The sequence below is a fragment of the Bos indicus genome, chromosome 12, assembly GCF_029378745.1.
Source record: "Bos indicus isolate NIAB-ARS_2022 breed Sahiwal x Tharparkar chromosome 12, NIAB-ARS_B.indTharparkar_mat_pri_1.0, whole genome shotgun sequence".
Taxonomy (NCBI): Eukaryota; Metazoa; Chordata; class Mammalia; order Artiodactyla; family Bovidae; genus Bos; species Bos indicus.
Genome location: NC_091771.1, coordinates 89,399,881 through 89,512,166, shown reverse-complemented (window position 1 = coordinate 89,512,166; position 112,286 = coordinate 89,399,881). Strand labels below are relative to the sequence as shown.

The 112,286-nt window shown below is 54.9% G+C and overlaps 5 protein-coding genes and 2 long non-coding RNA genes across 15 annotated transcripts; 4 read left to right on the top strand and 3 right to left on the bottom strand.

The window, feature by feature from the left end:
• Window positions 1-3,800: 3,800 nt before the first annotated feature.
• On the top strand, window positions 3,801-21,455 carry GRTP1 (growth hormone regulated TBC protein 1). Of its 2 annotated transcripts, none has more exons than XM_070800531.1 (8): window positions 3,801-3,961; window positions 4,207-4,358; window positions 9,344-9,502; window positions 12,023-12,147; window positions 13,091-13,187; window positions 17,943-18,118; window positions 18,187-18,372; window positions 19,265-19,577. In XM_070800531.1, exons 1-8 carry the CDS (start codon window positions 3,915-3,917, stop codon window positions 19,286-19,288), a joined length of 966 nt encoding a protein of 321 aa, XP_070656632.1. In that variant the 5' UTR covers window positions 3,801-3,914; the 3' UTR covers window positions 19,289-19,577. The 2 variants fall into 2 exon arrangements, with proteins under 2 accessions (XP_070656632.1, XP_070656631.1); XM_070800530.1 differs by lacking the exon at window positions 19,265-19,577 and adding an exon at window positions 21,234-21,455 and having other exon boundaries at window positions 3,802-3,961.
• LOC139186267 (uncharacterized) lies at window positions 4,365-6,712 on the top strand. Its single transcript, XR_011569838.1, has 2 exons — window positions 4,365-4,501; window positions 5,792-6,712. It is a non-coding gene; the product is annotated as an uncharacterized lncRNA (long non-coding RNA).
• An 847-nt stretch (window positions 21,456-22,302) lies between the features above and the next one.
• LAMP1 (lysosomal associated membrane protein 1) lies at window positions 22,303-34,306 on the bottom strand. Its single transcript, XM_070800529.1, has 9 exons — window positions 34,108-34,306; window positions 29,237-29,358; window positions 27,435-27,651; window positions 27,163-27,321; window positions 24,793-24,968; window positions 24,187-24,312; window positions 23,580-23,646; window positions 23,327-23,497; window positions 22,303-23,151 (listed from the first exon to the last, which is right to left on the bottom strand). Exons 1-9 carry the CDS (start codon window positions 34,157-34,159, stop codon window positions 23,012-23,014), a joined length of 1,230 nt encoding a protein of 409 aa, XP_070656630.1. The 5' UTR covers window positions 34,160-34,306; the 3' UTR covers window positions 22,303-23,011.
• A 13,470-nt stretch (window positions 34,307-47,776) lies between these two features.
• Window positions 47,777-54,272, top strand: LOC139186265 (uncharacterized). The gene is made up of 2 exons (XR_011569836.1): window positions 47,777-49,179; window positions 50,032-54,272. It is a non-coding gene; the product is annotated as an uncharacterized lncRNA (long non-coding RNA).
• CUL4A (cullin 4A) lies at window positions 54,100-82,081 on the bottom strand. The gene is made up of 19 exons (XM_070800521.1): window positions 81,848-82,081; window positions 81,148-81,263; window positions 71,828-71,931; window positions 71,008-71,077; window positions 70,061-70,134; window positions 69,027-69,189; window positions 68,706-68,795; window positions 67,627-67,709; window positions 65,955-66,022; window positions 65,386-65,504; window positions 63,729-63,921; window positions 62,464-62,568; window positions 62,117-62,227; window positions 61,956-62,041; window positions 61,295-61,402; window positions 59,984-60,097; window positions 58,330-58,608; window positions 56,069-56,221; window positions 54,100-55,293 (listed from the first exon to the last, which is right to left on the bottom strand). Exons 1-19 carry the CDS (start codon window positions 81,999-82,001, stop codon window positions 55,198-55,200), a joined length of 2,286 nt encoding a protein of 761 aa, XP_070656622.1. The 5' UTR covers window positions 82,002-82,081; the 3' UTR covers window positions 54,100-55,197.
• Window positions 82,082-82,115: 34 nt separating this feature from the next.
• PCID2 (PCI domain containing 2) lies at window positions 82,116-97,488 on the top strand. 5 transcript variants are annotated; one of them, XM_070800526.1, is made up of 15 exons: window positions 82,116-82,527; window positions 84,830-84,919; window positions 86,311-86,384; window positions 87,383-87,448; window positions 88,549-88,590; window positions 89,686-89,740; window positions 91,793-91,896; window positions 92,428-92,503; window positions 92,973-93,114; window positions 94,438-94,538; window positions 95,502-95,575; window positions 95,715-95,840; window positions 96,366-96,453; window positions 96,740-96,863; window positions 97,101-97,488. In XM_070800526.1, exons 1-14 carry the CDS (start codon window positions 82,492-82,494, stop codon window positions 96,827-96,829), a joined length of 1,164 nt encoding a protein of 387 aa, XP_070656627.1. In that variant the 5' UTR covers window positions 82,116-82,491; the 3' UTR covers window positions 96,830-96,863; window positions 97,101-97,488. The 5 variants fall into 5 exon arrangements, with proteins under 5 accessions (XP_070656627.1, XP_019827341.1, XP_070656629.1 ...); XM_019971782.2 differs by lacking the exon at window positions 96,366-96,453; XM_070800528.1 differs by lacking the exon at window positions 96,366-96,453 and having other exon boundaries at window positions 96,740-96,867.
• A 4,615-nt stretch (window positions 97,489-102,103) lies between these two features.
• On the bottom strand, window positions 102,104-111,963 carry PROZ (protein Z, vitamin K dependent plasma glycoprotein). Of its 4 annotated transcripts, none has more exons than XM_019971781.2 (9): window positions 111,280-111,963; window positions 108,946-109,109; window positions 106,668-106,692; window positions 106,164-106,277; window positions 105,049-105,180; window positions 104,682-104,767; window positions 103,786-103,929; window positions 103,406-103,523; window positions 102,104-102,759 (listed from the first exon to the last, which is right to left on the bottom strand). In XM_019971781.2, the coding sequence occupies exons 1-9, from the start codon at window positions 111,365-111,367 to the stop codon at window positions 102,158-102,160; spliced, it is 1,473 nt and encodes a 490-aa protein (XP_019827340.2). In that variant the 5' UTR covers window positions 111,368-111,963; the 3' UTR covers window positions 102,104-102,157. The 4 variants fall into 4 exon arrangements, with proteins under 4 accessions (XP_019827340.2, XP_070656624.1, XP_070656623.1 ...); XM_070800523.1 differs by lacking the exon at window positions 111,280-111,963 and adding an exon at window positions 110,263-110,412; XM_070800522.1 differs by lacking the exon at window positions 111,280-111,963 and adding an exon at window positions 110,060-110,196.
• Between the last annotated feature and the right edge of the window lie 323 nt (window positions 111,964-112,286).

The window sequence follows — 112,286 nt, the reverse complement described above, 5'->3', positions numbered from 1 at the left end:
GTCATGTCAAGGGGTGTTCTACCCAGACGCCTCTGCGGTAAAACCACCTTGTCTAAGAGATGTGGGCACACATGGGAGGATCCTGAGACAGACCAAGTGTGGACTGTGAACCAGGCAAATCAAAATGACTGGCCACAGGAAACCCAGAAGAAAGGTCCCGTGACAGTAATTCAGATCACGACAAGGGCCCACTCAGTGCCTCTGAGTGCCTCCCTGAGTCCCCCACGTGTCTCTCCACGCGTACTGGACTCTTTTTCCTCTTAACAAACATTTTACTTACTTAACTGCTTTCCGTCTTTGTGGGAATTGTTTTTGCAAAGCCGAAGGGCCAGGGCCTTGTCACTGACCCCGGGGCTAGTGGTTAGGATCTGGTGCTCACTGCTGGGACCCAGCCTCAGTCTCTGGCTGGAAACTCAAGGCTTGCTCCAAGCTGCCGCAGGCTGAGGCCCCCGAGATCAGTCACCCCAGACCTCACGCGCAGGGATGAGGAAAGGGTGGAGGGGACGTGGAGATGACACGCCCTGAAGTCCAGGCTCCCAGGCTGGTGCTACGTGGAGACGGGGTGTCTGGCGGGGTCACTGTAAGCCTTGAGGCTGCCTCACATGGGTCTTTTCTACGCCCACCACCCAGTCCCTAATCGTGTATCTGTGACCCTGCCGGGGACCCACATAAGCACCTCTGAGGACCCTCTGAGCACATCTGTCCCACTGTCCCCACAGGCCTGGCCCCGGAACAATCCTCTGCTGCCCCAGCGGCTGGGACACGAAGTCTCTTCTTTACTTTTCCAAGCCAATATGGAAATATTCAAACCGACATGAAAAGACCCCTTTTCAGTGATTCTGCCTGTGATCCCAGCCACGGTTTCCTTTTCTCTCTTGCTGGAGTCTATTTAAAGCCAACTCCAAATATCATATCATTTCACCCAGAACTATTCTTCAGCCAAAAATAAAGAAAACTTCGTACTTTGTCGGAAAGGGTGTGAGCAGCGTGCTGTGACGCTTCCCGTGGGCGGTCAAGGCGCCGGCGGCTGGCCCACCCCGACCTGTGGGGACCCTCCACCATCCCCGGGGCTTCACAGTGATCAGTGGTGCTGCCTGAACACCCCATCAGTCCTGGGGGTACAGGCACCCCTGGAACTAAAGTGCTCAGACAGCACATCTTATCCAAACGGCAGCAGCTCCTGCAATCAGACAAGAACTGGGAGTCCCGCAGGAAGACGGGGGCCTGGGGTGGTGTGTGCACACCCGGGTGGGGGCCCTCGGGCCTCTTGCTGAGCCTCTGCCGAGGAGCTGGGGCTCGGGCCAGTGGTTCTCACGTGGGGCCTGCAACCTCAGAGCTGCAAAGCTGGCTCCTCACACAGCCTGGCCGTGGGACACCGGGGGCCCTGTGGGCATGCGTCGGCTTGGGGGGCCGTGCGGGCACACCCCTGCCCTGGTCGCAGCCACCTCCCTGGCTGCAGACGTGACCTGCCCTTGCGGACAATCATCGGCTTTGAAGGAAGGGCGTCTGGCCAGCGAGGGTACCCAGGACACTCAGGGCAGCGGGCATTTGGAGTTTGGTGGAGGGGCACCAAGGACATGGGTCTGGCTGCCTCTTGCTCCTAAGGAGGGGGCTCGGGCAGGTGCTGGCGGCGGGGCTGGCAGTCCTCAAAGGGCCCTCTGGCCGTGACCACTGGCTGCCTGCGGAAGGGTCCTTCCTCGCCGTATCTCTCCCGCCACGCTTCCTGGACGGGCCTCCTCTTGTCTAACGCTCACCCACATCTCATCTGGCCCCAGCTGCCCCCGGTCGGGGTACTATCACATTCAAGTCCAAGAGCATGTGTCCGTGGTCTGCGTTTCCTGTGGGGCTGGGATCAGGCCGGCGCGAGGATGTGGCGGGACACAGCGGCTGGAACCCACCAGAGATGGCAGGCGTCAGGAGGAGAGGCTGCAGGAGCCTGCACCACCAAGGCTGCGGGGGCGCCTGGGTCCGGGGCAGGGGGCACGTGCCAGACATGCTCTTGGAGACGGGGAGGAGGAACATGTGGGCCCCACAGAAAGGATGGGAGAGGGTGCAGGGAGCCACCTACCCCGGCCGGAAGCTGCCCCGTCCAGGGGCACAGGGGCTGCGATGGGCGGAAAGAGGAGCTTGGGGGCACCGGTGGGGGGTGGGCTGCATGCCCGATGATTTCTAAGACCAGGACGGGTCGATGCCAGGCCCCGTGCTGGGGGAAGGGCAGTCACCATGCCTGTGGACCGGAGTCTGCAGGAGGCACCTGGGGCGAAGGCCGAGGAGGGGTCTTGAAAGGGTTCTTTCAAAAGCAAGGCCAACTAGGCTGAGGGCCTGGAGAACTTCCTCAGAAGCAGCGAATGGGGGGCCTCTGTGGGCATGTTTCCCAAATTACTTTCCAGGCTCCTTGCTCAGCCCTCTGACGGGATGCTCCGGAAAAACCAATGCTAAGGGCCGGGCAAGTTCACAACAGCCCAGCAGGCACTCGCCACCGGAAACGACATCAGAGTCCCAGGGAGACACTGTTCCCAAGGGGCCGGGCCTGGTGGAGTGGGTCGTGCAGCCTGTGGGTCCACAGTGTCAGTAGGGTGGTGCCTTTCCAACGCGCCTGACTTCTGCTGTTCTGAGCCCAGTTCTTAAAAAGAACTCTTGGGATGCCGGGGAGACTACAAAAGTCCCTTAAATCTTAAAGGACCTTAAAACCCTCTTATCTCACCACGTTTCCAAAGTAAAACTCAGAATGCAGTTTGTGCACATTCTCGTGGCCTCCCAATACGATAAGCGGTTTTCAGGCCATCCAAAGAAACACCAGGACGCCGCGGGGCCTGGGCCAGGGCTGCCCTGCGGGCACAGTGGGCACACGGCGTGGTGACCACCGTGTTGGTGTCTGCAGGCCGGTCCCTCGGAGTAAAAGGTGCGCAGGCCAGGCGGCAAGTCTGTTCCCTCCAGCCATGACTCACGCTCCCCAGATCCTGCGCATCTGTGGGGAGAAGCCTGGGGGGCGCCTCTGCCTCCTCTGGGACCGGAGGGGACGCGGGCACTGTCAGCCCTGGTCGCCCCAGACGGCCACCGGGCAGGGCATGCCCACCCTCCCGTGTACCCAGCCGCCGGCTCAGGGCGGGGGTGGGGGGCCGGCTAGGGCAGCGCCTGCACCCCTCCTTCCGAGCCTGGTTTGGGGCGGTGGGAGGCAGGGACAGGCTGATTCCGCCGGGGTGGGGGAGGGGACAGTGGCGCTCATTAAGATCTACTTATTTGCGTGTTATTTTCAGAAGGAAAGTGTAGGCTGAAAGAGAGCAAATTAAAAATAAGACAATCGTTTTCTGTAAAAAGAACATTAGACCAGCGGTCACAGGTCAGGACGCCGGCCTTTGGACCCGCGGGGCACGGAGGCCTGTCAGAAGAATCTAAGCTGGACTCACCTCCTCCCACCTTGGCTGCGGCAGAGAGGCCCCGGGGTGCGGGGTGCGGGGCGGCGGGACCCGACGCGCCGGCCGGGCCGTCAGCCTCGCCGGGCCCAGGTCCCTCTCCCCGCCGGGGACCATCCCCGCGCCCCTCCCCCTCCCTCCCCGCCGGGGGCCCATCCCTCCTCCCGCGCCCCCTCCCCCCGCCCGGGGCCCCCATCCCCCTCCCTCCCCGCCCCGGGGGCCGGGGCCCGGCTCGGCCGCGCCCCTCCCAGGCTCCGGGCTCCGGGCTCCGCGCGCAGGAGCAGGTGCAGCCCCTCCCGCCCCCTCCCTCCGGGCCGCGCCCCGCCCTCCGGGGCCCCAGACGTTCCCACCCCTCCCCTCCCCCGCCCTCCTTCCCCGCCCCCAGCCCCGCCTCCCGGCGCCCGCGGCCCGGCGGAAGGACGCGAGGCGCCCCGAGTCCTGGGAGGTGAACTTGGCACCCCGAGCCCCGCGGCCCGGGCGCCGCCTCCCGCCCGTCTCGGCATGGAGGCCGCGGGGCGCGCGCAGGCGGCGCGGGACCGTGTCCCCAGGTAGGCGCGCGGGGTCCGTGCGCCCCTGGCTCGGGCGCGGGCGCGGGCGGCGGTGCGGGCGCCTGCGCGCCCCTGGGCGGCCCCTGCGCTGCGTGCGCGCCCGCGCTCGGCCCGCCGCCTCTGCTGCGGGGCCGCGTGGGGGGCAGGGAGCCCGCGCGCCCCGCGCAGGGATCGGGCGGCTGGGTGCCGAGGGTCCCACGTCCACGTGCGCGCAGAACTTTACTCTGGGCCTTTTTGTGCGGTAGGATCGATCCGTATGGGTTTGAAAGGCCTGAGGACTTTGATTATGCAGCTTACGAAGAATTTTTGTCCACCTACCTGGTGATCCTCACCAGGAGAGCCATCAAATGGTCCAAACTTCTAAAGGGCGGCGGTGGTGTCCAGAGGAGCATGACCGGTGAGTTCGGCGCCTGACCCAGCGGGCACGCAACAAGTCATCCGGTCCTCGGTGCCATGCGCTCGGGGGAGCTCAGGACTTGGGGTTCCTTCGAGGCCAGGGGCGCTGCCCCCATCCCAGCCGTGCCCCGCGCTGACGCACAGGTGAGGGCGCTGCGCGGTCCAGGTGCGAGGCCCCCTTTGCTCGCCTGGATGTGGGGCCTGCTCGCCCTTTGAGACACTTGGCGCCCGTGGCCCTCTTTCCAGAAGAAGCCGGGTTTCCTGCTCCTCAGAGCGAGCGGCCAAGGTAGTGCTCCCGCCGGCTTCTGTGCGGAGCGCTCCCTGCCCCCTTCAGAGAGAAAGCGGGGTGAGGGGGGGTGCTTCGTGGAACCCTCGGCTCCTCCCCTGCTTCTTCCCCGCCCCAGGCTGTGCCCAGGGGCCTCCTTCAGGTCTGGATTGGAGCGCCTCCTCCGGGAAGCCTTCCAGTCTCACCCCGCCGCTCCACACTTCCTGCCCTCTCCTTGCCTCTCTCTGGTCCTCCACACGTGGGTCTTACTTATTTTATCCTTAGTTTTCCGCCCTGGGGTCAAAGATCCCTCTGTGCCGTCTGGGTTGGCTGGATGGTCCCTTAGCTGTTCGTTGAATGAATGAATGAAATATTTGCCTGCCTGTTCCCTAGCTGAGGATACAGAGGCCAGACCTGGCCGCAGGAGGTGAGGAGTGGGCAGGAGTGTGCCTCCGGGGGCCTCCTGACACAGGGCGTTAATGACAATGAAGGGGTGAGGATAGGGGTCCCAGCCGCAGGGGGCTGAGCTGTGTGACCAGAGCACTGGGGTGAGGAGAGGAGGGCCAGAGGTGGAGCAGGGCCCGCGCCAGCTCACAGTGGGCACACGGGGCATGGCCAGGGGAAAGAAGTCGGTTTTTAAGCAAGCGTGGGGGGGAGGGGGTCAGATCAAGCTTTATCTGTAAAGAGCCATCCGTCGTTGAAAGGCAGGTGTCATTAGTTGGTATCGAGAGCCAAGCCCCCCTTGCTGCTGGGCGTTAACGTGCTTCCAGCCGACTTTGGCTTCGTTTTTTGTTTTGATTTGTGTACAACTACGTAAAAATACAAAGACAGACCACTTTTGCATGTGGGAGAACATCTTGGTCACACCCGAAGGTGTGAAGTGCCCTGAGTTTCTCAGCTGCCCAGGCCCCGGGGGTGACTGGTGACTGTCCCCCGTCCCCCCAGGAACAGGGTGCACCATTTGCTTTCATGCAGGAGGAGGCCTCCTGTCCAACAGGGACCCAGAGGCCGGTTAACGCCACAGAAAGTAACTGCAAGACGTGCAGGCGCTCGCGGCCCTTTGCGTGTGACACACGCGTGGACGTGCTCTCCACTTCGATTCTGTCACTCGTGTCTTGCCGTCTTTTCTTTGTACAGTGACGGCACTCTAGTTCTGTGTCTTTCTGCAGAAACCGTTGCTGCTCAGTCGCCAAGTCGCATCCGACTCTTTGCAACCCCATGGACTGCAGCACGCCAGGCTTCCCTGTGCATCACCAACTCCCGGAGTTTACTCAAACTCACGTCCCTTGAGTCGGTGATGCCATCCAACCATCTCGTCCCCTTCTCCCGCCTTCAATCTTTCCGAGCATCAGGGTCTTTTCCAGTGAGTCAGCGCTTCGCATCAGGTGGCCAAAGTATTGGAGCTTCAGCATCAGTCCTTCCAATGAATATTCAGGACTAATATTTCCTTTAGGATGGACTGGTTGGATCTCCTTGCAGTCCAGGGGACTCTCAAGAGTCTTCTCCAACACCACAGTTCAAAAGCATCAGTTTTGGCGTCCAGCCTTCCTTACTGGCCCAGCTCTCACGTCCATGCCTGACCTCTGTGGAGACTGCTGAACGCTGCATCTGTTTTCCAGTGTTGCTCTCCCGGTGGGCTGGGAGTGGAAGCCGTCTCAGGGCAGAGCCTCCCGGACCTCAGCTCTCTCCCTGGACGTCTGTGGTCGCCTAACATGACGGCTCTGTTTTCTTTCTGCTTTTGCCCAGAGCACCTCTGTGGCTCAGCTGGTGAAGAATCCGCCTGCAATGCTGGGGACCTGGGTTTGATCCCTGGGTTGGAAAGGTCCTCTGGAGAAGGGAAGGGCTACCCACTCCAGTGTTCTGGCCTGGAGAATTCCATAGACTGTATAGGTCATGGGGTCGCAAAGAGTTGGACGGGACTGAGTGACTTTCACTTCACTTGCCTTTTTGGAGCACATATCGACTCTTTCTGAAAATTTAATTTGGTTTTACTGAAACTGCCATTGTTTCTTTCTTTGTTTTACGTTTTTAAATTTATGTAATGTTTGTTAAACTTTGTCCTTATGGTGTAACAGGTTTAGGAGCAAATATGCTTGATTCCTGGTGGGCCTTGGCCTGGGGGTGGGGTTCGCCGCCAGGTGAGCTGGAGGGCGTAGTGGGCTGGTGTTCTTTCGGGAAGTCTGGCGAGGCACCTGTGGGCTCACCCAGTCCTGCGGTCCGGAGTGTTGCCGCTGAGCTGGTGCGGCTTCCGGGCGTGGCGGCCCGGGCTCCACGGCACCCGTGACACGCCAGGGGAGTGGTCAGGCGTAGCCAGGAGTGGATTTGTTAGTCAGGAAGCGGGAATACAGTTTCTTCCTGCCAGATGCTCTGAGCTGGCCGGAGCGTCCACGGCTGTGTGACGTCCCGTGGGAGGGAGGCCGTGAGGGCCGTGGGCCCCGGGCGGGCAGTGGGAGCTCCGTCTGGGGCCCCGACCGTGACCCCGGCGATGCACCTGGAGGGCCGACTTCGCCCCGGCTCCTCAGCCGTGTCGGGCCTTCGGGCTCTGCTGGGCGTGTGCTCTTCTGAGAGGACTTGTGTCCACGTCTGCAGACGAGTGTTGAAGCTCAGCCTGCTTGAGGGTGCTAGCTGTGGGTCCGTGTTTTCTTTTTGTCAGTGAGCAGGTCCACCAGGAGCTGCGCTCGCTCGCTCACTCTCGGCACTCGACCTGGCTGGCCGCGCCCGGGGGCTGCCCTGGGCCCCTGTCCATCCTGCCTGGAGGGACGTGACAGGAGGAGCTCTTCCAGTTTGCTTGTCTCCTGCCCCGTGGGCGAGGGGGTTAGCACCATCTGAATAAGAATGAAATTGCAAGACATGTTTAAAGACAAATATAAAAAAGCCCTGAGAACCTGCTTAAATCCTGGGGCAGACTGCTGGGAGTTAATTCTTTGGGGTCGAGCTCCTCTTTAAAAAAATTTCCCACCTGTTTCTGCGGCATAGTTTACACTCCTCCAAATGTCGGAATGAGGAGTGCATCAGTCCTGCCCTTGCTCTGAGGGTGGGAGGACCATTTTCTTTCTCTTCCAGAGAAACTGAGTGAAGTCAGATAACAGGCAGTGAAAGTAGCAGAAGCCCTGATCCTCTGAAACTTCTGGACGTGGTTGCTGTTCTTACAACCTCCCGGGAGTCTGGAGCCCTGACTGTATTCCAGGCCCTGGGCTTTGTTTCCATTTTGCAGGAAATTTTCCATTTTCCTTCCATTTTGGAAGGAAACCGAGGCATGATCGAGGTGTGGTCTGCCTAGCCACGTCCGACGCCAGAGTGGGGGGTTTAACCAGCTCGCACTTCTTTTTCTAGACTCTTCGCAGCCCCATGGACTGCAGCCCACTAGGCTCCCCCGTCCTGGGGTTCTCCAGGCAAGAACACTGGAGTGGGGTGCCATTTCCTTCTCCACACTTTTTATACTTTATATTAATTTTTTAAAACTTTGCAAATGAAGTTCACTCTACCTGGCGTGCAGCCCTGTGAGTGTGGACAGACGCACAGTCAGGTAATCCCCACCATGTGCAAGGTTTAGAACAGCCGGTCGCCTTCAGCGTCCCCTCCTGTGTGGTCCTGGGCGCTGACCTGCAGGCCTGGACGTGGGTGAAGGCCTCGGCTGGGGGAGCAGGGACTGGGAGAGGCCGCAGGGCTGCAGAGGGGTCCTGAAGGTGCGCTGGCCTCGCTCTCCCTTCTGGTTCTTTGGCTTCTCGCAGGTGTTCTCTCAGAGCGACGCCTGGTGGCTCTGCTGCTGGCAGGGTTTGTGGTGCTGTCATAAGCGATACCATCTCATTGTTTTTGTTTCCACTCTTTGCCGTCTGTCCGTGGAGTTACCATGAATGTCTGTACATCTTTTCCTTCTCCATCTCAGTGGGAGCGGTCCCTGCCCAAAGCTAGGACTGACCCTCCCCTTGCGGTTGAGAGAGGATTAATTCAGGGCACCCCTGGGTATGCCGAGCCCTGAGATGGTGTGTGAATGGTAGGAGGTTGGAGGGACGGTCCAGCTGAATGATTGCTGTGTTTGATAGACTAAAATATCACGTCCAGTAGCGGGGTGACCACGTCACGCTGGCCGAGACATTCTGGCCACGCGCGATCCTCCTGCTGCACGGGTGCCTCCGAGTTGCAGAGGGTTCTTGGCTTTCTCTGCCTCTGGCGGGTGGTGTTCACGTCTGTCCTTCCCTTCCTCTGGCCTTCCTCGTCATCCCCCAGCCTCTGCAAACGCCCATCCCGCGCGCCCTCCCTAGAGCGGCGGGTGCACGTGACCTGGCCTCCGGGAGGCGCTCTCGGGAGCTCGTGGACTGGTGGCTGTCAGCTTAAGTTATAAGATTCCAGCAGCAGCGCCTTTTTCGCTTGTAACCTAGGACATCGTCCTGTAATTTTTTTCTGTTCGGTACAGCTGGTGCCTGAGCCAGTGCCGACCTGCGTTCAGCGCCGTGGCGTCCTCCCAGGCTGCGCGGCGGGCCGGGTGGGGGGACGGGAGGTGGCCTGCGTCCCCGCACTGCTGCTGAGGTGGAGGTTGGGCTGCTGCGGCCCCCCCGACCGCTCAGCAGGAGGGGAGAGCGGACTTCTGTAGGGAGGGCCTGTACCTGTTGTTGGAACATGCCTGTATTGCCTCTTCCGTGTCTGACTTACTGATTTGTGGGAGCTGTCCATGGAGACTCTTGGAGGGGGGCCCGTCTGAAACTGCCCTTTCCCTATCTCAGTGAAGCGCTACATCCGCAAGGGCGTCCCGCTGGAGCACCGGGCCCGTGTCTGGATGGGGGTGAGCGGAGCCCAGGCCCGGATGGACCGGAACCCTGGCTACTACCAGCGCCTCCTGCAGGGGGAGCGGAGCGCCAGCCTGGAGGAGGCCATCCGGACAGGTGACATGGCCCCCGGGTGGGGGAGGCCCCCGGGGTGGGGCGGCCCTGGGGTGGGGGCGCCTCCCCCAGGGGACGTGTGTCTGCACCCCAACTCCCGGTCATGATGGGGATGAGACCTGCACTGTCAAAGGCGCACCCCTGATTCCCATTTTCTCAAAGGACAAGCAAAACGGGGACTTATTTGACGGGAGGACAGTGGTCAGAATTGGTTCAGAAAATCCTTGGGTGGGCAGCTAGGTGGTAAGGAAAGTGGTAGAAAGGGTGGGTTTCTTCTGCAAAGATGCTCCAGGGGTGTGAGGAGGCCGATGCAGAGCCAGCCGTCAGAACAGATGCGGGCTGGGCGGCCCTGAGGACTCGAGACGCGGCTGCAGGAAGCTGCGCGCTGCGTCCGCTCTTTGTGCCGATGCCGAGTGTCCAGAGGCGCTCACGCCCTGGCCGCCGTCTCGTGACCCCAGCTTCCTTGCTGGCCACAGGCTCTCACAAGTGCAGAGTCCTCAGAAAAACAGTTAACCTAAGTTGAACAACTAGATCTTTAGGAGAGACACCTGCTTGTCCGATTTTGCCGGCTTCTGAGAACGACAGAACTAAACACAAAGGACTTCATTGAACAGTTGGTCACTGTACACGTCTGGGAGGTTGGATTGACTGGGGACAGCAAGGAAGCGGCGTGTCCCCAGCGTAAGGAGCGGGGCTCTCGGATCCCAGCACCGCCGCTGAGCCTGCCGGCCGCACCCTGACCCCCCAGAAAACCCTGGCCGGAGGGCTTGGGACAGACGCTGTCGTGACCTGCAGGGAACGTGGGTTCCCTCCGCAGGCCCAGCAGTGCTCACGTGGGCAGGGAGAGACCACAAGTGATGGGTGGGTGTTTGTCTGGAAAATGAATTTTAAAGGCTCTACTTGGTGCAGAGTTTTTGGATACTTTTATTTTTAATTACGGTGAAACATACACAACGTGCAGTTCACCATTTTATTTTTCCAAGGGGAGCCTCTGTTCCTGTTACACACTAAGCCCCCAGCCCTGGCTCCACCATCTGCTCCCTGTCTCTGACTCTCGTGGACTTCACGTGGGTGGAATCAGGCTGTGTCTGTCCTTCTGTGTCTGGTTGATTTCACGGAGCACAGTGTCCGAGAGGCCCAGCCGGGTTGTGTGTGCGTCAGAGCTTCCGCCCTTCCTGAGGCTGAACCAGATCCTGGGCGTGTCCGTCTTCTGTCCATGGACACCCGGGCTGTTTCCACCCCCTGGCTACAGTGAATTCTGCCTGAACAGGGTGTCAAGTAATTCTCCGAGACCCGAGTTCAGTGCTTTGGGGACAGACCCCGAGGTGGAGTCGCTGGGTCATGCGGCCGCTCTGGTCTGCGGTCAGGGAGCCTGCCTCAGCCATGGTGCAGGGCCAGTAGAGCAGGCGCATCGCGCACCTGAGCCCAGACGGGACGTCCATCACATCTGCCTCCCGTGCAGGGGGCGGGGAGAAAGATTTCAACATCTGCTAAAGCGTCTCATCATAAAGATCGTTACACAGACGTGAGCACAGTTGGTCAGTCTACTCTGAATGAGTGAAAAACTCATTTCCCCCTGATAGGTGCCAGTTTGGGGAATGTTCAGATTTCCAGGGAAAAGAAATCTTTTTTTAAAAAACATATGATTGGAAATTCCAAGCTTGGAGGCACCCAGTTTGCTGCTTGGCTCAGATCTGGTCTTTGTGGGCAGGTGCAGGGCTGGGGGCCCGAGCTTGGGGGCAGAATCCCCGCGGCCGCCGAGAGGCCTTGCGTTTTAAACGGTGTCCACGAGTGTCCCTTCGCCGACACCGCCGCTCTGCCCCAGGCGGGGTCAGAGGGTGTCCATCAGCCACCCCACTCTGCCCTGGACGCGGGCTCACAGGAATGTACTGGGGGCAGGGAGGGGGTGGCGGAGGTGGGAGAGGCCGCCAGGCACCCTCCTGCAGACAGAAGTTGGTGGTGATGGGTTTATCTGTGGTGTGCCAAGTCACTTCAGTCGTGTCCGACTCTTTGCGACCCCATGGACTGTAGCCCACCAGGCCCCTCTGTCCATGGGATTCTCCAGGCAAGAGCCCTCCCCCAGGGGACCTTCCGGACCCAGGATCGCCCCGCGTCTCTCAGGTGTCCTGCGCTGCAGCTGGTTCTTTAGCGCTAGAGTCTTCGGGTAGTTTTCCGTTTTGTCTCTTTGTCTCTAAACGGGGCTCTCAGGTGTCCTGCCTGCTTCTGTTTTCAGTCATAAGAATTGGGGGGAATTTCCAAAGCTTTACGTAAAGTGCTCACGCTTCACCCACACTTCAGGGCGTGGGGACCAGAGGAGACGCTGGGGACCCAGCAGCCTGGCCTCGTCAGAGGAGCTGATGTTGATGCTGATTGGAGAGTAAGGGCTGCAGGGCAACGGGGGCCCTGGCCGGGCTGCTTGGGGCCCGGAGCCGCCTCTGCTCCTGAGTCCAGTCGACGGTGGAGGCTGCTGGGGGCCCAGGGCGGCCTCTGCTTGCGCCCTGAGTGCTCTGTGGGTCCCCGCAGACATGAACAGGACCTTCCCCGACAACGTGCGGTTCCGGAAGGACGCGGAGCCCTGCCTGCAGGGGCCCCTGTACAACGTGCTGCTGGCCTATGGGCACCACAACCACGGCGTGGGCTACTGCCAGGTAAGCCCCGGGCCCCCACAGACCCCGGGCCTCGCCCAGCCGGGGCCCACGTCCCCCACGGACCCCGGGGCCTCGCCCAGCCGGGGCCCACATCCCCCACAACCCGGGCTGGGCCTCTCGGTGGGGGCGGGAGGGAGCAGCTGTGGACATGTACACAGGCTGTGTTTACAGGACGCGGGTGACCAGCACCCTGTCGCCTCGGAGCTGATGGTGTGCGCGTGTCCATGTGTGTACGTGTGTGTGTGTGTATGCACGTGTGTGTGTGTGTGTGTATGCACATGTGGATGAGTGCGTGCGGTGGGCCGGGCCGGAATGCAGGGCCTCCTCCGGAAGCTGGGCCTCTGGGCAGCGGGGCGGCGCGTCAGGTGGCGGGGATCGCCTCTCGTGCCCCCGGAAGTGCTCTTTCTGCAGCATCGCAGGGACACGTGTCCACAGCCCAGACCGTGAGCAGAGCTGGGTTGGGAGCCGATCCTCAGGCTGCCGTGCGCTCTGGGGGCTGTGGTGTCTGGGGGTGTGTGGGCAGGAGGGCAGGGCTTGGGATGGGGTCCCCACACTCCAGGCCCCCGAGCCAGAGGCCAGGCCTCCTGAGAGGACAGCTGGGTATTCAGAGCCGTGGGAGGCGGTGCCCGAGCAGCCCGTGTGGTTTCTCCTGGTGAGAGTTTCACGAGGACGTGCCCTGCCCGGTTCTACGGCAGAATCTAAGAGTCAAGCCTGACTGCACGTGTCTGTCAATGGCAGAGCCGGCGAGGCCGACGCTGCCCTGGACAGTCATTCCAGAATCACGCGCGTTCTAGGAAGGACAAGGAAGACGGGGAGTTAGCGGGCGGCAGCTGCACGCTACAGGGTCTGGGGGTGGAGCCGGTGTCAGCACGGGCCTCCTCTGATTTCAGGGATGAGCGTCGTCGCGCGGTGTCTCATCCTGGTGACATTTGTCTGATTCCAGGGGATGAACTTCATCGCGGGGTATCTGATCCTGGTGACTAAGAGTGAAGAAGAAGCCTTCTGGCTGTTGGACGCCCTGGTGGGCAGAATACTCCCAGGTGCGTGGAGTCCTGCGGTAAGAATGACTTGCTTTCTGGTGTTGCCGTAACGATCCTGCTGACAAGTCGGGGCGTGACGAAACATAAGGCGTCGTTTGAGAGCTGAGGTTGACAGTCTTCCTGCAGTTGAGTTGAGGTGAGACACTCACAGGACGTGGGGGCCCAGCAGAGCAGCGACCTCTCCCCCCACCACCGCCCCCCAGGGGCAGCGCTGTCTCAGCCTGGACGCCGCTGAGCCGTTTGCTCAGTTATGTCAGAGACCGAATGACGATGGGGGTTCCCACCGCGACCACTTCCAGGCGTCGTCTGGGGATTTGGGGAACTTCAGGGAATGAAGCCTAAAAGCCTGGCAGCGATAGCAACCGAGAGAAGCAGGTTGGGGCTGGGAAGGGCTGACCTCAAGAAACAGAAGCAAGGCTCCAGGTGCCCCCACCTAGTTCATCACAGACTTAAAGTCAGAACGAGTCGTTTCCAGTAGTCATTAGATTCAGTCCATACAGCAAAATGGGTCTTGCTTCAAAAACAAGGAAACCTCCAGATGAGCGGGCAGGACTGGGGGGGGTCACCGTCTCACTGGGCTGGGGGTGGGCAGGGCTGTGTGAGTCCCCGGGCCTCTGGGTGCACGAGCTAGGTCATTTCGGCACGTGCTCATCCTGCACTTAGCTGCTTCTGTCTTCATTACACCAAAGCTGCACAGATACATCCTCGTCTCAGAAGTTCTGACTGCAGCGTTGACGGAGGGTGAGCCATGGCCGCTCTTCTCAAGGGTCCCCGTCCCTCGCGTGCTCGCTGCCCGTGCTCAGCAGCGTGGTGTGTGGGTGTCCAGCTTCTTGCTCTGCTTTTGCGGGCATACAGGTGTGCCAGCACACACACGGAAGAGTGGAAGTTAGTGACGGAGAATGACAGAAAGACGAGCTGAGACGGAAGCTGGTTCTTTGGGAAAACTGTTGAAATGCACAGACGTCTGACAAGACTGATAAAGGAAGAAGGGGTGAGGAATCCAGAAGTGGAAAGGGCGCCGGGACTGGAACCTGCAGGGACTCCCAGGAACCACAAGAGAGCCTGAGCACAGTGACGAGACAAATGGATGGTTTGAGAATACAGGCCAGCAGAGCTGGAAAGAGGACATCTGAAAGGCCAAATGCAAAGAAAAATATCTCAGTAAAACTCGAACAGATAATTCCCGATTTTTAAAAAGTAAATCTTGCTGAAAACAGAAACAGATGAACTCGTCAACTCGTGTTGTGAGGCTGGTGTAGCCTTCCTGTCGTACAGACGGATCTCAGGAAGAACACGAACACAGATCGCGTTGAAATAATACTGCTGTTAGCCTCTGGCGTCGAGCGATGGTTATAGAGTAGTATTTTTTTAAATATATGACCCCACATGTGGATGGATTAATTCCTACATTAAGGATGGATAGTGGCCTAATCACGTGGAAGGGTCACTGGCAGGGCCAAGCCAGGAAGGCTGGAGAGAAGTGGTGTTTAGCCCCTCAGTCCCGTCTGACTGCGACCCCATGGACTGTAGCCCACCAGGCTCCTCTGTACTCCAGGCCAGAGTCCTGGCGTGGGTGGCCATGCCCCTCTCCAGAGGATCTTCCCGACCCAGGGATCAAACCAGGGTCTCCTGCACTGCAGGCGGATTCTTTGCCACGAGCCCCCGGGGAAGTCTGGAGGGGAGGGTGCTCGAGTTGCAGTAGGTACTGTGACGGTCGTTAGGTTATCGAGGGATAATCAGGTCTGTCCATCTGTTGTACTCGGTACGTGAGTTATATTGAGGAAAAGACTGTTAAAACATCGTTCCATGACAGTTGACTGCCTATAGAGAAGAAAACAAAACTAGACCCTTATTTCAATTCCAGGTAGATTCTAGACGTGTGAAAAAGCAAAACTTTGAAACTCAAAACGAGTCAGAGAACAGTATGATTCCAGAGTAGGAAACAAGTCCTTGAACAAAATTCAGAATCATTTTAATTACATTAAAATTGAAAACTGATTTTGACACAAGACCCAGTCTGCAGAGTAAAAAGGGATCCATAGAATTAACGTGTGAAGAATTCCCAAAAGTCTAGGTGGATACAGGTCGACAGAAAAGAAGATGAAGAGTAGGCCTGACAGGCAGTTCACAAAATAGAGACCTGCATGGTCCCTGAGTCGGGGCGAGGCCACCGTGGTCTCCCAGGAGCGGGGAGGCCAGGTCTCAGCGCCGAACGAAGCTGGACGTCTGCAGCGTGGGCACGGCCACCGGAGGCCGCCCCCCAGTGCCCACGACACTGCAGTTCAGAGCAGTTGAGCTGAAGCAGAGGCAGGGAGAGCGCGGCTCTAATGAGGTGGGGACTGCGGGGTCCCGGGCCACCTTGCTGGGCCCCCGGGCTCTGCCACCCCCGGAGCAGCATCGGTGTCCGTGTTTGATCTGTCACTTGTCAGTCCCCACGGGCCTTCACGTTTCCCCTCTCGTCCTGAGTCGGCAGAAGCCTAGCTGCCCGCCCACAGACACGCTGTTTCCCCGCAACTGGGCTCGCCTGGCAGTGGGTGAGGAGCCCAGAGACAGGCCAGGCTGGGGGCGGGAGGAGAGGTCCTCACGGGAGTTGGGGGGCCTCTCCCAGACCTGTGACTCCCCAGCAGCGAATAGTCGTGTTAACCTAAGCGTCCGAGCGTCCTGCTGGGGCTGGAGGCAGGAGGAGGGGTCCTCACGGGAGTGCGGGGCCCTCTCCCAGATCTGTGACTCCCCGGCAGCAAACAGTCGTGTTAACGTAAGCGTGTTAACGTTAAGCATCGTCCTGCTGGGGCTGCAGGCGGGAGGATCGGCAGGGACCTGGGTCCAGACCCACAGCCCGTGGGCAGCAGGGGTCAGCACCGCCGGCCCTTGGCTTCCCTGCGACCTGCTGGTCGAGCGCTCCAGGGGGTCGGAGTTCGGGACCAGCTCAAGACGGTGCTTCAGGCTCGTCTTTACCTTGGAAACAGAGGTGGCAGTCTGCACTGACTGGTCGTCTCTGCTGTGGGGCGGTTGTCACCCAGCCTGGTTGTCGCTGTGTCTGCACTGACTGGTCGTCTCTGCTGTGGGGCAGTTGTCACCCAGCCTGGTTGTCGCTGTGTGTGTTGACCTTTTGTTCCCTGAAAATCTACACCTGGGCTTCCTGGGTGCCTCAGTGGCAAAGAATCCGCTTGCCAGTGCAGGAGACCCAGGAGACACAGGTTCGATCCCTGAATCAGGAAGATCCCCTGGAGAAGGAAATGGCAGCTCACTCCAGTGTTCTTGCCTGGAGAATCCCATGGACAGAGGAGCCTTGTGGGCTGCAGTCCACGGGGTCACACAGTCGGACAGGACTGTGCGACTGAACCACCACAAAATCTTATCGACTGAGACCTTTTTTCTGCAAAGGCCTAGATCACAGGATGACCTAGACCTCAAACGGCTTGTCTTACATCAAAAAAGTTATGCCCGAGTCTCTTCCTCCAGGGACGCCTGTCTGTCCTCTGACTCCTGAGCCTGCAGAAAAGCCCCGCTGCACCCACCCCCAACGTCAGGGACGGTGGGGGCGTCTGGGATGTCACGCCGGGGAGGAGTCCGTCCCTTAATGGACAAATGCATCCGCGTCCTGAAGAGCTGGTCGCGCCTGTTTGCCTGTGACACGGGAAGCGGGTGGCTCCACCGCCGCAGCTGGACAGCGAGGCCCAGGGCGGGCGGCGGGGCTCATCCTGGGGCAGTGACTCTTGGGGCACCCCCCCAAGTCCTGCAGCCGCGCTCATCCCCCCGACCCCGGGCTGACACCTCCAGGCTGTGTGCAAAGGGGGCCCCTGGGAGAGGCCTGACTCGGGCCCTGGAGGGGAGGCTGGACTAGGGGCCCCTGAGAAGTTTCTCAGTCTCTGTGCACAGACGGGAACCCGCAGATGGGGCTGGCCGTCAGGGTTTGCGTTCTTGGCCGACTGCCAGGAGGGTTAAGTGACCCTCCAGTGACCGGCTCAGGCCCGTGGCAGCTTTGGGGGGTGACCTTGCTTCTTCTGGGAGCTGCCATAAGCCTCTGTAGCAAAAGTGAGAATGTGCTGAGCTCGCGCTCTGCAAATCCGCTCGTCTGCCCCGCTGAGCCACTCAGGACTGCCCCCCCACCGCCTCCGGGGCCAGACTGGGCGCCCGCTGGTCAGGGGCGGAGGGGGCGGCGGGCTGGCCTTGCGGCCGGGGGGCGTGGCGGGGAGGGCGCCCCAGGCCCCAGGTGTTGACGACCCCACAGCTTCTGCAGCCTTGGGCTCAGTTTAGCGCGCACACCTTGAAAACCGGCGACGTGACTGCCATGTCAGTGTTCATAATGATTCTGTTTTAACAAAAACACCTAGTAAGAATGTCTGTCCCTGTGCCGCAGTGAATGGCCAAACTTTATTACACCGATTGCTTGCTGAACTTATGGCAAAGTTCAAGCATTAGGTTAAATACACCATGATGATGATCTACCACGATAACAAGCCAGAAAGTTCCTTGGCAAGAGAACGTCCATTTCAACAGACAGACGGGCGGCGGGCGTGATGGGTACCAGCAGGGGCCTCACCGTCTGCTCGCTGGCCCGGCTCCTGCTCTGGGCGGGTGGTCCTCTGGAAAGGGTCCCAGGGGCCCCCACCACCACCTGGCCCGGGGGGCACAAGGTTGCGGCCATCCGGCTGTGAGACCCACGTCCCTGCCCCGCCGCCCCCACAGCCGATTACTACAGCCCCTCGATGCTGGGCCTGTGAGACCCACGTCCCTGCCCCCTCGCCCCCACAGCCGATTACTACAGCCCCTCGATGCTGGGCCTGAAGACGGACCAGGAGGTGCTCGGGGAGCTGGTGCGGACGAAGCTGCCAGCGGTGGCGGCGCTGATGCACAGCCACGGCGTGCTGTGGACCCTGGTCGCGTCCCGCTGGTTCATCTGCCTGTTCGTGGACGTCCTGCCCGTGGAGGTGAGGGCGCCTAGCTGGGCCTGGGGTCGGCGGCACGGCCGTGCGCTGACCCGCCGCTCCCTCCGCAGACGGTGCTGCGTGTCTGGGACTGCCTGTTCAGCGAGGGGTCCAAGATCATCTTCCGGGTGGCACTGACCCTCCTCAAGCATCACCAGGCCTCCATCCTGGAGGCCACCAGCGTCCCTGACCTCTGTGAGAAGTTCAAGGAGATCACCAGGGGCCGCTTCGTCACTGAGTGCCACAGCTTCATGCAGGTGGGTGTCAGCCACACCGGGCCCCCAGGAGACTGGCATGCTCACCCCGCACCCCCTACGCCGTCGGCTGTGGGGGGTGCCACCTGGGACCCACCTGAGCCCGTCAGGCCTGCTCCTTGGCTTCTCCTGGGCCTCCCTGACATCCCCATCAACGCCGGGCCCACCCTCAGCCCTCCCCGTTGCCTTCTCTCCTGCCCTGGTGGGGTCATACCTGTCTGTCCCCTCTCGTTGGGTTCCAGGCCTGGTGCAGGCTGTGTACACAGCTCACCTGAGTTGATGACCTGGGTGCTGCATCCCACAGGCCCTTGGGGGAGGGGCGGGCACTGACCCAGATGCCTGGCCCATCGTGCCCTCAGCTGCCCTGTGGAACGGTGGTGGCGTGCCTGCCGCCCCCAGGCTGGCAGCCTCTGAGCCTCCCTGGGCCTGATTTCCTCAGAACCAGCCCCTCAGCCCTCAGGTGGCCTTACTGCTTGTGTGGCTGAAGCCCTGGGTCCAGGCGTGGTTGCCTCCAAGAAGGGAGCCCGCCGTCCCCACGGGAGCCCAGCCCGGCACATGCCGCCCACGGCCCCACGGCCCGGCCTCTGCTGGACTGCGGTGTGGACACTCAGACCGTGTGGCTTTGGTGTCTGGCTCTTGGGCTCAGTGCGACACTTCCAAGGAGGAGCTGGGGGCTCCCGAGTGCAGCGGGTGCCCACTGAGGGCAGGCGGCTGGCCTGCCTATCCCTGACAGCTGCGTGTCCATGGTGGGGCGGCTGGTGTTCTGGCCTGGACGTGCTCTGGGCCCTGTGAGCTGAGTGGACGCAAGGGGATCGCAGAGAGTGAGGTGGGGGGAGCGTCTCCCCACACGGCAGAAGAAGTGCTGCATAAAGAAACACGTCTTTACACACAGCAGGTGTGGCCGCTCACTGCACGCTGATGGGACGTGACCCTGGTCTTATTTCCTTGGGGGTCTCTACAAACTTGTGTGTTTCTGCAACACTGCAGTTTATGCATCAGAGTGCTCTCAAGTCCTGTCCCAGAACATCTAGAATCTCCTAGATCCCACGTGGAAGCTAGGAGCACTGTAATGGGAAGAGGTCAGCTGAACCCTCCAAAGAGTCTGTTCTCCGGCCTGAGTCACCCGAGACTTGCTCCCAGGGTCCTTCCCTTCTCCTTGTTGTCAGGCAGTTTCTCTCTTACTGGAAACAAGTCTGAGTCCCTTCCTGCTTCTGCTTCTCAAGTCTAGTCTCTCCTAGGCCCCGAGTATGTTTCAGAGCTGCTAGAAGAGTCAGCAGTCACAGGGTCAGAACTCAAAGAACTCAGCACAGGCAAGAAAAGCAAAAATAGCAAACTGGACCACGTGGGGCTTGACAGCGTCTGTGCAGCAAAGGGAAGCGGTGGTGGATGAAAAGCTGACCCCCCCGAACTGGAGAGTGAGTGTGCAGGCCACATCCAGACACACGGAGACCTCAGCTGGACACGGAGCTCAGGAATCCCGTTTAAAAATGGGCAGAGGACCCGAGTAGACAGTTGTCCAAAGACGTACAGGTAGCCAGCAGGTACATAAAAGGATGCTCACTTCCCTCATCATCAGGGGAACGCAGATCAAAACCCCGTGTGACCTCACGCCCGTCAGAACGGCTGTCATCCAGAAGACAGCAGACAGCGCCTGTCGGTGAGCGTGTGACCAGGGAACCCTGGCGCAGCACTGGCTGGAGCGTAAGATGGTGCAGCCACCATAGGGAAGCGTGGAGGCTCCTCAGAAACTGGACAGAGAGCTGCTGTCTGACGCAGCCGTCCCACTGCGTATTTCCCGAAAGGAAACAGAAGCAGGACCCCTGGGAGGGCTGCCCACGCACGTTGTCTGCAGTCACAGCAGCCGCAACGTGGACACAGCCTGCAAGGCCACACGAGTGCATGGGGAGCGTGTGGTCCACCCACACGGCGGGCTTCCACTCAGCCTCGAGAGGGAGGGAGAGCCCGACACCTGCTCCACCCGGGAGGAACCTGGAGACGCCATGTTCAGTGATCGTCATGAGAGGACAAAAACCGAGTCCACTAACGCGAGGTCCCTCGAGGAGCCAGGTTTACAGAGATGCAAGGGGGCTGGGGACGCAGTGGGCTGGGGGAGGAGGAGCCGGAAGGTGACCCCAAGGGCACAGAGCTGACCTCAGCCCACACCTCAAGTGGCTCAGGCACAAACGGTGTGGCTCTAGCACACACGCGCAAAACCAGTGGAAGGGTGGGAACGGGACGTCACCCAACCTAATTCAGTGGCTCAGAGCCTCTGACTTCGGAAAAGGATGTTTCCTTCACGGACTGGATACAGCGTTTAAAAAGTGACCTGAGTGTAAGCGGACAGGAGCCCGTGTGCCGGCTGGCAGACGTCCCGTCTCAGGCACTTTCCTGAGCTTTGCAGCAGCTGAAACCAAGACGTGGCCCAGCCTGAGGCCTGACATTCAGGGCTGGGCCACCTGCACGCACACCGCGGGACCCCCTCCCTCCCCTCCCCGGTCCTCAGAGCGCTCTGCTGAAGTCCCGGGGGGCGTTTGGGGGGCACCAGCGGCCTGCTCTTGCTCAACCCTGCAGTAAGCCCTCCTCTGCTCCCTTCGCCCTGCCCTCCAAGGAGGGCTGCCCTCGCCCTCGTCCTCCGCCCTCGTCCTCCGGGGGGAAGGGCTCCCCGACCCTCGTCCTCCGGGGGGAAGGGCTGCCCTTGCCCTGCACAGGGTCCGTGCTGATGCTGGAGCTCTGTCACTATAGCTTCATTCAGTTTTGTCACGTCTGAAGGACATAAGTGACCTTCCTCTGCTCACTAACTGCTGGCCTCAGCCTGGCCAGCACCAGGAGCTGGAAAGGTCTAAATGAACCCGTTTCTGTTTCAGAGAATATTCTTGGAGCCCGGGAGCCTGTCCAGGGCCAGCATCGCCCGGCTGCGGGAGCGCTGCAGGGCGCGACTGCTGGCGCAGGGCTGAGGCCTCGAGCCGCGCCTCTGGCTGGCGCGGTCACTGCGGACTGAGCAGCCCTCCTGCACTCTTCCCTGCAAGCTGCCGTGTTGTTTTTAAGTATATATTTTTACCTGAGACACTGGTGTATATAAAACGTGAGGTGCGGGTCTGTGTTCATTACACCAGCTCCTGTGAGCCTGCCATCTAATGATGTTTATAAATGACTTTTTGAAATTGTTCTACAAGTGACGTGTAAACCAGGTGAGAGATGGAGGGGCTGCAAGTCAGGTCTGGGCTGTCATCCCTGACCCCCGGGGAGAAGGTGCCCCAACGAGACCCCTCCCCTTGGGGCTGGAGGCCACGGCACTCCACCCTGCCCCGGCCCTGCCTCTGAAGATGCCACCTCTGGTGAGGAACCCCACCCAGGCCAGCTGTGCCCTGCACAGGACGCAGGGACGGGGGCACAGGCAGGGGTGGGGGAACAGGGGTGTTTCCTGGGAGACCAGCTGACGGGTTCGCCTTCCTGGGAGCCGATCAGCGGCACGTCCCCCAGCAGAGGCTCCAAATCCCACTGTCCTGCGGAGACTGACCCTGCGGACAGCAGCTGCTGGGCTCCGCTTGGTTCAGCCCAGTGCCGCCCACCTCAGGGAAACGTGTGTTGGGAGCTTTGCTGCGGGGTGGCCGGGCCCTGCCCTGCCCTGCCCTGCCCTGCCCGTGTAAGGGGCCGCTGCCCAGGGCCACCCACACGCAGGCTGCCCTCAGCCTCGCCCCCGAGGCCAGCCTCTGCCTACTCTGGCCTGAGCGGCCCTCCTCGGCCACCAATTCGTAAGACTGGGTGAGGAACCGTCTTCCACAGAGACCCATCCCCAGAAAGTGGGCTCCCCTGCTGTGTCTTAACCGAATACCGGCTTCCTTGAGTCGCTGGCCTTGGGACAGCCCCCCAGGCTGATCTGCTGACCCAGCTCACCCGCCACTTCTCACGGGAGTCAACAAAAGCACGAGGAAGCCCAGACAGACACGCTTTATTGGCGTCGTTACGGCACCGCGTCCCAGAGGGGCTCCTTGGCACACAGCCCGCTGAGCTGCAAGTGATGAGCAGAGCAGAACGACTACTGAACATGGTGCGGACAGAGCATCACCCCAAACCTCCAACAGAAAACGGAAAATCACTTTACAAAAAAGTAAAAATAACACCCATTTTTCTATTTTAAAAAGTGCCAGCTCTCAAGAGGCAGAGCGTGGGGCCCAGGACCCAGCGCCGGGCACCCTGAGGTTTGGGGGCTGGGCCGGGTGCCGAGGTTGAACCGCGGAGCCAGGTCTGCATCTCACCCTCCACACTCACCACTCGGCCGCCGCCTTCGCCGAAGCCTTGGACCAGACCCTCCCTCTGTGAGGCTTGTGTCTGAGTGAAAAGCCCCAACACCAGGGTCTCGAGAAGCCAAACCAAAGTGGAGCCTGTGCCCATTTAGAAAAGCTCTTACCCCCCACCCCCTTAAGAGTCCTACTTTGGTAAATATTAACGTTTAACCAGTTAGCAAAATAGTTAACCCAGTTAGCAAAATTAACACCATCATTTCCATAGTTACTCTCTTGTGCATAGTAAGTGTTGCCAGATGAACTTCACGTTGGATAAAGCAGATTTGAAAACCAGTTTGCAAGGAAGTGCCCCCGACAGTGATCTAAGCCCAGGGAAGCGGCCGGGGCTGCGCCCGCGGCTAGATGGTCTGGTAGCCGGCGTGGCTCCTCTTCCGGCCGATCAGGTAGGCGAGGAGCACGATGAGGACCAGCCCCGCCAGGGCGCCGCCCACAGCGATGGGGATCAGCATGCTGTTCTCGTCCAGCTGGCACTCCTCCACTGTAGGGAGGACAGACAGACAGCTGGCTCGCCCTGTCGCGCCCACGGCTCTCGCGGGGAGGCCTCCCCAGCCCTGCTCAGAGGGTGGTGGGAGCACCGCGGCCGGGCTGGCCCCGCAGAGTCAGGGACGCAGGCAGAGGACCCCGGGCCCCGCTCCTGACCGGCCCCTACTCACCAGGCCCGAACTTGTCCCCGTCCACGCGGAACGCCTGCAGCCACACTCGGAACATGTTGAGGGAGAAGCTGCTGGTGACCCGCAGACGCTGCTCAGCGTTGCACTTGTACGAGTTCCCCGCCGTGGCCTGCAGCGCCCTCAGTGAGCTGTTGGTGGCCGTGAAGCTGCCTTCTGCAAAGGCAGAGGGGTGAGCGCCCTGGGCACCTGCAGGGCACGTGGGGCGGGGTGGGGTGGGGTGGGGTGGGGGTCTCACCTTTGGCGTCGGGCAGGGTCAGGTTCAGCTGGACTCCTTGAAGGAACACCCTGCTGGAGCTCTCGTTCTAGAGAAGAGGACAAGCACACGGGCCCCATCAGACCAGGGGGGCGCCCCCAGCCGCAGGAGACCGCATGGCGCTCGGGAGTGACAGGGCAGCCTGTGGTCTCGGGAACAGAGCTCCAGTTGGCTCCTTACAGTCCCTGCCCAGAGCAGAGCCTGCTAGGATAGGGGATGAAGGAGCCACGCTCCCCAAAAGCCAACACTGAACTTTCCGGGAAAGCTTTTATCAGGAGTGCAGCAGCCCACTGCACAGTGAGGCACACGCGTCCACCAGGGCCGTGTCTGCGCGTCCCCAGTCTCCTGCTGACTGGACTCATCCCGGGCAGGTGTGCAGGGCGCAGGGACGCGGCTCCAGACGGGGCAGCAACAGCACCCGAGGCCTCGGGTCACCCCGGCCCCTGCAGCGCTACCAGGTACCATGAGGTTTCTGCTGATGGACACGGGCTAGGGGGCCAGGGGTCCTGCAGACGGGGGGAGGGGGTGCCTCACCACTGCTGCAGGGCCAGGGGTCCCACAGACGGGGGAGCGGTAGGGGGGCCCTCACCATCACGAACTGGAGCGCCAGGAGCAGGAGGTTCTCGCTGTGGAGCTCCAGAGTTGCCAGTGTGGCGGAGCAATTCCCCCCGAAGGTGGTCTTGTTGGGGTTGACATTGAACTCTCTGGTCACCGTCTGCAAGAAGAACAAGAGGTCAGCTCCCCTCCCACCAGCCCCCGGGCTGTGAGCAGACAGAGGCAGAGGTGGCCGGGAGGCAGTGGCTTCAAGGCCTGTTCACAGGAACAAACCAGAAGGAAGACACAAGTCCGCGCAGGGAAGACCGCTGCATGCAGACGGCTTCTGGTGCTTCCGGCAGCCTCCCCGGCTCTCATCCCTGCAGAAGGGACGGGTCTCTGTCTCCCAAAGCCACCCCAGACACTTGGCCTTGGGGAGATCGTCATCTCCAAGGATGAGCCGAGACCCCTGAGTACCTGTTGGACACTCGGAGAGCCCACCCCCTCTCAGGGCTGACACACCTGCCCGAGGAGATGGCAGATCCAGGCTCTGCGGCCTCAGGACAGCCGGTGGATGGGGGTCCAGCCGAGCGCCGCAGGACACACTGCCCACGACCCGCCCCAGGACCCAGTGCAGGGAGCAGGGCTCTGGCCGGCCCACCTTGTTGTCGACTCTCCTGTAGGTGACGTTCAGCTGCAGCCCCATGCTGGCCAGCAAGCAGGTGCCGTTGCTGCCAGAAACGTTGTACCTGAACACGGCAGGGCTCGCGGGAGCTGGGGTGGGCGCGGGCTGGGGTGGCGTGGTCGGAGTGGGCAGGTCCTGTTCACAGCGCGTCTCTGCAGGGACAGTGGGGTGAGTGTGCCCACCCTCCAGGGAGGCGGGGCTCCGGAAACGCTGGGCAGGAGCAGGCTGCCCCCGGCCTGGTAGGCGCTTGGCCACCAGACCCCTGCCTGCACTCCCAGCTCTTCCTGCTCCTGGAACCCTCAGGCCTCAGCGGCCCCTCACCCACATGAACATCCTCTCCAGCAGAACAAACCTCCCGTGAGGTCAGGAACAAAACTTCAACTGTGTCCTATGCTGTTGGGACGGTGTCTCCAAGACCATTTGAAACGGTGACAGTTTACACACACTGAGCACCTGTGCGCCGGGCTGGAGACAGCCCCAAGGCAGCAGCGCCCAGGCCAGGCGGGGACACACAGTGGACACGCACCACAGGTTGGCACCAGCCCCGTGTCCAGCAGGGACAGCCCCGCGCGTCAGGCTCGGAGGCGAGACCCGTGCCCAGGCCACCACTGCTGCAGGCCCGGGCGGGGCAGGAGGGGCCAGCAGGGCAGGGCAGGAGGTCACACCTGGCGGACGAGGGAGCCACAGGTGGGCCTGGTGACCCCAGCGGGGAGAGAAGCCTGTGTGGGGGGCTGGCGGCAGGGCCTCACGCCTGTGCCATCCCTCCCTGGAGAGAGTCCGCCACGGGACCGCTGACAGAGGGAGCAGCCCCTGCGTGGGGACCAGGCTATGTACGGAATCTGTACTGTCTGCCGTTCTGCTGTGAACCTAAAACTGCTCTGAAACCAGTACTCTAAACACAAGGCAATTGTTTACCTTAACAACAACATCAGTCTCTGTGCCTGTGTTCAGAGGCCTCAGGAGCAGAAGGCGGCCATGAGGTGAAGCGTGTCCAGGCCGGGCAGGTCAGGGGACCAGACACCGCTGCCCGGCCTGACCTCCCAGATCCGCGCTGCTTCCCTCAGCTGAGGCCCGCGCTCAGCTGCTAACTGCACACCCGGCTCCTGAGAGCACGTGAACCACTGCCCTGGGTGCCCCCGAGCCCCCTGGACCCTGGCTCGTGCCCACAGCCTCACGCGCTTGCTGCCCTAGGAACAGCCAGGACCCTCCGGGCTGGCCTGACCAGGGCCACGTGGCGGCCTCAGGATCTGACCCTCGGCCCTGTGACTGGGCCTCTGGCCACAGGTCTCCCTGTCACGTGGGGCTTCCTTCAGCCCCCGCCCCGCCACGAGCGTGCCTGTGGGGTCAAGGGCTGGCAGGCTCCTCTGAGGGCCAAGTGGTGGCTGCTGCGGGTGCTGGCCGTGGGTGCCGGGCCCCACCTGGCTCCACTACGCAAGCGCGGGAGTGGGAGGGCGAGGGCCCGTGGCTGCTCCCCGCAAAAGCTCAGTCACAGGCACGGAAACTTATTTTCACCTGTTGTAAAACATTCTTTGGATTTTTTTTTTAACATTAAATTTCTAATCACTTCACACGCACGCCCAAAGGGGAGTAGCGGCCTGGCCCTCGGGAGGCAGGGTGGAAACGCCCTCCCGAGAGCCGGCTGGACCGGACTGCTGGTGCCCCGGGGTTGGAAACCTCCCCGCCAAGGCCCGCGGCTCCCACCGCGGATGCACAGCCCGCGCGGGGGCCTGCCGAGCACGCGCGGGGTCAGGCCGAGGACGCGCGGAAAAAAAAAAAAAATAAATTTCTAATCACAAATAGCAACCTTTGTTCATTGGCTGTGCAGAGCGCAGAAGGCCTCGCAGCCCCACTGGCAACAGGAGGGCCCAGGCCTGCTGCCGGCCATAGGGAGGGCCACGGGGTTGCCATGCAGCCCAGAACCCGGCCACTCTGAGCCGCCAGGCAAGGCTGGCACACGGAGCAGGGTGGGGGGATGCCACCCTCCCCCCAGGCAGTGATGGTGACCTGTGAGCTGAGCGGCAGGATGTGGGGGGTTGGCAGCAGAAGACAGCGTGCTGTGCGGTGCCCAGGGTGCTCTCTGCAGACTCCTAGGCCCCCATGACTCCCGAGAGGCCAGCACCCTCACCTCACAGGAGGAGGACGTCCTGAGTGGCACCCCGGGCCCACCTGCCTGAGCGGGACTGTGGTGGGCGAGGCCTCTGTGTGGAGACCGCCGCCCCGACCCCATCCACTCCATGACGAAAGCAGAGGGTCCGCCTGCTTTGCCCTGGACCCTGCTTGAACCCACCCTCAGGGAGGAGGGCACCTTCCCCACAGTGGGGGCCGGGGCCTCGGCGGGGTCCTCACCCTCTCTGCTGAAGTTGCTGCTGGACAGGTAGGCCTGGATGGCCGCGTCTCGGAGCGTGACCGTCACATTGTCCATGTTGACCTGAGTCTCGCTCACACACCGGTACGTCTTATTGATGTCGGCCTTGATGTCGGTTGCCGACTCCACAGTCTTGACTCCTATATTTTAAAAAATCAGTTTTTAACCCCTTGAACTGCTTGCTTAAAAAGCAGTTTAGATATTCCCCAACCCAATTCTCTTCACCTCATCACCGGTCCACACTGGTTCTTACCTGTGGAGCTCGAATTGGGGAAAGTGTCTGTGTCTGACAAGTTATAAGCAAAGCGCATCAGCTGGACCTCGTAACGTGTTGCATTTCTGGTGAAAATGAGGGTCAGCGTGTGGCCTCTTCCAAAAGTGATCACGAGACTGGAGTCAGAAGCATTCTCTTTGCCACAAGAGCTGCTATTTGACACTTCCGCACCAGCTGGCAGCTCAAAGGACTTATTCTGGAACCAACACGATGACGGGTCACTTACCACAGGGTTCAGAAACAACCACAGCTCGGAACCCAGACCCTCTCCACCTCAGATGCCGCTATCAACGCATACGTTCGTCATAAAACAAAAGACAAAGCACTTTATGTCAAGTAACAGCGAAAAGAAATTCCAGTGTGAGATAAGGGTGACCTGATTACTGACACTTGCTTCACTGACGTAATTTTGCTTCACACGAGAATGAAAATAAAGCTCTCACATAAACTGAAATAACTAATGCTAGGCTCCAGGATGAGCTGCTCCTCTCAGACGTTCGTGACTGCTACAGAGCTTGTTTCAAGAGCATGTCTCTCTAAACAGAGAGAAGATGAGGTTTACTGCAGAATTGTTTGACTGAACTTCATAAGCAAAACAAACAACTACAAAACCACCAAAACCCATCTCCATGACCTGAACTGGACAAGTGGCCAGCGAGAAGCTGTCCTGGCACTGTCCTGCCGACAGACCATGCCTGTGACAAAGACACGTTTTTATGAGGTGGGAAGTCACATTACTGCAAACAAATGACTCCACTTGTGTAAGATGATTAACACATAATGAAACAATACTTAAAAATTCTAACCCAAAAAAAGCGAAGTAGAAATTAAAAGGTGCCCGGACAAATCTTTACAATGAGAGGCATCTCCATGGACAAGGCCCGCAGAGCTCCCTTCTGTCTGACAAACATCATTTACATCAAGAGGAGTCGGCAGCTGGCATGTCCAGGGGGCTCCAAAGGACCCGCCTGTCCTCCTGGCAGTCCTGGGCCCCCACGGCTCTCCAGGCGCCAGCAGGCGGCGTGCGTGGACGCGGGGATGGGTAAGGAAGAACGTGCTTCAACAAAGCGCTGACAGCAAGTCTCATGGAAGGACATATGGAAGAGGGATGAAGCGCTGCAAAGCCCACCAACAGGTGATTAACGGAGGGAGCATCAACAGAGAGGGAGAAGGGAAGGGCTCCCTGCTCCGCTGTTCTTGTCTGGAGAACACCATGGACAGAGGAGCCTGGCGGGCTACAGTCCCTGGGGTTGCAGGGAGTTGGACGCGACTAAGCACGGCACAAAAAACAGAGAAGCGCTGCTTATCTGTCAGGGGCCTCGGACAGCAGCGAGCAGGCCTCACTCTGTAGGAGCGCAGTGCTGTGTTACCAAAACCACGGGGATGCCCGTCAGACCAGTGCAGTCACACTGCACCTCCAACACGCGTGCACGTGTGATTCCTGCAGCGTGACAGTTCATCTAAAGCAGAACAGAGCCACAAACCAGGCACAAAAAGAACACGAGAGCTCAGGTCCGGGCGATGGGCGAGCACTCAGGGCAGCTAACACAATACAGCGCTGCGTCGTGGTGATAAAATACAATCGTGAGGAAAACTGAAAAAGGCTCAAAATAAAACAGCAAAAGCGGTGCTCACGACCGTCCGTGCGACTGCAGCCTCAGCGCGCACAGACCACCCAGGCACCAAGGGGCACCGCAGTGTGCGACACGGAACACGCACGCGTGTCGAGGAGCAGGCCCGGTGCGCGCGCACAGCGGGGTGCGGGGCCCGGGCTCTCCTACCTGGGGCCCACTCCTGGTGTCGTAGCTGGTCAGGAAGGTGGCAGAGAAGTCGGCCATGATGCAGGCGGTCCCGTTGCCATTCTTCACCACAAACACTGCTGATGCGCCGTGCACGAGGCCTGCTGACTCCCAAACAGAGAAACCCCCGTGTGACTTTTTGGAAGTGTCTGTGGCTTACAGTTGCAGCAGCGTGGCTGTTACTGGGAAAGCTGCTTAACTGCCAAAGAGACTGGGACATGCAGGTCCCAAGGGCTGGGTCCGCAGGGCTCTGTCCCCCCACACCACTGTGACACTGCCCTCTCAAAATCCACCCCCTGTGTGCCAATCTGGGGTCACCCAGGGCCTAGGCGGCCTCACGCCGGTTCCTCAGAGGACCTCTGGGAGGCGGGGCAGGGTCCTGGAGGAAGGACTTGAACTTGGAACCAAACGCTCCCATTCTACAGAAATGGTGGACCCACACTGCAGCTCAAGAGCTGCCTGATTTACCTGCTGACAGGGCAGGAAAAGCCACAGACCCGAAGATCAGAGTTCTTTACCCACTTCCAGAAGGGCCTCAAAACACAGTAACTCCATTGGCTCTGGACTTGGCTGTGCGACCTTAGGACCCCACACCACCTCTGCAGGCGCTGCCAAGTGCCCAAGGGAAGGGCGGAAGGAGCTGTCGCGGGGCCTCCAGCCTGTGTGTGACCGTGGCTCTGAGCCAGGGCCAGGACCACAGGCCACAACCCGAGCAGGCAGCTTAGCAACAAGTGCATCTGATCAGGGGCACAAAGGTAAGTTTACAGCCATGCACTTCAGCACCTGGTTCTCTCACAGATGGGCAGGAACAGATGTTCTGACCCTTCTAAACCCAAACAGCTTTCAGCCAGCACAGCTGTGGCCACGTGCCAAGAGACACACCTCTGTGTTTCTGCAGCACAGGCCCCTGCACGCCCTTCACCAGGAGGGGACACACCCGCCTCCGACGGCTCTAAGGGTGAAGGCGACCCAGGTGGCGCACTCCGGAGCAGCAGCTGGCTTCCCACGCGTGGCCCTGCTGCTCATGTGTAAGTGACTCCAGTGAGCCCAGTTCACTCTACCCTTGTGACTGGCACCAAATACAATCCTCAGAGCAACTACTGCTTAGGCCTAAAGCGGGGAGGACAGACAGAATCCCCACACGCCGCCTGTAAGCCTCAGGTAGAAGAAACATCAGGCTGGAGCCACAGAGAAAAAAGCTGCTGCACAAGGACCAAGCCAACCAGGCATCAAGGATACTCTCGTCTGTGTTGATTCACAAATTTCTAAGCTACTCCTCAGAATACTCAAGGAAGATGCCACTAAAATCATTTCCAACGAATGAATACTGCTTTTTCAAAAGGAGCGAAAACCCCACGATTCACTTCTGACACAGTGAAGGTTTTAAAGACGCCTCTGAGAGTGACAGAGTAAATGCACAAGAGCCGCTGAGACGCCAGCCAGGCAAACGCAGGTCCAGCAGCAGAAGCAAAGCCCGGGCACAGAAGACGGGCAGACACCGGACACCGACCAGCACCCGGCGCACAGAGACGCCCCAGGCCTGGGCGGCCCTGCCCGGCCTGGCCCCAGAGTCACGTGTCACTACACGCTCCACAGGCTCGGCAGGTCAGGCCACTGCTTCCCTCGTCAGCTCCTACCAAGCCACTCTCCTGTAAGAGTTCCTTAAATCACCAAACGCTTCCTACTGACTCAAAGCCCTTCACTAGAAAACGCTTCACGTTAAATAACTTTTCAATCACATAATTCCCTCATTTAGTAATAAACAGGCTGAGGGCCTGAGCTTTCAAAGAACAACAAAGAAATATTACTAAACAAACCTCAAACAGCCTTCAGCGGGGCTAGAGACCCACATGTATTCTGGAGAGACCCAAAAATTTTTCAATTAAAACAAGAAACCACAAGCCAATTTTGGTCAAAAGAAAAATGTCTGCAACAGCATTATAGCATAAAATTATAAGAGAATGCGTGTATGCAAATGATCAGAAGTTTCTTTTTAACTCTATAAAAATACCACTTTCTCAAGTCAGGATGTTTCAGTAACTTGAGGAGTATCCCTCCTGAAGGTCAGAACCTGCACCACGAGCAGCCCTTCACTCAGGACTCGCCGCCATCCTCTCTCCAGGGTCCTGTGAGGAGTAGCACCTTATTCCTTCAGAAAACTTCCATGTGGAGACATTCCAGTCTCTAAAACAAGCTGTGGGAACACGCCTGCCTGAGGTGAGACCTCAATCTTGAAGAGAGTCCTCCGCCACTCCTGGCCCGATGAGTTGGGCTCAGAGGAACCACCAAACCCTCAGTTCAGGCACGGGTAAAGTAAAAATAAGTGAGCCGACACGAGAGGTGCCAGAGCATCAGGTTAGCTGAAGCCAGCGCAGCACTGAGGACAGGGCCAGGGCCTGTTACTACCGGCGTGTTCAGCACCGCAAGGCTTCGCCTATCAAGCTCATTGCTGAGCCCATGGCGCCTGACACAGACCGTCAGTAAGTGTTGTATTTAATGAGCGCCTGTGCTGTGCTCTTCAGGTAACTGAGTTACTGTGACAATTTTGATAGGTAGACACTATCAGGACTCCCTTTCACAGATGGGGAGTCCAAAGCAGGGAGCAGTTGACCACCATGCTCGAGGTCACACTGCCACGATAGTGCAGAGCCAATCTGGAACTGGGCCTGCTGACTCAGACCACGTGCCTGCCGAGCTCACCACACCTGAACACTTTCTCTCCAACACTCAGTGAGCAATGATTATGTTTCAAATTACAACATACTCATTTGAGATGGGAAAGAGATTGCCATCTGGAGGAACAAGTCAATAAATTCTTCATTAACTTTTTAAAATAACTCACTTTCTAATCTAAGATCAATTCTTTTTATAATCAGCGATACATAATCATGTATGAAGACTTAAAAGAAGAAAAAGACAGACGGAGGAGCCATCCCTGACACAGAATCACAACCTCTAAGACTACTGTGTACATTTCCAAACAGCTGACATGCATGTTCTGCTAGGGGGCACTGCTGTGAAACTGGGCGTCTCTTCATGTAGGTCCTGAGCACTTAATGTGTGAGGCCAAGATAGGCTGTAGGATAAGGAAGATACAGGCATAAAAATAATCACAACACAGCTGAACAGATGCTCCAGAAGTAGTGTAGGTCATACACGCATGGAGTCAAGTCTTTCGGGACACACAAAGGACTACCACAGCCTGGCATGGATCTAACAATATAAATCCAAAATTATGGACCTAAATCATTTAAACTTCCAACCTAGTGAAGAATTCGATCGCCAGCCAACCTGGGTAACTGACAAACTCCCACAATCGAGAGTAACAGTATCGGTAAAAAAAAAAAAAATTTTCCCCCCTATTTTGTAAGCAACAGTTCATCATTTTGAAAGCGGAAGGTCATCCGGTGACATCAACGGTCAAGAGTCCTATTACATAATACTTGATCTATGTATCAAAAAGTTTCAGTTCACACTTGCCTAGCTTTCTACAAAGTTTTCAAACGAAACTTAAATTTCTAGTTACTAATGCAGGATGACTTTGTAATTTAGAACTCAGAAACATCTTTAGAAAATGCTTTTTGGTGAAGTTGTGTATTAAAATAAACATTACTTGAAACAGATCCAAATCCAAGCTCTTAACAAACCTTTTTTAAAAAATGTATTTTTAATCAAATATAAAATTTAAAGGACATGACAAAATGGATATCAAAAAAGTAATTGTATGCACGAGACTCCAAGCTATCAATGTAGGGAAGTTACGGATTTTTCTCTTCATCAGGTGAGTTTTTAAAACATGAAACACAGTAACAAACTTGTAACGCTGGCAAGCTCTTCTCATAAAGAAAAGCCAGCCGTCCTGACAGGACAAGACCCGTCCCAGCAGCTCCTCACCTAACTCAAGACACCTGCCAGGGAGAGCAAGGCTCCAAGTTTGCTGAAGTAAGGTCACCCTTTTCGGCTGGTCTTGCAGCTCAAAGAATGCATTTTACAACAACAGGCAAAACAAGAACCTGAAACCAAAATTCATTCTGTCACCAGCAACAGGATTTCGGGCAGATGTCTAGAATTCCCAGCAGATAGGGGTGGAAAGTGCCTCTCTGTCTGCTGAACTCTAGGGCGCTCCGCCGGCACTTCTCAGACCCTAGCACGTTCATCTTCCCGTGCCATGGGAACCAGGAGAGAAAGTGCCACACAGAGCCCTAACGTCAGATCAAACCAGGCAGTGATTCCTGTTCAAGTCAACACGGTTTCTCTCTCATTAGGACAAATAAATGAGAGCAAAATCCCTCAACGGAGAAAACACCCGCAGCCACGCACGCCGCTTTTCCGACGACGCCTGGCTAGAAATGAGCACGTCCACTGTGACGCCCAGGCCCTTTGTCCACTGCGGGGTCCCTGAAACTCAGCGGGGTAACGAGGTCGTTATAACCTAATGAGAACGCCCGGCCGGCGAGCGACGTCAGAACACAGGTCAGCGCTCCGTGCCGGCCCGCAGGGCCAAGGGGAAAGCCCGCACGACGGGCTCCCGAGGCCGGGGTCGCCGCCCGCCCCGTCCCCCGCGGGGACCGAGGCCCGCGCCGTCCTCGTCCCGGCTGCAGCCGATCGCAGCCCTCCGCGACCACCGGAGCCCCCAAATGAGGGGGCGAACCGCAGCGCAGAGAAGCCGCCAAGTCTCCGCCAACGGCCCCCAGAAGCGGGCTCCGGGGACCCGGGCCGACGCCACCCCCGGCAGCCGGCCCGTCCGGACGGACAGCGCTCCCGGAGCCCCCGCCCCCGGGGCCGGCGCGGCCCCTCACAGCCGCCCCTCAGCCGGCGGACCCCGAGCCCTGGGCCCCCGCCCGGCCTCTCACCGAACAGCAGCAGGAGCAGCGGCCGTCGCCGGGCGCCGCCGGGGGCCGCCATGGGCGCGAGCGGGAGCCGGGCGGGGCGGGGGCGGTTGGGCCGGGCCGGGGACTGACCGGGCCGGCGAGAGGGCAGCAGGTCCCGGCGCTGCGCCCGCAGCGAAAAAAAGACCCCGCAGCCGGCGGCGCCCGTCACGTGAGGCCGCACCGCTCCCGTGCCGTCACGTGACCCCCCCGCGGATCTCGCGAGAGTGCGCGAGCTCGGGCTCCGCCCCGCGTCCGCCTCGCACGTGACCAGCCCACGGCACGTGACCGCTGCGCCACGTGACGCGGGTCACGCCCACGACCCCGGTCGGGTCTCGGGTCGCCGAAAGCGGAGGGCGGGCGAGGACGCGGCCGGTCACCTGCCCACGGAGCCGCCGGGCCCGGCCCGAGCCTGCGGGAGGACCAGACTGCGGCTCTCCGCCGCGGGCCGGGGGTGGGCGCGCCTCGGCGTCGGGGGCGCTCCTGGAGGAGGGCGGGGAAGTGAACACTTCCTGAGGGTCTCCACGAGGGCGGGGAAGTGGACACTCTTCCTGAGGGTCTCCACGAGGGCTGGGAAGTGGACAGTCTTTCTGAGCGTCGTCTCCACGAGGGCCGGGAAGTGGGCACACCGGGAAGCACTCAGAGCTCGGGCGTAAGGAAGGCTGACACAGTCCGGGGTGAAGGGGCCGCGGAGGGCTTGGTGACTGCCAGCTGCCACCCCTCCTAGAGCGTCCCAGAGGGGCCGGGCGGGGCAGCCCTAAACCGCCCAGAAAAAGAAGCCCCAGCCCGCCGCTTCCACAGCTTTCCCCAAGTTCCTCTCTCCGACGCCCTGGTTCCCCGCTCGTCTCGGGACTGCCGGGTCCTCTTTTCTGGACTGCTCTCCGGCTGCGCCGGCCCTTTGCGGAGAGGCGGCCGTCCTGCCCTGTCCACCCCGCCCGCTGCGGCCTCAGCGCCTCGGAGCACCCGCTCGGGAGCCGCCTACCATCACCCCGCCCAACAAGCTGTGATTCCCGTGGGGTTGTGTTGTTGACTTGTCTGCTTTTTTGTAGGTTTTGTCTTTTCCTTGTCATTTCTTCCTTTCCAGTTTTCCCACGCTTCCCTACCAGCGTCTAACAAACACACAGCTGAGAAAGTCTGGCACTGAAGGGCTTGAAGACTGCAGTGTAGCTTCGCTGATGTCTTGTTTAGGCGCTCAAGGGCCGTCTTGGATCTTTGCTGCTCTTCCGCACAGGGAAGAGTCTCAGCGGGGCCTCAAGAGAAAGGACATTAGGAGGCTGAGGGAGCCCCAGGCTTGTTGCGTTTTTGGGCTAAAGAAAAGATGCACAAGCTAGAAGTTGAGAGCTGTGCTTTATGCCTCTGACATTTTTAGGACCTCAAGCTTGGGGGACATCATCTCAAATAGCCCAGAGAAAAAGCCAGGGTATATTGGAGTTTTTGCAACAAAGGGCAGGTGGTCCAAAGGTCAGAAGATTATTGTTAATTAAGGAAAACCAGATAAGCCAAGTTAAGGAACTTAAGTGCCTTTCTGTGTGAGGAGATGCAAGAGTCTGATCTCACTGAAGTCTTGCCTTGATCTCCACCCCAGCTCTCTGGGGCCAGTGTCCCGTGCTTTGCCATGCTGCGTTCCCTCAGGACTCGTCGGGCTGGTTGCAGTGCAGGTTTGTGGGGTGGCGGGCGTGTCCCCAGGCTGCACCGTCGGGGGTGTCTGCAGTCACAGAAGGGTGACGGCTGAGACATCCTTCATTGCTGATTTGGCAGGCTGCGTTCTTAGTCCACGGTTTGTTCTGCTCTCCGGGGCAGGAATCCACTGCTACTGAAGAGTCGGTTCGCTCGCTGAGGTCTTGCTAGGTGTTTGGGAGCTTTCCGGGTTCTTGTTAGTTGCTGTTCTGGGTGGGGGAGAGTCTTAGCGGCATCGCTTGAGAGAAGTGCTGTCTGGCCAGGTGCGCCATGGAAAAGAGGTGCTGACCTTCCATCTCTGTGCCATCACTGTGACATCCTTCAGCAGCAAGTTTGTGACAGGATGTTCCAGTAGGTCATCACTCGAGCTCACGTCCTTATGAAATAGAGTGCTAAGCTCAGGAGTAATTAGTTAATTCTAGAACATTGCCCTTTTCTCACCAACTTCCTGATGGTGAGAAACTACCAAGTAATTTTAGTATGAAAACAAAAAGACCTATCAATTGTTGCTTTCCTGGCTTGGAAGCCCCTTCCAGTGTTGAGAGAATGTTTTACCCTCTGAATGTGGGTGCAGAGAAGCTGGCTGCCCAGGAACCGGTGTTGGGTGGTGAAGGGCCTGCCCTGCCCTCTCGGGTCGGGTTGGTGGTGAAGGGCCAGCGCCACCCTCAGGGGGTCGGGTTCGCACCCTCGGCTGTGGCTCCCGCTTGCCCCCTCGTGCCTGCACTCTGCTCCTTTTGGAAACTGTGAGCTACCCAGAGTCCTTTCAGCAGGCAGTTTTATTTTCTTAGGCCCTTCAGAGCCCATTTTTTCTGGGTCCAAATGCATAATACATGCTGCGTTTAAAATCTTCTCTTTTTAAAGACCCAAAGAAGTTTGTTTCAGCAAAAGGGCAGAACTTTTAAAAACAGCAGAAAATGAAAGATTTGTCAAAAATTCTATGATGCTATGTTTTTTATACAGTGTGGGAAATAACATGGAGGGATTTTCTTGTTTGGTATTGTTTTTTGTTTGAATCCTTAATTAGGGCTGGGTCTGTTTTTGTTTTTCTTTCTGGCTGAGCCGGAGGCTCTTGGGATCTTAGTTCCTCAACTAGGGATCACACCCATGCCTCCCGCGGTGGGCGCACAGAGGCCTAACCAGTGCACCGTCAGGGGCTCTGATCTATTCTGGTTGAAGGAAGGATGTGGAAAACCACAAAGGACTCCACACCTTGTGAGTTCTTTTGGAGACAGCCTTTTTATTTTTGTGATTTTTTAAGAAGTATTTGTTAGGCTCTACCAGGTCTTAGTTGCAGCATGCAGGATCTAGTTCCCTGACCAGGGATCGAACCCAGGCCCCCTGCATTGGAAGCACAGGGTCCTGACCACTGGACCCGAGGGAAGTCTCAGGATGACGGCTTTAAGGATCGGCTTTGGTAACAATGAGGCATGTAAGCTCCCAGCTGAAAGGCAGGGCCTCTTCACCTGTGAAATGACCTGCCTCCAGCGCTGGGAGGGCCAGTTTCCCGGAGGTGTGGGTTCCATGTCTGAAGGAGAGGAGCGATGGTTGAAAGAACGTGGAATCGCAGAACGTGGAATCTGTGCCTTTTTTCTCTTTTGCTCTAGGCTATATTATTTCTTGAGCTTCCCACGTGGTGCTAGTGGGTAAAGAATCTGCCTGCCAGTGCAGGAGACTCTGCTTTGATCCCTGGGGTGGGAAGATCCCCTGGAGGAGAGCATGGCAACCCACTCCAGTATTGTTGCCTGGAGAAGCCCATGGACAGAGGAGCCTGGCGGCTACAGTCCGTGGGGTCGCAAAGAGTTGGACACAACTAAGCACGAACAGTTTATTGTGATCCACACAGTCAAAAAAAAAATTCTGAAGGAGGTGGGAATACCAGACCACCTGACCTGCCTCTTGAGAAACCTGTATGCAGGTCAGAAAGCAACAATTAGAACTGGACATGGAACAACAGACTGGTTCCAAATTGGGAAAGCAGTACATTAAGGCTGTATATTGTCACCCTGCTTATTTAACTTGTATGCAGAGTAAATCATGCAAAATGCCGGGCTGGATGAAGCACAAGCTGGAATCAAGATTGCCGGGAGAAATATCATTAACTTCAGATATGCAGATGACACCACCCTTATGGCAGAAAGTGAAGAAGAACTAAAAAGCCTGTTGATGAAAGTGAAAGAGGAGAGTGAAAAAGTTGGCTTAAAGCTCAACATTCAGAAAACTAAGATCGTGGCATCTGGTCCCATCACTTCATGGGAAATAGACGTGGAAACAGTGTCACACTTAATTTTTTGGGCTCCAAAATCACTGCAGTTGGTGACTGCAGCCATGAAATTAAAAGACGCTTACTCCTTGGAGGAAAGGTTATGACCAATCTAGATAGCATATTGAAAAGCAGAGACATTACTTTGCCAACAAAGGTCCGTCTAGTCAAGGCTGTGGTTTTTCCTGTGGTCATGTATGGATGTGAGAGTTGGACTGTGAAGAAGGCTGAGTGCCGAAGAATTGATGCTTTTGAACTGTGGTGTTGGAGAAGACTCTTGAGAGTCCCTTGGACTACAAGGAGATCCAACCAGTCCATTCTGAAGGAGATCAGTCCTGGGTATTCTTTGGAAGGAATGATGCTAAAGCTGAAACTCCAGTATTTCAGCCACGTCATGCGAAGAGTTGACTCATTGGAAAAGACTCTGATGTTGGGAGGGATTTGGGCCAGGAGGAGAAGGGGACGCCAGAGGATGAGATGGCTGGATGGCATCATTGACTCGATGGACGTGAGTCTGGGTGAACTCTGGGAGTTGGTGATGGACAGGGAGGCCTGGTGTGCTGCGATTCATGGTGTCGCAAAGAGTTGGACACGACTGAGCGACTGAACTGAACTGAAGCGCACACACACAGTTTTTTTCAGGTATGCTAAGCAGAAATAGTCACGTTGCGTAGTGCTATAGTTTTTCAGACTTGTTTTACGAAAATTTTTTAAAAACTTGAATAAAAACAAGAGAACGTGGTGAGCCCTGCGGTGCCTGTTACTTTCACGGTTTATCATCCCTCCTCACTGCTTCCTGTTTTGGTTGGTTTTTCAGCTTGATTTTTATAAAACAAACCCTGGACCTCTTATTTTTTATGTAAAGCTTTTGCGTAAGCAGAATGCCATTATTATAGCTAATATGAAGCCAAAACGTAACAATTCCTTAGTAATTAATTTCCGGTTGATGTTCACAGTTCCCCAGTTGTTCAAAAAGAATTTTTTTTTTTCAGCCAGTTTGCTCACTGTGGCTCCACTGAGGTCTGAATGTTGTCTCTGAAGGTGTCTCAGGGCCCCGTCCCCTTTGCACACCATTGATTAGTTGGTGTCCTGGAGGACACCCCACACTGTGGGTTGACCTGGGGAGCTGGTGAATGGCCATCTCTCCCTCTTCAGGCGCCGCGGAGTGGGGTCTGGGGCATTGGCGCCACCTGGCCTGTTCCAGATGCAGAGTCTCAGCCGCCACCTGGGCCCTCGAGCCAGAGCCCGCACTGCAGGCCGCACAGAGACCCGAGAATCCCTGCCCCCTCCTCCAGGGCTGCAGCCATGCTGGGTCCCTGCCAGCCTCAGACCTCTGACTTCACGGCTTCCTGGTGGGTCAGTAGGTCTGTGATTGCGGTGGGCCTGGCGGATTGGTGGTTTGTTTTCTTTCTTTAGGATCTTAGTTCCCTGACCAGGGGTCTAACCTGGGCCCCTCCAGCGGAAGCGTGGAATCTTAACCACTGGACTGCTGAGGAGTTCCCCGGCCATTCCTCATTCTGTCTTCCCTGTTGTGTTTTCCAGCTGGAGCAGGCTTGCAAGGAGATTTTCCTTCACGGATCCATTACTTATTCCAAAACACCGTCTGTGCAGGAAGGTTAGATCCATGCCTGATTGGTGATTCTTTTGTCTGTTTTCAGAGCAATAACTCAGACCCAGAGCAGCTTCCAAATGTGAACCAAGCTGTCTGCGTGGTGGTGACACCTCCGTGTGAGCTCCTCAGCGGGGACTGCCCCCCGGTGGGCCATTGGTGAGGGAGGCAGTGTGTGTCCAGGCTGGCAGAGGGGTAATGAAAGTCTGTATTTGCAATTTTGCTGTGAACCTAAAAATGCTCTAAAAAATACAGTTGTTTGGACCCCCCTGCTGGCCCAGTGGTTAGGACTCTGTGCTCCTAGTAAAGGGGCCTGGGGTTCGATCCCTGGTCAGGGACCTAGAGCCTGTATTCTGCAACCAAGAGTTCATATGTTGCATTAAAATTGGAGATCTTGCAAACTCTTTAAGACCCAGTACAGCCAAATAAGTATTTTTTAAATTATTGTCATATTCTGTTTTCTTTTTTCATCTGTAACCAGTACTTTCTCATGCTATTAAAAAATCTATAAAAACACATTTAGTAATAATTAATGTAACATCATTTGGTGTAATGTTTTACTTAATGATAGCTTCCCTGCTAAATATAAGGAACGCTGTAGGAAATCCTCACAGCTCCCGTGTCTCTGCTTCCATCCCGGCCCCACTCACAGCATCTCCGACGCCACGCCAGCCACTGCCGGGACTTGGGCCCAGCGTCCCGCAGGTCAGGGGCTCAGCCCCACCCGTCAGAAGCCGGTCACCAGAAGAGCATCCCCAGGTGGCCCACATCTTCCGTCTGGCTTGTTAGAAACGCATGTCCCCGCCCCGATTCAGCCCCCTTTAACTTGCTGGCAGGGCTTGCAGAGCTCGCAGGAGCTCTCCTTGTGTTCCCTGGTTCCTTCTGTGGGGAGGGGTTTGGTGAAGGACACAGGGGAACTGGGGGGTGAGAAGCCCTGGGGTGGGTCCCCAGCGTCTGGAGTCCCAGGCTTCTGTCTCCTGGAGTTGGGCTGCCACGTGTGGTCACCACCCTGGACACCCTCTGAACCGCATGCTGTTGGGGCCTTCTGGAGGTTTCGTCACAGAGGTACAGGTGATGGTTGACTCCATCACCAGCTCCTCTTTACTTCCCGAGGCTGGGGTGGGGCTGAAAGTCCAAGCTTCTAATCATGGCTTCTAATCCACGGTGACCAGGAGCCATCAGGAACTCCCCTAGAGTCACCTTGTGAGAAGAGAAGAAGCTCTTACCATCCAGGAACTTGCAAGGGGTTTAGGAAGTGTGCGTCAGGGATAGGGTCAGAGACCTGGTGTTGAAGGACGCTGGGGTTTCCCTGGTGCTCCGGCAGTTAGGAATCTGGCTGGCAACGCAGGGGCCCCCGTTTGACCCCTGGTTGGGGAACTAAGATCCCACGTGCCATGGAGCCATTCCAGAGCCTGCTCGCCACAGCAAAACAGATCCCAGGTGACGCGACAAAGACGTCGTAACCGAGCCCTAAGGCAGCCGAATACATACGTAAACCAAGAACGCTCCCAGTGGTCTCTTCAGGACGTTCCAGGGCTTCCGGAGCCTTGGACCAGAAGCCAGGGCCTGAGACTAATAACGTGTATCTTCTGTTATCTCACAAATAGTATGGCAAATATCTTGACGATGAGTTACCTGTTTATGATTTTCTCTGAGATTGACTTTTCTTTCAGATTACACTGACTGGGTAATAAGCAGTGGTGTTCAGTGTGTGCCCGCCTGTGTGCACGCCCCGCGATTGTGAACAGGCTGCACCGGTCATTCCTCCCTTTGCTGCCATCAGGGGGTAAATCTTGTGCTCGTGTTTCTATTGCACTCAAGCTACCCACACTTTTTGCTTGGCCCAAGAGCTCCCTGGGAGGTCCCCTCGGAAGGGACCACGGCTCACAGACGTTAGGATTCCCAGCCTTGGACCTGGTGCCACAGAGCTGCCCAGCATGGAGCCGTGAAAGGAGAATCCAGGGCCCCTGGCGCTCAGTCGGCGTGGCCCAAGGGAGGCCTGACCTGCTCGACACCCCAGAGACCGAGATTTCTCACTTCTTCAGTTCTCCTGCCCACTTACCTCAGGAATGTTTAATTTTGGTTCATTGATAAAAGGCATTCAGATGTTGATGTTTATATCATATATAAACTCTGCATTCAGATATAAACATCTGAATGCAGAGTTCCAAAGAATAGCAAGAAGAGATAAGAAAGCCTTCTTCAGCAATCAATGCAAAGAAATAGAGGAAAACAACAGAATGGGAAAGACTAGAGATCTCTTCAAGAAAATCATAGATACCAAAGGAACATTTCATGCAAAGATGGGCTCGATAAAGGACAGAAATGGTATGGACCTAACAGAAGCAGAAGATATTAAGAAGAGATGGCAAGAATACACAGAAGAAGTGTACAAAAAAGATCTTCACAACCCAGATAATCACAATGGTGTGATCACTGACCTAGAGCCAGACATCCTAGAATGTGAAGTCAAGTGGGCCTTAGAAAGCATCACTACGTGGAGGTGATGGAATTCCAGTTGAGCTATTCCAAATCCTGAAAGATGATGCTGTGTAAGTGCTGCACTCAATATGCCAGCAAATTTGGAAAACTCAGCAGTGGCCACAGGACTGGAAAAGGTCAGTTTTCATTCTGATCCCAAAGAAAGGCAATGCCAAAGAATGCTCAAACTACCACACAATTGCACTCTTCTCACACGCTAGTAAAGTAATGCTCAAAATTCTCCAAGCCAGGCTTCAGCAATATGTGAACCGTGAACTTCCTGATGTTCAAGCTGGTTTTAGAAAAGGCAGAGGAACCACAGATCAAATTGCCAACATCCGCTGGATCATGGAAAAAGCAAGAGAGTTCCAGAAAAACATCTATTTCTGCTTTATTGACTATGCCAAAGCCTTTGCCTGTGTGGATCACAATAAACTGTGGAAAATTCTGAAAGAGATGGGAATACCAGACCACCTGACCTGCCTCTTGAGAAATCTATATGCAGGTCAGGAAGCAACAGTTAGAATTGGACATGGAACAACAGACTGGTTCCAAATAGGAAAAGGAGTACGTCAAGGCTGTATATTGTCACCCTGCTTATTTAACTTCTATGCAGAGTACATCATGAGAAACGCTGGACTGGAAGAAACACAAGCTGGAATCAAGATTGCCGGGAGAAATATCAATAACCCTCAGATATGCAGATGACACCACCCTTATGGCAGAAAGTGAAGAGGAACTAAAAAGCCTCTTGATGAAGGTGAAAGTGGAGAGTGAAAAAGTTGGCTTAAAGCTCAACATTCAGAAAATGAAGATCATGGCATCCGGTCCCATCACTTCATGGGAAATAGATGGGGAAACAGTGGAAACAGTGTCAGACTTTATTTTTGGGGGGTCCAAAATCACTGCAGATGGTGACTGCAGCCATGAAATTAAAAGACGCTTACTCCTTGGAAGGAAAGTTATGACCAACCTAGATAGCATATTAAAAAGCAGAGACATTACTTTGCCAACAAAGGTTCGTCTAGTCAAGGCTATGGCTTTTCCTGTGGTCATGTATGGATGTGAGAGTTGGACTGTGAAGAAGGCTGAGCGCCGAAGAATTGATGCTTTTGAACTGTGGTGTTGGAGAAGACTCTTGAGAGTCCCTTGGACTGCAGGAGATCCAACCAGTCCATTCTGAAGGAGATCAGCCCTGGGATTTCTTTGGAAGGAATGATGCTAAAGCTGAAACTCCAGTACTTCAGCCACCTCATGCAAAGAGTTGACTCATTGGAAAAGACTCTGATGCTGGGAGGGATTTGGGGGCAAGAGGAGAAGGGGATGCCAGAGGATGAGATGGCTAGATGGCATCACTGACTCGATGGACTTGAGTCTGGGTGAACTCCGGGAGTTGGTGATGGACAGGGAGGCCTGGCGTGCTGCGGTTCATGGGGTCACAAAGAGTCGGACACAACTGAGCGACTGATCTGATCTGATCTGATCTGATAAAAGGCAAGAGACTTGGGGCTGCTAGATGTGAGATTAGTGTTAACGAATAACACGTCAGAAAAAGAGCAAACCGCTTTCAGCTCAAAGCTATGCTAACAAGCGGGAAAGAGGTAAGACTCCCACCCCGAGATCCTTTAAACACCCGCCTCTGCTTGGGGCTGCTCTGGGCGCTCACACCTGCTCTCTGCCTAATGCAGTGAGAGCGTCTTCTGGACACGTCCCGGGTGCCTCTCAGAGAACTTCTTTTCGATGGATCCCTTGAAATTTTTCAAGCATGGTAGGCTTCCTTTTAGACAGTTACAAAAGAGGAACTCTCCTGAAAAAGAACCAAAACTTGCTTTCTTAGAAAGCAGATTCAGTCCAGCAGTCCCAGGTCGTCTGCAGCAGAGAACGTGTGTGGCTCCAGTCACAGCGGGTTTCCAGTTCCATGCCCCTGGTCTCAGTGGGCGGGCCTCGAGCCTCAGCTTGTTTCAGAAACGAGACATGGCCTCCCAGGGCCTCTTCCTAGTCACGGACACCACAGGTCGGGAGCCGAAGTCCATGTGAAGTCGCTTCTGTGCTTGTAACTGCTGGTTTTAACTCACGTCGGTTCTGTGAGGCCAGTCTGCAGCACGGTGGCCGGGAGGGCTGACTGTGGGAGAGGGTGTGGCCCCGGAGCCTTGGGGAGAGCTCGCGTTCCAGACAGACGCCCACTGTCCTTCTGAAAGCATCAGTCAGGCAGCTGTGTCCAACTCTGCAACCCATGGACTGTAGCCCGCCAGGCTCCTTCGTCCATGGGATTCTCCAGGCAAAAATACTGGAGTGGGCTGTCATGCCCTCCTCCAGGGAACCTTCCCCACCCAGGGATCAAACCAGGGTTTCCTGATTACAGGCATACTCTTTACTGAGTCACCTGGAAAGATCCTTCAGAAGGTGATTGTATCAACCAGCTAATCCAGCGCTATCTGCTCTTAATGACAAAAGGGAAGGTTAGGACCAAGGTGGAAACCTTAAGATCACAGTGACCAGGGACTTCTCTGGAAGTGCAGTGGTTGAGACTGCATGTCCACTGCAGGAAGCATGGGTTCAATCCTTGGTTGAGGAAGTGGGTTCCCACAGGCCTCACAGTGCAGCTAAAAAACCCCACTAATCAAAAAAGACGAAACATAGTGAAGACAAATCCCTGTCTCCTTCCATGACAAAAGGTAGTTAACACGGATAGTTGGGTGTTTCTACACATTACCAAGACTTGAAAATAAAATTAGCAAGAATTTATGTAAGAAAAGACCATGATTCCATCTAAAAAGAAGCCTAAGGCCAGGGTGCTGATGCCTTTTGTTCCTCCAGGTGGAGCCAGCTGAAGGTGACTCACTCATTTCCTTTTTCCTTGTAACCTCTGCTTTTTCAAATCAACTTTTTGAGAATTAGGGTGTATGAAATACACGAACCACTTTAGGTGTGCGGTTTGATGAGTTTTGACAAATGCCCTGTGAAAGGAAGTCAGAATGGCTCCAGTCTTGCCAGGAGAGCCTCCAGTGGACTGGAGGCCTGGGAGGAAGGGGAGCTTGCGCTCGTCTCAGCCCCAGTGGGGTCTGAACTCTGACCTGTCCTGGTCTTGACACAGGCCTCCAGAACATCTGCACAAGGTTCCAGAAACTCAGGACACTCATGAACACCCACCCTGAATGACCTGTGACAGCCGATCGCTCACAGACATGCCCTTCCTTCTTCTGTCAGAGTCAGCCCTAACTCGTGCTGAGCAACCTTGTGACTTTCTGCGCCTGTAAGCCTCCTGCGGTTTCTTGGTCGACAGCAGACACCCATGAAACCAGCACCCTAGTCAAGACAGAAAGCGCCTTCTTCACCCGGAGGCCCTCCTGTCCCCACATGCTTGTCCGCTTCTGCCACTGTTCATCAGGCGTGTGCGTTGCAGAGTTTCACGCAGATGGCATCACGCGGTCTCTGTTTTTCCATATCTGGATCCGTCTGCGCTGCGTGAACCACTAGTTCATTCCTCTCGTTGCTGACAGCGGCTTATTCCAGAAGGATCTGCCAGTCTCCTACCCGTTCACCTGTGGAAGGACTTTGGTTGTTCCCAGTGGTTTGCTGGTGTTATACCTCAGAAAGGAGCGGCTGGGTTACGTGCTCGCTGTACGTTTAGCTTTAAAAACAAACTGTCCGTGCTTTTCCAAAGTGACTTTACACTGTGTTCGTAAGTTCCCAGCAAGAGTGGCTCCACATCCTTGCCGATACTTGGTATGATTAGTCTTTTAAATTTTAAAGAATTGGAGAAGGAAATGGCAACCCACTCCAGTATTCTTGCCTAGAAAATCCCGTGGACACAGGAGCTTGGAGGGCCACAGTCCATGGGGTTGCAAAAGAGCTGGACATGACGTCGTGACTAAACAACAGCATTTTAACATTCTGATAGTTGTCTAATGCTATCTCATCGTGACTGTGATTTGCATTTTCTTGATGATTACTGAAGTCATGGGTCTTTTCTTGTGCCTATTAATTCACATACCTTCTTTGGGTAAATATTCAAACTTTCTCCTGTTTTTAAAAATAGGTTACTGGTTTTCTTGTTATTGAATTACAAGTGTTCTTATATATTCTGGATACAGATACTTTGACGTATTGTAAATATTTACCCCATTATATGGCTTGCCTTTTTATTTTTAAATAGAAATAGTACCTTTTAAAAAGCTTTACATTTAATGAAAACTCAGTTTATCAGTATTCTTTATGCTTCATGCTTTTTGTATCCTAAGAAATGTTTGCGTATCCCAACATCATAAATATTTTTCTGTCATTTTTTTTCTAGAAGGTTCATGGTTTTAGCTTCTACGGTTAGGCATATGATCAAATTGAATTTTGAAGGTAGTGTGAGATAAGAGTTACTGTTCATTCTCCCCGTGTGATGAATGAAAAGACTTTTCTTAACCTACTAAGTCACTTGGCATCTCTGTTGAAAACGAGTGGATGTCCCGGACGCTCCCTGCCCCATTCAGACGACGTGTCCTCCTGTCACCAGCACCACGGCGCCTTCACTACTGCAGCCGTATGATCCAAGTCTTGAGATTAGGTAGAGTAAGTTCTCCAACTGTTCTTGTAAAAAATTGCTTTTGCTATTTGAATTTCCATAATCATTTTCCATAATTCCATAAGCACTTCCATAATTCATAAGCATTATTCCATAAGCATAATTCCATAATTATGCTTATTCCATGAGCATTAAAAAGCAGAGACATTAGTTTGCCAATAAAAGACATTACTTTGCCAACAAAGGTCCATCTAGTCAAAGCTACGGTTTTTCCAGTAGTCATGTATGGGTGTGAGAGTTGGGTTCTAAAGAAAGCTGAGCACTGAAGAATTGATGCTTTTGAACTGTGGTGTTGGAGAAGGCTCTTGAGAGTCCCTTGGACTGCAAGGAGATCCAACCAGTCCATCCTAAAGGAAATCAGTCCTGAATATTCATTGGAAGGATTCCTGGATGCTGAAGCTGACCCTGATGCTGGAAAAGATTGAAGGCAGGAGGAGAAGGGGACGACAGAGGATGAGATGGCTGGATGGCATCACCAACTCAATGGACATGAGTTTGAGTAAACTCCGGGAGTTGGTGATGGACAGGGAGGCCTGGTGTGCTGCAGTCCACGGGGTTGCAAAGAGTCGGACACGACTGAGCAACTGAACTGAAACTGAACTGATGCTGTGCTTAGTCGCTCAGTCGTGTCCAACTCTTTGTGACGCCATGGACTGTAGCCCACCGGGCTCCTCTGTCCATGGGATTCTCCAGGCAAGAAGGCTGGAGTGGGTTGCATGCCCTCCTCCAGGGGGTCTTCCTGACTGTAAATGTCCTTTCTCAAGTTAAGGAAATTCCCTTCTATTCCCACTTTCCTGAGCGTCATTTTTAAAATCAACAAGTGTTGAATTTCATCAAAATCTTAATCTATTGAGATGATTTTACATTTTGCTTCTTTCTTTTTTAGATTTTCAAATGTTAAGCCAATCTTGCATTCTAGAGGAAGACTTCACTTGTTTTGGTATATTATTGATTTTATATGTTGCTGTATTCAAATTGCTAATGTTTGATTGAAGGATATTGGTCTGTATTTTCTTGTGATATTTTTGTCTGATTTTTCAATCAGGGTGACGCTGGGCTCAGTAGTTGTGAGCTAGTCCCTCTTCAGTTTCTGAAAGGCTGTGTGAGATTCTCTTTCTTGACAGTTAAATGGAATTCACCAGTGTGGTCTCTGGAGTTTTCTTGGTGGAAAGGTTTAAAATGACAAATTCAATATCTTTAATGGATATGGATCTATTTTTATTTTCTATTTCTTATTGCGTCCACTTGGACAATTTGCAGATGTTGTGGAATTTGACCATGTGATGTAAGTTGTACAGTTACTGGCGTAAATCGATTCATAAAGTTCTCAGTAGGATCTGCTGTCTTCTCCTCTCATTCCTGATATTGATTTTTTTCTCTTTATAATTAGTCTAGCTAAAGGTTGTCGGTTTTGTTGGTCTTCTCAAACGACCAGTTTTGGCTTCATCGATTTCTCGATTTGTCCTTTTTCTGCTTTGATTTCTTCTTTTACCTTTATTATTTCTTTCTTCTATTTACTTTGAATTCACCTTGCTCTCCTTTTTCTAGCTTTTTCAGGCTTAGGTCATTGTATTTAAAACTTTCATCTTTTAAAATGTAAGCACCCGAAGCTATGACTATCCCCTAGGCACTTCTTAAGCTGTGTCGTACAGATTTTGGGTCTGCTGTTTTCTTATTCATTCAATTCAAAATATGTTCTAATTTTCCTTGTGATTTTTCTTTGACTCATAGATATGTAAAGTGTGTTGTTTATATTATCTGTTTATGTCAGAATTATTGGATTATTTATTTAAAGTGCATGGCTTAAGTTCCTCACCACTTAGCTCCCTGCTGGGTTTCTCCCTGACTGTCATTGTGATCTAGGACACGTTCTGCATAACTTCAGCCCTCTTGCTGCAGCGAGCCTGGCTCTGTGACACCGCGTGCTCCCCTGGGTGACAGTCCCCGCACCATTTGAAGAGCGCTGTTCAGTGTAACGTCCTGCAGTTACCAAGGTCGGGTCGGTTGACGATGTTTCGCGTCCTTCCCGTTTTTCTGTCTCCTTATCAGCCACTGAAGGGAGAGTGTTGAAACCTTGGCTGTTGCTGGGCTGTCCGCTGCTTCCCTCGCTCTCGCCTGTGCTGGGAAGCTCCGTCACCGGAGGTCTACGGTCTTAGGCACGCTCTGACGAGCGCCTGTCTTTATGAAATGCCTTCTTTGTCTCTGCAGACACTCCGTGTCCTGATGAGACGGGGAACCGAGCTCTGTTCACAGAGCGGAAGAATGGACTCCGCAAACTCGCAAACATTCAAGCAGGCAAAGTTTATTTCAAAGGATAGAGCTACAAAGCCCTCAGCATAGACTCTGAGAGCGGGTGAACCCCCAGAGGCGGGAACAGCAGCAGCTTTTCTGTCCTCGTCAGACTCGACCTGTCCGTCCTTGGCTGGCCCGGGGCCCGACGCCTGTGATTTCTGACCCGTGAGTGTAAGCCTGACGTTGTTTGTTGTCTTTATGGCTCTCTTTTGGGTCCCAGTTCCTCACTTTCTCCAGACATAGTGACGCCACCCCTTGACCCTTTCTCAGGACCACACACCGTTATTTAGGAGCCTGGCGTGCTGCGATTCACGGGGTCGCAAAGAGTCGGACACGACTGAGCGACTGATCTGATCTGATCTGATCTGCATGTTTAAGAGCTGACGATCCACCAGGAGTTTCTCTCCTTGATAAACTGGACAGCAGTTAATGATTGTCTTGTCCTGGGTCTGAAGGTTTTACGACCCTGCAGACCAGGAAGCCGTTCCTCTGAATGTGTAGGAGCTGAAAGAAATGAATGCAGCTTTAGGCCAGTGGAGCCAAAAACGTTTGTGTGTGAGACCTGGAATTGAAACGGAAACTAGAGGAAGAGCCAGGCTCTAACTTCTGTACTAAGACTGCCTAACGCTGAAGCCTGCTGGAGACCAAGCTTCGCGGGGCGCGTGTGGCTAGCCGCTCGGCTTCGCGGGGTGTGTGTGCCTGTGGGCGTTTGTGTGTGCGTTTGCACAGCTGCCTGCATGTGTGTGCTCTTGCTTTCTGTGTGCGATTTCACGTGATTAGCTCTCATGGTAAAGCTTTTTTCACCTTTTACTTTGAACCCATCTCTCTTTATGTGTTAAATGACTTTCTTGTAGAGACGTATACCTGTCTGGGTCTTAATTTTCTATCCGGTCTGAAAGCCTTTGTCTTTTAACTGACGTGTTTAGATAATGTGATTTGTTCATTATTCCTGTTCTCCCACTTTCCTGGTCCACTTTGAGCAGATTTAAGATTTATACCAAATTTGTTCTTACCCAGGAACGGCCAGTGTCTGTCCCGTCCGTTGGCCGGTGGCTCTGTGGCAAGCAGCGTTGTGCTGACTGGAACGACCCCACAAGAAGCAAGCGTTATTATCTTTTAGAAGATAAGAAAATTAAGGGTGAGAGCACAGGAGTAGTTTTCTTAAGGGCACCAGATGGAGCAGAGCCAGGCTTGACCCCTGGGCCACCTCAGCCAGCAGCCCCAGCCCGTGACCCCTGCTCTCTGCCACCCTGGGGCCTCCGTGTGGGAGGCTGGCGGCCTGTGCAGCTCGGTCGCCATTTGCAGAGCGTTGATTCCTCAGTAGGGGCCCTTAAAAACTTCCTCAGCTTTTTATCTCGCAGCTTCCCATGTGTCTGTGTCCACACCTACTTTTATACACTGCCCTCCTGTCTTTGCAGGAGCACATACAGGCACACAGGTTAACACCATGAGTACATACACACACACTCAGACACACACACTCGCGTACATGCAGATATACAAATACACACCAGTCACAGGTACTGCAGCAACCAGGAGACGTGGGGGCATCCTGTGCTGGCAGCCAGGTGGGATGCACAGGACCACCCACCCAATTCCAGAGAGGGTTGGTAAAGCCTCAGCACACAGTGGCCGTGGAAAAACGAAGGATGGCTTTTATGTACAGTTTCTTAAAAATAACAGACAGCAAGTAACTGACTCCAGACAGCTCACGAAGCAGGAGCTCTTTACTGTCTCTCTCTTCACACAAAAAGTTACAACCTGCCCTGTACTCGGTGAAAGAGGAGAGGACTCCAGACACATGGATTAGTGCCCTCAGAACTTCAAGAAAGTATCATAGCCATAAAAAAAAAAAAAAGAAAGAAAACAAAACAACAGTCTTATTAAAACTGTGAGCACCAGGACAGAGCTGGCTCACTGAAAAGCCCCTGATGCTGGGAAAGACTGAAGGCGGGAAGAGCAGGGGGTGGCAGAGGATGCGATGGTTGGATGGCATCATCGACTCGACGGACACGAGTTTGAGCGAGCTCTGGGAGACGGGAGGACAGAGGAGCCTGGTGTGCAGCAGTCATTGGGTTTGCAGAGAGACAGGACTTAGCAGCTGAAGAACAGCAGCCAGAAAACAGGAAATGACACCCTGATCTAGAGGCCACTGCGGGGAAGGCTGACCAGAAACAGTGGGAAGTTCACGGAGCGGAGGCGGCGGGCGGGCAGGCCTGTGGTTTTCCATTCAGGATCTCCTGACCCATGCGCCGCACAGATTCCTCTTACAGAAAGTGAGAGCAGGGCGGGGCGGGGACGGTGCCTGGCAGGACGTGAGTCAGGAGTCTTCACTGAGCCCTGTCGGCACAAAGGGAAACAAGCCCACTGGCGTCTTGTGAAACAGAGAAACTTGGGGCAGGATTTCAAAAGTTCTGGGAAAAGCCCAGGTTACACCACGCAGCCAGCCTCAGAGCTGGAGGCCAGCAGGCCGGGGAGCCAGGCCTTCTGCGTGCTGAGGGTCAGGGCTTCAGCGGGAGCTTCACGGGCAGCCCGCTCTCAGATCAAGTGCAGCGGCCAGCAAACCAGACGAGCAGCGATTCAGGATGCCGTCCTCTCATGCCTTCCGGCCGATAAGCCCTGGAAGGGCCACCTCAGTGTAACGATCCAGGAAGACAAGGGAAGGCAGGCTGGGGTTCGGGGAGGGGGACCCCAGCCGAGGAGGGAGGGTCGCACGGAGGGAGTTCTGAGGAAAAGGTCTTCAAGAAGGAGCTGGGTTTGTGCAGATCGTTTAATAAGAAAATTGCTGATCACGGTGATAAGACAAAGTTCTGTGGGTTTTTTGTTGTTGTTGTTAACAATAGCATTAAAAATTGCTGTGTTTTTATTTTAAAATGTCCAGGGAAGACAAAAGGCTGGACAACAGTCTGAATATAAAGCAAGTTAACACGTGACAAGAACTTGGCATGTCTGCCGGTGTTTGGGAGGAGACCCACTCGTCTCTGTGCCCAGAGCCTCAGCTGTCCCGAGTCAGAACAGCACTTCACTCCTGGGCTCCAGGGGAGTTAACAGGCCACAGACGCCGTCTGTGTGTTTGCAGCTTTGAGACCAGACGTGCAAAGTCTATTGTATATACACACAGTCTGATGAGCTGTCGGAAACTGGAAGGGAGGAATCATGGGGAAGAGCGTGAGCCTTCATTTCTTCATTTTCAGAGCAGACGTTCTTGAAAAACAGTAAGTTCATGAGCCAAGAAGACGGAGGTTTGTATGACTCATGATAAAGATTCCTGTGAAGCGGGCAGGGAGGACACAGCTGGCTGGGTTGGGGGCCCTGGGCTCCCTGGCGTGGGCCGACCCGCACCTCCCAGGGCAGGGTGTGGCCGGTGGGCTCATTCTGTTTTTCTCAACAATTCGTGATTAATTTTATTTACGGATGTTGTTTTGACAAAAAAATGCAGGAGGTATGAAAGGGTGTGCAGTCAACAGCTTCCCTTGGCTTTGCAAATCCACTGTGGGGCACAGCTGCTGTTGCACACACGCACACACACACACACACACACACACACACACACACGTGTGCAGGGGTGCTCTGCCCCCTTCACAGCCCTCCCGTCACAGTGGCTGTGACATCCGCCCCATCACGTCTGGACCCGTCCGGGGGACACGGCACCACACTCCTTTGCGTCCTGTCAAAGGACATTCAGGACTTTTTTCTGTATGTGCTGTTCTGGCATCACAACTCCCTGCCCGCAAGTGTCAGGGCATCGCGGGGACGTGGACTTGGGGTCAGAGACACAGGCATCCTGGAACACGGTGCTGGTCGGTGTCCCTGAGGGACCGTCACCCTGGTGGCTGCGGGCCAGCACCAGAGTCAGGGGCAGCACGGGCGCTCGGGGTCCCCCTCCTCCTGACCCCTCCGGCGCGGCCTCCAGCTCGGACCGCGTTTCGGCTCCCGCTCCAGACCAGCCCTGCACACCTGCGCCCCAGGAGCGCCCCCCAGACCAGCCTCTTCATGCCTTGAGCTCGGGGTCCCCCTCCTCCTGACCCCTCCGGCGCGGCCTCCAGCTCTGACCGCGTTTCGGCTCCCGCTCCAGACCAGCCCCTGCACACCTGCGCCCCAGGAGCGCCCCCCAGACCAGCCTCTTCATGCCTTGAGCCCTCCAGGAGCGCCCACCTGCCAGCCCCTCCTGGTTCACCATCACACCGGGCTGGCTTGTAGTTCTGTGCACACTGAAATATTCGGCACTGCCTTATTTTTACTCTCAAATTTGCCAATTTTTACTTAAAAGCTTTTCCCCATGTAGATTTTTAAGAATGCCATTTACCTTTGTTTTTTAAAAGAGGGATCTTGTAAGTCATTAGGTTTTTTTCCACTCCAAATAAGATGCACCCCAGATTTTCTTATTCCATATCCAGTTTATTTCCTGCTGTAACTTGGGAATTGTCATGTCTTTTTAAAGGGGCTGTCTTTCTTAAAAAACATTATCTGGCTGCCTGGGGTCTCCGTCTCAGCATGTGATCTCTGCTGCGGCATGCACGATCTAGTTCTGAGCAGGGACTGAGCCGGGCCCCCACTTCGGGAGTCTCAGCCTCTGGCCCCCACCAGGACGTCCTACCGAATCTGTTTTAAAGGGGACACCTTCCTTCGAGTTCAGGGGGTTTTCTGCCTGCCTTTCCCTTCTCAATCATTTCCTCTGTGTGTTTCACTTCGCTGGCCTGTAAGTACAGTAAGACAGGGCCAGACGCGGGGCACCGCGGGCGAGACTGAGCTCGGGCGGAGGCGCCGGGTGCCGCGTCTGTCCTGGAGGGGGCTTTAGGGGCTGAAGGGCGGGGAGCGATATGTCAGGTGCATACCACAGCTTTATTAATGTGATTTTAAGGCCAATTGAAACTACTTTTATTCAGAGTAAGTCTACATTAAATTACAGTATCAACAATTGAGAGACATTGAACTTAAAAGTGTAAGAAGCAGAAGCTACTGGTCTCTGATGAACCACGTGTGATGAACTCACAACTGAAAATGTACAAAGAGGGAAAGAAGACACGCAAAGAGCGAGGGTTTTCATCTGGAAACCCGTGAGATGTCATATTTTAAACACGCATGTTTCAAAAAGGGAGAATCTTTTAATAATTTAGCACAAAAATCAAATGATATAAACTTGGTATATTCCAGAAAATATTGCTTTCAACACTTACACCATGATCAAAATTCCTTTGGTAGCTTTTAATCAAAACGAAACATGCTATTATGTAAAATATAAAGTACTTTTAAATGTTCTCGCAAAAGTATCTTTGTTGTGGTTCCCACATGAACCAGCGTCCGCGGCGTGGGTCCCCTATGCACACGCATGACAGCGGGGCCCACGGGGCCACCTCTGCGCCGCGTCACTCTCCTCGAGGCGCTGACGTGGTCACATGGAGGACAGCCGCCGCCCAGGGCCGCGAAAACAGAACCAGACTTGACTGTCGCCATCGTACAAACACGCGGTTAGAAAAAGTAAAACAGCAGTCGCCCCTGGGCCAAGAACAGGGGCTGCCAGGCGCAGCCTCAGGGCGGCAAAGACACAACGCTCCCGCTAAACCCACGCAGGAAGGGGACCCAAGCAACGCAGTGGGAATGAGACGGAGACGGGGCCGGAACGACCTCCTCTCCACGAAGCAGAGGGCTCGCGAGGAGCCTCGTCCAGAAACCAGGCCTCACAGGTTAAAACTGGGTGCAAAGAAACGAACAGAAGCCACTGTGCGGCTGCGGAAGTCATCAGCTGGGACACTGCAGGTTCTCCCTGTCCACCAGTCAGGGGCGCCCGCTCTGGGCCTAAGAGCTTGTGTCGGGAGCGCACAGTGGTCCTGCAGCGACGGGAAGCAGCACGGAGGGTCTCACGCCTGCACACGCGCACACACACACGCACACACACAGGACATCGGCTCTGGCACAAGAACACTGCTTACAAAGGAGACTGCCTGCCCGCCCAACCTCAGCCACTCTGCGGAGCCCTGGAAATCCTCAAACGCCTAAAGGAACAGGAGGAAGCACTGGAGGGAAGACACGCCACCTGCGAGTCCCGGGGCCCCGAAAGTGGTCCAAGGACCGCCCTCTCCGAGCATCCCCGAGCGGCCGCGCGGCTCGGCCCCGGGGCCTGGGTGCAGCGGAGCGGGCTTCTCCCTGAAGGGGCGTCCTGTGTGTCCCGGGCGCGGGCGGGCCTCAGGCCACGTAGTGGTACTGGTTCGGGCTGTCTTTGTCCCTCTCCATGTAGTCCCTGTCTATGAGAGACTCGATCCGCTTCTTCAGATCTCCAGGCTGGAAAAGAACAAGGGCCCCGTCACAGGGCGTCCAGCTCCCCTCGAGCGAGTGGGTCAGGGCACACGCCTATACATCTGGGCAGGACCAGAAGCTCACGACAGAACGACTCGGACAAGGCTCCCTGCTTCAAAGACAACGTCAACATCGTAGCGCGAGCCGATGTCTTCCGAGCAGGCAGCTGTTGGGGGCCCTCAGCCTGCAGAGCGTCCTATGAGGAGACTGCGCCCCATGCTGTGCTCTCATCACCGGGGGACACCACACTCAGCCCGGTGCACGCTGTCCCCCTGCGAGAAGGGGAGGCCTGGCCCTCAGGGCGCAGCGCTCCGCCCCGACAGCTGCAGGCCTTGCCCTGTGGCCTCTGCTGGACGTCTGGGTCTCCTGGGCAGGGGGCCCCGGCCCCTCCCACCCGCCCTGGGCCTGCGGAACCTGGGGGAACACACGGCCCTGCTGGCCCGTCCACGGCCTGGTCCACCTGAGCTCGACGCCACAGTCACAGAGAACCAGACGCCCGCTGGGAGCCCCAAGATGCTGGCACTGGGGAAACTCCCGAGGCAGAGAGCCTGGGGCCGGGACCACGGCGGGAGGAGGGAGGGCGCTGCAGCCACCGGGGCACCGGGGAAGCTGCTCTCTCTCCGCACTCAGAGGGAGGCCTCTGTGGCGAGTGACCAGCGACGTCGGGGGACAGACAGCCGACTCCAGAAGCCGTGAGAGAGGGACGCACGGTGCCAAGGGTATGCAAACGCAGCAACTCGACAAGCCAATGCCCACTTACCTTGACTGGGAACTTGAGCTGATTGTACAGCTCGGAGACGAGCAGGTTGTGGCCCAGCGTCTTCCTCATCTTCATGATCCTGACGATGGCGGCATCGATCTGGTACTGCCGGTCCTGGAACACACGCTCCGTGGTGCTGACCTGCTCCTCCACCTGCAGGAGAGGGCCCGCCGCCCGTCTCAGCGCCGGTGCCGCCTCTGTGGGGGCTGCTGAGCTCCGCGCAGAGGGCAGGCCAGACTGCGGGGCCTGTTCTGCTCTGCCGCTTTGTCCCAGTGAGACCACTGAACTTCACCACAATCAGTGAATTTACGGGAACAGTGACACCAATTACAAGGCCGTGGGCGCTGCTTTGAAACGGAACTTAAAAGCAGAAACGAGAAACTGCCCGGTAACACATGACCCTGATTTCTAACAAAACTGACAGTTTAGTAAGTTGTGAGAGAACCCACTCACGTTTTAAAATAGGAGGGTGGCTGGAACGCTTTCTTGATGCTAAGATAACTTCTAGCTGCTCAGAGAACTATTTCAGGGGAAATTTGAAACATACAGACTATTGGAACAATAGAAGTAAATCTTCTTTAAAATGTGGGTCAGAGGAAGGTCTTCCTTAAGCTGACCCTCAAGTCAGAAACTGCAGAGGAACAGATTGAAGCTCCCACTGTACTCACATGGGGAGAACCCTCCCAGAGTGACAGAGCCACCTGCCACCAGTCCCCTCCCCTCAATGCAAACAGAGCACTCCCTACAAGCCAGAGGGGATATTACAATAAACGTGCCAGGGACTCGAGACCAAGCGGTTCATTAAAAAGACGAAAAGCACCAGCGGTGACCCCGAGCGAGCAGGGCAGGGCCAGTGGAGCGCTGCGGGCGGGCGGGCGGCCGAGAGGGCTGCGGGCACTTCCTCTCCAGTCTCATCCCCCTAGTGCTGATATGGCCACGTGAAAAGATGAAGAACTGAGGATTGGGACGGCCACCTAATTTGTACGAGCTTCTAAATGGCATAAAGATGCTCAGGGGACTCAAAGATAGTCGCACTAACTTGGCCATGAACCACTCCTGTGCCCCCCGGGGGGGAGGACGCAGGCAGGTGGGAAGGTCAGGACCCCCAGGAGCTGGAGACTGGAGTTTGGCGCGTGCTCATGTCAGCAAAGCTCACGTCCTCTGACCCGGCGAGTCCAGGGTGAGGAGCTGAGACTCGAGACAGCCAAGCCAGGAGCTGAAAGCACGAGTGCGGCTGGGCGGGCACCTCAGCCGAAGGAAGGCCGGGCCAGAGGCGCTGCCAGGCTCTGCACAGGGCTCCACGCTCTCGGAGTCAAGTCACACGACGTGCGACTCTGCACACGTAAAATCCCAGTCCTGACCTGGGAGGAGGCCCAGCTTAAAAACTGTGTGCATGAACGTTACAGGGCACGATCCCAAGAAGAAGAGTTTATGCGTGTGCAGCGGAGGAAAAAGCTGCCAACTCCAGGACAGCCAGCTGTGGAGCACGGAGGTGACAGGCAGGCCGCCCGGGAAGGCCGCTCGAGCGCCCGCCACCCCCTGGTCCTTCTGCGTGACTCAGTCGTGAGGAAGCTGGAAAAGGCTGAGGGCACCCGTGACAGGCAACTCAGGTCACCCACACAATCTCCACACCAGCCCAAACCTCGCTCAAAAATAAAAACACAAAGAACATTTTGCTCCATGTGCTCTGAACGTACTCCCAACTGGGCAGCACAGAGCACCCGGGGGGCAGCACCCCCGGCCCACTGCAGCTGCAGGAGCGGCTGTGAGGCCCGTGCGGTCAGAGCCGGCGCTCCCTCTGGACAGAGCTGCCTCCCGACAAGGCCACGGTGCCCATCTGCTGCACCACAGCCCTGAGGTGCGAGGGCTCCTGCAGCAGGGTGCCCGAGGGCAGCGGCCTGGAGCCGTGACGCTGGGGAGCCTGATCAAAGGTACAGACGCTCGGCCTGAACACCGAGCCCAGTGGCGAGGCTGAGACGATTGCGGGGGGTGGGCAGAGCTGTTAGGACAGGTCACCAGGTTTGGAATGAGGTGCTCCCTACGCGGACAGAAGGTGGGCTACAAAGACCTCAACAGGACACGTTTGTGCAGACAGGAAGTTAACTGTTAGACGCGTATCCTTCTGAGTCTCACTCCTGAGTGTTGAAGTAGTAACGGCTACACTAAAGCATCTCACAGACACAAGCGTGTAACAAGGGCGAGAAGTTCTTACAGCCTACAGTCCCCTGTGAGCGGGGAACACGGGGGAAGTGCATACGTACTGTCTCCTTCATCTGAATCTGGTTGATCTTTATGCGAAAGAGCTTGTGCTTGAACTCTGCGTTGAAGAGGAACTTGTCTCCATCCTCCACCTCCTTCCCTTTGGGGCTCTTGAGGAGGACACGAGCTTTGCCACAGGCCAGGGACTGCAGCGTCCTCCGCAGCTCGCTGTCCTCTATGCCTGTGGCCATCCTGATGTCCTCGAAGCTGAAGCCGTCCCCTTCGTTGAACATGAGCAGCACCAGCGTCTGGAACAGGGACACCTGGAACTCCTTCTTCCCCTGAAAGAGCAGGAGCCACGCAAGTGTGTCTGCCAGCCTGCGGACACCTGACAAGCCTGCCTGCGGGCGTGCTGGGACGGTACTGACTAGTCACCAGGAGAGGAGGCGCCCTGACGAGCCTAGGTGCAGTGTGCTGAGACGGTTATTGACTAGTCACCAGGGGAGGAGACGCCCTGACGAGCCTGCGTGCAGTGTGCTGAGACGGTTATTGACTAGTCACCAGGGGAGGAGACGCCTTCACGAGCCTGCGTGCAGTGTGCTGAGACGGTTATTGACTAGTCACCAGGAGAGGAGGCGCCCTGACGAGCCTAGGTGCAGTGTGCTGAGACAGTTATTGACTAGTCACCAGGGGAGGAGACGCCTTCACGAGCCTGCGTGCAGTGTGCTGAGACGGTTATTGACTAGTCACCAGGAGAGGAGGCGCCCTGACGAGCCTAGGTGCAGTGTGCTGAGACAGTTATTGACTAGTCACCAGGGGAGGAGACGCCTTCACGAGCCTGCGTGCAGTGTGCTGAGACGGTTATTGACTAGTCACCAGGGGAGGAGACGCCTTCACGAGCCTGCGTGCAGTGTGCTGAGACGGTTATTGACTGGTCACCAGGGGAGGAGACGCCTTCACGAGCCTGCGTGCAGTGTGCTGAGACGGTTATTGACTAGTCACCAGGGGAGGAGACGCCTTCACGAGCCTGCGTGCAGTGTGCTGAGACGGTTATTGACTAGTCACCAGGAGAGGAGGCGCCCTGACGAGCCTAGGTGCAGTGTGCTGAGACAGTTATTGACTAGTCACCAGGGGAGGAGACGCCCTGACGAGCCTGCGTGCGGGGTGCTGAGACGGTTATTGACTGGTCACCAGGGGAGGAGATGCCCTGACGAGCCTGCGTGCGGTGTGCTGAGACGGTACTGACTAGTCACCAGGGGAGGAGATGCCCTGACGAGCCTGCGTGCGGTGTGCTAAGACGGTACTGACTAGTCACCAGGGGAGGAGATGCCCTGACTAGCCTGCGTGCGGTGTGCTGAGATAGTTACTGACTAGTTACCAGGGGAGGAAATGCCCTGACAAGCCTGTGCGCGGACGTGCTAAAACACTCCTAACTAGAAACCAGGTGAGAAGACATCCTGATTAGCCTGTGTGCGAGCATGCTGAGACACTCCTAACTAGTCATCAGGTGAGAATACATCATTAATTTTATTGATTAAAGTATTAGCCCTTCGACCACTTCATTTTACTGACTTTGAAAAGCCAGTGTTGAGTTATATTGAATAATCCCTTCCTTTCTACCTTTCTTCCTTTCTACCAAAGTCTAATGGCAATTTAAAAACATTCTTTTCATAAATGTGCTTCAAAAACATAAAAAGTGACAGACACAGGACTTGCCTCCTTGAACTCCGCTTTCAGCACCGCGTGGCCCAGCGTCGTCTGCCACTGCAGCTTCCGCCCACTGTGCTTCCCCAGATAAAACGTCTTAAACACTTCCTGGAGCTTGATCATCTGTCAGCAAAGGAAAACGAGTGTGATTATGCTGCACACGCTTACTCTGACACTACCATCGGCTCAGTGTGCAAGTTCCTAAGCCACTGCTGGGCCGAATGAGGCCTGCTCCGTGTACTGACAGCGGCCCACCTGCACGCGGCCCCGTGCTGCCGTCATTTCAACAACTCCTTCCAGGGGCGGTGGGGCCTGCACCCGCTCCCGAGCCCTGCAGGCTCCCTCGGTCCCCCTGCAGCCTCTGTGCCCAGGCGTGGCCAGAGCCCGTGCTCTTGTCCGGCCACGTCTGGTGGGATGACCCTTGCTGCAGCTCCTCCTGTCCCAGGGAGGCCCTGGGACTCTGGCCCGTCCCTGCCACCCCTCCATGCCTGACCACTCCTGCAGCGCCCGCATGCGCAGGCATGCCCTGGGCGGAGGGAGGGGGGAGAGACGAGTGTCAACCAGCAGGGACAGACGGGGCGTGGAGGTTTTCCGGGGAAGAGCGTCTACTTGCAGCGTCACACCAGCCCCGGGAGTGTGAGAGCGCCGGGCTGAGTGTGGGGAGGGGTGCAGACCCGTCCCATCGCGTGGGGAGATGTGGGAGGGGGCGCTGAGTCTGGGACAGCTGCGACAGTCCCGGGGTGGGGGGACTCGAGACACAGGCTGGAGGCTGAGAGGGATGGAGCTGGGGCTTCCGGGGAACATGTGCATTCGGGGTGCAGGCAAGAGCAAACGGAGGAGAGGACGCAACAAGACACTGGCTAGAGGGCCAGAAGCGGGAGACTCCAGGAGACTCTGTCCTGGGAACAGGAAGGGCGAATCCAGGCAGCAGCACGTCTGCCCGGGTGCCCGGGCCCTGGGCCCAGCTGTCCTCCCTGGAGGCCCTGGGCCCACGCCGGCAGACACACCCCATCCCCCTCAGAGGGCCCATGTCAGCCACACACACGCTGTCCCTGCCCTCTCAGGGCCTGGCTCTGGTATGTCGGGTGGGAGCATCAGCCAAGGAAGCCCGAGGCTCCCACACAGGAGGTAAACCAGCGCCTTCGTGACAGGCAGCCGGCGGACAGAGACGAGGAGCGTCCACTGTGAACGCTGCTCCCAGAGATGACACCGATGGTCAGGGTTTTCAGCGAGCGTGTGATTTCAACACTCCCCGAGGTGCGTGGGGCCCTGGAGCACTAGTGTGTGAAAACCAGGCTGCTGGTTCTTGAGAGCACTCACCTCTGGAGTCAGGTGTACCTCCATGGGTGTGTATGTCGGCCAGTAGCCCATGGTCAGTATGTTCACAGTCAGGTCTATGGAGCCCGGGTCACTCTGATTCTGCATGTACTGCAAACACAAGAAACCAAGACAGATGGTCACTTTAGAAGAGCACCCGAAAGAATTAACCTCTAGACACTGAGTGACCCGTTTCCAGGCTACGCTCACCTCATGCTTTCACTTGTCTGAGTCCCTGGAACACAGTCCACTGGAGCCGCACACCCTGCTCTAAGCCACCAGCAAAGTTTTTCTTTAACTTTGTCCCAAATATGGGTCATTAAACTCATTTAAGCCAGAGTTTCAAGTGCACTTTTAGGAATTACTTTTCTTTTCTTTTTTTCCAACTGCATCACACAGCTGGCAGGACCCTAGTTCCCAGACTGAGGATTGAGTCTGGGCACTCAGCAGTGGAAGCCTGGGGTCCTAACCACTGCACCGACAGGGAATCCCCAGGGGTTATGTTTCTTTTTCATTTTGAAGTGTTTCGAATATGTGAAACATTAACAGTGTAATTTTTAAAGACAAGGATTTTACATAGTTCACATACTTAAGTACAAAATCATTTCACAGAATTTAAAGTAGCGTATTTTTTAAAAAGCTGTTACACTTGAACACAACTTGCCTGCTTGAAATGAACCATGATGTCCTTGGAGAGCTCCATGTCCTTAAACATGCCCTCCAGCTTGCTGGTGAACGCGGCCCCGCACTCTGGACAAAGCGGATGGTGGGTGAGGATCAGGGAGGCCCTGCGTGCGGGCGCTCACCCCACCCCCAGGTGCTTACCGTGCTTCAGCTTCGACAACATAGATTTTTCAGCATCGACAGAGGCACTTTTTCCAACCAGGAGTCTTTTTGCTAAATCTTTTTTGTAAAATGCTTCAAACACGTCTTTACCTATTTATAAGCAAGAACCACGTAAGACATTTGACAGCTGCCGTGAAAATGTTCACCTCAGCGGCTGACTCAGCCCAAGAGGCGAGCACACGCACGTGTGAGCCAGCTCTTCCTGCTGAATCCCCACAAACACCCTTGCTCCGTCCACAGCAGCCGCCACCCTGGTCCTGTGTCGATGGGCAGGGAAGAGACGGGCTGGCGGGGCACTGCGGATGCACGCCTGGAGCCCAGCTCACCGTGGATGAACCGGAACAGGATCATGACCTTGTCCAACATCCGCTCCAGCTCCTCGTCCGTCGCCTCCTTATTCCCTGCTCTCAGTTTTGAGTCTACGTGCTTTGCTGTAAGAGATGAAGTTATTTGAAAAATAAGCATTCACTATACAATATATATTCTAAATACAAAAAGGAAGATCTTTCATTTCTCCAAGAAAAAACTGAACATAACACTTGGAACTTTCCCAAAATGACATGTTATTATGTAACAAAAAGGCAAACACCTGATGTTCTAAGATGTGTGCTTTCAAGGCACCTGAGAACACACCCTGTGGTCCCACACTGGAGCTTCTTGGCACACGACTGCTCCAGAAACCGGAGCAGCCGGCCAGCAGGATGTGCTGAGACGCGGGCAAGGCTTCCTTACACAGAAGCACTCCTCTCAGGGCCGACCCCGCAGGGACAGAGTGGCTCTGCCTGCCCTCCTGCTTTTGAGACGCACAGGCCACCTCGACCTGCCCGGAGGAAGGGAGAATCCGAGCTCCCGAGCGTCTGAATGTGTCTTTAGAGAAACCAGAGTCTATAAAGTGGCCAAAGGCCAAATCAAACATGTGCCTTTGAGCGTCTCCTCCCGCTGGCTCTTCTTAGCTCTGCCCCTTATCGTTCTTCATCCTGAATGTCGCAAACGTGCACACTTGTACTGTGCCCTCCGCTTTCCCACCGGGCACCTCAACAGCCCTGCACCACTGCCTCACACCCTCCTGCCCGCCGCCTCTGGACAACTCCAAAAAAACCGCTTCACTGATGAGACTCCATGAATCCTGAGTATATTTTGATGCTATCATGAAATAAGTATACAAAGGGATCGTTTAGAAGAGATGCCAATCAATCCCACCACATTTTACACTGACTGGAGGATACAAGGTCGGGACTGAACAGCTATCTCCTATCACACGCTATCGAGAGGTCAACAGTTACCCTCCTAACATTCCTACACGACAAACCCAGGCCAGTTTCTGGGCAGGAGGAGCTCTGGGGCCGGGACCGTGCAGGCAAGGATAAAGCTGCTCGTCTCGTCCCGCTCCTGTGATGTCAGGCTCCGTGTTGTCACGAAACTACCACCACGCGCTCCCGATGGACACGCCACGCGCTCACACGCGGATCCGACACACAGCACACGCTGGTGCCTGCGGTTTTCGGAAAGGCTGTCCTTTTAAGGCGCGGGCCGTCCTCCTCGCGAGGCGCCTGCTCTTGGGGAAGCCTCTGCATGAGTTGTGCTTTCCTACCAATCAGCTCCGCAGGCTTATTGGGCCGCTTGTTGATGAACGTCTCGAAGGACTCTTTCATCAGGTTGACGAACTTCTCGCTCCGCTGGAAGCACACGTCTATCACGTGGTCCACGCGGTCCTTGAAGTCCAGCAGGTCCTGCACCATGTCTTTGTCCTTTTCAGGGTTGATGACGATCGTTGTCCCAAAAGTCTGCAAAACACAGAGGTCAGCAGCAGGGCTCTGATATAGCAGTTTCTCTCCTGCTATCAAACAATCACGATGCTTAACCAATTAATCACTTCCAGTATTTAATGCTGAATCACTCCAGAAGTTTCACAAATTTAGTCCACATTCTAAAAATTTAGTGGGTATGCCAACTAGCCTTTAGGGTTACAATTCTGCTTCTGGAAGAACTTTTACTTGTAACTCCCTCAAACAGAAATTAATTCTCTTAACCGTCTACACCTATTTGGACTTTCTAACTATAGTTCTTTCTCTTTCACTTCTAACTGTGGTTTAGACTCTGCTTTTCAGCCTGCATTTTTATTTAAGAATGGCTATTTAAACACGACTAGAAGTCTGTATGACAATAACAGCTGGCTATCTGACCACACAAACTGCTGGCTTCCGCAGGACATTCAAGGAGCTCCACGTCAGAGGCGCACGCGGGGGCAGACACTGGCGGGAAGGCCCAGGTGAAGTGGCACAGAGGCTTCGGGAGAGGGCCTGGCGCGGCCTGCAGGGGTGGGGGGAGTGTCACAGCTCGTCCTCAGCAGACACTCGGGCAGGTTCACGATCCAACGTCTCCTGCCCAGACTGGATGCTGCAAAGCTGCCCTCCTATGTCAGGACCCGTGCCCGCTCTTTCAGGACCCCTGGGCGGCAGAACCCTCGACGCCCACGGCCTCTCCTGGCATAAAGCCCAGCGCTGGCCCGGCCTGAGTCACTTCTGCCTCTCAGCTCAATACAGCGGCACAAGATCTTGGGGGTGCGTGTGTGTGTACAAGCTTTCCACGCGCAGGCCCGACTGTTCCCGTCGTCTTTCTTACTGAGTTGAAGCTTCTTCCTGATGGTTACAGACCCACGTGCCTCGAGAAGAGTGAACGTGTGCCTGCGTGCTCAGCCTGGTCCCTGACGCTGACACACAGGCCCCAACCGAGCAGCAGCACAACCAGGACCCCGGCCCTGACACAGTTCACGTCTGCTCATCCAGATGGACCACAAGTTCACCTACACCTCGCCGGGTGTGCACCACCCAAGCCCAGCACCACACAGATCACTCCTGTTGCCTTTTTATAACCAAAACACGCATAAATCCTGGATTTCTAGGAAACAAAGCCGCATACACCCTACCCAGACATACCAAACTGTGTAACAGTTCCCACTGAGCCAAGCGTGAAATCATGTTTCAACAGTAGATTCACAAAGGCAACTTTTTGAAAATCACAGCTACAGCACTCCGCTAGTACTTAATGCTGACAAAAAACGGCCAAACAGCAACTTTTAAAACGTTCACACCTGGATGCTATTTATCCCCAAGACCATGTGCTCAAGGGACCCAGAAGGCGATGGGCAGGTCCAGCTAGGCCCCCCTGACCTTGAAGGAGCCAAGGCAGCTCTGTGGCCCGGGGCCCAGGTGGCCCCACAAGCCCCACCCGCCCAGGGGCACACACACCTTGATGTAATCGCTCCAGTGCTGCAGCAGCGCCTGCTGGCCACCCCGCACACGGCTGAACAGCTGGTACATCTGCGTGAGGTCCGGCACTCGGTTCTCGTCCAGCAGGTGGTCCAGCCCTGAAATCACACAGCAGTGTTAGCTCTGGCGGCAGGCGGACGGAGGCACTGAACCCGCACCGCCAGCCCAGGGCATGCGGCCAGGTCTGCTCGCTCCCCGGGACCACCGCGCAGGCAGGGGGCAGCCCTCGGGCCCGTTGGCTGTCCGCCACACGTCCACGCTCGTGGTCAGCCCAGGCCTGAGCACAGTGAGGCTGTCTGCCCGCCAGAGGCTGGGGTCTTTCAGCCCCAACAGACTCCTGTGACTTTAGCCCAAACCGTCCGTGCTCCCTGCCCACTCCTTCAACACAGCTAGTAACCAAGCCCCCCACGGGCTGAGGGCCACCCCCTTCGGTGACTCATAGTGACTGTGTTACAGCCAACGGCCCCACGGTGTCACAGCGCTGCTCCAACCCTCTTACTGAACGCAGGACAAGCGGTCAGTGCACACACGAGTGGTGGGAAATCTACCTTTCTGCAGAATTGCTGTTAAATGTTCTCCCAAGAGCTGCTTCTCCACACAGGCAATCAGTGGTTTCCTGGGGGGTGGTGCACAAGGAGCCCATCAACCAGGAGGGACGGGACAACGCCAGCGCTGACCCGGCCTCGGGCTGCTGAGTCCAGCGAGGAGGGCGGCAGCAGACGGGGCGCCCGCGCACAGAGGGGCTGCCGGCGGCCCTCGCGCTCCGGCCAGCTGAGCTCCAGTCCCTGGGGCTCCTGGACCGCTGCCCTCAGTCCCGCCCCACTGGGTCCCACAGCCCCCCCGCCACCCCAGCGGCCCCTGTTCTCACTTCCACCTGCGTCATCCCAGGATCACACATCAAAACTTGACTCCCTACAGAGTCTGGGAGTGTCACGCGCAACAGAGAACCTGACATCCTGGAGGCGGGCATGTGGGCTGTCCCCTGCACACGGGGACACAGCGCCCTTCTGGGGTCCAGGCCTCTGCTCGCTGAGCTCTGCTCTCAGAGATCAGAGCCCTACTGCACTCCCAGGACTACTAACCTTGGGCCCACTCGAGGGACTTCTCCCTGCACCACCTCGAGTGGCCCTCATGGCAGCCCCAGAGGCCGGCAGCCACCTGGGCTCCGGGCACCGAGAGGGCTCAGCTTCGAGCTGTGCTGACGCCTTGGGGAGGCGGCGGCAGCCCGGGCTCGTTTACTGGCCTCTTGAGTCTGCTTTCTCTGAAAATCACCTTTTACTCGATGACCTTTGAGTCATCTGACGCTGCAGAAGCCACCTCAGTGCTCCTCAAAACCCTAAGCCAGGAACCGCCCTCCTCTACAAGTCCTCTGCTTAGCCTGCGGTCACTTCTCGGTGAGACGGGGAGGGTGGGCTCTTCTGCAGCACTTGCACCCAGGGGCGCCTGAGCAGCAGGAGCAGCCACGGGGCCGGGCACCAGGCGCTGCAGGCTGAGGCGTCCCGCCAGACAGTCTTCTGTCTTGCTGCAGCCACCCCCGCGGTCCCCGTGGCACCTCCAGCTCCGTGTGTGGGGGCAGCGCTTCTGCTCCGGCCCTCTGTCCTCTCGAGCCGTCACACTGTCCCTCCCTTTCGCCGCCCCCGCCCCCACCAGCCACCACGACCCGCACAGTTCAGCGCTTTCCCCTCTTAGGACATCTCTCTCTTCCATCTCCCATGTTTCTGCTCGGACCTTCCTCACTTGAATAAACATTATGTGCCTGACACAGACACTCAAAAAACTTTCCCTTGAACTTCTCCCTAGATACGCATCGATTTAGACAAAAAAATTAAATGAAATGAGAAGATAATGGGACTGAGTAGCAAAATTACAGCTACATCAGTACATCAGATGTCCAACCAAAGTTTACAACCAAAACCGCCTACATTCAGTGATACCCCATTAACATTTTTATAAATGACAGAGTCATAACGTAAATTAAAAATGGTAAAGAGACACGAAGTATCTCTGCCCGAATCACTCCTCTGGACAGGAACTCAAGACAGGCAACTTGGTCAGCGTGACTTACGACTGCTGAATAATCACGAGTAATAAGCTGCTCGAGGACCAAAAATACGTCCAGGGTCAGAGAGCAGCGAGCGAGTCTGTGACACCTGTGTGTCGGGAAGTGGAGGGGACATCATCCCCAGGAGGCCACCAGATGGAGCCCGGAGCCGCACTCACTGTGTGCTGTGATCCAGGTATGTGATCACACGGTCCGCCTCCTCCTCCAAGCGCTTACTCACGTGGTCAAGATACTCTGGAACCTTCCAGAAAGAACATTGAAACACATCAGCAACAAAACACATTCTTCATGTGACCCAAGAAGTTCAAACATTGCTTTAGTAAAAGAAAAAGCAGAATTGCACGCAAGCCAAACTGGAACACCGACTGATGGGAGTGGGGAAGGGACGCGGGGCCCGGGCTAGGTCACAGCACCCCATCCACGCACGGCGCGGCCAGCGAACGCCAATCACACGCTTTCTGCAGAGGCCCAGGGTGGCTGCAGGAGATCTCAAACCCCACTCTGAGTTTCCGGGGTGACGGGCGCCCGTGCTGCCGCCTGCCTGCACAGCAGGGGCCGTGGCAGGGTCCCTGAGGCCGTGGCCCGCGGACGTGAACTGCCCCGCAGCCTGTGCTGGCCCCCGGGCTTCCTTTTGGGTTGGGCTCTAAGACCCGAGAAACTAGAGAGGTTCTGGGGTTTGATTACCGTCACCTGGTATTCCCCCATGGCTTTTAGGGTCATTTTTTTCAATGTCTCACACAGACGAAAATTGTTAACATATCGGGTTTATCTTTCATATTTAAGCATTATCTTTAGAGAATTCCCTGGCGGTCCAGTGGTTAGGACTCCACGCTTCCACTGCAGGGGGCACGGTTCAATCCTTGGTCTGGGAACTAAGATCCCGCAAACGGCTTAGCACAGGCACCCCGCCCCCCAACACACACACACACACACACACACACACAATTATCTTTTATCATACTCTTTCATCTTGAGCTCCTTTATGTACATCAGAAGCTGCTTTTCTGGCTTTTTTAATGGGGGGACAACAATGGAAAAGTTTCTAAAGGGGGGGGAATTAAACCCTCAAAATACTAAGAAAGAACCTCATTACTGGGAATTGAAACTAGATTGTAGCTTTCAGAAGATTTTCAGTGGAATGTGCGCCTGTGTGAAAAGACAGATGCTTAGAAATCACACCTGGATACACATCTGTGAAAACGAAGTAAGGCGCTTCACAAACGTCTCGGCGACTCACCTCTCTTTCTTGCATTAACCTTTGGCCTTCTGCAGCATATAAACAATTCGTTTCTTCCAAAAATTTCAGTTCAAATGAGTCTTTATATACCTAAAAAATGAGCAGAGTTACTGGCCAATTATAGCAAAGCCTCTCATCCTGAAGGCTGACCCCACGGCGAGGGCGGCTGGCTGCACTGCCACGCCCCTGCTTGGGGGTGGCTCCCTTCTCGCCCTGGGTGGAGAGGGAAAACACTCCTGCATTTTCAGCTAACGCGTGAACGGTGTGGTCTCCACCGAGGTCTGACCCCGTCTGTGGCGGGGGGTTGGCGGCTGGGCCCACCTGGAGGTCGGACAGCATGCCCAGCAGGCTCCGCAGCAGGCTGCGGTCCACCGCCTCGCCGCTCCGCTCCCGCTCGATCAGCAGCAGGATGCCATCAATGGTTTTCGTCTGGACCATTTTATCACTGATGATGTGGTTTCTAAACAGCTCTAACCCCATATCCCTGCACAAACAGAAAAAACGTGTTAGGTTCACTCTTTACAAATTTGGGGTGAAGCTCCAGACACACTTACTTGCTAACTCGTTGGGGAAATGTCAACTTTTTTGTTTTTAATTTTCCTCTTTGACAGTCTGGCACACCTTGTGCTTCTTCCCTCATCCAGGCGGCCTGTTTCCTGCGTGAATCAGTGGGTCCCCCACCCTGCCCGGGGCCTGGGGTCTCCTGTCCTCGGTGTCCCCCCAGCCCGTGCTCCAGCTGCTGCATCTGTCTGTGCTGCAGGACCACAGAACGAGGATGCAAAGCAGAGCCCACCGCCCGTCCTCAGCCCGTTGCCCAAGGATCCAGGAGGAAGTTTGGCCATGGCCGCAGGCACCCTCTTCTGAAAGCTGATATGTCAGCTCGGGCTCCAGCAGCTCCCACTCAGCCAGCAGGACACGCCCTCACCCCCTCTGCCGCCCACAAGCCATGTGACCCGGGCACAGCACCCGAATCAGGAGTGACTGTCCGTGTGGATGGAGGCCAGGAGGGCTGCGGGTGAGCCGGGGCAGGCTCCCGCACAGGCCGAGCTGCTCGGGAGGCACAGGGGCGCAGGGTCCGCTCACACGGCCCCCAAGGCCCCGCGTGGGGAGCAGGGGGAAGCCAGGCTCCCACGCTCAGCACCCCCAGAGGAGAGTGAGTGGCGGAGACTGAGCCTGCCGGGCCCCGTCCCGGGACTCCATCGCCCGCAGGAGACCACGTGGGACTGCCAGCTGCCAGCTCGGTGGCCACCCCTCAGAGATGGATGCCCCGGGCTGAGGTCCACCAAGGGGCCCGGCGGGCACGGAGGACAGACAGACGGTTGGGCATGCGTGGCAGCCGCAGCGCAGACACTCACCAGATGGAGGGCAGCGTGGAGTTCTGCAGCACGTACGTGCGGTCCAAGAACAGGAAGATACTCCGGATCATGATCTGGGGGCAGAGGGCCAAGTCAGTCCACCCCAGGCCTCTGAGCGGTCATGCTGCTGTCTCAGATCTAACATGGCTGCCTCACCAAGACCCTCAGGATTGACATCCCTGAATCTAATTGTTCCCCTTGGTGCTGGCTTTTCCTCTTTCATCCAGAAAACCTGACGAGCGATTTCACAGCACTCAGCCTCCGAGACACATGTGAGCTCAGTCCCTTCCTCACTGATGTGCTCAATGCCCTTAGCCTGGGCTCCAGCATTCCTTCCTGGCATGTGGGCACATGGGCACGCAGCCCTCAATTGGCTCTGCAGGCTCAGGGGGTGTGGGGGCCCAGGACTCTCCTCTCAGGGAGCTCCCCAGACTCTGTCCAGGAGCTTTGCTCACACAAGTAAACAGAACCTTCCTGACAGACATTCGCCTGTTTCTATCACTCACGCGGTGCCTGGCCTGGAAGAGACTCTCTTGCTGTCACCACTTACCTCCGTTAGGAAACAAAAGCATCCGACCCACTCGGGAGAGCTACTGACACTGCCTTTGCTCCCCCTCTCCTAACTCAGCCAGGCCACCCTGAAAACTCACACACATGAAGCCAAACTAGAATCAGCACAGCCCCTAAGTCTAAGCCTGCTGTCCATAGGCACTGGGAAGCTCTGGGACTCGGGCTTGATTCTCAGGCACAAACTGAGATCAAGGAAAACTTCAGAGGCTCACCAGGAGTCCCAGGCCCGGGGCTACCTGTGTGTGTGGTCTGAAGGCCCTGAATAGGACAGACCCCAAGCCCCGCTCACGACCCGCCTGCCCTGCCCGTGCACCGAGGCTGGCACAGGGAGGAGGCGCCCAGGCCGCCAGCACCGCAGAGGCCGTCGGCAAGCTCACCATCTGTCTGCAGTGATCCTGCCAGCACGTGTTCATCTTCTTGAGAAACAACACACTGTCTAGCGAGTCTGTGCAGGGCTGCTAAGGAAAGCTTCCGAAACACAGGCTCATTTACTGCAGTTTTTACCTCTTAATTTCAGCTCTCTTCACCACAGACTACCACATCTATTTAGTACTCAGATTACTGAAAGACCAGAAGCTCAGAAGCCACCAGTGTGGTTTCTGAGTCCCCACACGCCCCTGCGAAGCGTGATGCACCTGCCTCATCCCTTCGCGCCTGCCCTGTACCCTTCCCTCCCCTGCCCGCGTCCGGACCCAGAGGGAGGAAGTGGGCCTGCTGCCAACAGCAAAGGCCCAGGATGGTTTCAGGCAGCGAGGCCCCGAGCTGAAAGCCACGGAGCCCCCAGCTGCACACTGTGAGTAGACAGGCAAGGGTTGCTTCATGTGGCCAAGTTTGTGGCAACCGGTTATAAGCCACAGAAAACCAACAAGAGTTTTAAGAACAAGAATAAAGAATAGCAGAACTCAAACTTTAAGATATTTTTCAGAATGTTTCCTAAATACTTCAAACCAGTCTTAAGAAACGGACACTTTCACTTTATCAGCAAAGAAGTTTAAAGGTAAAAAAATTCCACTTCAAAAAAATCTGTTTTGTTGGGTTGTATGATATAAGTGCAAGGTTTTGTTTCCATAAATAAAAGAGAATTTTAAAAGTTTTTGTTTTAATATTAAGGATATTCGTTTATTCTTTATTCTATTAACGTTCACTTTCAAAATATTTAGGTAATGAACAGGAATCGCCTAAATAAAAAAAGGATATTCTCTGAACTGAAGGATCTGTGCTTGGACGTGGCCTTCGCAGGCCTGGCGCAGCTGCTGGTAGAGCGTGGGGGACACTTTGTGGGAACAAAGGTTTTCAACAGCCTGAAGACAAAAGGAATAACCAGTTATTCGCTACGAATGACAAACTTGTTCTTTAAAAAAGTGTATTTGTGCAAACAGCTATAATCGCAACAGAAAGGCGCCCCTCCACCACGCACACAGGCTACACCCTCACAGTGACTCAGGGCCACCACTGCTGGAACACCGGAGACCAGCGGAGTGGCCCACAACAGCAGGGACCCAGAGCATGGACGCGACGGCGCCCCGACGCCTGCCCGAGGATGGGGCCCCGAGGGGGCGCGCCCCAGGCCAGGCTTCTCCAGACTCCCCCAGGCTCCCTGCTGAGCAGCCTCTGATCCTGGCTGCACTCCACTCGAGGACCAAAATGGGCCTGAGCCCATGGGCCCTTGTCTGCGGTGGGGCTGCAGGGAGGAGTGAGCCGACCCCGAGGATCACAATGTGAAACCGGCCAGAAACACCTGCTCCAGACTCTGAGACCACCCACGGCAGGGGAGGGGGCAGGAGACCCAGGGCCCTTCAGGCTCCCGAGTGGGTGACGGTCCAAAAGCAGCTCAGGAACCAAGGCCCGCGTGTGACCCTCAAACTTGGCTTAAATTAATGAGGAAACAAGTGTTTGTGGCGGAAACAATTTTCACAGAATATTATCGCTCCACTTCAAAGAAATAATACTTGTATATTCTTACCAGTTCTAATAAAATTTTCTTTCAAATCTCATGTACAAAATCAGCATCTGATCCAATCCAAATATGAAATACTATAAAGAGAAATGCAGTGTTTCTCCTGCCTATTTCTGAACAGTTTAAAAAAGTATGTGGGATATACAGAACGGACACATTTTAGAATCTTTACTCAAACATAACGGCAACTTACGTTTTTATAGTGATAAAGAAAATAATTATGTAAAGAAATACATAATATACAAAACACATGCATACTTATAAGGTTCAAAAGAGAACATGGAATAAGAAAACAAGAATACCTTTCCCTTACATTCTCTGTGTTAATGAGAACAACGGGTTCCCATCCATGTTTTCTTTCTATATCCTTCACTTCCTTTCTCAAACTTAAGGGTTTTATAATTCACTCCAAGATCTACTGATCTTTTCCCTCTTAAAAAAAAAAGGGGGTATAATGTCCTAACAAAGATTTTTGTTCCAGTAAGTTAGTCATTCAGTTCAGCCGCTCAGTCGTGTCCGACTCTTTGCGACCCCATGAATCGCAGCACGCCAGGCCTCCCTGTCCATCACCAACTCCCGGAGTTCACTCAGACTCACGTCCACCGAGTCAGTGATGCCATCCAGCCATCTCATCCTCTGGCGTCCCCTTCTCCTCTTGCCCCCAATCCCTCCCAGCATCAGAGTCTTTTCCAATGAGTCAACTCTTCGCATGAGGTGGCCAAAGTACTGGAATTTCAGCTTTAGCATCATTCCTTCCAAAGAAATCCCAGGGCTGATCTCCTTCAGAATGGACTGGTTGGATCTCCTTGCAGTCCAAGGGACTCTCAAGAGTCTTCTCCAACACCACAGTTCAAAAGCATCAATTCTTCAGTGCTCAGCTTTCTTCACAGTCCAACTCTCACATCCATACATGACCACAGGAAAAACCATAGCCTTGACTAGACGAACCTTTGTTGGCAAAGTAATGTCTCTGCTTTTGAATACGCTATCTAGGTTGGTCATAACTTTCCTTCCAAGGAGTAAGCATCTTTTAATTTCATGGCTGCAGTCACCATCTGCAGTGATTTTGGAGCCCCCCAAAATAAAGTCTGACACTGTTTCCACTGTTTCCCCATCTATTTCCCATGAAGTGATGGGACGGATGCCATGATCTTCGTTTTCTGAATGTTGAGCTTTAAGCCAACTTTTTCACTCTCCACTTTCACTTTCATCAAGAGGCTTTTGAGTTCCTCTTCACTTTCTGCCATAAGGGTGGTGTCATCTGTGTATCTGAGGTTATCGATGTTTCTCCTGGCAATCTTGATTCCAGTTTGTGTTTCTTCCAGTCCAGCGTTTCTCATGATGTACTCTGCATAGAAGTTAAATAAGCAGGGTGACAATATACAGCCTTGGCGTACTCCTTTTCCTATTTGGAACCAGTCTGTTGTTCCATGTCCAGTTCTAACTGTTGCTTCCTGACCTGCATATAGATTTCTCAAGAGGCAGGTCAGGTGGTCTGGTATTCCCATCTCTTTCAGAATTTTCCACAGTTTATTGTGATCCACACAGTCAAAGGCTTTGGCATAGTCAATAAAGCAGAAATAGATGTTTTTCTGGAACTCTCTTGCTTTTTCCATGATCCAGCGGATGTTGGCAATTTGATCTCTGGTTCCTCTGCCTTTTCTAAAACCAGCTTAAACATCAGGAAGTTCACGGTTCACATATTGCTGAAGCCTGGGTTTACAAATATAATTATTACAAATTAAGTTTTTACTATAATACATGAAGAAAACATATATCCTTTGGTAAAAATCAAGATACACTCAGTGGTGTGTGTCCTTCAAAGAAGAACATCTTATCAGAAGCATTTTCTGAATGCTCCAGTTCCTGAGGCAAGTGTCAGTGTCTTCAAAACCACCTTTTCCAGGCTAGGAGCTTTGTGGTGAATTCTGTAACCAGCTCCCCCTCGTATGTGCCCTGTTTGGCATGTGCTCACTATTTGCATAAAGTCCACTGAGACTGTTTTTAACTTGGAATCTGGAGCCAAGCCCCGAGGCACCAGGCGGGCCGGGTGCCGTCATCCAGCCTCTGCTGAGTCACTGCTGGCGTCTTCGTGTTACAGGAGCCCTGTCACCTGCTCTGCCCCCGCAGGGGGGGGCCGGCGGGGCAGGGACACTGCAGGCCCTTCTCCTCAGAACTAGTTCAGGAGGTTTAGTCACACTCGGAGATCTAGAAATCCCTCTCTGGGTGCACGAAGCCCCCCCGTGGGACCATGTGGGCAGCACAGGGGTCTAGGGGACGCAGCGCCCAGAGAGGGAGAGCAGGACCTGGGTCCCACGGGCAGCAGACTGAAGGGGTTTTCCTCGGTCAGCTGGGTGGCCCGTCAATCTCCCAGCCCTGCCTCCCTCCCCACAGCACCACACCCGCTCTGCACAGGCTTATCTGTGTCAGGACAGACGAGTGTCCCAGCAAAACACTGCCCTTGAGAGAGCGCCTCCCACGTCCAGGAGCAAACCAGCGGGAAGGGGGAAAAGTGAAAAACAAACACCGCCCTCCAGGCCCGGGGGAGACTGCGCCCCCGACCCTTGCACGGAAGGAGCAGCCGGGGAGACTGCGCCCCCGGCCCTTCCACAGGACGGAGCGGCCAGGGGGAGACCGCGCCCCCCGGCCCTTCCACGGACAGAGCGGCCAGGCCTTGCCCTTGGCCTCGGCGGCGAGCTGCCTCCTCCAGCCGCCCCGCCCTGGTCACCGGAGTGGGTGCCAGGCGTGTCTGAACTCTACAAGCCCACCGCACGGGATGCTGTCTCCCCAGGTTCCTGCCCACAAGAAACCAGTGAAGAGCAGCGCAAAAATGGGCCTGAGTATGGAGCGAAGGATAGGGAGGCCCAGGAAACTCCAAGGGGACAGGACGCCCACCCTCCCAGCCCCAGTCCCAAGCCGGGATGTGATTCCCTCATACAGAAGACTGACTTCCAGGAGTGACCAAGTTGCTGAATTACAGAATCCTTGCTGTTAAGCCTAAGCTATGTGAACTTGAATACTGCGTTTCTGAGTAACTCGTGCACTAAACTCACTCTCCATTACTTCACGCTCTCCAACAGGCCATCAAATAAAGTGTCCACCCATCTCCCACTTTCCCGGCTCCCTTGCTCTCTCGAATCCACCTTGTGGATACACCAGCACCCAAGTCCACCCCACTCTCCTTCCCCAAGCTCAGCAGGTACAGGGGTCATGGAGACTTTACCCCAGGACTCTGCACCAGCAGCGTGGCTTTTCTCAAGTGCAAGTTCCCTGTGACAGGTTTGAGTCTGAGCATCAAAACCAGCCTGAAATCCAAACAGATCAGACTTAAGGTTGCAGAGGGGGAGGGGGGATGAGAGGGATGCCTGGGAGCTGGCGGTCGGCAGATGCAAACTCTTACACTTAGGATGGATGAGCAACAAGGGCCGCGGTGGAGGGAGCCAGAGCCAACCTCCTGGGCCAGACCACAAGTGAAAAAACATTAAGAATATAAATGTTAAACACAGGTACACCTGTGGCGGATTCATTTCGATATTTGGCAAAACTAATACAATATTGGAAAGTTAAAAAAAAAAAAAAGAATATACGTGTTATACATGTGTGTATATATAAGAACATATACATAAAACATAAGAACGTGTATGTAAAACTGACTCACTGCGCTGTACTGCAGAGACTGGCACAGCACTGTAAGTCAACAATACTTCAATTTTTTAAAAAATCAAAAGCAAAACAAAAATCTAGTCTGAAATCAACACATAGCCTTCCCCTGAAACTCTTCTTGAAAATGTTCAGGTTCCCGCGGTTTCACTGAGCTGACAGGTAGGTCTAAGACACAGACACCCAGATACACTTTCTCCAGTGAGCTGGGGTTTCACACCGAAGTTCAGAGAAGATCTATGTATTCAAACTCTCCTCCTCCTCCTCACGTCACAGGAGGAACTGAGTGGGGTGTGGATCTACTGGCTCATCATCATGGTCAGAACATCCCTTCCCAGCAAACAAGAGCCAAGCGAGGAGCAGCAGGCGGGCTGAAGCTGCCCTCGGCCTCCGCAGAGGCCTCTGCGGGCCTGGCTGCCTGCGAGGGGGTGGCCAGAGCTGCTCTGGGGAAACTGGTCAACATCAAAACAAGAGGTGCTCCCTCCAACATCCCGAAAACCTCCTCAAGCAGAATCAACCTTGCAAGCTCTGGTGAGGACTGTTATCAAACAAAAGAGTTCTGGCAAAGTGCGTCCCACCCCAGCACAGAAGCTGGAGCTCTATGCTGAGGCCCCAAGGCGAGCACCGTCCACGCCGCCGGAGGCCAGGGTAACCTCCCCGCCACGCCACCGACTCTCCCCCCAACCTACACCACAGGACCTGAGCGGCTCACTCTGTAGACACACACCACTCCCAAGTTCTGAGCGGCCAGGTGCCCACCCGCGCACCTGCCTCCAAAGGGCAGCCACTGATCCCTCAGGCCCTCCAGAGACGCCCCCAGGAGGAGTGGTGCCACTGCGGGGGGAGCACCCCAAGCCTCAAGGTCCCAAGACACACCACCAGGACACCTGGAAACACCATCTGTGATGGTATCCAAGGTAACCACGATGAAACACATCCTGGGTAAAAGTCCAGCCAAGAAAATGCTGGGCAATTGATACCAGACAGTCAAATCTCCACGAAAAGAGCAATAATGAGCCCTAGGTAGAAGATGTAATATTTTACTAAATTAAAAGCCCCTGAGTTTGGGCACGTGGTGGGACACTTGTTTCTGGCCCAGACAAAGCAAAAGAACAAGCCTCACCCTGCTACTGAAATAATACACAAAACTGCAGTTTTCAAAGCACTGCACACTGGGTTCTGAGAGGCAGTGACCTCGGCAGACAGAAGACAGACAAGCACTGACCACTCGGGCGTCCAGTGTCCAGGCTGCAGAGCGGGCGCCCTGAGCTGAGGACTCAGGAAGGTTCTGCGTTGGCAGCGGGGTGGTTAGTCCCGGACAAAACCATGCTCTAGTCCTGCCTGGCACACCTACAGGCAACAGTCTAAAAGGTCAAACTGACTCCAGATAAATTAACCAAGTCGGGAACAAAACTCAAGAATGTTCACAGAAACACTAAGCATCCAGCACACAAGTCAGAACCCACAGTGTCTGCATCCAATCAGAGCTGCCGCACAGGCCAAAGGGAGGAACACAACTCACTGGAGAGAAAAAGCAACTATGCCAAGCAGCCGGAATGAAGGCTTGGCAGATGAGGATGCAGAGGAGATGGAACCACGTCCACACGCCAAAAGAGTTGAGTAGAGACAGAGAAGATACAAACCAGATTCAAACTGAACACCTAGAGAGGAGAACAACGCAAGGGAAAATCACACTGGATGGCACTAACGGCAGACTAGACGCCGCAGCAGAAGAGTGAACTCAAACAGGTGAGTAAACTGAACAGTTTCATATCCACTAAGGAAACCTGTAATTGAAAATCCTTCCACCAAGGAAGCCAAGATGGCTTCCCTGGGGAATTCTCTCAAACATTTAAGAAGAAATAATATCAACTCTATACAAAGTCTTCCAGAAAATGAAAAGGAGGGAATATTTCCGATTCATTTTTTGAGGCAAACATTACTCTGACACCAAAATCAGACACAGACATTACATGAAAATAATACATCAATATCCTCTGTTATCACAGATACAAAAATTAACAAACGGTTGGCAGGCTGAATCTAACAATACATAAAAAAAGATAATACTCATGACCAAGCAGGATTTATTCCAGAATGAAAGACCAGTCTAAGATTTGAAAAATCAATCAATGTAATTAGCAAACTAAAATACAAAAATCAGACGACCACCTCGACAGTCACAGAAGAATTTATCAAAATCCAACATGTATTTCTGATAAAAGTGCTCAGCAAAATAGGAACAGAGAGGAACTTCCTCAACTTGATAATGCGTATTCTGGAAAAACCCACAGCTAGCATCGCATGATGTTAAATGATGAAAGACTAACAGCTTTTTTTCCCAAGACCGAGAACAAAACAAGTGTACCTGCTCTTCACATTCCTATTAACTATCAGAGGCTCTACTCAGTGTAATCAGGCAAGAAAAGGAAATAAAATGAATGTAGATCAGAAAGGGAGAAGGGAAGTTATTTCTATTCATAGGTGATGTGACTGTCAGTATAGAAAATCCAACGTTACCTACAAAAAAAACTACCAGAAAAAAGTGCAATCAGCAAGACACAGCACAAAAGATCAATGCACAAAATCATCTGTATTTATACACACTATTGAGAAATTAAAATTTATACCACCTTTTATGACACTATAAAAGCATGAGCCGCTTTCAGGGGTAAATGTCACAGGACCTGTGCAATGGGACTAGGACACACTGCTGAGACCCAACTAAGCGAGAGCTGCCCTTGTGAGCAGCTGGGGTCAGTGTTGTCGAGATACAACTCTCCCCACGCTCACCTAGAACTCCACAGAATCCCACCCCAAATCCTAGAACGCTTTCTGAGAAACTGGCAAACAGATTCTAAAATTCATACAGAAATACAATGGACCTAGAAGAGCCAAAACAAATTTATCTAAAAAAGGATAAAGCTGGAGGGCCAGTGCTCCAGACTTTGAGGCTTCAGGCTCTCATCCGGACAGCCATTTCTGACGAAGGGACAGAGCAGCTCGCTGGGGGAAGCCCAGACGCCACGCCACGCGGCGCTGGACCAAGCGGACATCCACAGGGAGGACAATGAGCTTGGATGTGCAGCCCACAAGAGATACAACTACTCACCTGCAAACAGACAATACACTAAGTGTGGAACTGAAAACCCTAACATGTCCACAAAGAAATAAGAGAGAATCCACACCACCTTAGACTAGGCAAAGACTCTCAGACACTACAAGCACAATCCATAAAAGACCAAACTGATACAAAGACTTCATCAGAATTTAAAACTTCTGCTCTCTGAAAGCCATAGCTAAGAGACTCAAAAGGCAAGTTGTAAACTGGGAGAACATAAGTGCGAGGCAAATATCTGAAATAAGATATGTACCCAGAATACATAATAACCCCAAACACTCGATGGTAAGAAAATAAACAAGACCATAAAAAATGAGCAGAAGATGTGAACACGCACTTCAGTAAAGCAGGTATAAGGAATGGCAATGGGCACAAGAAAAGATACTTAATATCATTAGGGAATTGCAAATTAAAACCAAGGTGAAATTCTGCTACATACCAAACTAGAACAGCAAGAATTAAAGACTGACAATACCAGACATTGGCATAGACATGGAGCATCTTAAACTCTCACACGCCACTGGCAGAGACAAAAAATCATGACACCACTTTGAAAAAGCTATGAAATGTCTTATGAAACCCAGACATTCATTAACTCACGATAACCAACCGTGGTACCCAGAGTATTCGGCGACAAAGAAACCAGTTACTGTCAAAGGCCCACACCAAATGCAGAAGCACTACCCTAAGTGAAAGGAGCCAGGTACAAGAGACTGCAAGAGGCACAGTTCCATTCAGATGAGGTTCTAGAAATGGCAGAAGGTACCAACAGCAAGTCAGTGATTGCCAAGGGCTGGGAGTGAGGAGGGGTGGCTGGCCACACAGGGGCCTCCGGGCACTGTCTGTGGTGACAGAATGTTCTACAAGTGGACACATCTGTTAAAACTTACTCAAGGACACATTCCTTATCTTAACAAAGTGGTTAAAACACAACAGACTTAAACTTAAGACAAAGAAGGCACATATGTTCATCAAATTCAACAGCAGTCTTCTTTGGGTGGTAGAAATATCGGGGATTTTCATTTTCTTCAATGCACTTTTTGCAGTTTTCATAATTTTTATAACATAATTGCTTATGTAAACATGAAAAGGTTTTATTATTTATTTTTTACAATTATCGAACGTTAAGCTTTTTCCTCCATATTGGGGTACAGCCAGTTAATGACGCTGTTGGAGTTTCAGGTTAACAGCAAAGGGACTTAGCCACACATACAGATGTATCCACTCTCCCCCAAACCCTCCTAGAAAAAAAATTTAAACTCAAGTCTCTTAATAGAAAAGCTATATATTAATAGAAATGCTATTCTATTACCTAAAACGTAGGTAAGAGTTTCATATATAACATAATGGATAATAATTTGCTGCATATTTGGAAAATGTTAAAAGTCCTATGGCTCTTAGAAACACATTTCTCTCCTATAAATGGGTTAAATTTACCTTTCAACAGCTTAAGCCTGAAAATGAAATAAAATCCCACAACCACCAAAACCAGAAAACATTCCTTGACTCGGGACAGGATGCCGCAGAACTCCTACTGTTCCTGTTGGAGGCAGATACTCGGATTCTATTACCTCCTTCTCTATTGTCTCTGAAACAACACTGGGGACCACAAACCCATGGCTGCGTCACGTTTCACCGGAGCTGGACTGTTACGCTATCTAGACCACTATAAAAAAGTCAGGTGAGTGGAAACAGGATGCCCGCACTCGAAGGGAAGGGAAGGTTTCCGTCTCAGTGAGCCTTCGGTAAAGCTCTGCTCTTAGCCGCCTGTGGACCTACCTGGTAGAGCTCCTCCAGGTTGTAGCGGATGGAGGTGCTGCTCTGTATGGCTCTCACCGCTTCGTGAAGCTTCTGCCAGGTGTCCTGAGTGTAGTTATCAGGCAATTTAGGTCTGTCTGTAAGTGCAGACAGAGTCAGTAGGTAACGGCACCCATGCCAACAATCACACGTCTTCAAAAAACCGTTCTACAAAAAAAGTACTTCAAAGGCAGCTTCAAAAGTACAGCTAAGGAACGCAGGACATTGTTTTCCCAGTACAAGGTACCGTGTTTATAAATCTCTCGGGTTACAGACTCTGCAACCATCCCACCTTCGTTTTGCTAAGTAAACACATCGAATACTGATGACCAGTGTAAGCGGATGTAGAAAACATAAAAATCTTCTTGTTCTTTTACTTAACGAGTGGACTTCCCAAACGGAAGGACGCGGAATAGTTACACTCTACTCAACACTGGAAGTTGCCCGAAACTGCCCCCAGTTGGGAGGACGCTAAGGCGGGAGCTCCTGACCGGCCAGAGGCTTGGGGGCCGCGCCGCCGCAGGGCCGGGGCGAGCGGAGGGGGTGACCACGCCGCCCCGCCGAGAGCTCCGGTCCCGCCGCGCCCGGCCCGGCCCGGCCCGGCCCGCCCCGACCGGGCGACCGCGGAGCGCGGGGCGGCGGCCGAGGGCGCCCCCGGCTCGCCCGCCGGCCCCGCACCCACCTCGGAAATTCTTGATCACGAGCTTCTTGGAGCCGCCGGCGCCGCCGGGCTTGGCGGTGACGGCGGCCGCGGCGAGGGACGCAGGCTTGGTGAGGCCGTTGGTGTGTCCGACGAGCGCCGAGAAGCTGCCCTTCCGGGGGGTCTCGTCAGCCATGGCCGCGGCCTCCGCCCGTCCGCCGCCCGCCCGGCCCGGCCTCCGCCCCGGCCTCCCTCGGCCCGGCCCGGCCCAACCGCCGCCCGGCTCGCCCGCTCTACCCGCCCGGCCCGACCCCGCGCCTCAGGCCCCGGAGCGCGCCGGACCCCGACCCGAACCGACCCGGCCCGACCCGGCCGCAAGCGCGCTGGCGCCGCAGTCCGCGTCCGCCGCGGTCCGTGAGGAACCCGCAGCAGCCGAGGGAGCGGCGGGGCCGGGCACCCGCACGCCAATGAGGCGGTCGCGCGAGGGGGGAAGGGAGTCGCAGCGCAGCCCCCGGCCGTCCTCAGCCCGGGCGCGCCGCCATGCCGGCCCGGGGCTCGCGTTCCGGCGCACACACCGCCTCCGGAACCAACGCGCGCGGAAGGCGGGGCCGGGGGCGCGGGGTCGGGTCCGGACCGCGGCCCGGAAGTGACGCGCGGCGGCGGCGGCGGCGGCGGCGGGCGCGACCATGGCGCACATCACCATCAACCAGTACCTGCAGCAGGTAAGGTTCCCGGTCTGCGGACTGCCTGCCGCCTGCCCGCCCGCTGCCTTTTCTTGTGCCCTGCAGTGGGAGCTTGGGGGGTCTTTTCGCCGGCTGCGCCCGCGCCGTTGGCCACCGGGCGGCAGGCAGACCCGATGTGTGTCCCGGGGGCCGGCCGCGCCCTCGGTGTAGGGGCGGTGGGAGCTGGGGACGGAGACAGCTGGGGTCCGCCTGCAAGCGGACTTGCGTCCTTCGGTAATTGTGTCCCTCAGGGCTGTGTCCACACAGCCTGTAAACGCAGGAGCACAGCGCGAACACAGGCATCGACAGATTCAAAGCATACAGTCTTTGCTGGAAGCAGGGCTTCCCTGATAGCTCAGACAGTAAAGAATCCGCCTGCGATGCAGGAAACCCAGGTTCGATCCCTGTGTGGGGAAGATCCCCTGGAGGAGGGCATGGCAACCCACTCCAGTATTCTGGCCTAGAGAATCCCGTGGACAGAGGAGCCTGGTGGGCTACTGTCCATAGGGTCCCAAAGACTCAGACACGACTGAGCAACTAAGCACAGCATAGCATAAACACTGTAACGGCTTCCCTGGTGGCTCAGACAGTAAAGAATCCACCTGCAATGCAGGAGACCCAGGTTTGATCCCTGGTTCAGGGAGATCCGCTGGAGAAGGGAATGGCAGCCCACTCCAGTATTCTTGCTTGGAGAATCATGGTCAGAGGGATCTGGCAGGCTACAGCCCATGGGGTCGCCAAAACTAGGACACGACTGAACGACTAACACAGCCTTTCCTCTGAGCTATGCTAATTCGCAGGGCTAGAAACCTGGTAATAGGATTAAGGAAAGGCGCGGGGCGGGGCGGGGGGGGGGGGGGAGGGGGGGCGGGGCGCGCGGTGCCTGGACTTTAAAAAATATCCGAAGACTGCCAGGACTTAGGAAAGGTATGTGTTTGGGGCACCGGAAGGAATCAAGACTGATTCCCAGGTTTCTAGCTTGACAGTAGATGAGCAGAACCGATTTGGAAGTAAAAATAAATTATTCTGGACATGTTGTGTTGGAGGTGTTTGCTGACAACCAGGCAAAGATACCTAGTTGGCAGTTGAATATAGTATAACAAGATTGGAACCGTTAACTTAAGGGTTAATGGTTCATTGAGAAAACTGATTAAAACAAGAATCATGAAAATACAAATACATGCTTTTGTTTTTGTTTTAACTTAAAGCTTGCAAATATAATACATTCGTTTGCAGTCTTCTGGTTGATGCCTAAGACTTTTTCTTTAAGGATATGTCTACTTTGGCCTTATCTTTGCAGAGTTAACATTTTTCAATATCAGTTTTTATATAAAGTTGAATAAGAACACAGACATTGGAAAACCAATGTGGATATAGAATCTCTCTAGAAGTTTATGCTTTTTTATATCTTATCTCTTGTATATAAACATTTATTTTCTGTACATTTTTATATTTCTCACAATTTTCTTGCCCACACCTAACTGCAGAGTTGGGGGAGGTAGCTTGCCACCATCACTATTTTCCTAGGAGGTCGATCCATTACAAGTCCCACTTCACAGAGCAGCTTAAGTGACTCTCTAGGGTCACTGGGCAAGTAGGTGATACAGTCAGACCAGGAATCCTGGCCCCAGAGTCCATGCTCTGACACCAGGCTCACTGTCTCTGTTAGCCCAGGTTTCACCCATTTCTTGTCTCAGTCAGAACCTGCCTATTCCTTTGCTTCCAAAGTTTATTGTATCTTGAATTTCAGTGACCCTGACAGCTTGGACTTAATTCACACCTTTGCAGCCTCCTTGGCCGGGGCCACCTGTGGACAAGTTGTACATCTTGCGTTTCCCGTGGTCTCTGATAACTTCCATTGGCTTTTGGGTCTGGGGTTTGATTTCACCTTCATAAGCTCATAAGATCTGTTCGTTTCTTGGATGCTGTCAGAACACATGCAGTTCCTTTCCGTTTTGGACATATGTGATCTTCAAGCTTTTCTTTTTTGTAAGCTGTATAAGTGGATCTTCAAATGTTTATTAGTATGACTGAGTAAACTGGACTAATTAACCCTCTTTAGTAAGCAAATAATAAACCACTGGCTGATTCCGCTTTTTCACTGTTTTTAACTGTAAGTCACCTGTTTGCCTCCAGAAGATCTCATTTTGAGATGCAGTGCTTGTCTGCTCGCTGTGGCGGGTGCTGGTTATGCCTCCAGCCCTCTCACAGCAGGGGCAGTGCTGCAGCGTGTTGCCTTGGTTCTTCTGGGTTAAGCGTTTCACTTTCCACGTAACAGCTCTTTTCTCTCCAAATGCTTCAGGTCTGTGAAGCCATTGACACCAGAGATGGGGCGTCCCTTGCAGAGCTGGTGTCTTTCAAGCATCCTCATGTTGCGAACCCACGGCTTCAGGTAGGTGGGGGGCCACGCACGCACGTGTCTGGAGGGTCCCTGGGCCACCACCTTCCTAAGCTTAGGGTGTGAATGGGAAGGGTACTGGTGCTGCTCTTATTTGAAAATCGCTGGGTTCCTTCACAGTTTACCTAATTTCAGTTCATTGATTGAACATTAATGGAGCACTGTGCCTCAGAGCCCGTGTTGAGGTTTGTGCTTCTTCCTGCCTGTAATTGCCGCAGGACTCTCCCGGGCTCAGAGAAGCGCAGCAGGGTCACGGGGTGATCAGCGGACAGGCCGTGGGCTCAGGCTCAGGCAGGCCTGTCTGTCCCTGAAGCCCACAGCTGTGCGGTGGTGCTACCAGGGAGGTTTTACACCTCCTGTGGCTATGGAGGCAGACCTGGGCCCACAGAGCCTGCAGCATTTCCTGGCTGGCTGTTTATGTGAATGTCTGCCAGCCTCTGCTCTCAAATGTAAGCATCCTTGATTCGGATGATAGATGGTATCCGAGTAGAAGCTTCTGTGGAAAGCACTGTTGAAACCTTGTTGAAGTAATGCCCACTTCCTCGTCGATTGCCATTACGCATCGGAGTGTGTTCTATCCAGGAGCTAAACTTTTCTTTTGAAAGAAAGTGTGTGGAGTCTTGGTGGGTCTCAGGTTCAGCTTGCTGGCAGGTAGCCCCTGGAACACATCTGCTGGCCCATATGTGACCTGAGGCTGATCCCTTCATTACAAAACTCCGCCTAACCTCCCATCAGCAGCTCCCCTTACTGGCAGCCTTTGTCCACCCAGTCGTTTCGTCAGAGATTGTGGAGCGGTGACCTTTCCTGTGATGTCATCACCCCTCTCAGATTTGTTGACATAGATATGCAAGTATAGTTACGGTGCCGGAGTAGCGTCCCCGAGTCCCTTTCTTGTTGTGTAAGCCGTCCTGTTACACATTATCGAAAATCTGGCCACTGAGAGGAGAGGGCAGGTGACAGGTGAGTGTCTGCCATCTCCCAGGACTCCTGAGTGGGCAGTCTGTCAGCAGGAGGTGAGGACCCCCCCATCTCCCCTCTCCCCAGGCATCGTCTCCATCTCCTTCGACCTCACATGACCTACTTACCTTTGTTAGGCACGCAGTATCTGCTTAATAAATACACAGAGCCATCTGTGAGCATGCCTGGAGTGCTTCCTGACCTATGGTAGACAAAGCAGACCATGTGCATCTCCTGCATGCAGGTCGGGCTTGATAGGCGTGTGGAGGTAATGAACGGCTTTTTGAATTGCTAACGTGTGAAGAGCTTCTACAACTATAAGGTGTAAATCCTCTTGAAACAAAGGTTTGTCTGAATCTCTTCCTTCGCATTGCATTCTTTCTGTCCCAGTTAAGTTTCTTTTTACCGTTCTTCTTACTGGCATGCAGATGGCCTCTCCAGAAGAGAAGTGTCAACAAGTCTTAGAGCCCCCTTATGACGAAATGTTTGCAGCTCACTTAAGGTAAGCCGTGGGTGAGGTAGGAAACAAGCCAGTCTGGAGGTTGCTGGCTTGATTAGGGGGGTTTTACACCATCTTGAAGCATTGAAAAATTTCCTTTGAAAAAGTAGAAAAGTATGTTTGTAATTGCACTTTGGTAAAACCTGTGAAAATCTTGTGAAGCTTAAAAGACTTTAAAATTTAATAAACTTTTCCATCTCAGGGACCATGTGTGTTTTAAAAGTTAGTGAAATGGTGATCGTGTGTCTGTGTGTCTTCTCTGTGATGCTCGAAGAAGCATTTGATGCTCATTCCACTGGCTGGGTGGTGGGCATTTATTCAGAACGGTGTACAGCCCACCATTGACTTGGCGTTTTTCACGGAAATGCCCAGTTTTTAACCTCTTTGCCTTGAACTGGAAAAGAAACTGGATCAGAGCGGAGCAAATGAAATTTTGCTTTTTATTTACACGTCATGTCTGCTATTTTCACTTCTGAAGCCTCGATTCAGGCCAAGCCGTGGGTCCTAAACCATGTAGTCTGGACTGCCCTCCTGCCAACATGGCCCGCCAGTGTCTCCGGCAGAGGACTGCAGGGGCGGAGCAGGCCTGGCCCCCTGAGACCTCTGGACGAGTTGGAGTACCACTGTGTTCCTGAAGCGTCTTCCTAGATCCATGCCGTGTGCGCTGAGGCTCGGGCTTGGGGAGGGACTGACTGATGCTGATGCTGCCAGCGGGCGTCTGGGTGCAACAGCCTCGCCCCCTGACGCCCGGGAAGGGCCACTGGCACGTTAACAGCGGAACCTCTGCAGCCCAGCTTCTCCTTCTGGGACTTGAGAGGTTTCCTTTTTCAGCCAGTGGCCTCCTGTGAGCCTCTGTGATCTGCTAGCAGGAGCTCCGGCTTCACTCTGGGCCCGTAGAGGGCAGGGCATCTGTGGCGGCCATGAGCGGTGTGGCCGCGTGGCTTGCACCCGGTTCTTGGCACTCTGCCGCTCGTCCTCAGTCCCCGCTGCCCCCTCTGCAGGTGCACGTATGCGGTGGGGAACCACGACTTCATCGAGGCGTACAAGTGCCAGACCGTCATCGTCCAATATCTTTTGTCGTGTGCGTTACTGTTCGGTGTGGGACAGATGCAGCGGTTACGTGGGGGCTGAGATCTCGAAACATCAGACCAGTTTGAGTCATACCTTTTAGTATATGTGCTGCCGAAGCGAGCACTGAGTCATACCTTTAATCAGGGAGAATTAAAACCTTTTGGAAGAGAAACTCATTTAGCTGCTCCACTCAGGTACTTAAATTTAGTGTGAGCTTCCACACTGGTGTCCGGCCACTTGCATAGTAGGGAAGAACCTTGGTTATGGTTAAGAGTTTTATCTAATTCTATTGTGAGGAATAGTATTTTGTTGCCTTTAAAGCAATTGCATGTAGTTAAGGGATGGGTTAGTCCCCTTGTGGAAATGGAAGAACTCCCAGATCCAGGCGGGCCCAGGGAGGAGTGGACCCTGCCGAGGCCTTGGTCAGGCGGCTCTGGCCCTCATCACTGCAGGGATGTCTCCTGGCTGAGGCTGTGGCCAGTGGGTCACATCTGGTCATGTTATGTGCCTCTCCAGACTTTAGTTGGTTTTTTTGGCCTCACTGCATGGTTTGTGGGAGCCTAGTTTCCTGACCAGGGATGGAACCCAGGTCCCGGCAGTGAAGGTACCAAGCCCCAACCGCTGGGCCAACGGGGAATCCCTCCAGCCGCTTGCTCTTCAGTCGTCTTGTCTGGTATGCACAGAACAGAATTGGTTACTGACCAACTGAGTCTCGTTTGAATTAAAGAATTTTGTAATCAACGAAATAGGCTTTATACTAGAGATCCTAACCACGTTATATGTAACTTAGGATGATCGGGACTCAGAGAAACCAAATAAAATGTGTGAAACTGCCAGTTTAAAAAATCTTCAGACAACAGTGTTTTGTCTTCCTTTGGGGAAAAGCTGTGTAAAGTCAGTGTATTTACTTACCGTGAATGACACTCAGGTGTCTATAACGTGGGCGCGTGTGTTTCTCCCCTTCGAGAACCTGCTGCTGTGGCACATAACCTCCTGAGGGGCGCGGGAGCCCTCATGGTGCAGAACGTGGGCTCGCCATCCTTTCACTTGTAGCACCACCTGAGCTTTTTATGTAGGCCCTTCCTTAACATAGCACGTCATTCCTGCGAGCATTTCAGGCCCACAAAGAAGAAAACTGGTAAGTACGAATAGATAGAGCTGGAAATGAGCTAATGGCTTTCTTCTTTATCAAAAGCAGAAGTTCTTAAAAGATTTACTGTAAATAAATATGTATTGTGTTTTCTGTGTTGGTATTTGATATTGTGTGTTGACATAGGATGATACCAACACAGATACTGGAATTTTAATAGTCAGTGTAAACTTAAATGGCAGGTCAGCCAGATTATTTCCAATGTTTTCCTGTAAATATGAAGTATTATTTCAGCCATTCCATGCCCCCAGATATGTATTAAATACAACTTTTTTTCCTTTGTCAATTTTGATCTTACTTGGGCTTCCCTGGTGGCTCAGCTGGTAAAGAATCGACCTGCAATGTGGGAAACCTGGGTTTGAACCCTCAGTTGGGAAGATCCCTTGAAGGAGGGAACGGCTACCCACTCCAGTCTTCTGGCCTGGAGAAGTCCTTGGGGTTGCAAAAGGTCGGACACGACTGAGCAACCTTCACTTTCACTTTTCGGTTTTAAACTTGGATAAAAGATGTAGATCAACTACAGTCCATTTGGGATGACAGATATAGAATATTTGGGTTATCTTAAACTGTCTTATGATTTATTAAAAGTCTTGGTAAATACTGAAATTTTGTTTATACTAAAGTAACTGAAGGCTTACAGATACCTTTTACAAAAAGTTTTGACTGAAGATCTGTCTTACACATGAAGCTGACACTGCCAGCTAGATTCTAGAAGTCTTTTGACGACATCTGTCTGCTCCACGCCTTGGGCTCTGTTAGGAGATCATTCTGAACCACGGGTCTTGTTTTCATGGAGCCGTTTAGGTGGTGGTGGGGGGAAGGAGAATTCCTGGCCCAGCGTGGGGTGGGGGGCAGTCAGGGCTGAGCCCCTGGCCTCTGGGGAGGCTGGGTCAGCGGGTGCGGAGCTCTTGCAGCCAGATGCACAGACCAGGAGGGGCCGTGGCTCCTGGAAGGAAGGGGAGGGGAGGACCACGGCGCCGTGGGGGTGGGGACCTCTGTCGCGGGTGGGGGCCCTGGGAGTCCCCAGCTCTGGTGAGGGAGCCTCTGCCCTCAGAGCCTCACACACCTGTTTTTGCCCCACAGGGCTCTGCCCGTCATGTACGCGGTGGCGCTGGACCTTCGCATATTTGCCAATAATGTAAGTGCAGTTTCTGTCACTGTTGCTTTAAACCCAGACTCACTGTACCTGTTGCGTAATTTTACGTCACTCTTCCCACAAGTTTTGAGGGATGCGTGGGGTCGAGATACGCCTGGTGCAGAGCAGCAAAAGTGGGGCGGCTCGGCTCGCTGCTGAGGACCTGTCCTCGTCTACTGTGAGGACGTGCCCGGTGCCGCCTTGGCGGACTCGGGGGAGCCAAGGGCCTCTGCTGCGAGGAGGCAAAGGCCTGGACTTGACGCGTCCATTTCCTGGCAGCATCAGCCGCTCAGGGAGCAGCAGTTCTTAACTCTTTGGTCCTCACATCCCTTTACCGTTTCAAAGGCTGTTGCTGACTTCCGGTTCTGGACACGTGGGTGTAGGCACGTGTTTCCTCTCCCCGCTGCTGGGAACTTGAGGCCGGTGAGGCTCTGAGAGGTTAGAGGGGCAGAGCAGCGAGCTCCCTGCATGTCCTTCTTGTCTTCTGGGCGTCCTGGGTCCAGGAACAGCGGGCCGGGTCCCAGATGGGATTCCACGCCAGCCATCTTGTGGTAAAACCCCTGGAGCAAGTGCAAGTGCTGAAACAGACGTCTCCGCAGAGAAATGGAAGATGTAAAACGGCCCCGAATGGAAGCCGTGGAACTGAAGGGAGGTACACAGAAACCGTCAAGGGTGCCCAGAGTTGCTGCTTGTGTAGTTTACATCAGTCTCTAGTGTACTCACACCCCTCAAGTGATGAACCTTTTACACGTAACATCACTGACTTCCTAAATAGAAACGAGCCACTCGGATTCTCGCATCTGCTTCTGCGGTCCCTGTGCCGGGCATCGTTGTGGTTGAGTGTGTGAAGCCAGACTGCTCCACACAGACGTGGGTGGAAGCGAGAGGCCTGTTCTGATAGCCTTTCCAGGTGATGGCTGACGTCTTTGGCTGAGCGGCACCTGTTCAGGTGCCAGGAGTGGTTTTTACTGCTGGTCATGGTGTGGCCTCTGAGGCCGGCAGTGTGACCTCCAACCCCAGTGGTGCAGATGGATCTTCCAGCCCTGCCCGATTTTGTGATGTCCAAGGCTGATCGTCTGGAAACATTTCAGTCACTGAGCTGCTCAGACATTCCAAATGTTGACGTATTTCATTATGTAAAAAACAGAAGCCAGGAAAACTCTACACTTGTCAGTCTCTCCCGTGACCTCCTCAGAGACGTTTTGAAGTAATGAAAAGCTGCCAGGCTCTTGGTGGTCAGTACGAGTGTTCCAAAATTCTAAGTTGTTCTTGAAAGTGCAGATGTTGTCATTGGCAAGTACTGTCAGTGTTTCCTGGGGGACAGGCCTGTTTCCTTCACCTTCCAGAGACTCATGCTGGCTGGGGGCCCACGCTGGCCGGCCAGGCTCTGTGGCTGTCAGTTCTGGGGGCCCACGCTGGCCGGCCAGGCTCTACGGCTGTCTGTTCCCCATCCAGCTCGCAGGCCAAACAGTGGCCCTGGCGCTTTACCTTAAAAAGCAGACTTGCTGTGTGCATGCTTCCTGCTTCATCACGAGGAGCACTAACACCACGTGAGTATTCAGGGACCAAGACTCTCTGACACGTTCACTGCATCGTCACGGACTCTGAAGAGACGCTTGCTGTGCTGGTCGGTGGAGGGGGACGCAGGCCTGCGTGCTGCGGACGCAGCGGGCAAGCTGCAGTGGGGCCGCGTGAGGGCGCCCACAAGGCCTCCTGCTGCCTTCTCTGTGCCGCCCCCTCCGTGTCGTCTGTCGTCAGGGCGTTTGTAACAAGTAAGAAAAGGCTTCTTAGCAGCACGTGGCTTGGGCAACACAGGCTTAAAAGCTCGGTGACCAGCGCACTGGTTTGACTGGTTGAAGAGCGGTTTGGCCTGTAGGAAGTTGGAACGAGCAGTAGACACCACGGTTTTGAGAAGCTGCAGCACAGCCTGGGGGTCTCTTCAGAGCCTGGGGGCTGCCCCTAGGTTGTCCGTTTTCACTTCTGGCTGTGTGGTGATTTTCTTTCTAATTAAGAATCAAGAGGAGATGAAAAGTGAAGGCTTTTGCTTCCTGTCAGGCAGACCAGCAGCTGGTGAAGAAGGGGAAGAGCAAGGTGGGGGACATGCTGGAGAAGGCGGCCGAGCTGCTGATGGGCTGCTTCCGCGTCTGCGCCAGCGACACGTGAGTCTGGGGCGGGCGGCCGCGGCTGTAACCCCATGGCCACGGACGTTTCTGCTTTGAATAATCCGTTGCTTGGTAAGGGATAAGAGAAAAGAATCGTCTCTCATGCTCAGCACACATCGGGCACCGCACCTCTGGGCCCACACAGCCGGCGCGCTGGGTCTCACACTTTCTGAAATTCGTGTGTTGTGTCTCAGTGGTTCATGATGTTGTAATGACAAGAGAAAGTACTTTCACCACGTGTCACAAATGCTTGATAACCGTCCGCTCTTACACAGCATCGCTGCAGACCGAGCAGTTTTCCTCTGCCGCCCGCCAGATGCTCAGCCAGTGTCAGAACTCCTGGGCATCTCTCCAGGTTTACCTGTCGGAGGACACGCCTTCTTTTGTAGTGTTAGGTTCTTTCATGAATTTGACTTGAACTGTGGGGTTTTATCTCAGGATGCGAATTCATTTTGGAAGTTTGCTTTGTGATTTGCACATAAACTTTTTGTTTCCTGTGTAACCTTTAAAACATTACTTTCCCTGCAGTCGTGCTGGCATAGAGGACTCCAAGAAGTGGGGAATGCTGTTTCTGGTGAATCAGTTATTCAAGATTTATTTTAAGGTAGAGTCTGCCTGAATTCTGCCTGTCTTCCCAGAGAGCGTTTCTGTCCCTTGTCAGCCGGCCTGCCAGGCCTGGCTTGAGAGTCAGTCCCCACTGGCCACGCACAGTCCTGGGGCTGGTGTTGGTTGAGGGCCTCTGGGTGCAGGGACTGTTGTCAGTGCTCTGCATGCGTCATCTCTGTTCACCTCCACCCTCTGAGGCTCCAGGGAGCCAAGTGCTGGCACCTCACGCAGGTCCGGGTGTGACGATGGTGTGGTCAGGTGGGGAGCGTGTCCGGTCAGCCCCCTGCAGGTGGGCGTCCCCTGTGGCCTGGCCTGGACGGAGCAGCGGTGTGCTGTGTCCTTAGTGAGCCCTCAGCTCTGATCATGTGAACCCACCTCAGGAGGCGTGTCCTTAGCGACCAGGGGTGGATGGCTGTCCTGCCTGTTGACCTGGAAGACCGTCTGGAGTAGATTCTTGCTTGTTCTAGATCAACAAGCTCCATCTGTGTAAACCGCTCATCAGAGCCATCGACAGCTCGAACCTGAAGGACGACTACAGCACGGCCCAGAGGGTGACCTACAGGTACTACGTGGGGCGCAAGGCCATGTTCGACAGCGACTTCAAGCAAGGTGCGTGACTGCCGCCAGCAGCTGGGGGCCCAGAGCACCTGCCCGCCTTCTGGTGCGGAGGCGGACGTGGTGTCCACGGCGTCCAAGCAGCGTTGCTCCGACACCAAGTCGGTTCATAAAGGAAAATCCCGTTTGTGTTTCTTGCTTGGCACCAGGTCCGAGCCCGTCACCGCTGTGTCCTTTCCTGGGGGAGGGACCCACGCACGTCTGTCCCACGTGTGGGCTGTGCTCCGTGCTTCCCTGCGGCCTCGGCGGGTCCTGGCGGCACAGCACGTGGGGGCTGGGCGGCTCGCGGCTCGGCTCCAGCCTCGGGGGACGTGCCCTTGTGCTGGTGTCAGCCTCGGCGCCTGTGGCTGGGGGCAGCGGGTCAGTGCCACATCCGAGCTGCCCCTTCACGAAACCACGTTATGTGGTTTGTGTCCTTCTCTTTCTCAAGATCAGGAGGCTGTTTATTTTATTTTTCTGAAAGTTTGGAGTGGCCAATATGTGGTGGTCCTTTATGATTCTTCTCTTATTCTCAGATCAGACTTTTAAAACTCACTTCCTTGACAGTTATTCACACGCGAAGCCACGTGACTTCAGGCACCATATGAGACGTAAGAGCCTTTTCACTCCACGTGTCAATAGCCACAGAGGCTCTGATGACAGAAAGAACAGCTCTTTCATAATGAGAGCTCTGTTTTCTTATTCCGTGGGGTTGTGCAGACCAACTTTTCATTTCCTTTCACAGAGTTTTCAATACATCAGTTCAGTTCAGTCGCCCAGTCGTGTCCAACTTTGCGACCCCATGAAGTGCAGCATGCCAGGCTTTCCTGTCCATCACCAAGTCCCAGAGCTTGCCTTCAATATGTATAACTTTTGAAAGAGGACTTTCCTTGATCGGTCCCCTACCTTTTTCTCTCCCCTAAAATATGAAGCGTTGGAATAGCTGAACAGCGAGAGAGTTAATCCACAGTTGACTCGTGGTCGGTCCTGTGTCCTTGGTTACTCTGCATTCGTGATCAGCAGTCACAGACGGAGCGATATCGTGGTGTTTCCCATTGAGAGCACCCATGTGCGGGGCACCCGTGCAGAGCAGACCTGCCCCGTTCAGGTTGGCTGTACACTCGGTTAAGTCTCAGAAGGCATTGGTTTGCTTCTCCTCTGAATCTTCGCTGAGTGCTCTCTCGGATGTTTTTGAATAGCCGACCCTGTGGAAAATGATCTGTTAATGTTGATGGGAGACACTGTTGCCCCTGAAACCTTTGGGCCCTTGTGTAAGGGTGGGTGTGGCGCCAGGCACAGGGTGGGGACGGCTGACCATGTCTGTGGCTGACTCTGCAGCTGAGGAGTACCTGTCCTTTGCTTTTGAGCACTGCCATCGTTCCAGCCAGAAGAACAAAAGAATGGTCCTCATTTACCTGCTTCCTGTGAAGATGCTCCTGGTAAGTGGTCTGTCCAGCTCTCTGGGGGCCTGTCCCCTACAAGGAGTGCGTAGTCATTTCACAGCGTAGCCCATGTGTGGTGGGTCTCGCACAGAGCCACATGTGAGAGCACCCCCAGAATAGAGGAGGAACAAGCCTCAGGTGTGACCCGAACCACTGTCTCCGTGACTGACATTTCCAGATCCTTCTAGAAAGACTTGACTGGTTTTGTTTCCTTTTTCCTACGATTACCTCACTCAAAGGTTTAACATACGTGAGACAGGTAAAATACGCATGTTATGTCTGTTACTCCTGAAAATCTAGAATAATAGAGCTGGATTAACCAAGAGAGAGAAGATCATTCCAGCCTGTCTGGGTGTCTCACTTGCTCACTGAAAGTTGTTTTTGGTACTTGTATAAAAAAAAAAAAAAGGCACGTAACTTGCAAGTTAATTGACTAAAACATTCTAACAGTGATAGAGCTTCCTTTCCTCCCGTTGAAGTTTCTTAAAAACTATCAAAGCAGCAGGCACAGCTGAAGCTCGCCCAGCTCTGGACAGCGTGTGGTGGGGAGGAGAGAGTGCACAGCCCTCCCCAGGGCTCACCGACTTTGTGGAACAGCCAGTCTCGGGTTTTCGGCTCGTTGTTCTGGAAGCTGGGTCTGAATCCCTAAGTCCTAGCCTGGTGTTCCCGCAGGGGCCACCTGCTCTGTGATTGTGAACAAGAAGGTCGAGGTCAGGGTCACAGGTCGAGGTCAGGGTCACAGGTCACTGTTGGCAGAGCTGCGTTGGTCCAGGTGTTCTGATGTCTGGACCGGCGTTTGTTTGTTTCCAGTTGACTAGGAAGCATTTTTTGTTCAGTTACTTTGGAAGAAAGTCTGAGAAACACAGGTTAAAAGTTTTTAAAACTTGGTAAGGGTTTTTATCAAAGACAGTTCTGTTAAAAATGAGAAGGTTCTTATTCTGGAAAATTACTCTGTCTCAGGGCCACATGCCAACCATTGAGCTTCTGAGGAAGTACCATCTCATGCAGTTTGCGGAGGTGACCCGAGCTGTGAGGTAGTTTCTTCTCTTTCCCTGGGGACCGCTTAGAATATAAAGTCTGTGCAGAGGCCCGCGTGTTGCGAGGGAACTAATGGGGTCCTGTCTCCTGTCCTGGGCGGTGCCCTGCCTGCATCTGCACGTCTCTGTGGCCCAGCGAAGGGAACCTCCTCCTTCTGAACGAGGCCCTGGCCGCGCATGAGACCTTCTTCATCCGCTGCGGCATCTTCCTCATCCTCGAGAAGCTGAAGATCATCACCTACAGGAATCTCTTTAAGAAAGTGTGAGCACAGCCTTCCTTCCTGATTCCGTGGGATGAAGTTGATCTGCAGCCCTGGGCCTTGGTGCTGGTGCTGTCCAGGGGGAGGGCACAGGGTCCAGATGAGGGAGGGGTGGCCCAGGGCCCAGGCGAGGGCGCACCCAGGTGAAGGAGCGCACAGTTCCTGGTGAGGGAGCGCGCAGGTGAGGCTGAGGGAGTCGGGGCAGAAGCTCGGGCTGTGTGAAGAGAGGACTCTGGCAGGAGTTCTGACACCAGCCCTGAGCACGCACCTACACGATGGTCAGAGCGTGGCACTGCTGCCTGTCTCCGTTACTCCTGGCCCGCTGACCCTCCCGCCTCTCCTGTGCGTTCCGTTACTCCCGGCCCGCTGACCCTCCCGCCTCTCCTGTGCGTTCCGTTACTCCCGGCCCGCTGACCCTCCCGCCTCTCCTGTGCGTTCCGTTACTCCCAGCCCGCTGACCCTCCCGCCTCTCCTGTGCGTTCCGTTACTCCTGACCTGCTGACCCTCCCACCTCTCCTGTGCGTCAGGGAGTTGTTCGTCTCTTTGTGGAACTCGGAAGCGGGCTCTTGTCCGAGGCCTGGTCGCAGCAGGATCTCGGTCAGACTTCTGGTCCAGGTTAGCGAGGCCCGCAGGTCATCAGACCCCTGACAGTCCCCTGTCAGGCGCATCCCCACTTGAGCGGTGTTGAAATGTGAGAATGGAAGCGTCTGAGATTCAAGGAAATACTCAGTCAAGTGTGCTTGTATTGGTGGCTCTTTAAGTGGGAAAGTCAGTTACACCCGGAAGCTTTGTTTTCTGAGGCTCCTGGCGGGCAGGAGGTGCTGTGTTCCTGAGCAGAAGTTCTCCTGCCCACTTGCTCCTTGTGTCCCGCCAGCAACAGCCTGAGCTCTGCCTCTTCCAGATACTTGCTGCTCAAGACCCACCAGCTGTCCCTGGACGCATTCCTGGTGGCCTTGAAGTTCATGCAGGTGGAGGACGTGGACATCGCTGAGGTCCAGTGCATCCTGGCCAACCTCATCTACATGGTGTGTGGGCTCCGTCCAGGCTGGGGGATCTGGTACCCGCCGTGTCCCCAGAGGCCATGGTGGGGCTGGTGTGTGTGTGTGTGTGTGTGTGTATACACACTCGTTGTCCTCTCAGCAAGCTGACCGCACCATAGCTGGGGCGGTGGGGGTGGGGGGTGCTGTGCCCCGGCTCCAGTTCATTCACCCTGACAGCCTTGACCTTCAGAGTCATAAGCCCCCGTCTCTCCCGTCCCCCAGGGTCACATCAAAGGCTATATCTCACACCAGCACCAGAAGCTGGTTGTCAGCAAGCAGAACCCTTTCCCCCCGCTGTCCACGGTGTGCTGACGGCCCGGCCCGAGGACAGGGCAGGCTGATCCTGGTCCTCCTCCTGCCCGGAGCGCGTGCTCTGCAGCGGAGCCTCTTGGGTCTTGTCCCGGGAATGATGTTGCTGGCATCTCGGCTGATGAGCGTCCCGTCACCAAGGCCTGGGACTCGCCCTCAGTGCTGCTGCCTCAGCTGGCCGGGCTGCTGGTGACACCCCCCGAAGGCCACTCCATCTCCCAGGCAGCTGCTGTTTACTTCTCAAGAGGACTGTTTGTGAAGGCGTCTTTGTAATTGTTTCTATTAAAAGTGTTTATACAGATGGCGTATTCTTTATTGTATTATCCAGGATACATTTAATTTTATGTTAAATTTGAAACTTTGTGTGATCAAAATGTTTGGTTAATTTAATATTTCTTTTTACAAGCTGAATTTGATTTAAATTTTCCAGGTACTATAGCTATTTTTTTTTTCAGATTACACACGTTTCCTCTGTTTATGCAAAACTTACTAAAGAAGAAAACTTCATGGACTAGAATGGCTCATCTTTGCAAAGGTGCCGAGTATGGAGGGGGCTGTGGCCTTTGTGTGGAGAGGGGCCACCGTGGGACACAGACCCCCGTCCCTGAGGCCTGCCCGAGGCCTGCTGTCTGTGCCCCCGCGTCTGCCCCTCCAGAAGCCAGACCGCGCATCCCGGTTTGCTCTGAAGTCTGCAGCGTGTCCTCGGCTTCTCCATGCAGCCCGTCTGGCCCATCTGGAGGGCTCTTCGGTGCTGTGTGACCCACCCTGAAGGCGTGTCAGCTCTGGGCTCTCACCTGGTGTTTGGTGGCCTCTCCAGGCTGATGGAGCCAGGTTCCAAGAGTGAGGACCCCAAAGAACCAAGTGGAGCTGGATCCACTCTGAGCCGGTCTCCTGAGTCACAGTGTCACCTCCGCCCTGGGCATGTCCAGACTCGGGTGTGGGGATGGGGCGGGCTGGGGACGGCCTGCCGCCGGTGTCTGGCCACCAGCCTCCCCGGTCCCACCAGTCCCCTGAGCAGGAGAGCGTGGCCTGGGGGAGGCGCAGACGCTGGGCTGGGACAGTAGCTCCGTGTTTTCTGATGTGCTGTCCTCACAGCATCCCTGCTCCTCAGAGTCGGGAGCAGCCTCCAGCATGGATGAGCCGCGTCCTACCTGGAGGGGGACCCTGGACTTCAGTGAATGTGCCTGGATCTCGTAGTGTGGAAAGCTGGGTGTTCTCCACACTCGCAGGTACTTTCTTGACCAGTAAGTAGTGACACTGAGAACCAAGGAGTTCCAACAAACGATAACATGAGGTCAGCGTCGTACTTGGCAAAACGATGAAAGAAACAACCTCAGGCATGTGTGTGCTGCGTTCCCACCGGTCTGGAAGCCCGTGCAGAGTGTCGGCCTGGCCTTGAGAACACTGATGCCAAAGAAGCAGACAGTCTCTGCCGTCTAATCACATTCCCTTTTCTCGAGTTTTATTGTTTTGATTTGCTTGCCTCACCTGACTTGTAACCATTTTATTAGGTTAACACGTGGTGGATGAGCAGCTTCCACTCTGTGTCTCAGCTGCCCTGCAGGCCTGCAGTGTTCTCAGCAGTGGACTTTCTGTTTAGTGGAAGTGAAAACGTTAGTCCCTCAGTCGTGTCTGACTCTCTGTGACCCCATAGACTGTAGCCCGCCAGGCTCCTCTGTCCATGAAATTCTCCAGGCCAGAGTACTTGAGTGGGTAGCCATTCCTTTCTCCAGGGAATCTCCCCGACCCAGGTCTCCTGTACCGCAGGCAGATTCTTCACCGTCTGAGCCACCAGGAAGCACAGCCCGTAAATGCTGCAGGGAGAGGCCTGTGTCTGCCCGCGCTGTTTGCCATGATTTCCAGATAGGGTTTCTCCTCCAGCAGATACAGATTGTATGGCAAACTAGTGTCAGCAGCAAGACTGCAGACATTTTTGCAGGATTCATCATGAACTCATTACCAAATTCAGACTTAAATTGAAGAAAGTAGGGAAGACCACTAGACCATTCAGGTATGACCTAAATCAAATCCCTTATGATTATACAGTGGAAGTGAGAAATAGATTTAAGAGACTAGATCTGATAGAGTGCCTGATGAACTATGGAATGAGGTTCGTGACATTGTACAGGAGACAGGGATCAAGACCATCCCCATGGAAAAGAAATGCAAAAAAGCAAAATGGCTGTCTGGGGAGGCCTTACAAATAGCTGTGAAAAGAAGAGAAGTGAAAAGCAAAGGAGAAAAGGAAAGATATAAGCATCTGAGTGCAGAGTTCCAAAGAATAGCAAGAAGAGATAAGAAAGCCTTCTTCAGCAATCAGTGCAAAGAAATAGAGGAAAACAACAGAATGGGAAAGACTAGGGATCTCTTCAAGAAAATTAGAGATACCAAGGGAACATTTCATGCAAAGATGGGCTCTATAAAGGACAGAAATGGTATGGACCTAACAGAAGCAGAAGATATTAAGAAGAGATGGCAAGAATACACAGAAGAACTGTACAAAAAAGATCTTCACAACCCAGATAATCACGATGGTGTGATCACTCATCTAGAGCCAGACATCCTGGAATAGTGAAGTCAAGTGGGCCTTAAAAAGCATCACTATGAACAAAGCTAGTGGAAGTGATGGAATTCCAGTTGAGCTATTTCAAATTCTGAAAGATGATGCTGTGAAAGTGCTGCATTCAATATGCCAGCAAATTTGGAAAACTCAGCAGTGGCCACAGGACTGGAAAAGGTCAGTTTTCATTCCAATCCCAAAGAAAGGCAGTGCCAAAGAAGGCTCAAACTACCGCACAATGGCACTCATCTCACATGCTAGTAAAGTAATGCTCAAAATTCTCCAAGCCAGGCTTCAGCAATATGTGAACCATGAACTTCCTGATGTTCAAGCTGGTTTTAGAAAAGGTAGAGGAACCAGAGATCAAATTGCCAACATCCGCTGGATCATGGAAAAAGCAAAAGAGTTCCAGAAAAACATCTATTTCTGCTTTATTGACTATGTCAAAGCCTTTGACTGTGTGGATCACAATAAACTGTGGAAAATTCTGAAAGAGATGGGAATACCAGACCACCTGACCTGCCTCTTGAGAAATCTGTATGCAGGTCAGGAAGCAACAGTTAGAACTGGACATGGAACAACAGACTGGTTCCAAATAGGAAAAGGAGTACGCCAAGGCTGTATATTGTCACCCTGCTTATTTAACTTCTATGCAGAGTACATCATGAGAAACGCTGGACTGGAAGAAACACAAGCTGGAATCAAGACTGCCGGGAGAAATATCAATAACCTCAGATATGCAGATGACACCACCCTTATGGCAGAAAGTGAAGAGGAACTAAAAAGCCTCGATGAAAGTGAAAGTGGAGAGTGAAAAAGTTGGCTTAAAGCTCAACATTCAGAAAACGAAGATCATGGCATCTGGTCCCATCACTTCATGGGAAATAGATGGGGAAACAGTGAAAACAGTGTCAGACTTTATTTTTGGGGGCTCCAAAATCACTGCAGATGGTGATTGCAGCCATGAAATTAAAAGACGCTTACTCCTTGGAAGGAAAGTTATGACCAACCTAGATAGCGTATTCAAAAGCAGAGACATTACTTTGCCAACAAAGGTCCATCTAGTCAAGGCTGTGGTTTTTCCTGTGGTCATGTATGGATGTGAGAGTTGGACTGTGAAGAAGGCTGAGTGCTGAAGAATTGATGATTTTGAACTGTGGTGTTGGAGAAGACTCTTGAGAGTCCCTTGGACTGCAAGGAGATCCAACCAGTCCATTCTGAAGGAGATCAGCCCTGGGATTTCTTTGGAAGGAATGATGCTAAAGCTGAAACTCCAGTACTTTGGCCACCTCATGCGAAGAGCTGACTCTTGGAAAAGACTGAGGCTGGGAGGGATTGGGGACAGGAGGAGAAGGGGACGACAGAGGATGAGATGTCTGGATGGCATCATCGACTAGATGGACATGAGTTTGAGTGAACTCCAGGAGTTGGTGATGGACAGGGAGGCCTGGCGTGCTGTGATTCATGGGGTCGAAAAGAGTCGGACACGACTGAGCGACTGAACTGAACTGATTGATGTAAAACCACAGCTCTCCTTTGCTAGATTTCAAACCCTGGGCAGCTGATGGCCTTAGTTGGAAGAGAATATCAGTGTACTTTGGGAGTTTAAACACAATCCAGATTTTTAAGTCTAACAATTCAAAAACACTTTCTTTCATTTCTGATATTACACTTTAACCCCAGAATTAACTTTTTTTGGCCAGTCTGCAGATGCACTGGCCCATTTCTCTGAAAGGACCTTGGCAAAAACAAAGGAAGGCAATGGAGGAACAGTAGACTGAAATCCTACCGATTTTCCTGTCAGAAGAATGTATACATCACAGTTGTAACCCTTAAAACAATCCCCCCTTCCCCAGCAGTGGGTCCGGGTGTGCATGAGCCTCTGGATCCCACCTGGCTTCAAGGTCCCACCCTGGCGTCCACGGAGCTCAGCGGTGAGGGCCCCTCCATCCTCGGTGAGCCAGACACCTCCTGGCTTAGATACGGTGGCGGAAGTACACAGCACCGCGCTCTTGCAGTCGCTTGGCGGCTCCTGTCTGTGGGGGAGGGCTGCTGCAGTCTGGGTGGGACTCCCTGGTGTGGACGCTGCAGGTTCAGGGCCGCTCCGCCCTCTTGGGGCCGGTGGACCCTCCACGCAGAACTGCTTGCCTGCTCCCGCCCCCGACGTGGGCCGTGCACAGGCCCTAGTTCGCCTTCCTTCCCTGCGCTGCCGGGTCCCTAAGCTCCACACCCCCGCCCCCCGCCCCCAGTACAGCTGGGAGGTCGCTGTGCAACTACCCCCGCCCCCCCCCCCCCAACCCAGAGTCGATGCTGTTGGATTGAACGCCGGTTCCCCAGCAGGTTCAGGAAAGCGCTGTTCGGGCTCCACTTTTATTGTTGGACGCGCCTTCCTCCTTCCTGGGGGCTCAGTTCAGACGAGGGGTCCCGGAGGAAGGGCTGTCGGCGCCCACCGCCCACCGCGGTCACCCGGCACCGGTTCCCCGTCACGCCCCTGACCCCGGTCGCCTCTCGGACTGGCTCGGCTCGGCTGCTGAGTGACTTGGCGGAGCCAGAGCGCGTATCTGGGGACCTTGATGAGCAGCAGCGGCCCGGGCCCCTCGGGGGGCGCGGCGCCCAGCAGGCCGGTGAGGAACCAGGCGCCCCGGTGCTCCCGGACCACCGCGCCGCCCGCCACCCACCGCGCCGCGCCGGCCGCCGCGCCCCGCTCGCAGCTGGTCCGCGTGGTCACCGTGGCATTGAGGGCCCGGCCGCACTCCGCGGGCTCCACGTGCGTGACCCGCAGCCGCAGGGGCACCATCTCGCGGCCGCGGAGGGTCCAGCCGCCGAGGACGCCCGGCTGCGGTAGGAGGACGCTATCGGCGAAGTCCGCGTCGGCCGTGCAGACGGGCCGCCCGGCGTCCGGGCAGCGCACGGGCCGCGCCAGGTCCAGCAGGGCCACGTCGTTGTGCCCGGTGTCCGCCTCGAACCTCGTGTGCACGTGGACGCCCCTCACGTGCAGCCGGAAGTGGGACCCTGGAAGGAGGCAGGGGCGGGGCTCAGGGCGACTCGGCCCGCCTCCCCCGCGTTCCCGCCCGCCCCGCGCCGTCGCTGCGCCTTCTGCCCAGGGACCGGAGCGCCCCAGCGGGGGCCTCTCCCACACTCTTCTCTGCAAAACCAAGTGAGGCGTCCTGGGGGCGCGGCGGGGGCTCAGTAAGGGCAGGCTGAACAGGTCAGAAGAAATTAGGAAGAACCTCTGGGAGTGAATCAGACTTGCCTGTTCAGGAGTCATTTTCTAGGCTGATGGGCTGGTGACTGAAAAATGTCTGAGGAAGGAGGGCAAAAATGCATTCAATATTGGCGGGTCCTAGGGAGCACTGTGGAGCAGTTCACAACACAGCCTCGGCGCAAGGACGGAGGTCTGACTGCTGCACTTCAGTGTCAAACCAAGTGCCCCAGTCCTCGGCTGTCAGGTTCCGCATTGCCGGCGTGCTGTGCCCAGAATTCCGCTAGCTAGTCCCCGTTGCTTTGCCTGTATGAGTGATCTCACCAGAGGGAAGCTAAACCGAGTCTGTATTTCATTAGAAGCAAGAATTCTAGATTAAAGGAATTCTTTTTATTTCTACACAGGATAGTTTTGTTTCCGGTGCCATCTTATAAAACCGAATGACAAAGTACTCACTTGTTTTCACACTAATGTTTGCGTACAATAGTGAGCATGTTGCTGTTGTCAGCACAAAGTTGTCCTGTATTAGAACACCCCCGCAGAAGTCTTTTCCTTCGGAATTTGTTAGTTTTACCTTTAAAAACCAAAACAGACAAGAAAGAGTTAGCCTGCCTTTGCAGCATTTGGGGCAGCACAGTGTTGTGGTTGAGATTGTGGGGCGCACACCCTCCAGCCAGCCCAGCGCACCCCCCATTACTGAGGCCCCCTCGGCGCGCGGAGGGTCGGTGGGGGCGAGAAGGGGAGAGGTGAGCAGCGGATGCGCGGGGTTGGGGGCGGGCAGTCAGCAAAGGTACAGTTCCGGGGAGACCAAGCCCCACCCCCGGCTCGCCCCTCACTTGAGCTCCCCTCCCTTGACCCTTCCAGTCCTGGTGGTCACTGAGCTGTGGCTGTCGCTTGGCCAGGCCTCCACACAGCGGCCACGTGCTTCCACCTGGCTGGACCCGGGTGTAAGCGTCAGGTGAGGGAGACGCGTTCGGCACCTGCACACAAGTGCGCACGCGCACGTCCAGGGGGCCGAGCGCAGCCCGGTTGCTAGAGCAACCCGTAAAGCTTTCTGTCAAGTGATGGTCGCTATGGTTACTGAGCACTTGCGATCCACTGGTCCAAGCCAGGATGAGCTGCAAGTGAGAAATGCTGTACACTACACGTCCGAGAGCCAAGGCTTAGGTAGAAAGAGGAAGCGTACATATCCCAGCTTTTAAACTATTCGTTGCGTGTTGAAATGATATGTAGACGTATTGAGGTAAGTAAAGCACATCATCAGAATTAATTTCACCCGCTTTCTATGCACGTGGCTGCTAGAAAATTTAAGTCAGGTCTGTGGCCAACGTGGTGTTTCTCTTGACAGGGCTAAGGAAGAACGGGGTGATCTGTATTAGAGGCCTTGGGATGCAAGGAAAACGCAAAATGTAGGTAAAACCAAACCCACCTTGGTGGTATTACTGAAAATAGTGCTTATTTTGCGGAGTTACTAGAAAAGCAAGAAAAGAATAAAATACTGGTCAAAGTAGCAGATGAGCGTAAAAGAAAGTGCTTGAAATAGTTTGGGAGAAGGGTCAACATGACTTCGTGTGTTGCTAAGTTAAAACATAAGACACTGAAGCTGTGAGTTCAGCATGAGAAAGTTCTTTGAAGTGCAATTTGGAGGTTGTAGACAGTTCACCTAAATCAAAGAAAGGACAGATGACAGACGGGTGAAACATAACAAAAGATTAAAATGTGTTTCTGTTACCTGCCACGGGAAAGGCAGAAGGTTCTGCTGGCTTCCCTGGGGCCTCTGGCAGCACTCAGGACCGAGGGTTCCACACGCACACCTGTCTTCATTGTGGTGGCCACACGGAAAGAAAGGTCAGTGCCTCCCAGGGCAGGCAGTGGGGTGACCGTGGTGCTGACCCAGCCTGCTCTGTGGTGCCCGTTAGGTTGAGATACTTCGTGTATATTATGGGATTCCATACCTGCTCTCAGAGATGGTGGGGATGGGGGGCGGGTAGGGGAGCCTGGCGGGGGCTGGGAAGCCCCCTTCCCTGGCCCTGACCAGCCACAGCAGGGGAAGTGGGCTTTCAGAGTCGCTGCAGAGGAAGGCCCGGGGGGAGGCTCACCGTGGGGGAGGCAGGACCTGCGGTCTTGGCCCAGCTTGTGGCCCCTTGCACAGCTGCATGTGTAGGACTCTGGTCCCGGGTAGCAGAAGTGCTGACACCCGTCCAGCCTCAGGGGGTGACATTCGCTTTCAGCTAAAAGGAGAAGAAGGGGAAAGCAGAAATATTACCCTGGAAACAGCCATTCTGAAGTACCCTTTTTAGTCCATCCTAAAGGAAATCAGTCCTGAATGTTCATTGGAAAGACTGATGCTGAAGCTGAAACTCCAATACTTTGGCCACCTGATGCGAAGAACTGACTCATCTGAAAAGACCCTGATGCTGGGAAAGATTGAAGGCGGGAGAAGGGGACGACAGAGGATGAGATGGTTGGATGGCATCACCGACTCAACGGATGTGTTTGAGCAAGCTCCGGGAGTTGGTGATGGACAGGGAGGCCTGGCGTGCTGCAGTCCATGGGGTCGAAAGAATCGGACACGACTGAGCAACTGAACTTAACTGAACAACTATCCTTGAGCGTGGGGCTCTGGCTTTTCATTCCAAACGTGCTCATGTGAGCGCTTCCATTCAGTTTCAGGAACGAACGGAGGTGGAGCCCGCCGTGCCCCTCACAAGGATCCTCGTGGCCCCTCTGTGGGCTCAGTTCCCGCCATGGCAGCCAGACTTCTTAAGGGGCTTCTTCAAGGCGGGGATCGGGACAGGGAGGGGACGTGTGTGGGGTGAAGCTGGGAACCCTGCCCTGCGCGCTGTACTTGGGATCTCCTCCCAGCACCGGGTTGAGCTCTCAGGGAGGCCGTTGGAGCAGAACGCCGGCAGGTTCCGTGTTAACATCGAGGACAGAGTTCACTTCTGCATGGAGGGGTCTCTGGCTGCTTTGACCCCCGGTCCCCGCCACCCCAACCCGCAACGTTTAAGGGACACCAGGTGATGAAGCTGAGAACGGTCTCGCACCCACGACCCAGGAGTCGGGCCCTTGGGGGAGGAGCGGGGGTCCCGGGAAGGGGTGGGGGTCCCGGAGAGGGGCGGGGGTCCCGGGGGAAGGGTGGGGATCCCAGGGAAGGGCTGGGGGTCCAGGGAAAGGAGCCCCGGGGGGGGTCCGGGGGAGGGGCGGGGCTCACCGAAGGCGCAGTTGGGGCCCTCGTAGCCCGGCGCGCAGGTGCAGGCGTAGCCGCGGATGCTGTCCTGGCAGGACCCGTTGTTGAGGCAAGGCTGGGAGGCACACGGGGAGCCACCTGCGGAGAGGACCCCCCTCGTGGGTGACCCCCTGACGCCCCCGACTCAGTCGGCCCACCTGCCCCTCTAGGACCCATGTCCTTGCTGAGAGGCCTCCCGGAGACCCCCGGTCACCGTGGTCCCCAAACAGCACCCGCAAGCCTTGCCTTCCGCAGCTTAATCGGCTTCTGGCCATCAGCACAAGGCCTACGGGAGCTGGGGGAGGGGGTGAGCTTCCCTCTCATCCCACGGATGGGAGCCCTTCCTTTGGGTCAAGGTCCAGGAGCCCAAGGCTGGGCACTGGGAATCCTCTGGCCTCGAGTTCTCAGCCCTGGAGAGCGGGGTTGATGCTTCCTCCCATCAAAGCAAAAAGCAGAGGAGGCGGCGAGCCGGGTGCAGGAGACACTCACCCATGTATGTCCTCCAGAATTCATCCTGTCCGAGGGAACATAAGGGTGTTAGAAATCAAACACCTGTTCTTCCACCTTCTCCTGTGGCTGAGCTTGAAGGTAAGAAAATGCTGACTCTGCTCACTTAGTAGGTAAATGCTGGTTGAAACGAGAATATGAAATTCTCTACATCTACTTCACTTAAGTGAAGAGAAGTCGCTTAGTCGTGTCCGACTCTTTGTGACCCCATGGACTGTAGTCTGGCAGGGTCTTCCATCCATGGGATTCTCTAAGCAAGGGATTGAACCCAGGATTGAACCCGGGTCGCCCGCTTTGCAGGCAGACTCTTTAACCAGCTGAGCCACCCGGGAAGCTACAGCTACTTAATGCCCTCTTTAATATATGTTCTGGGCTTCTCAGGTGGCTCAGTGGTAAAGAATCCACCTGCAGTGCAGGAGATGTGGGTTTAATCCCTGGGTCAGAAAGATCCTCTGGAGGAGAGCATGGCAACCCACTCCAGTATTCTTGCTGGGAAATCCCGTGGACAGAGGAGCCTGGTGGGCTGCAGTCCATCGAGTCGCAAGAGTCAGACAGGACTGAGCGACTGAACATCCACTGCAGCGTGTGCTCCACGAGCTGCTTGGTGTGGATTTGCTGCGACCTTTGGGGAAGGGAAAGTGTCAGTAGCTGAGACGCAGCACAGACCCCACGGCCCCCCGGGCACCTCTCACCCAGGTGGTCTCCAGGGCCCCACTCCGCAAGTGCCGGATGCAGGTGTGAGAAATTCCCACCGCTTTTTCTGTTTTATAAGCCAATTCAGCAATGATGGAAATTTGCAAATTGCGTGTAGGAGGTGTTGTTTTCAGGCAGGGAATCTAAAGGTAGGAGACTACTCAGACTTAAAGCCTGGAGGTAAGCGGGTGAGCAGGCCGCACACCATCCCCGGCTTGCAACAGCTCAAGTGTGCTTGCAGCCTCGGGGGGCGAGCCCAGCTTTCCCTTCACCAGGAAGCTTTCGTTTCTCCCAGTTCTATGAAAGATCGTCTATTTGAGAGGAGTTTTCTTATACATGGGCATCTAAGAAAATATATTTTAAAGCAGTTAAAAAATATATTAGAGAGAGGCTTCCCTGGTCCCATGGTAAAGAGTCTGCCTGCCAATGCAAAGGACACAGGTCCCATCCCTGGCCCAGGAAGATTCCACGCGCCTCGGAGCACCTAAGCCCACGTGCCCAGCGACTGAGCCAGCGCTCTAGCACCCTCAGGCCACAACTGCTGAGTCCACGAGCCCAGAGCTGTGCTCCTCAAGAGGAGCCGCTGCGATGAGAAGCCTGAGCATGGCAAGGGAGAGGGGGCCCACCTGCCACAAGAGAGAACTTCACTGCAGCCGTGAAGACCCGCCACGGCCGAAAATGAATGAATAAATAAATAGACCTTAAAATATATGTGGTGGTGGTTTGATCGCTAAGTTGTGTCCGACTCTGTGACCCCATGGACTGTAGCCCGCCAGTCTCCTCTGTCCATGGGATTCTCCACACCAGAATACTGGAGTGGGTTGCCTTTTCCCCTGGGATCTTTGCAACCCAGGGATCAAACCCAGGTCTCCTGCACTGTAGGCAGATTCTTTACTGAGCTATGAGGGAAGCCCCCTAAAATATATGTGTGTGTGTGTGTGTGTGTGTGTGTGTGTACTCAAGAAACAGGTCAACATTTGTTCAGAATCAACTTTAAATGTTGCTGCCTTGATATGTAAAGCATATTACATGTTTTGCTGTTCTGAGAATTTACGCACAACAACGCAGCCCCTCTGTCTGCCCCTGGCAAGCCTCTGGGTAACCGAGACGGGCGAGGTCCTGGCTGTGGTCTTGGTGTGCTGTCGTCGCTTCTGATCCAAGGTGCTGATTATGAGAGGTGTCCTTACTGTGGAGGCATCCTAGGAGGACTTTTGTGGTGGTGTTGGTACACTGAAACCGTCTCGTCTCTATTAAAAATACTAAATTCTGTGAGTCCTGACAGGCTGAGCGACCTCTGTGAGGAGTCCTGCTGCTCGGGGTGCTAGCTTGCTGAATCCGAGGGGAGAGTTTAGGGACTTTAGGGGGACTGAGCTGCCCTCGGGGTCCCCCACTGACAGGCTGGGGAAAGTGAACTCCCTGCAGTGTCCGATTCCTCGTCTGTACACTGGGTTAGATCAACCTCCCACGTAGGTGAGTAGGTTCCTTAATTGAGTCTCTCTTGGAGAACACGCCCCCCCGAGGCAGCAAGTCATGGGAAAGCAGGAGAGTGTGCGGCGGGGATACGCACGGTGGTCTCGTCGTCTTCAAACACTTCTCTCGCCTCCTCGTAGACGCAGATCTCCTCCCAGCACTCCTTCTCTAAATGCCCCTCGAAGAGCTCTTCCAGGAGGTAGGAGCCGGCTCGCCTCCACCTGGCCAGAAGCTCGTGCGCTTTCGATGCAGGAAGAAAGACTGCAGGGCAAGATGGGAGTGCAGGTGCCTCAGCGAGTGGGGCTGAGGCCCGGGGGCCAGGCTCCGGGCGACGGGCATGCAGACCCATGAGTGGCCCGTTCCTCCTGCTCCTGACGACACTGGGACCCAGCCCTCCACGTGCAGCCGGGTAAGCAGGACAGAGCTTAGAACAGGAGGGCAGGAGCCCGAGAGGACGGGGTGGAGAGCAGGCTGTGTCCTCCGGGCATCCTCTGCCAGGACGAGGGCCCTCCACTTCTAGCTGGCCACACAGCTGCAGGGCCAGACTCTCCTGGTGCTAAAAGAGGCTGAGTGACCGAACGCTGGCCACCAAGATGCACACAGAAGGCCCAGGCTGCAGCTCCTGGGAAGCTTCTTGAAAAAAGACAACTGGTGCGGCCCTTGGCCATTGCTTTCTCCCTCCCCTCATCCTGCTGCCTGGGACACAGATGTGATGGCTGGAGCTCTAAGCCCCATTCTGAAATATGGGGACCAGGGCCACGTCAGGGAGGACTGTGTGGAACCTTCTTATAAGGACTGTGGTCATTGGATTAGGGCTTCTCTGGTGGCTCAGCTGGTAAAAAATCTGCCTGCAATGTGGGAGACCTGGGTTCGATCCCTGGGTTGGGAAGATCCCCTGGAGAAGGGAACAGCTACCCACTCCAGTATTCTGGCCTGGAGAATTCCATGGACCGTATAGTCCATGGGGTCGCAGAGAGTAGGACACGACTGAGCAACTTTCACGTTCACTAATTGAGGATGATGTGCAAAGACCCTATTCCAACTAAAGGTCACACTCCGAGGTTCTGAGAGAACGTGCAGTTTAGGGGCCACTGCATGGATGGCGTCCACAGGTGAGGAGGTGCTTTGGGGCGCGATGTCCTGCCTCCCCAACAGTCTTCAGCCGAACGTTTTCAGCATCAGTGAGGTAGTTCTCCTGAATCAGTCATTACCATTTTAGCTGTGGAATAACACCTTTCCAATTCGCCTTCTTCTGTCCTTACTTGTTGGCATTCTGCTGTGGAGGAGAACTCTTCTCCAAATGCTTTGTGTTGATTCGTTTGTTTAATGGATTTTAGAGTGAATATACCTTAAAGTGAATACTTTATTTTCACTTTACATTTAATGGATTTTATATATTAAAATCCGTACTTACTGGGTTTTAAAGTGAATAGTCAAGCGAATACACTTCCATTCCAGAAGTCCTCTCCGATTCCTTTTCACGTTGTCTGAGCACCGTGGTGTCTCTTGTTTCCTCCTCGCGTCTTTATTGCACGTCTCCTGTGTTCTCTGCCTGGTAGCAAGGTTTTCGTGGGTCTGATTCTATTCTTCCCGCAGGTTCACGGCTGTCTTGTTTCCTGATGTGTTGGTGGTTTCCTTTTACCATGTTTGGCCCGCGGGTTTAGACAGGAGCCCCATTTGAGAAAGACCACGTCTCTGCCATCGAGGCGGACGGGACACGAGATTACCGCTGTTTCCAGACCCTGGGCCGACAGCAGTGACTGAATCTCGGGAGGAGGTTCTCTACCAGTGGCCCTGTCCCCTCGGGGACTGTGTCTCTTTCCTCCGAGTGGTGCCAAGGGTGGCCTAGGCTGGGCGGGCGTCTCTTCCTGGGTCCACTCGGCCGTGAGGAGGTTATGATCATTTTAATAATATACTTATCTAACTGACAGATCCAGAATGCTACTGTTTCAACACACAATGACTGTTAAAAGAAACTAAATTTGCGTTCTGATTTCTGTGCTAAAGCTGTGCAGTCGGGTGTATTTTGAACTCCCAGCAACCTGACTTTGGCCACCAGTTGGGGGAGGCATCATGGCCACATGGGTGGCGGGGGTCCAGGGTCCCCCATCTGCAGTCGCTGGTTTGGGTTCAGAGGTATAGGAAGGTTGGGGTGGGGGGGAAGGGGCCCTGAGCAGGGGCTGCGTGCGGAGGGACTGGGGTCCCATTGGGACTCCCCGGAAGCTGTGCCCCATCCTGTCCTGAGCCCCAGACCTGGCGGCTAGCTCTGTCTGAGCCCCTGGGGACCCCAGAGGACATGTTTACTTCCGACATACTCGTCACAAACAGCACTGAGACCAGGAGCTGGGCACAGACCACCCTGGTCCTGCCGGAGCCCCTCGGCTCCCAGAGAAAGCCCCTGAGTGCCCACCCGCTGCCCGAGAGCACCTACCTGTCGGCCAGGCGGCGTGCGGGGCGAGGAGGACGAGGAGCCCAAGGACGGCGAGCGGTGGTGGGACGCAGCCGGCCATGGTCAGCATCGGCCAAAGTCCCCGCCGGCTCCACGCGCTGGGCGGCCGCGTGGGGGCAGGGAGCCCGCCCCGCAGAGAGGCTGCCCTCGGAAGACCCTGCGTCAGCGCGTTCAGGGTCCTGCGTGCAGGCTCCACTCCCGTGTTTCTCTGTTTAAAGCAGAGAGGGGAAAGACGGAGAAATGGAAGCCCGAGGCAGAGGGACGCGGCGCTGGCTCGTGGGGGCGGAAGTGGAGCCGTCAGCGTTCCGGCGAGGGTGGGGGAGGCGTCACCCCTGCCTGGTGCTGGCAATGAGAGCCGGCAGAGCGCAGAGCCCCGGGGCTGCCCTGGGAGGAACCCGAACACGGTGGGCGAGCAGACTGCGCCCCCCGGGGAGGGGGCTAAGGCAGACCCTCGGGGCAGGGCCGGTGGCCTCACGAGGTCCACAAGGCCGGGCGGGGCCCGGGTGGGGAGGCCGGGACTGCGGTCTTCTGTCAAGGGCGGGGGAGCCCACCACTGCCTCCCGGGGAGACCAGCTCCCCTGGGGCGCCAAGTGCCATGTGGGGACACGTGCTGAGAAGCACGCTCAGTGCCGTGAGGGCAGCAGCACGCTGACTATCCCAGGGGACAGCAAACGCACAGGGTGGTCAGGGCGGAGTCCTCCCGGGAGCACTGCGTCTGTCCCTCTCAGTCCCCGCCTCCGTCTCTGGGTCTCTCTCTCTCTGGCTGCCGGTCTCTCCTTCTATCCCCGCACGCCCAGGTGACGGGTTCGGCCTGGTAAGGTCCCTGGCGAGAACCCCACGCACCCCACCCTGCACCCTCTGAGTCTCCCTCAGACTCTCCTGCGGGGTATTTCCCAGGCTGTCCCATTCTTGGATGCCGGCACCGTGGAGGCCCCGCTGAGCCTGTTCTGGGCGTCGTCTTGGAGGGCACACCCCCACGTGGTGATGAC

Bases quoted from the DNA above. Each gene is read 5' to 3' on its own strand.
- PCID2 (XM_070800528.1), top strand. From the start codon at position 82,492: ATGGCGCACATCACCATCAACCAGTACCTGCAGCAG. The intron at 88,591-89,685 runs GTAAGTACGAAT...TTTGCCCCACAG, and splicing joins GCCCACAAAGAAGAAAACTG to GGCTCTGCCCGTCATGTACG. The intron at 91,897-92,427 runs GTGAGTCTGGGG...CTTTCCCTGCAG, and splicing joins CGCGTCTGCGCCAGCGACAC to TCGTGCTGGCATAGAGGACT.
- PROZ (XM_019971781.2), bottom strand. From the start codon at position 111,367: ATGCTGACCATGGCCGGCTGCGTCCCACCACCGCTCGCCGTCCTTGGG. The intron at 106,278-106,667 runs GTGAGTGTCTCC...TCCTCTCCGCAG, and splicing joins ATTCTGGAGGACATACATGG to GTGGCTCCCCGTGTGCCTCC. The intron at 104,768-105,048 runs GTGAGCCTCCCC...ACCACAATGAAG, and splicing joins CAGGTCCTGCCTCCCCCACG to ACAGGTGTGCGTGTGGAACC.
- CUL4A (XM_070800521.1), bottom strand. From the start codon at position 82,001: ATGGCTGACGAGACCCCCCGGAAGGGCAGCTTCTCGGCGCTCGTCGGA. The intron at 81,264-81,847 runs GTGGGTGCGGGG...CTGCACTTACAG, and splicing joins CGTGATCAAGAATTTCCGAG to ACAGACCTAAATTGCCTGAT. The intron at 63,922-65,385 runs GTGTGTGTGCCC...TGTGTTTTGCAG, and splicing joins ACTGGAGCGATTACATCAAG to ACTTTTGGGACAACGATCGT.
- GRTP1 (XM_070800530.1), top strand. From the start codon at position 3,915: ATGGAGGCCGCGGGGCGCGCGCAGGCGGCGCGGGACCGTGTCCCCAG. The intron at 3,962-4,206 runs GTAGGCGCGCGG...TTTGTGCGGTAG, and splicing joins GCGCGGGACCGTGTCCCCAG to GATCGATCCGTATGGGTTTG. The intron at 18,119-18,186 runs GTGAGGGCGCCT...CTCCCTCCGCAG, and splicing joins TGGACGTCCTGCCCGTGGAG to ACGGTGCTGCGTGTCTGGGA.
- LAMP1 (XM_070800529.1), bottom strand. From the start codon at position 34,159: ATGGCGGCCCCCGGCGGCGCCCGGCGACGGCCGCTGCTCCTGCTGCTG. The intron at 24,969-27,162 runs GTGAGGACCCCG...CTGTCCCTGCAG, and splicing joins CAGCAACTTCAGCAGAGAGG to AGACGCGCTGTGAACAGGAC. The intron at 24,313-24,792 runs GTGGGCCGGCCA...TTCTTCTTGCAG, and splicing joins ACAGGAGAGTCGACAACAAG to ACGGTGACCAGAGAGTTCAA.